This window comes from Athene noctua, chromosome 2 (genome assembly GCF_965140245.1).
Source record: "Athene noctua chromosome 2, bAthNoc1.hap1.1, whole genome shotgun sequence".
In the NCBI taxonomy this organism is placed as follows: Eukaryota; Metazoa; Chordata; class Aves; order Strigiformes; family Strigidae; genus Athene; species Athene noctua.
The window spans coordinates 119,066,429-119,168,821 of record NC_134038.1 but is presented as its reverse complement, the minus strand read 5'-3'; the positions used below and the strand labels follow the sequence as shown (position 1 = coordinate 119,168,821).

Genomic DNA, 102,393 nt, shown 5'->3' with positions numbered 1-102,393 from the left:
AGTTAAATTAGATGTTAGATTTCAGAAGTATTTGAAAACACTTCCTGCATGCAACAGCATTTCAGATCCAAACTAAAATTTCAACCCTTTTCTGCTCTGTTTCCCAGCTGCTTGCAAGAGTGGTTTCTGTTACAATTACTTTCTTTTAAACAGACTATGTGAAAAAATTCAATAACTATCTGGAGATGTGCAAATCCTGCCAAAGTATGATTTCTAGGCTCTGTTTTTCTTAGTGTGTACCGCAGAGATGAAGTGATGCCTTTCCTCCACCAGCAGCTCGGCTGACACAATCACATACCAGCTGCAGCAGGGATCTGGCCTCTAGATCTGTAGCTGGAGACACATAAAGTTAAAGGCATATATGATATTGCTGATTGTGTTTCAGAGTTTATTTATTTTAATGTAACCTGAGATCCCTTGTCTCCTGCTACTTTTTACTTATACCTTAGTATTTGGTAAAGCGTATCTTGTTATTGTACAATTTCAGAATCATATTACATCCACCATGAAAGACTGTGGTTTGCTATGAACTTCTGCAACAATTTGCTTAATAGCTTTGCTTACACCTCCCCATTTTCCCGATCTTAGCTGGAAGTCCTTCAGTTTATGTCCATCAAGAGATAAAAATAAACTGTAGGCTGCAGCTCAGTGTAGCTGGATGCTCCATTACGGTTGCGAATTGCAAGAGTCCTCAGGAAAGCAATGAAAAATTACCCCTCTCCAGGCAATGAAAAATGTCAGGAGCCTCACAGTCTCTGAGGCCTTAACAGAGAATAATTATGCTGTGAACAGATTGCTGCGTGGCGGAGACCTCACAGCACTCTCAAAGGGAAGACTGAGACCCCTTTAAAAGGGAGATCAGAGCCGTTGCACAGCATTTTTTGGGAGAAAGCAGGTGAGAATAAAAAGGCCATATGCCCAGACCGGCTGTCTTCATTGAGGAGAGCAGTCCTGTGCCTTCCAGGACTACTTGCAGCTAGGAAAATAAAGGATAAACATGGCCCAACAGATAATTGGATCGGTATTTTTAACAGACCGAGCTGTGACCTTAATTCTGCTTGGTAGCCAAGCCCTGTAAGACAGTCAAACAAACAGAAAAGGAGTGTGAGGTCTCAGGAAAGGAGAGGACTTGGACAAAATTTCCCTGGAAAACCCGCCTGTCCCTGGGCTGGAAAGAACTGCCCGTCTTCTCCAAGTCAGAGGATCCAGCCCACCCTTGGCCCAGGCTGTTGCCTCCTGCTTGTGCCCAGAGAGGTGGGGACTACAATGGGGTGAGCCGTGGCCACCCCGGGAGCCCTGCCACACGTTGCTGTGGCTGGCTTGACAAGGAGCCGGGGCTGTCCTGCCCACAAGGAGCTGCATCCAGTGTCCAGCTCAAAGAAGGGGGATTTTTGCAGTATGGCAGCATTCATGAGTGTGCTCTGCAGAGGACAGGTAATGAGGACAACGGCCAGGACCAAGGACAACTGATGCAATCAGGTCAAGGCAATTCAGAAGCGATTTGTGCTTAATGGGTAACAGGGTCCAGAATTTGTTAGATATTTCACCTCCCTAGGAAAGAGTCTGACAGACCCGAGTTCATTATGCCAAGAGAAGGTGACAGCACTGTTCTGCCAGATTGAACAGGAGCAGGGTTAAGGTTGCAAAAAGAGGACTAGAATCCTCCTAATTATGTCTTCCCTCCCTTTCCAGTGCTTTAACCATAAAAAGTGACTCTGTGCAATAGTGTGAGATGCTGTTGGCTGGCTTGGTGGGGAATAGGGCTTTGGGGGAGGGCAAAAACTTTGCCAGGGCTTGTTTGCAGGGCAGGTGGGAGGGGGCCCAGATGGTGATATCAAAGGAGCAGTAACTCAATCACTGTGACTCCACCATCTGCCGCTCTGCCTTGGGTTATAATTTTCAGCCCTTCCAACTTCACCCAGAGTTTTGTGGCTTGATTGGGGAACACTTCATGTGAATAAAAGGGGAATCGGAGGCTCTGTTTTGCAGACCTTGACCTGTCTGTCGGGAAGGGGACTCGGGCACATCTTCCACACATCAGTGCACTGGGCAGAAATCATTACTAGCCCCACACCACCACTGCATGGCTTTGCAATAATTTCTTTTGGGGGTTTAAATCGCAGTTTTTCAGTAGTGTGCTGCCTTTTCATGAGTGCCTAGAAATTAAAGAAAATTTAGACTTTGACATGTTCTTCCCGGTGGTGCAGGTATAGTGTTGATCACCAGTTCAGGTGAAATAATAATACAAAGGATATACTTTTAATTTGTCAGACAAATCTGCTAAACTATGCCAAATCTGCTAGTACCTAATTTTTTCTTTAATCTTGGTTCTTAATGTTCAGAGTCTTGATATTTTGCACATAATTATAAGATGCTGAGAACCTCTCCAAGTTAAATAATTCATTGTCACAACAAGCTTTGTCTTAAAAATTGTAATCAAGCTAAATATTTTCAGTATTTCTGTCTCCAAAAACCTCTTCCAGCTGCCACAACGCAGCTAACAGCACTGTCCTTCAAGTGTAGGCTTTCATGCCATGAGTAGAAATGTAATTCCAGCTTTGACTTGTCTCCCTGGTGTGCAGCTGATGGGGCAGCTCTTGCCCAAACGACCTGACTCAGAAGCTACAGGTTAGGGCAGGACAAGGTGGCAGCTGCGAGGGAGCCACAGAGGGATGTGGTACCAGCAGCAAGCAGGGGAGAGGACCCACAGGGTCTGCCCCAGTTTGTGCACTGGCCCTATCTGGGATGTTTGCGATGCTTTGCAATTTGCGCTCTAGGGAGACAGCAGCAGGTTGTGCTGGGGCTGCTGCTTTTGGTGACGGCTTCTGAGAGCGATTCTTCCTCTTTCCTCTCCAAAGCCTTTATTTTGGGAGTTGGTGCGGTACCTTCACAGTGCCCTGGTAACAGCCAGGGAGGCAGCTGGCTAGTGCGGCTTCAGGCTACATTGTCCTTGCCCACAGCCCAGCCCTTGGAGCAGCGCTTTCTGCCAGTGCTCTGGTTCCTGGTGTTTCAGCAAAGCTTTTGTTCACACAGACAGTAAAAGTTGCAGTTATCTGGGTGTTGGTATCACCGAAACCAGTCGTTCTGGAAAGAAGTAAGAGTGAACACCACATCTACACAGGCCTAGTGCAGTTGCCCATGATGGTTTTCACTTTTCTCCCTGTTACTTGATTAATGCCTGTTTTCCTTGACAACACTTCTGAGTAGATGTGTAAATGCTGGAGCACTTTCATATATCAGATCGTAATCTGAGCTTTTGTTCCTCCCAAGGACATGCCTCTACAAGGACACGTCTAGACTGATTTGCACACCTTTCTCCCTCAAAATACTACCAGGGCAGGCACGGACCTCCAGTCCACAGCAAGTGCTCAGGCATGGCAGCTACAGCACTTGCCCTTAGGCCGCTCTGCTATATCTAAAATAGGGCATAGGTGCCTAAGTGCTGGCTAATTGCTTCAGGAAGCAAAACGTGCCTTGATTGCTGCATAGCTCCAGGGGTTGTAAGGTCTCTAGTCACAGAACTGGCTGGAAATCAGGGTGGATTCAGGGACACTCAGACCAGAGCTTCTGTGTCAGCTGATGGTGGGAGTTTCCAAGGACATTGGGCAAGCCCATAAAGCAAAGTCTGGGGATGGCCTGGAGGGTGGGTATCAAAGGGTGAAGGGGAAGTGAAGAATATTCTGCAAATAGTTTTTTTATTTAATAGGTGGGTGCTGAAGGCGTCTCCTTGAGGGGTATATGAACTCACACTTCCCTGTCCCATGCTCGAACCAGCTGGCTGTGTGACATCCAAGCAAATATTAGGAGGATTGAGTTCGCTTAGTCTAAAGAAGGGAGAAGCGAGACACAGTAACCTTTTATAGTTTCATGGACTGCTATTGCGTGAGTAGAGACACAGGGAAAAATAGCTCACCATATACATTGCCAATGGGATAAAAACAATGGATAGGACAGAGTAAGGAAAATAATGCAAGTACGCTGCAGCAAGGGCTACTTTGACGTGAAAAAAAGAAAGACTTTCTGAGTGGGATGAGAATTACATGCTAGATGAAACTGGTAGACCCTATCCTCTCCGTCAGTGGAGGTCTTTAAGAGCATCCCAAACTGCTGCTGGGCCTAGGAGAAACACAGCTCCATGTGTACCAGCCCTGGCTTCTGTGTCTGCAGTTGCCTTTGGTGCCCCTGCCCACAGCTGGGGAGTGCTGCATGATGGTTATGTCCAGGCAGGGATGGACAGGGCCGCCGGGCACTCTGGCAGGTTGTCTGCTAGCTCATTTTGCCTGTTTTTTCTCAGAGAGGCTTCCTTTGCTAGGCTGTGGTGCTGGGTGCCACGTCCCATGGCAGGACCATGCCAGTGGGGGCTGCTGAGGCCCATTCATGCCTGGCTTTGCTTCATGGTGGCAGAGCAAGCATTTACACCACCTGGCAGCACCTCATGGCTTTGAGGATTTCTTTGTATCTAATGCAAAGCATTTAAAGGGGCAAAGTATTGCCCCTTTGAGGCTGCAATCAGCCAACTCTTATGCTTCAGGCTGCAGTAAAGAAAGAGTAACTTTAACAGGACATTACTGAACTCATGGTTGCTAGTAGGGACAGTGGCAGTACCTGGTACCATCACAGCCATCCCAGTCCCCAGGAACACTCCAGCACAGCAGGGCTGTGAGTGCTGCTGTGAGTGACGAGACAGATTTGCTCAACTGAGTAGCATTACTTTAGGAGAAGAATGGGTATGAAGCTGCACTTGGGCCACAACAACCCCCAGCAGCGCTACAGGCTTGGGGAGGAGTGGCTGGAGAGCTGCCAGTCAGAGAGGGACCTGGGGGTATTGATTGACAGCCGGCTGAACAGGAGCCAGCAGGGTGCCCAGGGGGCCAAGAAGGCCAATGGCATCCTGGCTTGTGTCAGCAATAGCGTGGCCAGCAGGGACAGGGAAGGGATCTTACCCCGGTACTCGGCACTGGTGAGGCCGCACCTCGATTCCTGTGTTCAGTTTTGGGCCCCTCACTACAAAAAGGACATTGAATGACTCGAGCGTGTCCAGAGAAGGGCAACGAAGCTGGTGCAGGGTCTGGAGCACAGGTCGTACGGGGAGCGGCTGAGGGAACTGGGGGTGTTTAGTCTGGAGAAGAGGAGGCTGAGGGGAGACCTCATTGCCCTCTACAGCTACCTGAAAGGAGGGTGCAGAGAGCTGGGGATGAGTCTCTTTAGCCTAGGAGAAAGCGACAGGACAAGAGGGAATGGCCCCAAGTTGCGCCAGGGAAAATTCAGACTAGATATTAGGAAGCATTTCTTTGCAGAACGGGTTGTGAGGCGCTGGAATGGGCTGCCCAGGGAGGTGGTGGAGTCCCCATCCCTGGAGGTGTTCAAGAGTAGGGTTGATTTAGAGCTTAAGGATATGCTGTAGGTGGGAACTGTGCTAGGCTAACGGTTGGACTGGATGATCTCCAGGGTCCTTTCCAACCTAGATGATTCTGTGATAAAATAAACAGAAAGCTTTGGCCAGGAAAATTGCTCTCATTTGATATAGGGCATGAATAACCAAGTAGGAACAAGAAAACTGATGGCAGAATAGAAGGCTACATCCTAGCTTCATTCATAGATTCTTTAAAACCAGAGAGGACCATTATAATCGTGCTGTCTGGCCTACAACATGCCACAGGCCTTAGCTCATGACCTAGCAAATTAGAAAGGCAGCAGGAAGGAAAGGCGCTGGTCTCCACCTCTGGCTTGTACAGCAAGGGCATCGCTTCCGCCACTGAGCCTGATGCTGACAAAATGGAGTTTGCCTTGCCAGCAACACCGGCACTCAACATTTCATTGCACTGCATCCTGCCCTCACATGCTCAGGCTTTCTATCTCCAGGATGCAAAGAAAGCCCAGAACACATTAGGACAACCACCTGGGGAGTTAGTTATGATTTTTAAGAGCTAATGATGCCGCCCACTGTTCAATGTTTATAATAAACTGTCTTCTCCCCCTCTTAACTACATTGTGTATATACAGGGGAAGAAGCTGTACCCATGGACACCCTGAGCACTTGGCTTGCTACACAGAGCTGCTCTACTCCATGAATAGGAAAGGTGGACAGAAAGTTATTTATTTTCATTTGAATGGGGCAGGCTGGGAGGCTCAGGCGAAAGAAGGGGACAAGTATGATCCTGGCCTACAGCCACATCAGTTTAATGCAAACCTGAAACTGTGCAGTTCTCTTTGACAGCTGGCTCACAGCTCAGCCTATACAAGCAATAAGGATGGTGATTCAATGATTGCATGGAATTACATTGCTTACCCTCAGTCTTGCACCAAATATAACACCTAGTTGCTTAGCTTACGTACATTTTTGCAGTACGGGAGAATGGACACTCAGGGAAATGGGAGCAGCCTGCAGCCTGCTTTAACTATTATCTGGAAAGGTTAATTTTTAAATTCTTCTAGTCTGGGCTTTTTTTTTTTTTTTTTTTCCTTTTTAAAAATTTCTCTTTTTAATTTACGTTACCATTTAGCATTAACGCTGATGACTGCTTTATAATGATGTGTCTATGGCCGAGGGGCCCGCACCTCAGCCTCGGCAGGCGAAGCAGCGCTCTGGGCAGAGCACAGCACATTCCAGCCCCCGGGGCTCCAGGCTGTTGTACAAATAAGGAAGCAAATGGTCCAAGTCAGATTGACTTTCAGTGCAGCAGAAATAGCAGGTGGGTGGATGCAGGAAAAGGAGCGATTAATAGGAAGAGTCTTGTCTTTAAAACTTCAAAGAGAAAACTTAGAGCAAGACTAGTATATTGGCGTACTTCAGCTCTGAAACGGCTATTTCATAGTGGGAAATATGATGGTATCCTTTACTGCACACAATCCTTTAAGGGAGTGCCAGACGAGAGGCTCTACCTCTTGTACAACCATGTCTCCATTTTTCTTCACAGAAGCAAGCTATGAAGTTGAGCGGATCACGGATGTGTTGGCAGGGGCCTTACTAAGGCCAGCACCCACAAAAGATGCACTAACTTGGTCCGGGGGGGGCGGGGGGAGGGAGTATCCCTGCAGCGGGAAGACGAGCTTGGTGGCAGCACTGTGTAGCAGAAGTGCCTGCAGACAAAGCGCTGCCCAGGCCAGGCTGATAGGAAAGTTTTTCTTGGAAAAAGGTGGGTTTCAGTTCTGTTTCTAGGTTAGGTACCTCCTTTTTACTGGAAGGAGTAGCTAGGCAGGACACTCGTGCAGAAAGCCAACAAGCCACCGCCAGCTCAGCATCACCCTCCTGATAAAGAAAAGGCAGAGAGCACTGGCACATCAAAGCCCAGGCACCACACCACCAGAAGTTTGATTCCTACCATTTGGCTGCAGCACATGGTGAACTAGACAAGCTGACCAGTGTTTAACATTTATCTTCCAATGCCTGATATTAAAAATGACAGCTTTTATTTTTTTAGACAACAGCTGTTTCTTTCACACAATGAATTAAACTGTTCTGTGTAGATTCGTACCATACGTGCAAATCTAAACTGGTTGTGAAGATAGTTTATCTTGGGGTTTTATTTTTTTCTTCATACTCCCTACTTTTCAGCTTCATATATTTGTTTCTTCTGTTGTGCTGAGATTCTAACCGACAGGGCTACCCATACTCTTCAGTTTAGGTCTCAGATGGGGCACTCAGTGCCATCAGAATAATGCTGTCAACTGAGAACAAGTTTACTTTTTGTATCACAGAGATGCTGGTTGTGCATTCACAAGTATTTGAAGGAAGGTAGTTCCTGACTCCCACTAGCACTCATAGGTGTTTGCATCAAGGGAACCTGGACACAAGCGCATCACTGAGGAGCTGGCACATAGAAGGCACTCTGGAACAAAGTCTGGAGAAAGGTGGGCACTGCCATTCTGCAATGTCACTTTAACTCCACCTGTTTACAGAGCAACTTACCCTTACAAAACACAGCCAGGCCTTCATCTGTATTGTATGATACAGGAAAAGAAGAAAAAGAGAAAAGAAAAAAAAAAAAAAACCCACACACTCTTGGCAGCCTGGCTTTCTCCCAGGTCTCTGGTCTTGATTCCTGCAGATTTTTGAAGTGACTGTTTCTTTGCTCTCTTGCTTGTCCATCACACCTGCTTTGTCTGGTTGCCTTCAGTGTTTTGCATTTACTCATTCCCACAGTAAGGATCTGCTCTCCCCTTCCCTAGCCAACTACATTTTAGGGCAATAAGCTGCAAGATGAAGTTCTACAAGAAACAAACCTGATGCTATCCCTGCTTGTTCCACTTTGCAGTTCTAAATTTGTTGAATGCAGAAGAGATTTCTTCTTTCGAAAGAAAGTAGTAGCTAAGGACCTTAAACTCAAATCCATTTGGGAAAGTTGTAGGAAACTAATATTAGAGCTACCATTTAATTCTCAAGGCAATAAAAAGGACCAAGAGGCCAAGTTGCTCTGAATCTCTTTCATGTTGGTTTGTTACACAGTGTGATCTTGTTTTACAAGTGCTCTGTTTACAAGAACATTATGGGGTGGGGGTTGTGGGGGGGAAGTGTTCATTTAAGTCCCACAGTCACATAGGGCTACTTTTGTAAAGGTCTGATCCAGTCCTACCAGCTGCTTGCCCACAAAACTTTGCAATTGTGGAGACTAATTAAGATTCTTCAGAGGAGCTCTCCTCTCCCCAGCAGTTGCAGAAGGCCTCATTAGACATGCTGTACCTCCCCCTTCGCCCAGCAGAATGTCCCACTGTGCTTGGTTTGCGTTATGGCTTATGAATTAACCAATTGATTCTGAAAATATCATTACTTAAAGCTGTCCCCTTTAAGGGGAAAAAGTCAGGGCTTCAAATAGAAATAACCTAATACTGTCTTACCTACAAACACCCTTCTCTTTCAGTGCTGTGAGTCGAGGATTCCCTTGCCAGGATACAATGGGTTCAGTACAAAGGGAATTTATCTTGGCTTTCCGTGAAGACGGGGAGGAAAGTCTAGGCAGTAAGCGTGACCTATCCACTTGCACAGAGGAAGGTTTATTTATACATGCAACTCTGATTTAAAAAAAATATCATTTACATGAAAGGACTGTGTATATTTGCCTTGTCTTTTTTTGTATCCACTTCTCTCTCCAGCTCTAAAGTGAAGAAATGCCTGGGAGTTGCTTGGTACTAACACTGTGCTGCAGAGCTATAGAGCTGAACACAGCTCTAGTGCTGGAACAAAAGTTCAACTGGCACCAATACATAATATTGGACCTCCAGTACCTTTGAGTGGTTATAGCTGCAAAAGAGTTCATAGTCAGTCTTTAAATTGTTTTTAAACTATAACCAAATCGGATTTAAAGCCCAAAGTGAGGATTATATAAACTTAATTATGCTTCATCTAATACAAATTGCTTTCCCTTGCTGTGTTTCTGCAAAAATCTGGTTTTGATTTTTTAAATTAAAGCTAACTGCAGGACCAAGACAAGGTATTTCAAGTAGTCAAGAAACTCAATGTGCTGACATAAACAGTTTCAAGTTGGTCACAACAAGCATACCATCAGCTTGGATGGCCTCCTCTTTCTGAATGTTTCAAGTGTTAAGCTACACCTCTTTTTAAAAGAACACTCTCCCCTCCCCAAACTAAAAATGAGAACATCAAAACATATGACAACCTCATTGAACAAAAAAAAATATTAGATATTGTAATAACAAAATGCTTTATTTTGGGGGAATACAAGGAAAACTGTGACATCCTCATTATCAAATTGTTTTAAAAAGGCATTCTTTCTTTGAAAAACATAACACTTGTACAGAACAGGTGACCTGTGGATAAGCCCTCTCCTTCAGTGGTGGGAATTCTTTTTTTATTTTACAGCTGAAGTTGGGGATTTGAATAATCTACAGCAACAGATTACAACTTTGTTGATACGGTCTAGTAGCTTGGGGCACACCTGCCACTTGGCACTGCTCCGATTTGACAGCCTACTGGGAGGCTGACAACAACACCGAAATGGAGCTTTCACGATTCTCACCCAGGTCGCTTTACAACAAACCACAAGACTTCACCATTACCACAAGAAGACAGTGAGAAAGCCACAAGGTAACTCATCTTCTCTTTTATCTCCAAAGACTTTTCATGCAAGCTCTACGCTCATGAACTTCTCGTACCGTTCATCTGATTACACCTCAGTACTTCACCACATATCCCCTTTGCTGTAAGCCAGAACTGTGTTGTGAAAGGTGTACAACAGATCAAAGGCGAAATATAATTTACCCAGTGTATCTGCTTTCTGTACAGTAGGTTCCAAGTAAGTTGGGATATGTTTTAAAGACTGCAAATTTATGTCCATAATTTACTTCTGCCCTCTCAACTTTATGTTAGCATTTGAGTTGTTAAAGAAAGGGACAGGGAAGTTCCTAAAATAGTCAGGTTGTAAAGTAAGCATTCCTCTTTTAATCCAGTATGACAACTCTTTGCCACAAGTAGTATCCATGCTAAGCAGTAAGATACATCAGTCTTACTGTTTAAAGGGGGGCTCATGTTGTCTGAAGCGGGAATGGCAAACTCTTAAAAGAACTAACAGTTTTCTTTATTCAGGTTAGACATAGCAAATATGTCAGATACAGCAGTTAGTCTAGAAAAATACATTTAAAAAATCTTCAGCAGACCACGCTCCCTGTAACAAAATCTTTCAAAACCAATTTTACAAATTATTCTACATTAATGTAAAAAGAAGATCTTAAATTTAGCATCATGGATTCCATCAAACATTTATCTATCAAAACATGAGTTTCACTATTTGTAGATGTTAGAATTCATAATACATTTTTTCTAATGTATCCTGTACATATTAAATAACCTAAAAGGCTCCTCTTGTAGTGCATTAACAATTTAGCAAGCACACTCAGTATTTCTCCAGTACCATTTGCATTACAGCTATTTGTCTGCAAATGTAATTAACATCTAAAAGTGCACACAGTTAGGTCCCCCCTCCCTCCCCATAACTTGTTTCCCTGCTGAAACCCAGACATCCACTGGAAACATTATGCTACTGTAGCTAATCTACCCATGATTAGAAATGTGTGACTAAAGTGTTCTTAAACTATACAGGAACCAAATTATATACAAGAATCCAAAGGACAGCCTGTATTTACATCAAGAAACTTCCACTACCACAGCGTTATATGAAGAACTCCATACAGTGTTATAGTTGGTATTTACTTAGGGTTTTACCTTTAAATCAGTATAACACAAAACTTAGCTCAGGAAATACCCTGAAAAAAATGAACATGTTTATTAAATATGACTTCTATTATGCCACAAGACAAATATCCATTGCTGGATATCCTTACAAGTTCAGTGTTTGAAATAGTGTGCTGTTCTATAAAGTAACTGAGAAGTTCCAGAAAGGTTGCTGGGGAAAAAAAGGAAGATAAAACAAAAAAAAAAAAGAAAAAGGGAGGGGAAAAAAAGGAAAAAGGACAGCAGATATCAAGTGAGGAATTAGATTTGAATTAACTAAGCCAAACTGTTAGCGCAAGTTTAAGACAGTCACTGCATGCAGAAACCCCCTGGAAAAGTGTCATACAGATCTGAGTAGGTTGTAATACACAAGCTAAAGATGTAACTTCACTGAATTTTTTCATATCAGTTGGTAGGACTTTTCCCTGTCAAGTGGATGCTATTTAAGCTTAAATTCCAGATTATCCAGTTTGAGATTAATAGCTTTACTCTCCAAGAAATCCAGTGTATGAACCTATATTACATTTTCCCAATGCTACTTTATAAACTGTTCAATTCACTTTTTACATTGAACTTTTCAAAGAAATCTAAAGTGTTGTCTTTAATTCGCATTAAAGTGGTCAAACATTTCTCCTCTCCCCAAAAGTGCAAAAAAAAAGTTGCTGCTTGGTCCACAGACATAACACATCATGTACAGCAAGAGACTTTCCTTCGGATGGAGTACTGCTGCCAACCCATCACTTCCAGTTTCTACTCCAAGAAGAATGTCAGCGTCCAAAGATGGAATTCAATTCCAGTAGAATTAATTCTACAATCTGATTCTGGTATACTGTGTGGACTGCTATGTTACCAGTCTCTTTTTCTGGTTTTAACAAGGTTGGACCAAAAACTATTGCTACGCTTTGATAGGTCATTCGGTTCTTTTCTCCATTTTCTACAACTCTGAAAGAGAAAAAAAAAAACACCACACAAAAAGAGATTTACCGGTGTTAGAGTACTAGGATGACAAAAAAAGAGTCCAAAGCAAGTGACTATTCACAGTATTTGAGTAGTCTTGCTATTAAGACATACAGCTGCTGTGATTCCCCTCTCTACAGAAAAGTTTTGTTTTGAAATGCTATTCCTGATCCTCTCTCAATCCTTCAAACATAAGGACTTGGCAGTAAAACTCACAACTATGACACATATTGTCTAAAGTCTGTTTGGTGCTCTGCAAGCCTGTATAAATACAGATTGATATATTGTTTACACCAAGGCCAACAAAGACAAGAAAAATGCAGTGGAAACAGTCACTTAGTACTTTTAATTGGCTTATTTAGCTTTAAGGGAGGATCAGCAATACAAAGTTTTTTTCCCTTCGATCTGCTACTTACCTCTTCAGGTGTCTAAAGAGTACCTGCATAGTGTCCTGATTTGGTTTTGGCAACTGTTTGATTAAATCTTTAACAGCATGGACACGCTGCCTTGGTTCTTGTTCTGCAAAAGGATGAGGTGTAGAAACAAAAATTCGGTATTTTCGTTTAAACTTTAGTATAAAATCTAACAGGGAATGGGAATAAGAGAACGTTTTGCAGTGCTGATATGAGATAAAATACTGCCATCTCCTGGCAGGACCGTCCATTACCAACAGGCAAGTTCAGTGAGGCCTTGCAGACGTTCACAACCAAAATATTCTTTTTACCGTCCAAAATAATTAAATGAATTGTACATATAGAGCAGAAATTATACAAAATGCACACACATGTCTTCCTGACTTACTAATTGCATTGACAAAGTCGTTGAAGTGATTATAAGTGAACAGCGGCTCTGGCAATTCTCTGAAAAACATCTTTAGAGCTCCTGTGATGACATGTATATCTTCCCATTTACTGTCATTCAAGTCTAGTTTCTCATCTGAGAGAAAAAAAAGAATAATTAGTGTTAATTTAACTACAAAAAGCCATTTTTTTAAAAATAAACTTAACTACTCTTCCATACTTAGTGCTTTTAAAGCAGTGAAGACTTCCTTTGCTTCAGTGTATTCCCTACTGGGATACAGAGCTGCAGCAGTGTAAAAGGGATTACAAAAACTCAGTCACTACAGAGAGATGTCCAAACTCTACCTACTGCACTACATGCAGCTCCTCTACACACAAGGGAACAGGAGCTGCTGACATAACACAGTTTACTGTTAGACCCTAATCAGTCAGGAAATGAGAGGTCAGACTGTAGATGGGCTATTGTCCCCTCGCAAGTTGCAAGTTGCCTTTCAATTCCCACTGAACAAAACACTAAGATATACCCACATTAAAGGGTTTTATATACCCTATGCATGGCAAAGGGGAGCTAAGCACCCCCATACTAAAAGGCAATAGCAAATCTCGCTGAAAAGCATTAGCGTACAATTTTAGTGCTAGTGGAAGCTTAATATGCTTACTGTTTTTCCATTAGGTATTGAATTATTTTGCTTGAAATCATCCTCCCACCCTGCAATTCTATTGCAGCCTTTCTTTAGAATCGTGTTCTAGCAATGCCTCTATGCTCCACATAAGACCAAACCTCCAGGATGCTGTTTTTCAAATGCTGTATACTAGACACTAAATTTTGCAATCCTGAAGTAATTTTACATTCAAGATGATAATCATTTCTCATGAACATCCGTAGTTATACATTAAGAAAATTTCTTCCTGGGCTTTCTGAACTTCAAGAGTCTGAGAATATACAACACAATTGCGATATAGTTGAAGGGAGCTTACCATGATTGACTGCAAATCTTAGCTTCTGTATCACTGCAAGATTGCCACTAACTCGATATAAGCCATCAACATCTAATCCTAAAACAAAGGGATAAATCCATTTTAATACCTTACACATGTATGGATTCTGAAATCATTAGGCTCCTTCTTTATAGGTCTACTCAGCAAAATTAAAATCAAATGAAACCCACCTTGTAACAAAGAACACTTGGTTCAACAAAAACAAAAGAAAAAAATAAGTTAATCTAGCTTTTTTGATGGGCAGGGCATATCAGGAGGTTTAGTTTGCTGACACAGTTTGGTAGCATCAAGCTCAAAGTAATCTCTAAAACTTCCTACACCGCAAAACAGTAGTAATGAGGCAACAGGTTCAAGTTTCCCCAATGAGACTAGGTGTCTCATTTAAGATGCTCTTGGTGGTGGTGGGCAGGGAATATATGAGAGTCCAACATGCAAGAACCAAGTATTTTGTGGATGTTCAATTTTTTAATGTATGGTTAAAGAAAAATAAAATCAAGTCATGCATAGAGAGCATCTCAAAGTTGTCAAGTGACCAGGTTCGCATGTAGAAGGAATGATGTGCATGCACACTCATCACTACCCAACAGCCCACAAAACTAAAATGGGTAGCCCTTGCTTTTACAGTATTGCACACTCAACCAGAAAAGAAGAAAACTGTGTCTCTGTGGTTGCTACTGCAGTTACTCAGAAGTGATTAGGAGGTAAAGAATTTAATTGAAACGTCACTTGAATGCAGCATGTGAGTCAGTGCCACTGAGAGTGTGAATGTTGCCAGAATACCTGCAAGTCCCTGTAGCTCCTCAAGGAGTTGTCTGATGCAACACAGCACTGTTACCAGCACCATCTGACATATCCCTTTTCCCCATAATCCACTAGTCATTCCTTTACAGAAAGAACTGATTTGAAGTGTACTGGCAGTAGGAAGAAAAGTTGGAGAAGTGGGGAAAAAAAGAAAAGCTGTTTATTTCTGTCAGCTTCCCCTCAGGTATTTAAAAAAGGAATACTTCAACACTATCTTCACTGCAGTCCTGTCTTTAAAATAAAAAAGAAATTTAAAAAAAAAAAAAAAAAGAACAAAGCAAAATAACCCCTTTCTCATAAATTGCAGATCACAAACAGAATAAAGCCTGCTGTTACAAGTAAGGTGGCAGTTTGTCAAACTGGGGCAAGGCAATGGAAGCAGTTATTTTTCCCCTCCCAGGCCATAAAATAGCACCATTAAGAAAGAGGACTACAGGCTGCAACAAAATCCTAAATGAAGTTCCCATGGAAGATGCCTTAAAATTCACATGTAACATTCCCCTGTAACACTTACCCTGATTCTCAAGAGAATGTTCTCAGATTAACAGACTGGTAGATATCTGAATGATGATTATGGAGATTCCATAATCCCCTCTCAGTCATCTTTTCCAAGAGATAGGGCAATGACAACAGCAAGAAACAAGCAAGAAAACCAGCACAGACTACAGCCAAGTCAGGAGTCACAACCAACACACTTTCAACAAAAATGTGAACATGTCCTTTACATCAGACAACCCAGAATGATGCATATAGCTTTCGAACATATAATTTTCTCAGTTATTACATAGGAGAGACTTATTCGCAATGAAAGCAGGAAAAAACAAAAAAGTCAGTGTGGACACTGATATCTCCAGAATTGCACAAAACTTCACATAGCAATCAGTGTAACTGGCTGAAGGGCATCAAACCGATAAGATTTGTCTTCTGGCAGTCAATGCATATACAGAGCAGGAACACAATCTTTTCCTAGAAGTTTTTTTTCAAGAAAGTTTTAATATAACTGATTGTTAGCATATGTAAACCTTCCAAAAATGAATGGCTGTGTTTTGACGGTCTCTCTTTTCCTCTGAAAAAAAAAAACTTGATGGGCTGAGCTCTTCTATTACTTCTTGTAATCCCTCTTTCCTTAGAGCCTTGCTGCCAGGAGGCTGTCCTGCCTTCTCCTCAGCTTGAAATAAACTGAAGCAGATCAGTTTCCTCAGATACAGGATTTCCTCCCCTCTCCCCATTTTGCATCCCACCTCTTAAAAACTCATTGCTAACTGCAGATACAAGTTTCAGATTAATTTCCCCAAATAAATCCACAGCATTTTAAGGACTAAAACGTTCAAAATTAGATAGTGTGGTGACCAAGAGAGATTTTGAAACAAAAAACTTCAACCATACCATGTTCCTCAACATGCTCAATGCACAGCTTCACGAACTTTGGCACCGTGCTGTTTTCTCTTTGACACAAGCTGGTGAGATTGGAACCAAACACTTGATCTGGAACCAAGTAAAGAGACTGATTTACAGTGGAACAGGACTCAAGTGACAGAACTAGTTCAGGTTAAAACAAACCTCTACAAAGGGCAAAGACTACTGGATACAATTGTTGCAGTATTAGAGAGAAAATAGGGAAGTATTGAAAAGAGCTCTCAGCAGCTCCCAGCAAGAAAAAGCTCCCAGTAAGAAAGAGTGTGTCAGCAGTTACACAAACATGAGTCTCTGAATAAGGATTTTGCTACTGAAATAATTTTAATCCATCAGGAGATACTTGTAAGAGCCATATAGTCAGAAATTCAATGGATTCAAATGTCCCATTACACTCCATTTCTGTTCCAAGTTCAAAATACATTTACTGTAATCTTTGTTACATTTCTGAACAGAGATAATAAACTTTCGCTTAAAGTTTATTTCTGGCATAATATGGCATTGCTTGGGGGGAAAAAATGGCATTGCTTGCAGAAAAAAATGCTGTAAAATTTCATCTTTCATTGAAGCTACTGTTTAACCCAGTATTACATATTTATTTACTTTCATGTAGAGTCTTTAACTTCTAACACTTTTAAGTTCTGACATGAAATTGTAAATGACAGACCTTGAGATCACAGAGCTTTGAATGGATGCAAGTATGACTATGCATATGCAACCTGGCTGCAAGGTTGAAATCTAAATACAGATATTTATGGGCAAAGGTAATTTTGAGTCATTTCAAAACTACACAATCCAGGGGGAATGTTTTCTGTCATAAACTGGAACAAAAACGAAAATAAGCTTGGGCAGGCAGAGAACAGATTCTTGCAGTGTCTCAGTGTATTTCAGCAACACATTAACTCTTCTTGTTCTGATTATGTTATCAGCAAAATCTGACCCATTTCTATGGTCTTCATCAAAGACGCCCAAATAACAGATGGCCCCCCCTGAAATAGGGTTTTGAGATAGAGAAGCAAAGCTCATACTCTTAAAGGGAAGAAAGTTTTGGTTTGTTTTTTTTTAATCTGTTAAATAAGGTAAGTGGTCATCTTTGTGGTATCTAGTAGATCTTACTTCAGAGCTTATGCAAGAGAGAAGCTGCTCTTGCCTTTACATCATGCATAGCATCTAGTCCATTTTTTGTGTTTAGTAATTTAAGTAGATTTATTAACACTTGCATCTGATTTTTTCCACTTGCTTTGGGAAATCCAACAGCACACCAAACCAATTATATAGTACGAAAACTGGCATATAGTGGTATTACTAGCTGTATGCGTATAAGGCCAGTGACGCACAACACCTCAGTCCTGCTGCTGCTACTCACACAGCCAGCTGTATAAGCAGAACCAGTAGCAAGGGATTGAGAAAGCCCACACAGTAGAAAGCCAGGCTAGCATGCAGCTGTAGCAGGTAAAGCAATGCAGATTAGGTAGCACAAGAAAATTCTAGCAAGTAACAAACTGATTTGCTACAATTGCCTCTGACTTTAATAATTTCCACATATAGAGAAATCATTTTTTCCCCTCTCATTTTAAAGTAAATTTTGTAATTTTGTTTTTCCATGTAGCACAGTTACTTCTCTGCTTAGTGCATGCTGTTTCAAGTGTTGGGTTTTTTTATAGAACTTTTCATTATTTTTTCTGCTCATACTGGGTTTGCCAAGTTTTCCATTTACTAAGCTTGTTCTGTAGCAGCCACAAAAAGTACACTGGCTTTTACATAAAGACTTCTGTGTTTTTCATTCATACAGTAAATGTAAAACTGTACAGCGCAGATCCAACTTTTAAAATTTACACCATGCTTTTAAATAAAAACAAACTCTTCATTCCTTAATGTCTTTATTAAAAATCCAATCATCAGCACGCATGTGTACAAATTAAACTTGGCTTAGTGTTCACTGTTGCTAATGCCAGAAGTTATGTCACTGAGCCATGACATGAATACTAAGCTGTAAAGCAGAGCAAAACGTCAGAGTCTGGGAATAATGGCTTCTTATCCCAAACAAAAATTCCATAATTTACAGTTAAATTATATTTGCAGATACACAAATATATCAAACGCCACATGCAACAGAAGCACACCTGTTAAAGTATGTAGTTAGGCAAATCACAGTAGGATTTGGTCTGATATTTGCCTACCCATATGCTATTTTGACCCTAGTAGAGCACCACCTACAAGTCCTGCTAAAGCATACAAATAAATAAAGATTTACAGTGAGTACCAAGTCAATAATTTACACAAACACATTAACTTAAACCTGTGCAAATGTTCGCTCAAAGTTTCTACAAGTGTGACAAATGGAAATCAATACTTTAATAAATTTGATTCAAGAATATCTGTAAGACTCCTTGTTTGTGAAACAATTAAAAAAGTATACATTCAAAAAAGGTTAGGGGGAAAAATATGTTTAAGTTCAGATTCCTTTAGCCTCATCCTGGTTTGTCTAAATATTTCATTTCTTATGGGATGGCACAATTGTCTGGTTCCACTCAGACTAAAACACCCTTATGAAACAGATGAGCACATGCATTCAGCTTTATACCCAAACGATGTTTCTCTCCCTTGCATGCACAAACAGTTACAAGCTATCTGAAGTTTCCAGCTCAGAAGAGCAGACCAAATGGACTCTCTAGCTAAGCAGCACTCCAAGTCCAAACAGGCTCCCAGGCCTGCCATTTTTCACTGTAGTCTTGCCAGTAATGAGCTGAAGGAGAGGACATCCTCCATGAAGTTTAGTGGCTAGTAGCAGTGCTCAGAAGAGTATCAATCACCAGTTACACTACACATCGAAGACTTTTGTTAAACCAGCTATATATATGTGTTTTACTCTAAAACTGGACCATTTTAACCCCATTTTACACATGAACCACTAAATTCAGCTTTCAAATTATTTCCTTTGTTAAAAAGGTTCATTTACCCTTAATGTAGCCTTTTTCACGGACAGCTTGTAACGTAGGGCGTCGTGTAAGAAACTTCTTGAGCTTCGTTTTGGTCTTCTTCTGATCTGTGGAATCTATATTGCTAGGTGCTTTCACTGCTGAAAAGAGAAATGCATTTAGCATGAATATCCACAGAACCAACACTGCATTTATCTGCCAAGGAACCAACCTTTTAGAAAAAAAAAGTTAAGCTCAAAACCACATTAAAACCTAATACAGATGCATTGCAAATTTGTATTTTTCCCTTAACTTCTTAGAAATCCGTGTAAATAGACATTTTTCAAACTACCAAGGAACAACACTGTCACAAAAATCTTGTAAAACTAAGTGTTGCCTGTGAAGCCTAACTAAATGGTAGCTTGCTTACATATGGAATTGATGTGGAATTTTAACCATATAACTGGTCAAAACCAGTCCTGCCTTTCATCAACTTTAACTATTTTGAAAGAAATACTTTCTTGAAAATTACATATAAGGCCCAAAAGTAAAAGACAGAAAATAGTCTGCCTGATTAATTTTGTTCTGTGCACAATTTTGTGCACAGAACAAAATTTCTGCACCTAAAAGAAATTTAGCTCTAAAATTCTAAAGGTGTAATTAAAAATGTTTAGTTTCTTTACATGAGCCAATATAACAACATTAGCAACTCAGCAAAATTGCAGTTTAAGTTAATAGTGCAAATATTTACAGATGCTGTACCACAGACAAAACCAAAACTGTTTTATTTCAGCACGTAAAAGAACAAAAGAATTCTTATTCAAAACGATTTATACAAGTCAGAGAAAACAAAAATCAAATTACTCCTGTATATTTTGACACACTTTGAAAATAATCCCTTACACTACTGTCTATTCTCCTGTTTTTCATGTGTCATACAGCAGGAGGTAGACATTTGGTATTTTTCTTTTTTCAAGTATGATTAATGAAACATGGAAGAAAATCTATTATCTAGCACCAAGATGTAGAATGAAGTATATAGAAGCCTGTTGCCAGACTTCAGTAGTTTAAATTTCTAGCTGCCCTTTTGACTTCTCCGCTATTTACACATAACACTGAAGGTTCAGAAAATAAGTTGGCACTGCTAAAAATCAATTAATGTAAAATTTTCAACTCACAACGAAGTTTCTTTGAGTCTTTATTCTCTTTCTCTTTTTCTTTGTCTTGTTTTTCCACCCCAGGGGAATCTGGTACATCATCTTCTAATGCTTCATCAGACTCTACTACCTATCAGATTTAAGAAGATACACAAGTGATCAGTTTGCCAATTCACAGAATATAGCATTAAACAAATATTTCCTGTAGATAGTTCTACAGTATACATTTTTTTCCCTATAATGACATTTAATTTGTTCTTTCCTGAACTCTAGAAGCTAAAAGATCTTCAGAGATTACACCATTCTCACTGGCAGAATGAATCACTTTGAGAAACACTATTTGATCATAAGACCCAATAAAGTTTTGCTGGAGATAGAACAAGGTACAAGCAGCCTTTCAAGATAACACTTCAGTACATCAAGCAATAAGCAACAGAAATGTTGGATTGTTTGGGGTTTGGGGTTTTTTTGTCAAATCCAGTAGACAAACATCAGCTATTCACAGCCTGCTACAGAAGCACCTGACTGATAAGAGTCTAAAAAACAGTTCTAGACCATTTATCCTATTTATCTCTATAATTATAATTTTCTTAATAGAAAATAGAACTACCAGTTGGAAAATTCTACACTGTCAAAAGATATGCTAAATTCACTCCTGAAAAAGTAAATATACCAGAACCTAAAATTCTTGCACTGCATTACTGCTCTCGGCATATTCTCATTTAACACAGTCAAGTGACAATGTAGACTGTATTGTAGCATGGAGGCAGATACCAGAGTCTGTTAAAACAGCCTACCTGCAGCCTCACACCTATGCTACACGCATGACTGCAGACATATCAGAAAATAGGAAAAGGGACCTCCTCTGGTCTCAGTGCAACATACTCCCTTCCAAAACCACATATTTCTTCCTTCACTTCTACGAAAGTGAACTTGACTTCTATGAAGTTACAAAAATCTGACTGTACAGTCTTTTGCTACAAGGAAGGACATTTTAAAAATAAGGCAAGGCTGAATACTCCAGAGCATTAAATGAGCAGAAGCATGACCTCTTCGACTAAGCTGCACTTTATCTTGAAGGGTGGATATTAGCTTTAAAAATCTGCATTCCTTGTTGCTTTTCAAAAGCTTTGGATAGCCTTTTTACACATTAAAGATCAATATATTCAACTGTCCAATTAATGTCCCCACTAAATATCCCTCTGCCACAGACACCATTTGGACAGTGCTCTCTTCAAGAAGCCTCAAAGCTTTTTAGAACTGATAATTTTGAAACCATTAACTGCTTTGGGAAAAAAAACCCACACACCTGGATTCTAGTTTGGATTATGGAACAAGTGCAATCTAATCACTTGAAAAATTCTCTATGTAAAAAAGAGCAGCCATATCCTTTGCAGACAGCTATTCCTCTTGTACAGCATATTGCCACAACAGCAGCCTGAAGGAGCAAAGAGACCAGAATCTAATCTGTACCTTCTTTTGAGGAATATCTCATCACATTAGAGCTGGCCCCTCTGTCCTGGGCAAGAGATTCACAGCCACTGTTGCCATGAAGTTACCAAAATTAGAAGTTTGCTTCAGATCTGATGGATTTTTGTACCCAAAGCTTCAGTGCTCCATATTATCAGGTAGTCTAATAATGTACTTTCTGAGCTCTTACCTTGTAAGTCTTGGGTCTCCTGGCTACCAGCTCCCAGCAGTAATATATCACTATTTCTCCAGAGCACTGATAAACTCTCCCTATTCCACTATTCACTTCCTCAACCTAACACGTAACACCTCATTCGCATCACAGCATCTCTCAGCCTTTCCATCTTCATTTATATTTAAGCAGGGAAGAAGTGGCCTCAGTAGCATGACACTGGGCAGACAGGAGAAGGGTATTGCTGAGTGGCTGCCTTACCTGGTTATTAAGGGTCATGACATTTTCATACCAGGAGAGAGAAGATTAGGAGCCTAAACCATGAGCACTCAGAAGAAAACTAAACCATTCGTATCAGTCTGCTGTGTTTGGGTAGAAAACACCCATATGTGTAAACCACTATCAGAACCAAGAGAAATGGAGGCCACTGACTGACATGGAAAGCAACATAAATGCAGCTTATGAGCAGCAGCCAGGCCTGTAACTATAAAAATTAAGAATGCACATGAAGTCAAGTGGATATGAGAGGAATATTTTCTCCAAGATCTCCAACTTCTTCTGAATTCAAAGATGGCAAATCTTGTTTGGCAATATCAAGAGTAAATACTTGATCGCTTTTCTGTTGATTAAATAGTTGGCACTATGCTGTCCAGTAAGACGACGTAATACAGTATTTTGCCAGGGCTTTTAATTCACACTTTAGTGCAGCCTTAAGTGAACAGCAGTATCAAAAGCAGATCAATATGTGTCATGGAGCACTTCCTTGGTGTCCTCCCGCCTTTACTCCCTTTCTGTCAGAACCTTTCAGGTCACTGAGACAGAACAAGTATTTGGCCACAGAAGGAAGCTCATTTCTGAGCTAGAGATCAAGCCACATCTCCTGGTTCCTAAACCACTGGGCCATTCTTCTTCCTTTGCCACTATTATTTATATTTCACTTGTCACCACTAGGAATCACCATATCTTTAACCTCCTACCCACACTCAAGAAAATCAGGAAATGAAGATGTACGTGAAACACTAGGAGACATTATATCCATTATTTTACTAAATAACACTACCTTGAAAATAGAGCCTTCACAATTCAAACACATACCTGATTGTTGATGGTATAGTTAAGAACTTTATACCATTCATTAATAAAGCTGTCATTATCAGACTGAATTAAGAGCTCAGTTCCTTGGCGGGTTTTTAGCTTTAAAGAAATAAAAACAGATATCAGAATTGATAAACACACTAGAATTCAAAAGTGAAACTACTTAAATCAAATTAAACTTCTCCCTGGCATAACTTTTAGATATTATATAGTCACTCAAGAACACTTACCAGTGAAAACAGTAAATAACAGTCTGCTTAAAATTTAAAAGCATATCCCACAGAGACATATTAAAAATTGACATTTCTTGCAGGTACTAAGATACGTCTACATTTGAGAAGGAAGAAATGTAGAAAACTCAATTAAAGTTTTTAAGTTTAGATAAAATTTCTTAAGTCATTAAAGTACATAGAATTCTGCATTTAAATAAAATATTTCACCTCAATAACATTCTTTTTGCTGGATTTGTCCTTTGAGGCCCAGTCAATCAATGCCCCTTTGAGATCCACTGTAAATTCTGGCTTAGACTGATTGACACCAAACTTCTGGAAAAAAAAGGAACAATCATGAAATCTTAAAAACAAAGACAGAAACTCCTAACAGGTACACAGTCTTGCAATCCTCTAGATATAACATATATTATTTACATTTATTTATACAACATAATACAAATACAGTAATTTGCCACAAATCAACAGGCATGATAGCAGGAAAACAAAAACCAAAACGCCGACACAAAACACTCTAAGATGTCTATTAAAAGCTGCTCAGCTTAAAGCCCTTAAAATTCCATAACTTTAAATGCCAACCAGATTCTAGCAGAGCTCTTTTTCCCATCACAAATGGCAGAAGTCCATACAGCATTTGATTGTAGCTTGATTTTAGTCAAGATAATCCCAAACGTTAAAGAAAACTAGCTAATAAGAACTAGCTAATAAGTAACTGAACAAAAAAAAATCCATTCTGTCAGTTAATCAATGATTGCATACAAAACCAAAAATCAGATCAGGAATAGTAGCATTACTAGACAGGAATCGTATCCTTCCTGCTCTGAAAAAGCACTTGCAGTTTTTATATTTTCATAATATATGTATTTCCAACAATGCTTTTCATATTACTTTATATTCTTCTGTACTATTCCTATTGCAATACTGGAGCATATCCTAGCAAGTATAGAGAACTCAATTTCACTGTTGAGCTACTAAACAAACAGCTAATAACTGAAGCGATTAAAAAAAAGCATTTAACCTACAAGTAACACTTCAAAGAACTTGAAGAAAAACATCAGTGAGCTATTTTTACATGCTACTTTTACATTTATACGAGGTATCACAATTTGTTAAAATAAAGTACTTTTACTAGGGTTTCTACCTACACCACATAGCTTTGATATATCATTCCTCAAGGAAACCAGTTCAATGACTCATACAAACAAAAAGCTCTAATTGTGAGTAAAATAAGTAAGACACAGAGCAGGGAAAGCTGTAAGTCACTTGGTTGTAGCACAGAAATTTAATGTTGCAGTTCTAGGGGAAGCTTGTAGCATCTGATCCATTGGAAAGGTTCATTTCTACTTTTTTAAAAAGTCTTTGATGTGCGAATGCTGTTGATGTGACAGCTCTGGAGGCCCTAAGCCCCGGGACAATCTCCTTGCTGCAAACACATGTTCCCAGCCTGTACAAGAACAGTTGTATCCAAAGGGAGAAAAAACTGTTCAGAAAACAGAACTGATCTGCTGCTTCTGATTAAATTCCCAGTATGGATGTTAATTAATGCTAATTGTGTTTTAGGAAGGCTGTTTACCCCTGGAATCTCTCCCTGCCTTGAGTCCTAAGGGCAGTTAAGTGTTGAATGGAAAGTAGCATCTTAGCTTCTTTATTTTACCCATGAAATATCAGAATAGGAGAATATTTCTAATTTACCCAGTGCCAACCAGCACTTGAAAAAAAAAAAAAAACCCAAACAACCAAATGACAAGCAAACCAACCCTTCTATTTCTAACTTAATTCTCAGATACGTCATCCAAGAACATTTCTTATTGATTATAGTAGTGTTTTTGAGAGAGGCTCAGCTAAGCAGTGAACAGGAACAATCTCTGGGCCATTATGGCTCTTACAGTTGTAGGCAGCTATGCAGCAGCTGCCTGTTTAAGAGAGATTCATATAATTGCTTCACATAAAACCAAAGTGCCCCAGCCACACACTTCCTGACAGCCTACACCAATCTTGCTGTGTGCTGGGGGTGGTGGGGAGATACCAATGTGTAGAGTTTGGCACTGGAGAGAGCAGGAGACTAGTGTCCGAGTCCTCTGCAGGGTCAGGGGAGACATTCATTAAAAACACCACCCAGATGATGATGAGAAGAACAGGAGATGACCTGCTACAGGCAAAAATCAACAAACAACAACAAAAAATTTAACAGGTCACTGCTGTTTTGCCCAAAAAGGAAAGCCCTCCAATACATTAGCTTGCTGAATTCCCCACCTGACAGATCGCAGAACTACCTCAAACACCTTTGTACTCTACCCATCTTTTTGGCCCAACTCCCTTCAGCATTTCAGAGAAGCACAGAACAAACCAAAAACTAGAAGCTAAATTTCTCAGAGGTGGAAAAAAAAGAAGTCTTCTCCCACTCCTTCAGACAAGCAGTGCTCAAACTGCTGCGTGAGATCCAGTGATGGGGAAACCCAAGCAAATAATCCAGTCTCTCTGAAAAGCTCCTCTCATATACCAATACATTATATACTCATCACAAACTTAACTTCTTTAGTCAAAGAAATTTTAAGTTTAGCATGCAAGTTCTCCTATGAGCTTTCCTGTCAAGGCTCTTTTCTGCTCCTGAGTGTATGAAAACAAGATGCCATCAGCCATCTCCCTTCTTGAAAGCTTCCAGGAACAAGTCCTGTAGAGGGCTGCTCAGACCCTCTGTATACAAGGGTTAGCTAAAGGCAAATCAAACCTTCCTGAAGCAAGCAGCTTTTGTTGAGAGCAGTAAAAAGAAAACCTTTCACTTCAGCATCTGCTGCCACCTAGACAAATTCTGCTATCTCAAAACAGAGTGAACTACCAAGTCAGCACTAATCCAGATCAATTCAGCTCTTACTGAGCGAGCAGACACCTTATTCTTACTGATTTCTCTTTTGAGCTGTCTGGGACGTTTGGAAAGGGCAACAGTGTGAGACAGAAAGAAGGAGAGGTCTATACATGGTGCTGCCAGCTGTCCAATATATGAAGCTGTCCTGGAGTCACTTCTAACAGCTTCTGCTAGAAAAAAAAAAGCAGAGTCATAGGATGTGCTTATGCTCGTTATATGGCAGAGAGAACTACTTTTTAGAATGAATAGGGGGGTTGAGGGTTTTTTTGCTTTAGACATAGTAGATGCTGTGTAGCTTAAGGACTGCCTTGAAGATGTATGCTGACATCAATAAATAGAAGGCCTTTTCAATCTTTGCAGGAGAGTTCTCCAAGTCCTGGAAGCCTCCACAGGACAAGCCAGCCTGTATTGTAATACATTCCAACATTCTTTGGAAACAGAATTGGATGTTATTTAGGGGAAGACTTTGGATATACAAATGACACCTGCCATTGTCATAATTCTGTTTCTAATTAGAGTTGGGTAGAACATTTTAATTCCAAATTCTCCTCACCCATGGATGGGCTGGAGAAACAGAGCTGAGGAGACAGATGCTCTTTTCTGGCTGGTAAGGGAGCTTCAAAACTTATAAATTTAACAAAAACAGAAAAACGTATTCTTTACTGTCACAGCAAAGTGATAAAAGGTTTTTGAAACCAGACTCTGATAGGAGTATTTGCATTCCAAGTAGTTTTCATGATAATCATCTGAGCTCCTGTATAATTGGCTGTGCAATACTAATGAGCTGCAGTAACATACATATAACATCCTTGGCTATAACACAGTGGTATAAAACAGTAAACAAGAGCTTTCCCAGAATAACCTTGAAGAGCATTTATTTTCTTGATGTCTAAGAAGTTTACCTAACTTTGGTTTACCACCACTGTAGCTGACATTGAAGACATGCACCTATTACAGAAGGTTATAGATGAATCCTTCTAAGCAGTTATCATTTGCTGTGTTTTATGAAGCCCCATCACTAAAAGTTGGCAATAGCTATTACAACTAACACCAAAAGTTGAGACACACCTTCTTTCAACAGTTGAAAATTGAAATTTCTGTGAAAAGACGTATTAAAAAAAATAAATCCAGATCTCCTTATAGTAAGTAACATTTTAAAGGATACCAAACTGTGTACAAATTATTAGTTCCAGGCTTTCAGATACATAGCAATGAATTTGGCAAAGAAAAGGCAGCTGCATAATTTTTAGCACGAGATTTATTGAATAAGCCTGCAATTACTCCCCCCACACAGGAAAAATATTTTAAAATTAAGGTACTGGTCATCAAAACAGTCAATCTATAAGTTTCAGGAATCTTAACTACGCTCAAAACATACTCTCCCTCCACTCTTCAAGAAATACAAGCCAAGATATCAAAATAGTTTTAAACATCACCAATGTTTCGAAATCCTCAAGTTGTCAAATTACTGAAACATTGCTTTTACTGTCTTCAGCACATGATTTCTTCCATGAAAGCTTTAGTTTGATTCTGACAAGAGTGCTGAGAAAGTGATATTAAAAACCAATCATACAACCAATCAAGCCTGTTTGCTTCTTCTAACCCTAGTATCATTATCTAAATTCATCCTCATCCACCTTGAGCAACAAGCTACCATACTACCTACCAACATTTTATAAGTAGCTGATGCAACACTTCTATGCTTGGCATCTACACTTCAAACCATGACTATAGATGCTTAAATTTTATATACAAGAGTCCTACAAATTTACATGTACATGGCATATAGCCAGAACATCCTTGAGCTCTTTTCCTTTCAGCTTTTTACACATAACATTTACATTTTTGAGTATTCCAATTATAGCTAGAATTAACCAACAACATGTATGTCATTGTATCAAAGGTATCACAGGCATCTTACAAACATCCTAAATTAGTTGTGTTAGATAATTAGACATAAAACATCTGTTAAAAAACTGACCATATCATACTGTTCATTAGTCAAGACACTAGTGAATCAAATAGTAGACAAATTTGGGATTATAATTCTGTTACTGATGAAGCAGAAGCAATTTTTACTTTGCTCCATTAGAACAGTTACAGAATTACTGCAATACACTTGTGTTAATTTGCACCTGGGATGACTTTCAGAAAACAGCAAACAGGATACACAGGTGTTATATGAAGTGACAAAACTTAAACCTTGGAAAAATTCAAATTTACTTTCAAAGATTAGTGGCAAATAGCCTTACAGTGACAAGAGGCATGCAACAAGAACACATACAGTGATAGCTGAAACTTGGTCAGTGTTTACATAGGTGACAGCAGGTCGACGACTGAGAGCATTTTTCCAAGAAGAAAGCAGCGAGAGGAGGAGCTCAGGAATTGAGCTCCCTTGGCAAAATGACTTGATGAGAAAAAGGAAGAAAAGTGATGAAGTCACAAAACAATGCACACCAAAAAAAGATATGGTTATACCAATCACCAGATGAACACTAAAAAAATATTCTTCTCGTAAGATGAAGAAGAAATGTAATTCTTATCATATGTCAAACTGTTAGACTCGACTTTACCTTATTAAAATACTGACACAAATCAACGTTTGAGATGTGAGGTGGAATTTTTAACACCCCCGTAAAAAGTTCCTACACAGAGGGCAAAAAGAGTGTGTGCTGAATATTTAATTATATATTTACAAAGTCAACTGCTAATATGCAGGTATACAACAGAAAGTCCTTGAGGTTCTCTAATATTTCCAGCTTCACCTTATTCTGTTCATACTGATGTATTTGTTTTGCTGATCCAGGTCCAATACTTCACATATACCTGGCAGTGTTGTACAGAAATACCGTGACTATGATACTTTTGCTCCACTTAAATTATCAAAAGAATTTACGCCTTTTTTTCCCCCCACAAAATGACTGTATTTGGAAGGTGTAACACAACTTACACTAGTATTCCTAAGCGATAAACAAAAATTGTTATCTTTTATAGATAACTCATCTGGGCCACATTCATTCCTAACAGTATCATACATTCATAAACAGTATCTTAGTTTAGCACTGTGTGTTTCAATGATATCAATATATAGTTGCTGGGTTTTTGACCTACAGCTACATTTGGACTATGAGTAGCTGTAATAGTTTTTGAAACTTGATTAGTTACTCAGGTGAAATTTTTTACTTTCCAAACATGCATATATAGACTTTAGTTTTATAAGTACTTTTTGGATCCTTAGCTATAAAAGTAAATTGCAGAAGTCAAGTGCAATTCCTACCAGACAACATAATTTACCTTATCTCATGCCTTTATTCTATTTCCTTCCCTTTTCCTTTTGCTTGACCATTTTGCTCAACTTTACTCTTTCCATTCTCTTCACCCCAAATGTTGTTATTTATCCATCCTCACCCATTTTTTTCCAATCACCCCTTCTACAGCAAGGGAAGGGCAAAAAATTATGTTTACAGCTGTGAAACAAACTCAATGCTTTAGAAAAGAATTGTCAATAACAATTCACTACCCAAAAAGAAGCACAGCAGGAGGAAGTTAGCCAAGTAGAAAGATCAACAAAGCACATCAAGACAACACATACACTGGAATAACAAATACTGAATCTGACCTCTAGTTATTACAGCAGATCCACACAGTTTAAGTCAGACCTCCAAAACTAGGTAAGTCATAAAGAACCATTTCTATAACTACTTATGTAGGAATACAGCTGGATAAATACAACAAATTTAATTATAGTGCTATTAAATGACAGATTATATAAAAATTGAATAATCATCAACATCAGTGTGATGTTTCTCTTAAGGTCTTCATCAGACAATGAAATAGATACAAATACTTTTCATGCACTACGCAGATAGCAAACAAAATACGAAAGGCAAAGACTAAATTCAACAACAATACTTCATTATTCAAGTAGTCCAATGCAACAAGCCAAGTGTCAGACTACTTTATTATATGTGTCACATTCAAAATTACCTGGAGTTTATGAAAAAATATCCAAGAACAGTAAAACAAACAGTTTAGACAAACACATTAGTGAGGAATAGAAAAATATTTGTCCTGCAGCAAAAACTATAAGCTTACAGGGCAACTGAATACCTCTAGGAGTTTCTTTCTTATCAAATATAAAAATGTTTCTGAAATATAAGAAAGTACACCTGTTTTTCCTCCTCATCCTACACTATAATTGTTACGTTTCCTTTCCTGCGAATTTACAGACACTTATTTTTTTCTAAATTATGCATTCATATCAGTATTTAAGCCCTACAAATAAGAGGGCTTTAATTTATTGTGCTTTACGTGATTAACACTTAAATGAGGGTGAGGGTTGTTCCTGAGCTTACCCATCCAGTTCCACTTCCTTGAGTTTTAGTGAACAGCAGTGATGAACCTTGTAATACTGCCCATGACGACATCCAATTCTTTCTGTAAATATTTGTAAACAAATGTAAGATAAATTGACTTTGAAAGTAGATATTTAAACTGTCAATCACTGTTGCCCAGCTGGCCTGTATGTTAATATACTTAAGCATATATACAGTCATTAGTGCCATCAGCTAGTGTTAATTGCTATCATATTTGTAGAAGGGACCATATGTTAATGGTCCCAGCCTGACCATCAAAGTCTAAATCAAACAAAGCTAATTAGTAGTGGAAGCAATTCACCAAGAGAAACACCATACAATTATCATCTGAAAGGGGCTAATCTGGAATGCTCATCCTACTGTGTACTTAGTATATTATGCCAAAGTACCACATAGTTCTGAAACTGATTGATCACATCTAACTGGGATGCAAGTGTTCCATGTTTACGTAATAAACTCATTTACACTGCCAATAAAATACTTGCTACACATCTAAACAATGCAGAAAAAGAACAAATGAGTTGTTCCAGCTGTCTGACTATTTGCTTTTATGTCTGAGTATCTGTCCTCCTGAGGTTAAAAAAATATAAGTCTTGACAAGCCCTGACAATCTATTCCCATTGCCCAAACATGAATTATTATTCAACAGCTCTCAAGTGACAGGATGGCCATGTTGCATCTTTCTGTACAGCAGTGCAGTAATTCTGATCAATGATTCCAACAGATGCTACATAAATGGTGAGAATATACTGTATCAGGAGCAGCTTACATGAGTCACTGTCCACCCTTTCCCACCAAGCAGTTAGGAACAGCTCTGAGGAACCAGTCTGGGGGTCAGATGTGCTGCCCAACTGCACCGGACTAGGTCAGGGTGGCTCTGGACTATCAGCTGGGTACAGACTATTTAATCCTCAGGAAAATCATGCTTCATGTATCAAAAGTCTGGGAAACACTGAACTAGATATAACACAATATTAGACCTAAAAGATTAAACTTTAAAAATGAGAAGTAAACAAAATAAAAAAGTAAATTGAAATGAAATCTGAGGATGTGCCATACTGATGCAGTATTTAACACTGACTCTTCGCAAAACACCAGAAATCTAAGTGAGATGCCATTACTTGATTATACATTATGATTTATAACGTAAATGCCTGCCTGTGAGGCAGAGAAAGGAAGTTAGAAATGAGGTCATTCATCACCTACAGGGACATCAACACTGGGCGATATATTCTGCTTCAAAATCTTCACAAGCAGAGTGAAGGAAGAATTAGGGAGCTCATGACATGTACACTCCTTGGAAATTAAAGGAGATGAAGCAGAAGTCTGAAAGCCCCTCTTACACTGATTCAAGGAACAAGACAGGCTATAACCTATACAAATTTTCTCTTAAATAAACAAATCAATCCCATTTTAAAAAGCTGTCTCTCATCAGTACACCTTCAGGAAATCACTGCCCTGGCATACATGAAGCTCTGGATCTCTGAAGTCCATTATCTTTAGCTCATTGGGAGAAACACATGCTTTGGGATAAGGAAATTCTGTGTCCTACAGGAAAACCTCTAAGGCAAACTGTGATTAAAAAAGTGAGAAACTGCAAAACCCAGTATGCTGTTCTATTATAAAAGTCAGATACCTTACACAAACTCTCATGCACATGTACTTCTAGATTTCCAAGACTTACCGAACTTTCTTCCCGTTTTCTGTAATTTTTGTCACATTCAATAACCCATACTTCTCTTGACCCTGTAAGATAGAGTAAAACAAATAGAGAAGAAAATCTGCTTCTATTGCCATCAGAGCACCGAATTCAATCCCCTAAATAACCAGTTTCTGGCAATGACCCATCTTTGCCCATGTTATTACTTCAAGAAACTGTCTTAAGTCTATTTAAACATGCAGAGATCAGCAAAATTAAAATTCCTCTGGGAAAGTACTCATTACCATCCAGAGGATAAAAAGCTTTCCTTCTTCAAGGCCTAGGTTCTTCAGACAAGTCAAGCTAAATAATTTGTGATACTAGACAGTGGAAATTTTAAACAAATGTTCTATTACACAAACCATTACAAATTTAAGTTTGTGCCCTTTACTAAAGAAAGAAGATGGCTGACAAACAAATGGCCTAAATTCTCTGACAAAATTCTTTCAAGTTATTTTAACATCATTGCATATTTTGAATAAAACATCGTTAAAATGCATAAAAATAACATATCACAAAAACAGATGATTGAAACATTTCTTTGATGCCCTATTTTTTCCTATCCCCAAGCAAAATATTAGAATTTTAAACTACTTAGTTACATCTTCTTAATGAAAATCATCTATATTTGTATGCTTCTATAAAATTTGGAGATCAGTCAGTGAATGGTAGAAAAAGAACATGGCTGAAGAAGGGTATTTGCAAGTTTCAAATATTTGGAGTAAATATTTCTAGTTTCTATGAAAAAAAAAAAAAATATAAAGGAATTTATGTAAAAGGATAATGATAAAAAAGAAAGTCATTGATTTATACCATTTGTGACTCTCAAGATGAGGTAACTAATTCTATAATTTTCTCCTGTCATTCCAGCCTTGTCCTACCAGTGAATGGTGCTAAAGGAATGTTAATTTTCTTTTTTTTTTTTTTTTTTTTAAGCAATTCTTTTTCAGTAACACCTTGTAGCAGTTCCTAATTTAAGAACTAAGCTATTAGTTGAAACAATCAACTAGGGAAAGATCCAAATTAGTTTTATCATAGCAAAAATGTCCTCATTTCTAGATCCAAAGAAAACAGAAGATATATTCTCTTCAGCATTCTCCTCTAAATCTCAAATTTAAGTGGACATAACTGCAGAATAGAATATGAAAGAGAAACTTTTTGCTGGAATACTGTAACAACACTCTTAAAGATACAGATCTGTTTTTCATGAACCTTAAAAATTTTACCTACATGTTTCAAGCACAGCACAAAATATAAAAAAGACATTTTCAAGGATGATAGTGTTTAGCTGGTGGTTCAGATGTTATTTCAGTCCAGGTGATAACTGCTACTCTTACTCAGTCCAGTATCTCCATTGGGCTGGAATGCCTTCCCAAGCCAGTGATATATACATTATTTTCCCAAACTAGTATTTCCAGTAGAAGAAATGAGGCACTTCCCTCCCCCTCTTCACCCCCCCTCCAAAAAAAAAGAAAAAAAAATTAGCCCATTCCTTAGATCACTTAATTTGTGATCCATGTAACCACCACTAACAGTCCTATGCATTAAACCCTTTTAACAAAACTTTGGCTTTAGTAAGTGGAAGGGCCTGTCACCATCTTTCACAGTGACAGAGCATCCCATGTTCATTTTCTCAAATAAATTGTGGTTTTAATAAATTACTCATGGTGAAACCAGTGGGAATGCTCCAAAGAATTATTATTCAAAAAAAGTATCATATGTCCTACTTCACAGCAACACTAGGGGGTACTAATGGGAAAATTAACGTAATCAGGGAAAAGGAAGTGGAAAGCAAATTAAGTATCAAAATACACAAAGATTCACCAGCTTTCATTGTAATGTTCAAATCCCAGGGGACAGCTAAAGATACAGATCCCTGTTTTCTATTCTCTAAAAAGGAGTAGTGAGTTCTTGTAAAAAATACAATTTTAATAATTCAAGGTCTGAGCCATATTTAAAGAAATTAGGATACATGCAGTAACAATTGCTTGTGTGTAAGGCTATCAGCTATGCTTGTTTAATAAACACTGTTTATTTTATTGTGCAAAACTGTTTGAAGAGTTGTATCAAAGGGTTAGCATGAATAAGCCAGAGAATCATACCTCTGCATGCAGAGTAAGAACAAAACAGAAGTTGTGACTTTAATGCCCTGAGCTACCTACTAAATGGCTGCTAAAATTAGTCAAGGCATATATTTCAATGCTACTGTAGTACAGTTCCAAAGTTTAAAAAAAAAAAAAAAAAAAAAAAAAAAAACCAACAAAAACTTATTTTTAAAAATTATTTCCCACTGCTTAAAAAGCAGTGATCACCTTTAAAATATAAACTCAAGCAAAAAATCTGTTAAACATTCATAACGAGTTTAACAAGCTTAAGTTTTCCTCCCAGTAATTAGAATCAAAAAGACAGTTTATTTAGTGCCAGGTCCTCTATGTCTTTTCAAGGAGACTGAAACAGAAGGGAAAAATAAAGATATAAAATACTAGAAACTATTTCTGACTCCTGACAGTGAGAGATTCTGTGGAGAAGGGGAGTTTGTTTCTGCTTTTACCTTCCAAGTTGTTAGGTGAGAAGTCATGACTCTTGGAGGAAGTAAACTGACTTCCATATAATTAGACATAACTTTATACCACAGTGCATTTTAAACTTAGCCTCCTATCACCAAGCTGTATGTAATCCAAAGACATTTACTTTTTTCTGAAAGCACAGCTGGATACAATGCATTCCTTTTAAAATGTAAAGCCTTCAAATAGTTTTATCCCATTATTTTTCTCAATAACAAGCAGGCTTACCCTCAATTCTCTAATCATGAATAGCCCAGTTTCTACAAAATCTACTTATCTATTTAAACAATTGCATACTGACTGTGGCTTGATGCTTTGGTGAAGAAGGAGAGGACTCATTTTCAGTAAAACTGGCCTTAGAAGCAGTTGATGATTCCTATAAAATTCAAACAGGCAACACAAGTTATTATTTTAATTTTTCTTAACCCCGAGGTACTTTCTCTATATATACACATTCACACATTACAAAATAGTATGCTTTTTTAAAGAATTCATGATATTCTCAGGTAACTGTATTATAAATCTGATTACTAAACAGTGTTCTTACAAGATTTACAGACAATACTCAAACTGGGTTAATTAGTACATATCCATTTGAAATAAATATTAATATCTACATTTTAGAGCAAAGCTTTCATCCTTATTAAGGGGCAGATTTTTATATGACATTGCTATCAAATTATGAAGCACATTTATAATACTAACTTATTACAGGGACCATATAATAAATACCAAGATTTTAAAAGAACAGATTATGTCTCTCTGGTTAGTAAATATAAGATTAGTACAATAAACTATTATATATGTAGAGAAGCATATACAAGCTCTGTTAATTTTTGTGAGTCATGAGCATTAATTTCCTTGTAATCAAGCACTGAATTGCTAGATATTCAGGTTTTTGTCTTAAACTAGATGTTAACTACAGACCAAAAGAAAGTAGTAAATCTCTGGGAACTAGAAAAACTGCCCATTCGGAACAAAAAGGAACACACGTTTCCTCTAAAGTAATGATTGCGCTGCACAAAGACACCACTTGAAAATCTGGTAAAGAATTTCAAACAGAAGAAAAACATCACTTGTTCTCTGTTACCGTTAACACATTTCTTCCACTGCCTCTAATTCCCTTGACAGCTCTCCTAAATTCAGTTTGCTTTTCCAGCATTACATAACACACTGCACATCCATGCTTTAAAATTCACTTGTAAATCTACCTATATAAGTGGCCCACTGGTTCTTTCAGTAGCATAACAGAGAACATTAGAAATCCTAAGGACAGCCTAAATGTTCTATATTTTCAGATGTCTGTAGAAAAAAAAAAAGTTCAAATAAAGGAAATCAACATCATCTCCCCCGAGAAGGTATTATTTCCTCTGCTTACCAACTTGTTTAGCTGATGACTATATACAGATATGTGCCACACCCAAAAAACAGTTAACACGTACATTCAATATCAACAAATTCTTGTCAGGGGTGGCAACCCATACTTTCACTTTCAAGCACTCTTTTGACTGGCCTATTTTCATAGAATTGCATTGCGTTGTTTTCCCAGGAAAAAACAAATAAGGAAAATAAAAAGAATAGTTTCCCTTGGAGTCAGCTAAAAAAGCTAACTTAGGGCTGCCTATCCAGACAAATAACAGTTTTTGTTCTTACTATTTCATTCTAACTTTGACACTAAGCAACTCTGGAACAAAAAATCCAGTATTTGTGGTCATGGACTAGTCCCTTTCCACATACTAATTTAAAACAGAATATATAACAGTGTGCCTGCCAGCACAGTGGTAATAAAACAGGTGCATCAATGCACTAAACAGATTTTGCCTTTCCACAAAACACTAGTTTACTGCTCCTCTATAATTTTCTCAAAGCATTAACATCATGTTGTATATGAAACTATATAGTCTCCTTATCACTAAAAAATGCATGCTGCCTGTATGTTTTGAAGCCATTAAAGAAACTTTAAGTTACTGACTTAGGCTTTACAAATATGGCTCACAAATACAGTTTCTTTTGGCTATTACACTAGGCATTTGTACACTTTCTTGCTTGCTTCACTAGGTTTAAGGTCTAGGCATTTTAACATTGGATTCTTGAAGAAAAGTAAACAGCTCCACTTATTCAATGTTTTACAAGAGCTTCTTTGTTCAGTGCAGCACTACATAAAGGTTATTCCAAAACAGAAGTAAATCTTACATTAAAAAATAAAAATACAAGTCTTCTGTAAACTGTAAATGAGGCTAGAAGTGTCTACTCAGCTTTGATCTATCAGGGCCCCATCTAGACTGTCTCTCAGGAAGTGCAAAAGGATGCATAAGGAAGAGTAGGGCGGGGAAAGGAGCTCTAGAGCAACTTCAGAATCATTTGAGCTAAACTAATGCCTACAGGTGCACAGTCTCCAGCCAAGCACAGCCCACTGCCTCCTCAGTACCACATATGATATATTCTAAACTGACAGCTCAAAAGCTTAAGATAAAATCCAATAAATCCTATTCTTAGGAACTAAGTCAACTCATGACAACCCACTCTCCTATACTCTATTTCAACCAGGAAAATCATTAGAAGTACATAAGGGGGGGGGGGGGGGGGCGGGGGGGCAGGCAGGGGGAAGACGGAAGACTGGCTGGCAGTCAATCACTGCTCAGAGACTGGCTGGGCATCCATCGGTCAGCAGGTGGTGAGCAACTGCATTGTGCATCACTTGTCATTTCTCAGGCTTGACTCCTCTCTTTTTTTAATCTTCATTTCCATTACTACTACTGCTACTAGTATATTTTATTTCGCTTATTAAACTGTTCTTATTTTAACCCAGAAGTTTTACTTTTTTTTTCCCCAATTCTCCCCATTCCACAGCAGAGGCAGGGAGGAATGAGCAAGCATCTGTGTGGTGCTTAGTTGCCAGCCATGACGTACCAGAAACAGGTCAAGAAAGTAACATTGTGGACAGCAGATCCATTTTCATTACAACTACTGTGTTTTGTCCATTTAGTTTTTAATATAACATCTGTGATTACACAGGGCCACTTAAAGACTTTTCTCTTTACTCACAAATCTACATTCATTTCATTTTTCCCTGTATCTTTAGAAAAAGGGAGCTTACAATGTAATTTCCTAGTAGCTCATTCTGAGTAATCTGTGCTAAGATTTCAGCATTAACAAGTATTTCAGTTTCCAAGAATCTTGGGATGGACTGCTGAAAGATTACTGAAACCAGCAAGTCACCGTCCTACAACACTTGCTTCAGTTCCTCCTCTCCACTCAGCTCACATCAACACCCCTCACCCCCATGCAGAAAGAATGTCCTAGCACAAGCAGAAATGGCTGGGACAAAAATCAAACTGGAAGAAGATGGGCAGAGGGAGAGCAAGGGAGAGGCTCTGTCTCCTTGCTGGCCTAAACAGAATCTGTTACTGTACAGCCCAAAACAGACTATCAAGAACATGCCCTAAGAATGGACAGAAAAAAAGCTTTTGTTGTTACTGACCAGCAGCTCTTTCCAGACTAAACCCCCAGCTCAGCTCCTGACAGCATTTCAGCACTTCCAATACTGTCCTCTGTCCTCCAACAACAACAATATTACAACCCTGCTGTAACCACCCACAGCTTTTCTTCTTTCTTTATTACAGTGGAGATCAATGGAACAGGCATTAAAGTGATACATCCACTGTATACCACTACTATTTACATCTTTAAGGCATAGTTTTTTACTTTAGCAAGTGCAATTTTTATTTCAATTCTATGAATATTTCAATTATTCATCTGCAGTCTTCCAAGTGTATTCCTACTTGTGTTTCCTACAATTAAACCATCCAGGTATTAAATATCACTATACCTTATATGAGAACCTCACCCACATCCATAATTCTTGAATTCAAACTCTGCTTACACTCCATAGCCTAAACTGAATTGGGAGATTCATAATTATAAGTAAAATGGCCGTACACACCAAACCCTGAACAAACACTAGTTAAAATGCTTCAAGGGTAAAAAGAAAAAAAGAGCTACTACTCACAAAGTAACAGCAGTAAAGTTACCAAACGGGCCTTGGTTTCTCTAATGTTATACACAATGATACAACAAAATATAAGAAAAAAAAGTTATTTCAGAAATTCATGCATACTCATCTGTTAAATATTTCACATATCAGAAACAGTTGGTATTCCAGCATGCTGTTTAACTTGCTCCTACCTTATCATTGGTGTCCAACACAATTGTGCTGTGCCTCCACTTTGTTAAAACTATTGGTTCTTGTAGCCTCCTGTCGAGACTCCTACTCTTTATTATATCTCTCTGCTGCTGTGGTGAAGCATTATACTAAAGAAGAGAAAAATCAAACTATAAGTAGATCTAATTCATGCAAACAAGACCTGGACATACCATTTATACATCTTAAAAGTGCAAGCTTTCAGATTCCTGATGTCATCCAAGGATGTGGTTTTATTTTGCATTTAGTCTTCAGAACAGTCCTTTCTGCTGTAGTCCTCTACAAGGCAGTAACTAAGCCTGGACTGCTGGGATAATACACTCCATTGGCAGATAGATGTTTGATTTCTTATGCAACAACCTACTGTTGGTTTTGCAATCAACCAGCATATTGCGAAACATCAAGGAATTAGAATACAAGATTAAAACATTCACTCTTCATTTTGCACCAACAGTACCATATCACCTGTCTAGCTCTCGTGTAAGAAAAGGAAAACCCTATCATCCTGCAGTAAGGTATTTAGATTGAGAGTTATGATTGCCTGGATATAATTCTCTTTGACCCAAAGGTTTGGGATGACTAGGAGAGGCGACATAGGGTGAGGACTTGGTTTTTCAGAGTAATCGCATCAAATTACTAATCAAAGGATTTCCTGGTGTGGAATGTACATAAGCATGGAAAATAACATTTAGTAGGAAATACTTTTAAGACGCAGCAGAACTGTATAGCCAAGGAGAGAATGGATTTATCTTAACATGGGTTTTCTAGAGCATCCAAAGATGCACAGGCTGAGAAAATATGAAGGACATGAGGAGGACCCAGCATTTAATTAGATCTCACCATTGCAACACATTTATTAGTAGCATGGCCATTTTAAAGCATCACCACCAACACTGAGGTAGCATTATAAAGAAATATAAAAATATTTCAAATGCTGTTTAACGCTGAAAATACAAACAAGAAAAGACAACACCAACATATGGAGGTTTTTAAGTAATTTTAAAAATATCATTATTTCTATTCAGCATCAGAAGACTAAAATCTGCACAGAGAAACATAAGACAGCATTAAGGAGTTAGGTAAAGGACTAGAATCCACTTGGTAAGAAGTAACAAAGGAAAGTCAAGTGCCCTTTTTATTTAAAAAATCTAAAGACGTAATCCTTGCAAGCACATTGAATTCTACAGTTTTGTTACTAATTCCTACTGTAAGCTCGGAGCCTCAGGTCTCCAAAGACAGAATAACCTATACCTACACATACCAACAGAGCATGACAATGTTTAACCTAAATAACATAAATGCTAAATTTAAGCTAAACTGCATAACAGTTACATTATTGCCCAAATAAGGAATCAGCATTACTACTACCACGGCAGACACTATGCTTGTGCTAGATTTTTGTTTTACTATGAATTGAGTTAACGCTCAAATAAGTCAATAGATGCTAAAAAGGTAAATAACTTCAATGTTTCATTACATTATTTCAGTATGTACAATAGTAAAATACTCCCAGGTGAATGGATCTTGCAGTACTGAGAATAAAATTTGGCAGTTCATGTGCAGACAGAAATGTATTGGTTATCACTGCAGAAACTCACTTCTGAAAGAGCACTGACTTTGTATTGGGTTCAGCACACTAACACTCACATGACAACTGCTTTCTTACAATGGTGAGGTTTAAGCAACTCTCAGTTTATCCCCGTTAAATCAAAAGCTGAACTATCATTCATGCTGCAAGGAATCTAATACTAGCTTACATTCTTGTTATAGTAATATCCACTCTGCAGATGCTCCTACAACTCAAGCTGTGGCAGGAAACTAAGCAATATGCAGCAAAACTGCCCACCCATATTACAACTAAAATCTAAACTATTTTCAGTGAAACTATGTATAAATCACAGAAGGCTGCCAAAACCAGCATTCCTTACAGCAGTTAACACATTGAAGTCAGCAATTCAAACATATTTCTTGCTATGAAACAGAAATATTTACTTCAGAAATAGATTTACATTTCAGTGACAGTGGTAAATATTATTTATGGGAATTCTCCATGCACTTTCCATTTGAGTAACTCAAGGAATTTAAACAAAGACTTATTTTAAAATAATCTATCTTGAATTTAAGTCTATGATAAAAGTTAGGACATGGGCACATGCCTAATTACAGGTGATCTGTATTTAAAAGGTGTCTTTGAGACCATCGCAAGCCATCAGGAGTTAACTTATCTAACAGACATCCATCCTGAAGGAGAAAGGACCTATAAAGTAGTATGACTAGTTTTACGAAACATATTTAACAAGAAAGCAGAGCAACCCTATATGGAGCTCATTAACAAAGCACTGCTAGCAACCCAGGAACACTTCAGCTATATGCATCTTCGCAGCTTAAATAATTTGCACTGGTGATACAAACTGTGTTAGTAAACTGACAAGTCTTCAAAGGGAACACTTGACATTTTTTCCCCATTTTCTCACAATAGAGGCATCAAGTAAACATTTTGGGGTTGGAACTAGGAGATCTTTAAGGTCTCTTCCAACCCAAATTATTCTCTGATTTTTTTGCTCAGATGTTTATGTTGTGGGGGGTTTTTTGTTTGTTTGTTTGATTCATTACAAATAGCAGAACACACTACTAAGGGGGAGTGAAGAAAAAGCTTATGCATTTTTGGCTCAAGACAAGCCTCTGCTTTTAAAATAAATCAATTGATCTGTGATCTCCAGAGAGAATCACAGTGTGACACAGGTACTGGTTCAGACTCTGCATTATCAGACTGAACTAGCCATCCTCTAGATCAGGTAGAGTCCACCGGCTAGAGAGAAGCAGGCGCAGAGCTAGTAGCCTAGCCAGGTCAGACACCACCCCTGATACTCTGGTCTGCCTCCACCCAGTCTTCCTTAGTTCAGAAAGCCTTGCAGAACAATTTCAGTTCAGACTCACTGACACTCTATAGGACTCCTACCTGCACAGCTACTGCCTCTCCTACAGGCATTTACAATTATATTTCCCAGTGTTTACCAGCAACAATAAGCAACTAGGTTGGGCTCTCTTTTCCTGATGCAAAATCTTATTTTTACATAACTAAGAAGGCTTTCTATGCCTATACCTTGGTGTAAACTTGAAGACAGAGATCAGGCAAGGGCCACACTTGACATGAGCACATTCTTCACACTCTGACTGCATGCACCAAGTAACACAGACTTGTTGTTGTAACAGCCCTTAGAGTAGGGTAAGGACACCAGTTGTGTAAGTTTAGGTCACACAGGGTTATTTTCATTGCTGAATTTGTTGAATGCCTTCACCAGCTACTTAAAAGCTTTCTTTGTCTCTGTATAAAATTTTCTAACCCTCTCAACTTGTTGAATGATTTATATTTAATTTTAACTGAGCGTGGCTCAAGGCTCTGTCCTAGCCTAATTGTGACTGAAATAAACATAACACCTCCAAGTTATTTGTAGCAGTTGTCCACATTCTCATGGAGACACAGATCTGTCATATTTAAGAAATAAAAAAAAGATTCTTCTTGGTTTGCATTAACAACATCCTCAGCCAGATGAAAGGAACTGGGTGGGTGAAGGGAGAAAAGAGTGGGAAGCAACCAACAGTGAGAGCTAGCAAATTCCCTGAAGTTAAGCATTTTACTCTCCCATCTCGCAATCAGAGATCAAAACAGCAGCATTTAAATATTCTGATATTCTGGTACTCTTTAGCACCTTATACGGTCTACCATGTTATTTGTAGTTATCCCAATTGACTGTCTGAATTAAAAGATTTTCCTTTTTTAATTTAAATGTTGCCTCAAAACAAATCCACTCTTTAGTGCTATTACTGCCACTGGCTTGGAATAAACTTTTTTGTTGCTGCGACAGACCTAACACCTATGTTACAGCTTTTGTTTTTCTTAACTAAATCAGTAATACATTTTTTCTAAACCTACATAAATAAATAAAAAAGTCTTTTTAAGGACTTCATTCTCCTTCTTTCTCTGGGGGAAGAAGATTCTTCATACTCTGCCATAGGATGTCTGGGTGACAGCAGTTGGAGGCATCAGCCGCACTGAAGGAATAGAACTTATGCAGAATGAGAAGACCACTGGGACAAGCAGCTCTATCTCAAATGAACAAGTGATTGAAAGACACATCTTAGATAACCCACTTTGTTCACTTTTCTGCCTTCTAACCCTCGGAATCACTATGATGGCTGATCTTTGAAGAGCTCCAAGTCACCACTGTCACAGGTCCTGCTGCTTGCCCAAGAAAAAGCTGGGGGCACTTTCACCTCCATCTCATCTTATTTGGAAAGAGGGAAGGGGGGTGGGAACCACCAAATATCAGGACAAATGAGGAAGACCAGACCAGGCCTCTTGAATACAAATATACCTATTAAAGAGAAAGGAAAAAACAAAATCTGTCTGCCTTCTCATACTTATCTCAGATTTGTCATATCACTTGCACTTATGTCCTTAAAAACCATATAAATCCTCACATCATCTGAGACTGTCTGAACCCTTGCCAAGCAATCCCAAATTTTGACAAGAACCTGAAGAGGATTTATTATTGCTAATGATAGTGCACTGACTTACAGCAGATATGAATGTCAACACACACAGTGTGTTACCCCAAATCAAGTAGCATTGCTCAGAACAAGACAAATTTACCATACAGCAACCAGGCCTTATTTACATATTCTCTTTTCTTTCAGCATTTGATTGCATGGTATCTTTCTGATATTATCTGCATCATGTTTTAATTTTTCAGATAGCACACTCTGTTTGACAGCATTCAGGTCTCCAGCAGGAAAATCATTCACCTGAATATCAGAATTGAGGCCCCTGAGCTCATACTTGACGTTGACAATGCACAGACAGTGTATTAGCAGCCTGCTGGTCTATTAAGACTGCCAAAAATGAAGCTACTCTACTTAATGCTTCCTCTGTGGATACAGCAAGGGGAACTAATGCTGCAGGAACTTCTGAGATGAGAAAATATAATTTCAATATCATGGTCTGTAAATATTAACATCAAAACTGAGTTCATTCCAGAGGCTTATTTATAGTAGATGCATTTTCTTTCAAAGTCTACTCATGTTGTTATGCCAGATATCAGCCAAGTAACGCATTTTGAAAATCTGAGAGACCACTAGTCCCAAAAATTTTTTTTAGCTTGTCCTCTCCAGCTCCCCTTTGAGCTACTTATTCAATATTTATTACATAATTATCAATATGACGAAGCAAGGAAAGCTACCTTTTTTAAACTTTAGAAATCAGAGAGTTCTCATTCCTGAGATCAATTTAACTCCCTTCCCCCATCCATAATACAGATTTCTCATTTGCTTAAATTATAAAACTCATACTAGAACTATGTTTCTGGAATAGGATTTCTCAACACAGTTTAAGTATTATTCATTCACTACACACAAAATAAACATTTTACCATGGTGACCTAGGAAAAGAATGAACTTATTTGCTGGTTTATTTCTTCTTCTCCCACCCCCACCCCAATAATTGCAAGAACCAACAACCGAATGCAGCAGAATGCCTAAGCATAGGAGAAAGCTCAGTCTTTTGCAAGACACCGTACTAATTATGATTAAATATTATTACCCATTTTAAAGAAAAATTCAGGACATTGTTCTTTTCCACTGCAAAAAGCTAGGTCACACTCATGGGGAGGCTTATTAAGACTTTTCCGCAGTTGTCAAAGCTACTCCATCTGAGACTCATCTTTAGCCAGAGGCATTCAGCTATTCCTAGATGTTATTTAAATATACATGACTGGAGGGCTTTCTGTGAGACTGTCTAAAGTAATTTGTTTGTTAACTGCCCTCCCTCCCCATCATACACCCTCATAATTTTTCACATGTACAAGAATACTTGAAGCGTTATACCCGAGCATGTTCACATTTACAGGTAATACTATAACATGAAGATTTTTTATGTTATAGCATTTGCTCAGCTAACATGCTATCTCCAGAAACCTCCAGATGATTTTTAGTTCTAATGAAGTCCAGATTATAAAGAACCATGTAACAAAAGAATTCTCTTCTTTTTCTGGTTTAACAGCACTACATGACTACGCTATTCCATCACTTTATTTCACAGCAAATTTTGGAAGGCAGTATTTGAACTAAATACACTGGAGGGGAAAAAAAAAAAAAACACAAAACCAAAACGCCAAGAGTAGAGTTTCTTCCCTAGTAACTTAATTTTCATATAAACAAGAGTTACAATGAAGTCTTTCTATTCTTTTCAACATAGATTTTTTTTTTTCACAGCAGTTCTGCACTCTATGTTATCTTTCCAATTCATTTGTTCCTGAACACTTCTGGAACCATCTTCAGCAAGATTTTCAATAGACTAATGGTCAGTCATTCAGTTATTCAGAAATGTAACATTTCTGCTGTTATGTTCTTCAGATATATAGTTATAGGAACCAGCTAAATCCTTGGCTGAAATATTTAATCTATTCCACAGCATTAAAAGTTAAAAGCTAAGATTTTCTGGAAATACATAGGTTCTTGGACTGTGAATCCAAGAGTCAATTGCTCATTTATTTCTGTTAACCTTACATTTGCTGCTACCCAAGATTTACTAGTTTCAAGACGGAATTAAAGAGTACATTCTGCCCAAATGAGAAATTTCCAAGGAAAATTTGTAACAGCAAGACATGATGATTTGAAAATATTATCAAATCACAAACTCAGAGAGGCTATGTTTCATTCTGTAGGTAGCTATTAATACAGTGGAGCTCAGATATTTGTTTAGAACCACTAGAATATCATGCACTAACACACAAACATTAAATCCCATTCCTTTATGCTAATATACCTCAGGTAACAGTTCTGGATTATTTTTGTGATTTACTATATATATATATATATATATATATATAAAAATTATAGTTGGATTAAAGCCAAATTTAGTTTGCTAATCCAAACCCTATCTATTTTAGTGGAAAGCAACTTCTTCACAGTCAAAAGTTTCTGCATTGCAGAAGTCATAGAATGAAGTGCCAAAGACATTATTCCCCAAAATTAACTTCAATTATACATACTGAACTAACAATTGCTGCTGGTAAAATCTGGTCTAGCAGATTTTCAGACTACTAATTAATCTAATAGCTAATCAATAGCTAAGTATCTTCTAAAACCAATAGCTACAGATTATATTGTTAGGTTTATGTATGTTACAAAGTTTATCTAACACATCAGACCAATGTGGGAAAGTTCACAAAGCTAACTCAACTCTTCAGTGACTGAGATACAAGTTCTTTTACTGACATAACAAAACAAGCTAGTTTATAGCTTCATTCATAAATTTCAGTGTAAATATTTTCTCACAAACATTATGAAAGCACTATCTACTAAGGTTGCTCCTTTGTAAGTGGAAGTGACTTAGGACACCAATTTTTGGACTGATGAAACAATGATCAAGAAACATGCTCCTTCTTAGCTGAAACTTTTTTATGGTCACCTGACTACATAATATTGAACAAATATCCTAATACCAGGAAAGACTTATACAACTACACCATTATTACAAATGTCCTATAGTTTTTCAAAGTGAAAATGAGAATGAAATAATATTAGGTACATCCTCAGACTACCAAGTTTCTCTAGCTCTGTCACTTCCCTACAAATTTCTGTTTTCATTTTACAAGATTAATAAATACCTGAACACACTTCTGGTAAAACTGTTCTCAAAGATACCACAGAACTCTGCTGAAACTTTTGTTTTTCAACACCTGTCTCTATAAGCATATATTTGGAGGGTACTAAATATATACTACAGTTTCTCTGGAAAATTTTGTAGCAAAAAAAATTTCTTTTTTCCTACAGAGGTTTCCTTTACCACAGCCAAATCACAGATATTATTCTGTTGCCTTACATGAAAAGCTCAGTTCAGCGGAAATAGATGATCTTCTCTGACATCTCAATAGTTACATACATATTTTTTATGTCCTTGAGTATATTTTTTTCTCTTCACAATCAGAAATTCCACAAAAATGCAAGAAATAACAAAGTGCAATATATATGTCCTCTTGTTGTGAATAACTCCCATTAAAAGTCCCATAGAACATTTATTGAGGAGGATGGAAAAGCCCAAAGTTGTCGAAGTTTCTTTTTTAGGTCACTCACCTTAGGTAACTCCCATTCTGATCGGGAACCATCAGCACTGTAGTAGTATGGTCTGCCTTGTTCATCTGCGTGTTTTATCCACTGCAGAAAGAAATGTGATCACAGAAAATGTAATCAGAGTGACAGTCGTAACATAGTAAATCTCTGATACTTGGGATTTAAAGTTAATTTTTAATGAAGTGCCATCCGCTTCAGCAGTGTCTAGCATACAACCTCCATTAACTAACCAAGGTTAATTAGCAATGACAGCATCATGGTTTTCAGCTTCCTGAATTAGGATCGCTGATACTTTTTCCTTCTGTAACTACTCAGAAAACAGTCCTGCAATATCACACAAAAAATTGTGAAAAACATATTTCTGAAGTTGGCACATCTCAATCTTGAAAACATGATGGCATCAGTTTAAGGAAGGACAATCTTTGCATCAGATCAGCATAAGGATTTTATACATAAAATTACAGAATTACAGCTCAGCCAGCAACTGCTGATAATCTAAGGGATAATTGCACTTGTTGAACAACTTCATTTTTAAAACATCAACAGGAACATGAGATGCAGTTCCTAATCATGAAGAATACAATTTCTGTAACCTCTATAAGCAACTCCCACAATCAAAGAGGTAAAGCTATGCCAACTGTTACTAGTTACACAGAAAGTGAAGAACTGTAATGAACAAAAGTCTACAATATGATCACAAAAAATAGGCACAAAAACACTCACAGTAAGGCTCCTGGGTCAAGCAGGTTTCACAAGACTGCCTTCCAATAAACTGTTTGTGATAGGAAACCCTGTTTCCTATCACAATCAAAAAAAAGTTTGCCTATTTGCCAAATCACAGGTATGTGTTCTACAGATGGCTAGCAGAAATAGATTAAGCAGGATAAAATTCCAAAACTGACATAAAACTCAATTATTTAAAAACTTTTAAAAAAACTTGCATATATCAACTGGAAAAGAGGTGGTGCTATAATACAATAAACAAACTGCTGTTTCAATTAACACTTTTTGAGTTAAGAAAAACAAAATGCAACTTTAGTGAACAATTAAAAAAAATGGACTGCTTTACAAATATAAACACTGTTATTAATCTTATGTGGGAGACATTTTTATGACATGCCCAGAATCACAGTAGGTCGTCAGTAGCAATTAAGTAATTAGAATAGAACATAAATCTGCTGATAACACTGTAGTTTAATTAAGAAGTTCGTCTACATCTGAAATCAGTACTGAAAATCTCTAGTAAAGTAAAGAATGAAACTGATAAAGCAGCATTATTTTCAGTTTGAAACCATCTTAACTGGAAGGCCTATGTGAACAAGAACACCTTCTAAAAGACAGTAAGAAAAACATTATACTGGTATGAAGTTCATTCCTGAAGTGTAACCAAGAGGATGGGGGAAGGCAGGATTTAAAAAATTATACACAGTATGTTCATTTAATATAATCTGATATCCAACCAGAAATAAGAACACTTTTCCTACATATTAAAGAACATACAAAAAAAATTTTTTAAAGGCAGTTCAGTTGCTAAAGTTTCACGCGTATTTAAAAAACAAAAGTTGGTATAGCTTTGGTATGCTTTTCACTTCTAGAAATGAAGTCTGCATTTCTAACAGTGAATTAGTGGAAAAGACTTAGAATGTGATGAGAAGAAGGAAAAAGTACCTTTTCATTAGTATAGTCATTGGTATATAAGGTTTGACCATGTTCATCCAACTCTTCTGACCAACCCTTTGGAGGAGAACCATACTGACTATCTGACTGGCTGTAACAAGAACTGTGGTCGTTTTCTTCTGATGAAAGATGCTACAAGTAGTCAGAAACATACAAGGCAGTTTTGAGAAGGAAAGTGCTTTAAAATCTGAAAGATCAAAGATTATTTCACTAAAAATAGAATAATAATAAATGCAGGGAGTTCACATTTTTTATCTTATGTCAGAGATTAAGAGATGCATTTTTACAGAACAGAAATATTTCAAAGTATTTTCAGAACAACTGGCTTATACTGATACAGGGTTTTTTAAGCTTCTACTATACCAGATTTCAGCTCCTCATTTAAATTCCAATTTTTTTTTCCACTCTAAATTTTATTTCCACAACTTTACATTTCTGCATGATGAAGAGAGTTAGCTTTAGTAATCTGCATTGCCTCAAAAAAAAATGGGAGAACTGCTACCTCGGTTTTCTGGCAACATCCCAACTTCCATACCTAAATCCTTTTCTTCCCTTCCCAAATAGTATCTGGAAATACAGTAATCGTTAAGGACAACTTGAAACTCCACTTGCACCTTTGTAGGTCCCAGCACTTTACAGTACTTGTGCAATGCATTCTGAAATATTAGGGATTTCCACACTCCTCTTTCCAACTCTGAGTGTGACAATGAACAACTCAAAAGCAAGGCTTTCTACCGTGCACAGCTAGCTGAGGTGTAAGATTATTTTCTGAAGGGATAAGTGAATTATAATGTAAGGAACAAGTTTGACAGGTAAAGTAGAAGAAAGATTTTTGCACACACAGAAACAATCGCTATTCCCCCATACACCTTGTTCGTCTCCTTGCTAACATACTGTAGTATTATTCAAAGCACCCATTCTGTGCATTAAAAAAAATCTCCCTGCATTCATCTCCCACAACAATATCTCTATGCCACAGTCTCCTAAGGAATTCAGTGCAGATTCCCTTTCACACTATCTTGGATCCTCAGCTATTTGGAGGCATAACACCTAAGAGGGAATACATCCTGCTGTTCAGAAATTACAACAGTTAAATATAGACTAAGGTTCAATAACAAAAGTATAAGGGTTTTGAGGAAAACTAAAAAGCAGGAGAGAGGCAGAATTTCAATTTTAAACTAAAAAAAACCCTCTCCTGAAAAACTTAAATCTTACCAAAAAAATCGCGGTATCAGAAACTCATCAGTTTTTAAAAACCAGTGGTTTTTAGACAGACACTATATGTTTAGTGACATTTCCAAATTATTATTACATAGGTTTTTGGTGTTACCTTCTGAGTACCTTACCACTTTTGTGACGAACTCCCTACACTGACATGAGCCAGCTTACCAAGCATAGCAAAACCCATGGGAATTTTTCAGGTCATTAATAAAGTAACATGAAAAAAAAAATGTAAGCATCCTCTACAGCCTACAGAATGAAAGCAGGTAAACTATGGATTAAACAATGCCACCTCGCTTGCATGTGGGGTAATATGAAATTCTGAAAAGCCAATTTCTAACCAGTGGTGGAATAAAAAGTCTTTAGTCCCATTTTTACACTTGAAGAATTAAGACTCAGGAGTTGATAAGAGTGCTATTGGCCCCATCTGAACTGCTGTTTTAGAAGATATCTATATTGTATCACACGTTTAATTTTACATTATATTTTAATGGTTAAATATTAAATGCATTGACATACGTTCAAAGTGGTAGATTTTGGACATTTCTATTACTACTATTAACAGCAATTATGACCTAGTAACATTTGTATTTGCCTCTTCCAAGCAGCTCCTGATACTAAGGAAACACTGTACACAGATAAAACCTGTAAACAGAAGACTTAAAAAATGAAAATCCTTCTAGAAAAAACACTGTTGTTCAGTAAAAATGTCTGTTAATGTGTATCTGGAAGATGCCCATAGTAACAGTCTTGATGCTTCAGGGCTTAACTAGTCTCACATACCTTTGCAGACCTAAACTTAAACACAATTCCTGACTTTGTTACAAAGTTTACCAATCCAAAGCATTCCCTTGTCCCTCAGCTAGTAGGAACAACTGCTAAAGGTGCATCAACAGGGGTTAGAGAACACTGGTCAAATCACATTCAGTAACTTTCAGTTTAACTTCCAACATTTTTTCAGTATTAACTGCCCATATGTTTTTTATGTATCATCCATGCTTTTTCTAAAGAGTCCCACCCCCAATCACACTCTATCACACTTAAATAAAGCCATCTTAAGCAGACAGCTGTCCAACCTTACACCTTGTAAGAACTCTGCTGTGACACTAAATGGAATTACAGAAAAGGACCCCCACATCATAGCTTCTACTGTCTTTTTTGGCTTTTTTTCATTTACATGGAAGATTCTTAAGGGAAGAGACCAGTTCATCACCATGCATTTAATTAAAAAAAAAAAAGAAAAAAAGGAACAGTTACAGTCTCTCTTCTATCACTTAACCAGTCTTGAAAGTTACTTCTACTTCTAAAAGTCAAAATAATAAGAAAGCATATTGATTAAAGAAGCTAGCAGCCCTTTATTTTGAATCAAAACCCAGAGAATTAAATTGCATCTTGCCACATGTCTTAAATGTAATTTTTCATTTCAATGAAATACTGTTGCTCTTCTTCTGCAGCTTGATGGTTTAATTTGTTGGTCTCTACTTCACATTATGATCTTCTAGCTAGGTATTAGAGGTTTGTCTTCCTCTGATATGACATCTCATTCCTTCTACAGTCCACCTTAATTAAATCCCTTTACTAACAAATTTCTTCCAATTATTTTTAAGCACTCCTTCCTCAAATACATTAACAAGTCACTACTTTCAAAAAATTTTATCTATAATTCCAAAGTCTTATACACTTTCTTAGAGGCCTTGTCAATAGGACTTCACTGCCTCCCCCCACCCCACCTAAATAACTGCCATAACTTACGACTGTTACTATCAACTTTTGACAAATTACAGTCTTGCCCCTTCTTAATTATCAAATAAATTCAATTTGCTAATCACAAATTTCTAAGACCAACTATAAGCTACTTCATGTTCTAATATATTACACCTATATTAGAATATATGAATATTCAAAGTTTTTAGACCACCTTGCCATTTTGCTACCCAATATGATACAAGCTCCTCCGAGGACAAATCAGATACAACCAGCATTTAACCTTCCTCCATATGCTCCCTTATTACTGAATCTAAAGGGAATAAGCATAACTCAGACTAGTGTGTAAAAGCCAACAACTTAATAAATTAAATCTATTTTTTTACTAATTATTAAGACATATTTGCTCTAAGTCTTCATAATCATACAAAATTTGGGGTTTTGCTGTAGTCTAGGCTCAGATCTCAACCTTCAAGTATTTTTGTTTAAGTATTCACCTTTTTGTTTACGACCTCTGAACACGAACAGTGGAACGTGAAGTATGTTCCCAAATGCAGAACAAAACAAAACAAAAAAAAGGAGAAAAAAAGGCAGCTTCAAAATCAACACATGACTTCTGGAAAGTGGATTGATATGATCTTGCAATGAGTATCTCCCAAGACTCAAACTTTGATAACCAAGTTAGAGGACAAATTTACTTAAGGAACTTGAGCTACTGGAAATATAAACTTGTGTCTAGTTAAAAATGAATCAAAACATGCATCATCCATTGGTCTTACCAAGACTGAAAACATGATAGATAGAACTATCTGAAGGCCAATCTGTGATGACTCAAGCATCAAAAATAAACAGAACTGAGCTAAGTTATGGGTAATAAAAAAAATTAAAACATCAAATTTTCTGAATGTGCTATCATGTGGTGAAGTCATGGTACAGAAGTATGAGTAAGTCAGATCATTTGCAGATGGGGGAGAATGAATTATTGTTCTTCCATGAAAAGAAGCATAACAAATAACAAAAGATAACAACAGAAAACCAGTTACACTTACTACAAGAAGAGCTACTACTCAAAAAAAAAAAAAAAAAAAAAAAAAAAATCACCTTATGCAGACTAAAGAGTCTTATCCAGCAAAAGGAGAGCCAGAGAGAAATTAATAGACCATCAGAGATACCGAAGTGACAGCCACGAACACTTCTCTAGTTTACCTATTGCTGCCACTAGCCTGTGTCAATAAAGTTTCATAGAATCACAGAATCATTTAGGTTGGAAAAAACCTTTAAGACTGAGTCCATCCATTAAGCTAGCACTGCCAAGTTCACCACCAGTTTCCCTAAGCACGACATCTACACATCTAAATACCTCCACGGATGGTGACTCCACCACTCCCCTGAACAGCCTGTTCCAATGCTTGACAACCTTTCTGGTGAAGAAGTTTTTCCTAATACCCAATCTGAACCTCCCCTGGCACAACTTGAGGCCATTTACTCTTGTCCTATCACTTGTTACTTGGGAGAAGAGGCTGACACCCACCTTGCTACAGCCTCCTTTCAGGTAGTTGTAAAACAATAAGGTCTCCCACAAGACTTCTTTTCTCCAGACTAAACCACCCCAGCTCTCTCAGCTGCTTCTCACAGGATTTGTTCTCTAGACCTTTCACCAGCTTCGTTGCCCTTGTTTGGACACAGTTCAGCACCTCAATGTCTTTCTCATAGTGAGGGGCCCAAAACTGAACACAGTAATGGAGGTGCAGCCTCATCAGTGCCAAGTACAGGGGGGGCGATCACTTCCCTAGTCCTGCTGGCCACACTTTCTGATACAAGCCAGGATGCTATTAGCCTTTCTGGTCACCTGGGCACACTTCTGGCTCATATTCAACTCACTGTCGACCAACACCCCCAGGTCCTTTTCTGCCAGGCAGTTTTCCAGCCACTCTTCCCCAGCCTGTGGTGTTACATGGGGTTGTTGTGAGCCAAGCACAGGACCTGGCACTCGACCTTGATGAGCCTCATACAATTGGCCTCAGCTCATCGATCCAGCCTGCCCAGATCCCTCTGCAGAGACTTCCCACCCTCAAGCAGATCAACACTCCCACCCAAATTGGTGTCATCTGCAAACTTACTGAGGGTGCACTCAATCCCCTTGTCCAGATCATTGATACTGACATTAAATAGAATGACCCCAGTGCTGAGCCCTCGGGAGCACCACTTGTGACCAACTGCCAACTGGATTTAACTCCATTCACCACAGTTCTTTGGGCTCAGCCACCCAGCCAGATTTTACCCGGCAAAGAGAACACCCATCCAAGCCATGAGCAGCCAGTTTCTCCGGGAGAATGCTGGAGGAAACTGTCAAAGGCTTTACTAAAAGCTAGGTAGAAAACATTCACAGCCTTTTTGGCTGTTTAAATGCTTGCTGATGTCACTGCTGCTATGAAGATCATCACCAAAAGCACTGAAAGGGTCCCTTTTTCCTTTCTCTCCTGTTTCTTGCACTACCATCAGAGAGGTACACTTCTACAACAGGGCCTCCAGCAATCTAAGTTTTTGAGCAGCCCACAATTAAATTTTAAAACTAAACATTGTAATAGGCTTTGGAAGAAATCCACCTAAATTATACATATTTGGAAAGGGTATATAAAAGTGAAATATGCAGATTTCTTGATAAATGTTTGCTTTCTTTAAGTCAGGAAACTGATTAACCTAAGTACTGTTTGAACACAAGAGCATATTTAAATAGTAATATCCATCTCCCAATTATTCCTTTGCTTTATCTGAACCACTGTAGTTCAGATAAACACATACCACTGTCTGGCTCTCCCTAGCAACTGGCTGCACAGAATATATCTGCACCTCAGGTATTAGCCCAAATCATCTTTTAACATAAATAACTTCATGGTAAGCTTCAACTTTCTTGAGCAAGGTCTGCAGCAAAGCACTGACAAGAGGTTTTGCAAAAGCAAAAGGTCTACCTAATGAAAAAAATCCATTTATACATCTAAAGAATATGTTTATGGCCTGAATGTAATTTAGCCAAAAGCTCCTGTGGCTATTTGACAAAAGCACAGATGGATTTCCTCCCCCATCAGCATTTGCTACCCTTGGACCTAGACACTTAGCTAGGCAGAGCTTCTACATGGTACCTTTAACGTTCTCATCTTCTGTTCTTTAAGATATTATTCACAGAATGAAGAAAAGCATTTTCTCAAAGTTAATACGATCTGATAACAAAATATTGCTCCTTCAGCTGCCCTTTCTCCTAGTTTCTTCTACAGCTATCCAAGGCAGAAATCAAAAGTATTTAAATTCAAATCTCCTAAGCAAATGGTTAAATAAAATGCTGCAAAAAGTTATCCAGCTAAACTTGGTTTTATATTCACTATGATTATTCCACCTCTTTAAGAATTCATGAATTTGAGTTTGAAGTCACATTTGTCCCTTTTTATAAAATAAACATTTTTAAAGCATCATAGAATATATAGAGCTATTAATAGTATGTGTAAATGTAACTACTAAAATAAAAATCAATATATTTTAATTTGATGGAAGCTTCAATTATGCCAGTGTTTTTGATGTGGGTGGAAAGTGCTGTGGAACTCCATTAAGACTGCTTTTGACTCCAGAGCTCTGGAGTTCTCTACATCCATCTGTAAATCCATCTTAATTTCTCTCTACAAAAATATTTTCCTCTATCAGAAAAATATCTCATATTTAAATTTACTGCCACAGCATTAACTAAGCAGTGGTAAACACCTTTATATCTCCTGCCTTTGTTTTACTGTGTATTTAACTGATATTGATAAAAATAGATAATTCCCCTTGCCTTTTTCAACACATCCCTATAAATCCTGTTTCTAGAAGCACTGTCACACTCCCCCTCTTTTCCCCCACTTCTCCATCAAAAATATGTCAGATACACTAGGAAAGAGAGAACGTACTCCATGCCAGAGAAGTTACAATGGTTGTCTTATTCTGTTAGCATTTACAGTCCTATTAGTTTCAAAATACCTTCCTTTTCCTTCACCTTTAAAAGAAAAGCTGCAATACCTGCTGAGGAACTGTAAGCCATTTTTACAACTTACTACTCTTGTACACAGTTCATGTATACAAAAGCGACTGAAGACCCAAATTGTTTCCTACTTCATATGAAGACACAAAAAAACCAAATGAAGAACTCCTTGACACCTCGAAACTCAGATGCCAAATTCCACAGCAAAACAGCATTCATATGCATTACAGTCTCACTGCTTGTGATCTCAGAAGAACTACCTCATGATCTGCATGGCTCTGGGAATCCCCTTTATTAATGCTTGCATCTCGGGCCCACCGCGGAGGTTTCCAGGTTCGTTCTTGTGATCCTCTGTTGTAGTAATAACAGCGTCCTGTTGTATCTTTATGGGTTTCCCATTCCCCATTTATTTGGACTGGAGCACTTGTAGGTAGTGGCGGAAGTGCAGACTGAGATATTTTCAGTTCTTGTAAATTAGCATAAACTGGTGAATCAGGCCTCCCTTGGCTTGGTGGAGTAGTTGGCTATTGAGAGAAGAAATGCATCGTTAAAGAGCAAATGAATTTTAGAATGCTCCCTTATAAATCAGAACATATTACAATAGTGAAACAAACCAACAAACTCCCTTTTTAGTTGTTAAGTACAAAAGCACAAAGGACAGCCACAAGATGCTGGGGTGTGAAAACATTAGGTGGTTAACTATAAGGTAGATATCACAAGCTGTATTTATGTAATACTGAAACAATTTTTCAGCATTTCTCTAGATGACAGCTGATAATTATGTCTTACAGTGGATTTGAAAAGCTTTACTGTTCAAGTATTGCTCCGGAACTGTAAATAATATGATCTTGTTCAAGACAAAAAGTAGCATTTCTGAGATGCCGCTTTGCTGGGGAACCATCTTTGCCTAACCTTTCCCCTTCACTGCTAATACAGATGATGGTGAATGTAAAGTACTACTTTTATCTTCTCAGCAAGATCTAAACAGACAGTTCAGCCAGAAAGACGAGCACAATGTTGTGACTAAGCAACTCTGGAAAACACCTGGACAGTTTACCTGTATGCCTTTCCAAACAGATGCTTATTTAAAAACGTTACAAGCAACACCACTGAGTGTTCTGACTACCACTCTCTTCTTATAGAAATTAAGTGGATACACATTTTATTCCTATACATGCACACAAGTAGAACAAATATCTGCAAGAAAACAAAGCACTAGTGACAATTTCTAATTTATAAATAGTTTGCTAATGTGAAGGCCAGCAGAAAGCATGGTTAAAAGTCCACGGCACTCATGGAAACCATAAGTACTTTCAAATAAGCCACTAATGTATTCAGGAGGGAAATACACTTTCAGATGTTCAATTTTTAAAGTATAATATAAGTATGTAAAACACACCATGCAGAATATAAGAGCATGTGTTTTCATGAGAGTTGTGATTATGAGCAGCTTGTTATTAAATCAAATTGAATAGTTTTCTGGTAATGCAGTGCCATCTATGTATCTTAAGGCACATTATATTTAGGCACTCTAAAGAAAAGAATTATATAATTTATACAATCCCTTCCCCCTGCTTGACTTTAATTCAGAAGTTTTGCTGCTGGCAAGTCCTTGTGCCTCTTGTTGCATCTTTCACAGGAAAAAATAACACACTGCATTACATAAAAGATCTTTTATAATGTACTTTTAAATATTAAAATAATAAACTGCTAATCTAGACCACATCTAATCATAAATTATTGGGGTTTGCTCAGGCAAGACAGCATATCATACCACACAATCAGATATAAACTGATTGCACCATAGCTAGAACCAAATATGGACAATATCCACAACCAAAAGGGGAAACAGCTAGAGAGGAACTTAATGAGATTAAAACAGGCATGGACTTGTTTTGTGCTCTTTTAAAAGAGAAAACAGAGCTTACTAGATTTAGCAAGCATGTTTAAGGCAAACCACAAGGGGGAAGAAAAAAAATATTGCAGCACTGGCAAAAATCAGAGAGCCAAAACCAATTAGTATCCTCCTCTAACCAATTCAAAGGAAAACCTGTTACAAAACTTGATGAGCAGTAAAAGACTTTTTCTATCTGCATCTTGCCTCCCCCCACCCGTTTTTGGTTTTTGTTGGTGGGGTTTTTTTTTTGTTAGGAGGGTAGAACAGCTGCCTTTAGTAGAGTTGCTCTTGAGAGCACTAACAGCATAAAGAACACTACTATGAACAAAGTATTGCCTCACTGCTTTCAGGGATGAACCTCAACTCCCCGGGATGCTGGGAGAGTAACCTTGAGGTGTCTTTATCGAAGAATGCAGTTTCTGCATTCATTTCCCAGTCAGGCTGCAGAGCTGCATTTTCCATGTAAATCATCCCGCCATTAAACCACCAGGCTTGTAATTTGAAGCACCAAACACCTGCACAGGGGAATCACAAACCTTCAGGTTCTTCCTCTATTTCAAGGAAGTGGCAAAAGTGGTACCATTGAGCGCCTTGGCTGCTGCAGCAGGAGGCCACTGGCTTGCACTACACTCCTGTCCTAAAATTGCTCTTCCACACAACACAGTAAGAAGGCTTTACTGTCCAGCCTGCATTTGCCAGCTGCTTCTTTGTTTTAATTAAAACAATGAAATGCCATTATTAAAAGAACAGTTCTGTGTATTAATAAAAGCGTTTTCCAAATAGAAAAAGCTGTGACACAGAATCCTTGACAGTTTTGAGAACATTTTCTCAAGCAACACATAGGAATATGGCTCAGAGGTTTCACACTGAGGTTTTCAATGGTTTCAGCATTATAACCAGAACTCCAGATGAAACTGGAGGATACGTATGTCTTAAGTCAATACTGGAAGCTCACAGCCTACTGCAACATAACTCGGGCACCATACTAGTTAAGTTTAAAACAGTAACAGCATATGAAAGCATAATGGGTGGTTTTCTTCTGAATGCTTAGTACTTCCAAACTTAATATACCAATTTCTGGTTTTCAAGGGAAAGCCAGAACTTTTGTCTGGAACAAACAAGACTGTCCTGCCAATGAAGCTTCCCGCTACTTTCATTCCTTGTTGCTCCCTCTTCTGACAGACTTTTCAGGGAGAACTGCAAAATTTTTTAAAGGCACCCTTAAGTTACTGCTTTCAGCAAAACAAAAAAAACCAACCAAACAAAAAAGGCAAAGCCATCAATCTAACTACAACACACAGTTTAGCTCATAAGTACGTCTTTGAGGGATACAACTTTCTTATCAGAAACTATTTTAAATAACCATGTAGCATACAGTAATACTTCCTCATACCTTCTGCCACGCAATGACCTATGTTGTTGTGTCTACAATAATGCTCAGTTTAAGAGAACCCAAACTTATCAAGGCTAATTTTGTGAAGAATTTCTCGTTTGTTGATGAGAAAAACAGCTTTTAGAAAGCTCAAAAATTCCTGAAATTAACTTCAGTGTACTTTCTGCGTCGGTGTTGGCAGGAAGGTCAATCCTTGCTCCCCCTCCCCCCGGTTGGGAGAGAGTCAAGTCCCACTAGATGTCCCTGTAGAGCTCCCGGGCCCTGTACCACCTTGCAGTTTCATTTCACAGAACTGTTTTAAGACAGCGTTCTGCAAAAACCTTTAATTATTAATTTAACTGTATTCTTTTCATTTACCAAACCCATTACTCATTGCCAGTGTACAAATTTGGATAAAGCACTACCTAGAACAAAATAGTTTCTGACCACTTCCATGGCTGTTTTCCCAAAAGCAGGCATGCAGAGTTAAGGGAAACTTAAATGCTAAACACTAAACAGCTCTGTACATACATGAGGACTTCCAGCTAGAACTTCACTCCCTAGGCTTCATTTCTGCACTAACAACCTCTGAACGTTCATAAACATGGAATTTAATCTACGAAAAGAAACTGTCTTCTCACTATCAGAATCAAAAGAACATGTCCTTCAACACACCCGTGCACACACACACAAAATGTCTTGTACTCAAAACATTTCAACATTCCTTTTCTATTTGTTACAGATTACAGACTTTCGTGTCGCTTTCTCTTACTAAGAGCAGTGAAGGACTCTTGCGAGAAAAGTGATAAAGAAAAATTAAAAAGCAGAAATACTTCTATGATGCTACATCTTGAATGAAAATTGTACAACCCATTAAGTACTATTACAACTTTATTATTATAATGACCTCTTCCTAGCTCAGTAATGCTCTGTATTTATTACTTTAGAAATCTGCTGTATTTAAGTTCAGTCTCACAGAAAAGTCTGCTTGCACTAAATCCTTGCAAACGGATAAGGAAGAGAGTTTCATGCAGGCTGGACAGTTTCCAGAATCAAACTCACAAGATTCTTCAAATAGGGACTGTACACACAACTTTTTCAGAAGATAGTTTTTATACTGACACAGTAGGAAGCAGATACACACCTTTAAATAAAACCACCTGTTAATCATTCATGAATGAACAGTCAACATTTTCAACAAAGGCTGCAGATACACTATCAGGCCTCTGAACACTTCCACTCAGTGGAATTAAAAGCAAACTTATACTTCACAAGGTACTTTTCATTACCAAAATGCATTATCAGCTTCTCAGAGGATACCTTAAATTTTAATGTTAACTTATACAATGGCTTTTTTCAGATGGCAATATTTAAGTGTTCAAAATTAAAGCAAACTTTAAAAAAAAGTTCAGTGCACTCCAACAGGATAGGACTGAAGTTCTGGGAGAAACAAGGACTACAGATCTCTTCCCTGTCCACCACCTAAAACCACTTTTGATTTATTTTCATGCAATGAGAACACACTGCATCAAGGATGCCAGCAGTTAAAAGGCAGAAAACAGCTTCCTTGAAACTGAAATTCCTGGCAATTACCTTTTTCCTTTCACAGCACTTAATCCAACCCAAAACTTCTAGATCATAACAACTGCTTAAAGAACTGCTATGGTAGCCTGCAAAGCATGACCTACCACACATGATTTCCCCTCCTTCACGTATAAATTGTTCTAGTTGTCATGCCTCTGTTTGCAGCTTTTCTTAGTGTTATGAACTTGAAATTAAAAGCTTCCATTTCAGCAGCACCATTCAGATAACCTAACTGCTAAAAATGAAAAAAATATTTTTAAAGCAAATGTCATCCTAATACTCTTTATGAAGTTACAACCAACAGATTGTCCATACTAATGAGAAAGAACATCATTATACTGAAGGAAAACAAAAGAATACCGACTCTTCGCAGCAGCAAGCCCGAGAAAGGGGAGAGAACAGGCACATCCAACAGCATCCCAAGACAGGGAACGAAGCATCCCAGTTCCCTAAACAACCAAGTTTGTTGCCAAAGAATTGCCACTGTCCTTTTTCAGAAGGCCTGGGACTTCAATACCAGCTTTATTCAACAGGAATAATATAAAAAAAATTTCTCAAAAACTCTACAGTTTCATTTTCACAAAGTGACAGCTTCAGCTGGAATAATTAGCTCATCTCTTCCTTCCTCTTTCTGCTCTTGGCTTATGTTTTTACAAACATGTTCTGCACCCTCCTTTCATTTTAACATATTCAGGCACATTTAAAACTTAATGTAATACCCAAAAATCCACAAGGGAAATTTTTCAGCGAGTCCTCTACTACTTCAAAATTAGCAAACTAATCTAACATGTCAAACTGAAATGGGAACCCAAACAATTTTTTATGCACTAACCTTCTCCAACTTTAACTGGATAATTCACTCTAAGGAACAGGTAGAAAGATGACAATAAATATTTGAAGCCTGTTAATAGTTAAGTATAAATTTCAGACAAGCTATAATAGTGCAATACTAACTGCACTAAAGTTCTCATGTTTGCTGATCTGCCATTATAAAGTGATAAAAAAAAAGACATTGTAAAGCAATGTAGACTTAAAATCCCAGATAAATCATACAAATATATATGCCTAATAAAGGCCATTCAACAGTTAAATGTTTAAAATGTCCCATTTAAAAATTAAGCAGCTACACTCAAAGTAATTTTTTTTAAATGGCTAGCCAATAACTTTCCATCAGATTGATAACATTAAAATTAAGCATCTAATTTATCTTTTGGTCAATTTTGCATTTTACTTACACTGAATTACAGGCTGAGGTATTACTTTATTTCTGGAGTTATTTACATACATATTTTAATGTAAATACATCTATTAATATTTTGATTTATGAAACTAAATTATGACACAAAGAGTCTTAGTACATAGGACATCACATTCTGCCAGAATGTACTTGTGTTATTTCAGCCATTTAAGTTCCCTTCTGCTTTAGCTCTCCCATAACACACATAAAAAAAAAAATCCCAAAGTTGTTGAAAATAGAAATCTTTATCTGGTGATATTGTAATGCCTTATCAATTAAAAAAAAAAAAAATTTAGTTGAGCAGCAAAAAGTCTCTAAAACTAAATACATTCCCTTTGCTTGGTAGCCCAAACAAAGTGACTTAATTTTTTTTCATATTCATCAAGACAATGATTCATTAAACTGTACTGCAAAAATCCTGCAGCATGGAAAGCCAAGAGGTGGCTGCTTCCTCACATTCACAAGCACTTACAAACAGAAGTGGAAAGTGGCTGTAGCAGCAGGCTCTCTGGTACCTCATGGCCTGCTAGAGACAGAGGAGAGCAGTTGGCTGTGTCAGATTACCTGAGACAATACTCCCAGACCATCCACCGTATGTGACCGATCAGAGAAAACTGATGGAAGATCTTTTTTTTTCTTGTACACTCTACAGATTTCCCATTCACTGTTCTGTCGTGCTCATGAGCATCTCAGTGAGCACAACTATTACATAGGAACTCAGGAAGTTTATAGCAATAAAAGAAAGTATATAGTTGATCGAAGGATTGCAGCAGTGACGTCAAATACTTTAAAAAACGGAAATAAGATCTTACAATGGGATCCTTTGTAAAACATGCACAAAGATGACAGTGTTTACCGTACTTGTACTTCACCACTTGCACAATCTCGCTTCTCCCTTCCATAAAAAAGCTTTTGTCCATGGATATAGACAAAGCTGCTTTTCCTATAGTAGGAAATTTAAATACCATATGAAGCACTTTACTTCATACGTGCTTACACAGCAACCTTACCCCAATTAGGAGTGGCCTAATTTAACAACACTGAAAAAGTCAGCCAGTAAGTTTTCTTCACTCCTTTTTCACCCTGTCTACTTCACCAGATAAAACCCTGATACTTTCAACAGACATAATACAGTAATTGCAACGTATTTCAAAAACCTGCAGTACATGTTTGAATACAGATTTGTGAAGAATAAAGCTGTTGCGAATCATTTGTGATGTCTCTCAAGGATTGTTTTCTATAAAAACCTAAGATAGCACACTAATAAAACATTGGAAAAGTATAACTTGCTTTCTCCAGTGGAAAACTGCCATGTAATATGCCAACAGCTACTGCTTTTCAGAAGCACAGAGAACACAAGTTCTTTACTTGTTTTATAAACATTACAGCAGAATAACTGATACAGCAGAATAATCTCTTAAAGTTTCAGAAGTACTAGAAAGCCCTCACTTAACAAGCCATTTACTGTTTTAATTGAATTAATGTATAGGTATATCTAATTTACCTCAGAGAGGTTGAAGTATTTTTTAAAACAAGGCATTAACGTCTTCATGGAACACTTCTATGTTGCCACCACTATAGTACCATAGCACGTCTAAAAAGTCAGTTCTATAAGATATAATTGGGGGGGGTGTGTGTGTGTGTGTGTGTGTGTGTGTAGAATGGTGTTATTTGAACTGACAGTAGCTTAAAGGTCAAGAAAAAGTTTCCATTAGTTTTAAGGCACTTGGAACTGAATGGCAATTTTTTCTCCACATCTTCAAAAGTACAGATCCCCAAGCATTTAAGTGTACTTTTGAGGGTCTGGTGCTTACACAAAGCAGTGTAAAGCCACGCCCCCATGGAAAGTGCAGATGGGAAAGTAAACATCACCTCTGATAAGATTCCCAAGTTACTCAAAAGTTACTTAAGTTGTATTACTGGGCAAGTTCAAAAGCCTAAAAGAGAGCCTGAGTACTATTTGATCATAGAGAATGAAATCTAACTATTACCATGCAAGTTACCAAAAACCCATGACTCAGCAGAACAAAAACTGTAATATTCTACTATTCAAAAGAGAAGGGAAAAGCCAGAACCATTAAAAATTTAAACACCCTATATATGTATATATTAATGGCTCAATTTCCAAATACTAAGTTTTTTTAAAAAAAAAAAAAAAAAAAGAATAACAATTTGCAAGAGACAGTTCTAAAACACAGCAGTCATCAAATCTGTGTTCTGTCAGAAAGGGTATTTAATTCCAAACACTTGACAAGAAAATGCAGAACTCCCACACAATTTACAGCTGTTGTCCTTTTACTCTGCTGTAAAAGCAGATTTTGCCTGTGTGAAACTCTGCTTCACTCAATGTTGCTTGTGGCAGCAAATTCTGCAAGCATTTGTTATGCTAGTATTTCTTTGTTAGGTTTTAGAATAATTTCAAAATATCTTCTTGAGCTTATGAACTGCAATGTTTATAAGTTTTTTATAACATATGCAGCTGCAGAACATCACCAGTATTCAAACTGTATAAGCAATGCTAATGCATCAGCACACTTACTGGTATATTGGAAATATGGGAATAAATTAAGGCAGCAAACCTCAGTGTGTAACACAGCTAACTGGCCTAGGACATAACCATGATACAGTACAAAATCAGATATTAAAATATTAGTAAGGCAAGCTAACAGAAACTACATTAACTACAATATATCCCGCAACCGGTAGGATCTCTCCTTTCCTGAACAGCCAAGCAGCTGTACTTGACACAGTTTAATAGGCAGCTGCTATCCTCCACATCTGCTTCTCAGAGCTTTCCCCGAGTTTGCTACTGGCAGCTACTATTCCCGAAGGTACTGCACTACTCACGTGTCCCAAATCTCCAGTGGGCAGTTTCCTTGAACAGAATGTCTCACTTGAGAATAAACAGGCAACCCCCTCAGAAAACAGCCGGTACAGCTATTTACATTAACTTCCATAAACATTACATTAAAAATCTGAGAAACAAATTTCAATATGGCCCAATTTATAAACTGAATAAACTTCCAAATATATGAAGAACCACATTTTACATACTGTTGTGCTAGCTCCTTATCTCTACAAATCAAAATTCAAATTTTACACCCAAGGTCTAGAAAAGTTATGACAAAATCTGTTCATCAAGTAACTTATTCATACTTTAACAAACCAGATGAAGGTTAGGGAAATAAGAACAATTACATCCTGAGATTCATAAGTCTGTGCACATGAAGTCCCGATGTTTCCATTATTTCTCATTTCAGGCAAATATTTAAACAGCTATTCTTTTTAACATACCAAAATATCTACTCTTAAAAAAAAAAAACACCCACACCTCTTTTTTGCCTTTTTTCCTTTTGAAAAAACTGGTTTGCTCACCTTAGCAGAAAGGGAAGCCAAAAGTAATTTGCTGATTTAAATGAGTTAGTTACCCTAACTGCCCATGCACATAAGCAAAGAATCTCCATGCAGAAAGGCAAAAGCCACACTGACACTTGTGCTTATACCAAAAGTTCAGCAAATGCTTTTGCTAATTCAATATATGTCACCAAATTAATAAAGCACACAGTTCAAAGGACACAGCCAACAACTCAATGTTTAGAAAACGAGAAAAAAAACACAAATTCATTTATTTCAGAAAATAAAAGACTACTGACACAGTTCTAAGATATAGCTAAGACAGTCTACTGGCCACCTGCTACAAAGAGAAGCAATCTCATCTCTCTTCTGCTCTGCCCCCATGATGCTGATGTGACCCTGCAGCAAGCTGATGGAAAAAAACTAGAATGGCAGTAAGTTAACCCCACTGAGACTTTAAAAACAAAAAACAAACAAGACTATCCCACTTTTAGACCCTATAGGTGTTTGCAGGTCACGCAAGGTCAGAGATGCCTCTGAAGTGTCTGACTGACTTAAGAGACAGGAAAACAGGACCTTTTCTTCCAGAACCTGTTAGCTCTTAAGGAGGTTTAGCTGCATCATTAAACCACAAAAGGTGCCTGGGACAAGGAATTACCTTCAAATATCTAAATCTGAATCAATTAGACAATAATAAGAGCTGTTAGTTTCTGCCAGGGACAGGGGGGAAAAAAAAATAAATGGCTACATCTAAAAAAAAGTTATGTATGGAGTGAAGCAAGGTACAAGGCATGAAACGTTGCAAGAGCCTGAAGGTTTAAGTGCAGATTAGTCAACAACTTCCAATAGCACTTCTGGTATTCTTGCTTCTGTCCCTGTGCAGTGAGAAAAAACCATGTTGGGGTTGTTCTCTATTTTTATTGCTCTCACAAGGTTTTGTATAGCTTCATACATTTGTAACCCTCAGCAGCAGCACATTCACATCTGAAGTTATAATAAATGAAGAAAGCTATTAAAAATGTACAGTAAGAAACTGTTTTATGGTACAAGCATGCACAACTGAAATGTTGGGCTTAAGTCCTTGTTTCATGCGAAAAGTCAACAGCCTACAAAACCCAGCAATATAGTACCATAGTGATTGGAGCATTAAAGAACACACCTGAAAGTAGAAGAGACCTCATGACAAAGGAATTAGTACCCCAAGTAGCTCTGACAAAAAATAACAAAGACTAAGCTAAAGGAGGACAGCTCTTCCTGTCACTACTACTGTGTTCTGTACTTGGAGGTATGAATGATAAAAGTGAAGAGAAATACAATTTCGCCCACTAGCTGAAGTCCTCCACTTGGAATGAAAAAAAAATGATCTCTGAAGAAAATATTTTTGTTAGTATTTTGAGAAAAAATATTTTAAACACAAAACACATGCAATACTTCATGTATGCAATATAAAATAACACATTTTCCTCACAGCCACCAAAGCCCTTCCAACCACAGAAAAAAAGGTATCATACTGATGGCTGATACACATACAAGGTAAAACTTGATGATAAGCTCTACTCCTTATGACTATTATCTCAGGCAACAGGTAAATCAAGATAACTGCAAAATAGGCACATCTAGGGAACTCTGCCATTGCACAGACTAGGGTGTGAGTTGCCCACTTACCAGTGAGGCTTTCACTAGTTCTGGCAATGCTGAAGGTCCTCCACCAGTCTGTGTGGACAAGCACAAAAAAGCACCTATCACTCTACATCTAACATATTACCTCACAAAATTAGAAAGAAAAGGGATACTTTTGTCACAGTTGTCATCAAATGAAACAATGTGTAGTGAGACAAAGGACTAATAGTCTTAATTATGCTGGACCGCTATGCCTGTCAATTTTAATTTTATTTTTCTCTAGGAAAAATAGGAATGGTGTATTGTTCAGAGAGCTGAAGAGTAACTTTTCACAAAATTTTTAAAAAAGCATATTACTAAGTTTTAGTAGCAAAACCTGGGTCAGGTATGGTGGGAATATCTTAATCAATTTAAGCAAGAAAAGATGCTATATTTTTGTCTCCTCTGCAAACCTCCAGGGTATATCAATACTTAAAATAAGTAACAACCCAGAAGAGTTATAAAACATTCAGAAACATACCAGTAAGGAAAGTGAAGATTTTAGGTTAACCCAAAAAATTAGTAAGATGCAAAACAAACCAGACGGGAAAATATACACAACGCTATGCTTTCTGGAATATATAGATTTTTCAGAGCAGGCAAGTTCAATAATGGACAAACCCACTTCTCTGCTTGGAGACAATCAAAGGCAGTGAAATCACCTCTATACTAAAAAAAACTTTCCAGCACAATATTTAAGTCACCTAAAGCAATATCCTGAAGTGTGCCAGACAACTGGATGCTTGTGCTTCAATTACTCTTCCTTGACTAGGAATTATTACTTCACAGCCCTCAGAAATTGAGACAAAGTCAATTCCCAGGTACAATTTAAAAAAAAAAAAAAGACCAAACCAAAACATTATGGAGTCAGATGGCAAACCCCACAAGTTTAATAAAGAGCAGTTTTACTGAGACTTGTGGCCATTTCCCCCTGGTTCACTTACACAGCTGCAGCACTGACAGGAAACGTTAAGTCATTTGTCTTCCCTGAGAAGTTGCACATAAGCAAATGATGAAACAAGTTGCATTTTGTAATACAAAATTGCAAAGTCAAGCTAACTGGGCTTGGGAGCTTTTGCTTGGCTTTTTTAAGCTTCTCCATAACTGCTTTGCAACCTAAACTTCAATATTTATCTGTTCAGAGGCAGTTAGTTGTAATTTTTGCAGTTCAAATATAATCTTAATGTGGCCATTAGGATCAAAAAAAACCAAACTGTGGATTGCATGCCACACTAATTGAGAACCACAAAATATCAGTGCATACAGTCTACAGTATGTCTATCACATCTTAAATAATCAGTGAAGAAACTAAGGCAGTGTCACATGGTCTAGAAACTTACTCTTTTTTAAAAAAGAATGTGCCAGAATGTTCAAAGAATAATAACAAATGGGTTCTTCAACAATGGACAAAGCCTATCTCCAGAATCTCTCAACACAGACATCCACCCTCAAAAGCCAAAACTAAATCCAAATACCTCCCCTCTTCCAGTTATAGGTTTCACACAGAAAGTTACTGTATTATATTCACTGGCATGCATTACAAAAGAGGTGTCAGAACCAGTTCTAGTGGTCCCTTATGTCCTACCTGACTATTGAGCAATTCAAGTTAAAAAAAAAAAACAAACCACAAACCAAAAAACAACCCAACACCCTTAACATTGAACTAAAAACTATGATGAAGGGGGAAAAAAAAAAAACACACAAAAACACAAAGTAGTCCCTCTGCCAAGCTAGTATGACTGCAGTTGAAAGGCAGCCATATAGATTAGTTGTCAAGCACCATGAGAATAAAGAGGTTACAGACCCACTCCATAGAAAAGCTATTTTAAATAATAAATTGGATGCTTTGAGAATTAGCACCTCATCAAGCTTTCAATAATTAAAATAAAATATATATTTTACTTTGACTCCTCAGATCTGCTTAATAGGAAGTAGCACCACTTTAGTACTTTCAACTGTACAGTGGTACAAAAACTGAAATGAAGGAATGTTAAACTGCACAGCATGTCAGCCAAGTTCCCCATAACTTAGTTCAGGATATATGTATTTTTATTAAGCATCCATTTTAGGAGGTATATTGAAGTGAAAACATTTATAGATTGGACTGATAATTGACATGGTCAACAAAAATATTTTCCCTGTTTCACTGTAACTTTTTCTACAACTTCTGGTATAAATCAGATTATGAAGTCACTACAATTATTCTTGACTGTGACATCTTTGAGTTGATAACTCAAAAAGAAAAAAATTAGGCCACTACCTAACATTTGACATCCTCAATTGAAATTTCTCCCTTAAAGGCTTGGAACTATCTGTTAAACATAAAATACTGTGTTTGCTGTAGAAGTCAGCTGTGTAATAGCAGGACACAAAAGTAAAAATTGTAAAAAAATCTTATTCCAGCTCTCTATGCTGATTTCATTCCTTCAGACAAGTATCAACAACTAATGATAGTTAAATGTTTCATAGAAATCCCCCTTCTTGTTTGCAGGTCCTTCTCAAACAAAGTTTTTATAGGATGACAAGCCGAAACAAAGAGGTATAGCCTGCCAGAAATAAGGGAGGAGGGAAATGCAAATATTTGGCTATTTCAAGTAAAGGCTCCATCTCCAAAGGCCTGCTGCCACAGTTAGATCAATCTAGACAGGGTCTGCTAAAGATGCAATGATCATAAAGATGGAATCTGGTCTTCCCACATACAGTACTACATTCAAGCTAGAGACATTCTGGTTATGAGCAGCACTGCTAGATTAAGATTGTAAAAACCGCTCTCTAGATCTGGCTCCAAGGTTGAGATGAGACTCTCAGATATAAAAGAAATATTTCATGAAAATGAATGAACACATCTGTAAGTGAACCAGACCCTGCAATAAAAATCGGAACCTGCTGCCTTCTCCATATCCCTGCCCAACATGCAGACCACCTGTGCCATCTGTCTGATACCACGGTGGGAAGCAGGGAAAAACAGTGACCCTTTCCACTTCTCCCAGGATTCTGAGGCAAATTCACAAATTATTAAAAGTAAAATAAACTGAAATAATTGACTCGGCTTTCTGCTATGCAATGCCATTTTTTGCTGCTGACAACTAAAACTGAAAATTGTCCCAATCCCTAGATAGAGATCCATACCGATTTATCAGGAAAATTAAGAAGCTGAACTGCCATAACAAGAATAAATTAATACTGCCTCAAGCAAAAGGCAGAGAAGAAACAGTTAGAGAGGACTAGTGCTGGATATTTGAATCTGAAACTTACTGCTGATGGATTGAATGAAAGAGGCCACACTAACCCCCCCTGTGCATTGTATACCCCAGATCACAAGGCATGTCCTAAAATACTGGGGGTGGGGAGGTAATTTTTTATTAAAAAAAAAGAAAAACCTCACAAAAACGTTCAGGGTTTAGGGTTTTTTTTGAACTGAAGTAAGATTTACAAAGTCTTCTGACAAATATAAAACTTTGGCAAAATTAAGAGAGTATGTTAAAATGGACTAATTATACAGATGCTTTGCTGCTAGAAATCTATTTTATATACCACATTAGAGTTTCAAAGTATGTCCAAAGCTTTCATGTAAGAAAACCTTCATGAGGAAATGACAAAAATAAGTTACCAGCACTTAGTACACAAGAATGCATTTATGGTATTCTTGTTATAGAGTGTGAGGGAGTTTAGAAAATGCTGTCAAACTTCATTAAGAGTGTTATGCTATTTAAAATTACTAAAACATTCCAGGCTTTTTTGACTATCCTATGCAATAAAGCAAACCTATTAGTAGTACATTATAGCTGAGATGGCAAGAATTTGCTAATAGTTTCATGCTGATTAAGCAACATGCAGTAAGCAGTGCCCTGTCGTTTGCTACGGCAAACATGGCCCTCCCCCATGCTGCTGAATTATAATTCCATGCTCAGCATTCAGCGGATCATCTGGAGCCACCAGCCTTTAGAGAACATTCCCATTGAAACTACAAGTATAATAAAGTATTGCAGCATTATCTGCCAAGCTATTGGGGAAAAAAAAATGCTTTTAAGGACATCTATGTATTAAAAATCTCTACACTAAGGTATATAGCAAAGCTCAGCACATAAAGCTGTTCTTGAAAGCTGACAGAAAGAAGCTGTTCAGCTGCAGAAAACAGGTTGAATGGAAGCTGAACTTTCTGTGAGTCTCAGAAAAATATATACTAGGGTAAAGGGTGTGTTATTTTTCTACTACAGTTATCAGTAAATGATGCTCCTTTAGACATCTGTTGCATTTGCTTGATGATTTAGCTAAAGCAGAGTATCAAACTAGTGGCATATAAAGCCTTACTATTTCTGGAAAAACAATAATTTGCCATGAACTAAGCAGAGAGAAAAACAAGGTTTTCAGTATATTTAAAATTACTGTATACAAGCTTTCACAAGAATACTTTACCATTGATTTCTATGTCGCTTTCTAGAGACATTTCACCGAGCTTCTCTAAAAAGGTGAATTACAGACAACTGCAGGCACTGTAGGAGCTTCAGATCTCAGGTCCCACGAGAGCCTATATAAAAGTAACAGTGCTGCAAGCTAATCAGCCAGCTGCCCAGAGAGCTTTCTGCAACACTACCATCAATAAATAGAGCTTATTCTGCTTCATGACTGTTAAGATTTAGCTGTTCAGTCACATCTAGTACAACAGCTATACTAAAAAGATAAAGCTTATTGGAAAACTTTCAATACCTAAATTGGCTTTACGCTAACATTGCTCCAAATGCTTTTGTCTTCACAAGAGCAGCAATTGAGTATACAGGGCGATTAGCTCTATCTCCTAAATAACACTTACTGGAAGTATTAATAGCTGTGCTTTTTAGATTGCCACTGAAATGAGGGATTAGAGGATGGGCAAATAATCTGGCATGGCAACAGCACAGCCATGATATCAAAACCTACAATGAAGCCTCAAGGTACAATGAGCCTTGGCAGCCACCCTTCTAGGAGAAATGCAGGACAAGAGTTACAGGAAGATGTTAAACAGCTAAACTCTGCTAAGAGAATCATCTATACTGAGAAGAAACCGAAGTTTAACACCACCTTTCACCAAGGCAGTACAAAGCTTTTGGTCATACTGGAATACAGTAACAAAACAGATCTAGCAGCAACAAGAAGCTACAAATGCCAATCAAAAAAAAAAAAAAAAAGCCACCCTTGTCATAAAGCATGCCTTTATTGAGATATTTAGCATAATAAATTAACACCAAAAAAATCCCCCAACTTGAAAAGGATTTGGAACAAGCTGTTTGATATGTTTTTGATAGCTTGTTTCCATTGGCTGTTTTTTCCACATAAACCTTCCCTCAAGCATCACTGAATCTTACAGAAGATACAAAAGCCATTTTCACGCACTCTTCATCATTTTTTCACATACGTAAACATAATTTCAACTAACAAATAATCTTTTAAATGGTTACATTAAAATTAGATGTTAAACTCCCACTTACTCATTTAGCTTATTATTAAAATATCTAAAATTTCATTATTTTAACATCAAAACTCATTTTCACCTGGCAAGCTTCAACCAACAGTGAACAGATTAGACGTTCCTGTCTTTAAAAACCACCAGTACCTCTACTGGATTATCTTTTACTAAATTTGCATTCAGATACAGTATTCTCTCAACATTTACTGTGTAACACTGAATACAATTAGTGGGTTCTGTGACAGACAGAGAGATTTTGCACAATATGCAAGACAAAGTCACTCTACAACAACTTAGAGCAGATCTTACAATTTAATTTTCAAAGGGGTTTTTGGTATTTTAAGGTACTGCATTTCTTTGACATCCTTACTGTCTCCCAGTACATTGGAATGGGACATTCACCAGCCTGCCTGAAGCAAACAGACCTTAAAGCACCAGCAGATGAGGTAAAAAATGTTTGGCATTAAAATGAACATTTTTTTCCAATACTTTAGATGTGTTTTGTGCTTAAAACCCCTCTGACCAGGAAAAATACTTCCAATTTTGACCCTTACGGAAATAAAGTTCACAGCTCTACTGGAAAAGCATTTTAAAACTAAATTCCCATTACACTTCGGGCTCCTAACAGGACCAGAAGCTGGCTATTCATGTATTGCCACCTCCAGTAAACATACCTACTCAGCTATGTAGTTTGTATGTTAAAGTTTCCAAATAAACCATAAAAATCCCACGTATATTAGCATTCATCATTTATACCGGAGGGGAGAGATGAAGAATTAGGATAAAACGTCCAAGTCCTTCTAAACATATCAAACAGCTCGTTACAAATCCTTTTCAAGTTGGGGGATCTTTCTGTATTAATTTATTATGCTAAATATCTCAACAACATACATGCTCCAGCACACAATCAAAACTCCGAAGTTATTAGGGCTGCTTGAAGTCCCTCAAACTCATATATTTAAATAACTTAAGACAAAGAACATCCACTATTACATCATGCATAACACCTTTTTCTTGTGATGAAGGTTAACATAGAACGCCAAGTCTTGTGCCAGACAAGACATACACACAACAGTTCAAGCTAAGACTTCAGTTTAAAATTCTGCCTTAAAAGATGTAACAGGATGAAATAAGTGTTAGTAGTTGGCACAATTATATAAGAATTATTTTTTTAAAAAATATTTCCTTTAGTAGCTGTTTTAGACTACACAAAAAAAGCCTGTAATTATGCCATGGTGCTTCCAAGACAATTTTTTAATTCTCAACTTTTAACTGAGCTATAATGGACTACAATTACTCTAATTTTAACATTGAGATTCTGTTTTGCAAAAGCGTACTGAATAGCAGGATGAGTATTTTTAGAAATACATCCAACCCGTCATGCCTAACTTCAAAAACATAAGGGATTTAAGATCACTTTTGAGGGGTTTTTTAAAATGCTGAAGGCAAGTACACAATTATACTGTTAAAGACTATCCCAGAAATACCCAGCAATAGGCTATATATACTGCTTACAGCAGAACTAAGCAAAACTATAAAATTCTCATGGGAATCTCAACCAGGGGGCATCTTCTTTCTCCCCTGCAACAGCTAAAAATAGACATGTCTGTCCTTCCTATTTCTTAATCTGTTTCTCCCTACTTGCAGTCACTTTGTTGCCACCCAGTTTCAGGGCAGAAAGCATGAAACACACATGCATTTCTGCACTTTCTTCCCTTTTATTTTCCTTACACTAGCAAGAATTTCTTTCGCTTTTAAGAACAGCTATTTCTGCAATTCACTATCCAGAGTACATATACTTTTGTCACTTCATTCTGTGTTTCAACATTAAAACAAATGTTAAAATAAAGTAAGTCTGCAACTACCACTTTACTTAAATAAAATTCAGTATTAAACCAGTTTTGGGGTTTGGTTTTTTTTTTTTTTTTCAGATAACAGTTAAGAAGATACAAAAAGATACAGTATTTGTGGAATTTTATTTACATGACAACAATTCTGAGGCTGCACTCAAGCTCAGATCCCACCATACCAAGGACAACACAGAAGCCTGATCCTCAGTGCTCAAATCACCTTTTAACATAATACACAGTGAAGTAAAGCAGTAGTTTCTGGACAGACAGTAAGGATGCACTGCGAGAAGATGAAGTGAGAGCAGGATAAGCATACGGAATTTCTGAAACCACCTATGGACACAGTATCTAAATCCAGCCCCTTCAAGCTACAGCCAAAAACTTTCCTCAGAAAATCAATTGCAAAACAAGAAATGGTCAGTGTAACATCTTACTCCACAACGTTCTCTTTATTTGTTTTAATAAACAGCATGGCAAAGGAGCAGTGGCTTTACAGCCCTCAACTACCATATGTGGTATCATCAGACAGTAAGTTTGGACAAAATCTGCTGAGGCTTTAGAGCTTTACAAAGCCAGAAAAGAAGAATAAAAGAGTTTAAAGCTAGATTTTAGCAAAGCACTTGAGCTTTGGGTTTTTCTGGTTTTCCATAAAAGACAAAAAAAAATTTCAGTATACGCAAGTTTTGCTCAACTGAGGGTTACAATAGCAACTTATGAACTAGGCTAGGAAAAAGAAAGAAGGGATGCCATGTAGTTTTTACACATACAGTTAACTGAAAAGTAAAGAAACTTAATGGAAAATTCACACCTTGATGCATCACAACCCACAAGCTGCTATAGGAACAAGTGCTCTCAAACTTAGGGAAGAGAAGGAACTGAGACAGGTCTCTCCTCGTGAGAAAAGCATGGAAGAATAACAAGAAAAAGTATCTCTAAAATTTTACTTCCCTCACCATAAATGTCCTCTCTTCTCAGGCAGTCACATGAAGAACATAACCCTTTAGGCTGGCAAAGGCAAGAGGAAAGCAAGCAAGTAAAGCTGAAGCCTGTAGCTTGTTGCTGCAAAGGCTGCAGTGGATCACCGATGAGGATCTGCTACGGGCACAAGCATGAGTGGCTGAGCAATGGGCAAAGGGTTGGAAGGGCAATGCTGTGTGACAGCTGGGCCGCTGGCAGAGCCATGCTGCCTCTTCAAGAGCTCAGGCTCCAGCTCCCCACCTAAAGCAAGGCAGCCATAGAGCCCCGCTGGGAAAAGCATGCCTGGGAGGAAGTGATGAATCCTCTGGCATAGCTTGTGGGTGCAACCACTGAGGAGGTAACACACATTATGGTATGAAAAGTACAGGGCCTTAGGGTAGCATGAAGATGCCATTAAAAATGAGAGTGCAGCACCTGGGAGGGATGATAAGGACAAAGTCGCAGTCAGGACAAATGAACTTATTTGGAGAATTAAAGGACAATACTGATGAGTATATCTCACTTAGGTTTTGTGAAGGAGTTTAAAATTGGTAGTTGCACTATATGAGGTGCAAAACAAGTTCAAAGTGCTATTAAGAAACAGAAGAGTGGCCCCTGATATTTTTATCCTTATATATAGCGAATATATGTATATATACACACACATTATATAGAGTCCCCGGTGTCTAAAGCACAATGCAGTTATGCATGACAGCTATTAGCTCTTTGAATTGGATGCAGATAACCAGGAATTGATATGGGGAAGCACCTTTTTTCAATTTCAACAGGAAAAGCAGTCAAATCAAAGTCACTCAATCTCATATTTAGTGTTACACACTTTACCACAGAATAAAGCTTCTTCTAAATGCTTAAAGAACAAACAATGGTTATATGCAACACTATATAAAATTTCTGTTGTACTATGAATCATTTCTAAACAACATCCTGGCAATCTATCAAGCTGTTTAGAAAAGAAATGTGTATACAACACTATTAGATATGTTGAACAACTAGTTGAAAGACCAGAAAGTTTACTAACAATATTTTTGGTTTTACCAGATATATTTTCTCAGAACATTTTTTTACATGGGCACGTCTGTTGTAAAAGTGCCATCACATCAATGGCTAAAAAGGCAAGTGTGTCCTCCAAACCAACAGATTTGCAGACTTCACACTAGACTATTTATGACTATTCAAGTTGCAGTAAAGGAGTATGTATGGGCTATTGACATACTTGATCACAATACGGCTTAAGTCAGCACCACTCCATCTAAGTGCTGTACCAGCAATATTTGTAGAGCCAGGTGGTGACCAGAGCAGCAAAGTGATTCAACTGAACAATAATCCATGAAGGCAAGAAAAGGCTAGCAACTGCGTACATTAGATGCCACCAGAAAACATAAAATTCTGTTCTTCATCACTACATTTAAACAGAACACAGGGAAGCTATTTAACTGGATGATCTGAAGACAATCCAGAAACCCCAGGCAAACCATTAAAAAAGGAAATTATTAAAACTATGTTAATGAAATTCAAAATGTAATATGTAATTTCAGATTTAAGATAGGAGCCAGTAAGTTCTAATTGTGAATCTGACTGCAAACAGAAGTTGAAGCCAAATAATGTAACATCAAAACCCAACATAAGCAATAAGCTCAATTCATTCAGACAGCTCCTCAATTTTTAGCTTTCATTTACAAAAACTGTTTTACAGAGAACTAGAATTAGTTGAAATATAGACTCCAAACACCTACGCAAGTCTTCAGAGCATAACTCTGCACAAGCTCTGAGTCTGTCAAAAGTTTACAAAAGAAAAGACAGAGCAAACAACTAAAGTGTTGAAAGAGGGGAAAAAAAACCCAACAAAATTAAGGTTGCTTTACTTCTCAACAATCTCTCAGCCATTTCAGCATCAATAACTAAAATACCAACTTAAAAATCAGGAGTCCTCTGTATGCAGTACTAAATGTGCACCCACTAACATGTAAGGTTTTTCCAAAGCATTCATACAAGGAGCTATTCCATGTCTTCGCCCTTACTTTTTACCTCTTCTATGCTATTTTCAGCACTATTATCTCCTTTTCAAGATGAGGGAGGACAGCAACTGCAAGCTATTTAAAATACAGAAATACCACTGAATTAGAGTTCTGCATTTTTGTTTTGCTCCATTTTGTACTACTTTCTCTATGCTGGTTTGATTGCTTCTCTGCATTAACTTAGTTCTTTCATAAAACAATCTACTAAAACATTAGTCTTTCCCAAGAACTAGATCAGAAGCCATATTAAGACAAACTAAATCCAAAATCCGTTAATGGAATCTTACACTATGTTGACCAATTACTCACCATCACAAAAGTCTCTTGAAAGTCTTCAATTTTTACTATCCTGAAAGATTGCTTTGTCCAAAAATATTGTCCTTTAGCATTAGAACATACCTCACGTAAGGACAAAACCTGTTTCACTCTATCACTTTTAAATCAAATGTTCTGGCAAGGGACGTCAGAGAAGTATCAGCTGTTTGAGTACTAGATACCCATAGATTTTACTTTCCTTTTTTTGAGCACAAATGTCTACTATTCCAGAGAGAGCTGCCTAAAAAAAAAAAAAAAAAAAAAAGAGAAAAAAGCATTCTGCATTTTATTCTACCGAGTCATACGTTCCCTACCATTTTGTCACACTGCTGTGAAACAAACGATACTTTCTTTACAATTCTACAAAATAACACATTTATTCCATAGGCAAACACTGCAATATTAAACTGCCTAGACAGTAACTAGGTAAAGACACACCAAAAGCAATTGTTTATATTCAGAGTTACATGTAAGAACAAGATACAGTCAAATATTCTCAAATGAATTTTTGTTTATTACAAAGCAATTTAAGTTTGTTCTATATCTGGAGGTTCCCGACTTAAAAACAACAGATGCACTGACAATGGAGAACGAGCAAGTCCTGGGTATCTCCAGCTGCTTTCAGTTTAGGCAGAAGTCAGACAAAACACCAATTTCTCTTCTTAGAGCTGCTTTTGTTTAAAGCATTTACTCCACCATCCCTAAAGATTCTGCCATCACCCCTGCCAAGGGTGGTATCTTGCACTGCTTCAAAAGAAAAGGCAGGTAAGACAGTTAGGCACCAAAACACATATTGTGCACCAGATATTACAATTTTCTAGGTAAAAAAAGAAAAATCAATTCCATATTATGACTGTTACTCCTTAAGCACTACAGCTGGAGCTTCATTTGAGCTAGTAAGTAGTACTATCAGGATGAAAGGCACAGGTTTATTAGGGTACGTTGATGCCTTGGAAGTTGCACTTAACCATTTTCTGCATGAAATTAAGGTAAACGGGGGTGAAAAGTCAGAAGAATCTGTTGGCACTTGCACAATTTTAACACTGCTCTAGATGTTTGTTTCAATTCTGAAAGCGCAACACAAAACTACATGTACCAAGTAGATCTTTAGCTTACTCAGCTGAGCATTCCGACACCAATATTAGAACACGCCAGGCAATTAAAGCAAACTTGTCTCGCAGGTTATGTTTTTTCAACAGTTGCCTCACATACATAATACTTGTGGGTTTTGGTTCTTTTTTTAAAGAAGGCCAATCTGATTTGCAGCATGGAAATTCAGAGGAGCATGCAGACTATAGGCAGTGTTAGTGGGACACAGCGCCTTCTCATTCTAGGGCACCTAAATCCAGAATTACTCATTCAGACCAAGAGGTACAACTATCTGATAGCTGACTTACATATCAAAAATACTGAGACAGAGCCAATCATAAATAGCACCACTAGCACCACTATAAAGTGAAACTATCCAGTCCTGTTGTCACGGGGCAAGAGGGGGAAAAAAAAAAAAAAAAAAAAAGCAGGAAAAAGTATTCCTTAAAGGTTTCTGGACAAGCAACATTCAGAGTTACTGATGTAACTTAGAAAATATTTCAAGCTTACAAAGTTCTAGCAGCAGTTACTGGAATTATCAAAAAAAAAAATTTAATGTTTTACAAAGTTCCTTAAGTTGTTAGTTCCTTGTCACTGAAAGTTATTCTTCACCTCATTACAATGGGCATATTTCAGCATTTAACATCATTTGAATAACAAATGCCAACTTAAAGGAGTTAAGAGATTAAAAAGATGGTACTTAAAACATAATTCAAAATATTACATTATACATGCCACCATGAATCTGCAAACATGCTCAGTTTCATTATGAAAAAAAAAGCCTCATGTGTATAGCGTGCTTCCTTCTTACTGTCAAATTATTTATTCAGGCAAATGAATGAAATAAAAAACCAGCACAAAATATCTTACAATAGAAAAAAATTAATTCTGAGTCCCACAAAACTAGTAATAGTCATTTATTTGAGAGGTTTAATGTTTGACCAACAAGGTAGTTTAACACTAATGATTTGCCACGAGGTTTTCAACTAAGTGACAAAATCAAGAATGCCAAGATCTCCAGAAGACGTGCTCTCACATCTTCTACAGAAACACAAAAAAATTATTTTCTGAAATAAAAAAAAATTTACAGCAATCCCATAGCAACTGCAGAGGTAACAAAGAAAGATCCTTCTGCAAGATCTTTACTACTCAGAATTAATCAAAGCAAAACAACCATCCTAGTGATAATCCCCTTTAGTGCTTCACAGTTTATGCAATAGTCAATTACTAAAGAGGATGAAAAAACAATCTTTGCAAATAGGTCACTGTCTATATTTATAATGATTAAAACCAGCCTATCACTAAAAGTAACTTTTAATAAGCATAAAAAGGAACATTAAAAGAGTGCATGTACTTTACTGTTAAATATATTCTATGCCCCCTATGACAGAAGGGAAGGTAACACTCAGGAGAAAAAGTTATTTCACACAGGTTATGCATTAGCATTGCTGAAAGACTTTAATTTGTCTGTAATGATTTTACTGGGAAGTATCATCCATATAAAGATAACACCTAACCATTCTTGACATTATCTATAAATTTACCCAACTCTTTCTCCATCTACATGCCTTCTGTCTCAAAACTTGTTAGTAGATTTTACATGCAAACATTGCCCAAAGGTTCTTAGATCTCTTTTAATGTCTTCCACCTTTGCTTCAACTTTTCTTTCTGTTTAGGCATGCCTAATGCCTAATTTTTTTTTTTCTTCAGAACAATTACTCAGGGTTCTACTGTATAGTGCTGGGACTTCCCATCTGCTTCTTTCAAATATTGTCCATCTTCTGTTACAGAACTCTCCTCTTCAAAAATTTCCTTTCCCCCCCCATCCCTGTCCTCTCTGAAGAGTATCTTCTGCCTTTCCGGTGGGATTGGGACATCACACCTTACACCATTTTTCTAAAATTTTATTGAATTTCATTGATTCTCGCAGTTTCAAGCACCACCACTGTGTCTGTGATTCCTACATCCAGCTGTGCACTACTGAATCATTTGATTCAATTCCAATTCTACCTGCAGTTACTGTCTCCAGCAGAGATTTAAATCTGGTTAAATTGTAGCTTGTACTTCCTCCAATTACCCCCAGCCTTCCTACAGTTCAAGTCTGTAAACTCACATCTGATTTTTACAATGCCTTACGCACCAGAGTTGTGCCCAATAGTTGGAAATTCTTCGCATAAAATGTCAAGGATTTTCATTACCCAGTCTTGTATCTTGACCAGATCATTTGCTTCAATCTTCATTAGCAAGTTCTGCTCTCAGTCACCTCTCTATCCCTCATTTCATATAATATTTCAGCTGCTAAAAAAATCCTTCCTTTATGCAGTACTGTAGAGACTCTGGATCTTCCAGTATTTCCACAGCCAGCAAGCCTATGAGCTTCAGACTCTACAGCTGCAGAACCTGCAGTTCATTATAAGAAGGAGGATAATATTCAGAGAATAATGTAACCACCTCTTAGAGGAATCTCATAACAGAAGCATCTCATACATTTGTACTCAGGATAGAGAAAACACACTGAAATTTGGGCTAAGGCTCAACACTATCACCTTAATCCTCCCCCCCCCCCCCAATCACCTACACAAAGGTATTTTTATTAAGGTCATTCTTGCTTCTGATCTTACAAATTTAAGAGAAAACACCTGTATCTTAGAGTTTATTATAATGCAGACTGCGTAAAACCGAACTCCACAGTAGGCAGGGGAGGGAGAACTACAGTCAGTCTTGTGAAGTGAAATCCTGTTTGTGCGTGAAAGCTGGGAACTTGATGTTCTCACTACAGACTAAGAGCAATAAAAACAGCTTTCTGAGCCATTAATTTCTGCACAGCTGATTTCTACTAAACAATGCTCATTATTGAAAGAATTTTAAAAAAAACACAAGGCTGTTCCAGTGAGAAGGCTGGCACTCTGAATATCTAGACTGAGCTAACAGTGACGTTGGTGCTACTACTGCTTTAATCCCTATGGCTACTAAATGTCAAATATTTTCATTGTATTTAAGGAGCTTGTGATTGCACATGATGAGATTAAGTCACTTCACAGTTTTAAAATAAAACAACTGCAAGACACACTGAGCATCCAGATTCTTGTCACGCAAGACCACGATAACGGCAAGTCCTTCAGTAACATCAGAAACTGCCATGCTTCTTCCACAGATTAAATGTAGCATTACTAGGATTTGTAATTTTTACGGACTGTGAAAACTCCACAGCCTGGTGAAGTCTACAAATATGTGCATAGCTGCTCCACTCAAATCCAAACTTATGAATAGGTTGTAGCATTGAGTCAAGCATTTTTTATTTTTTTTTTTGGGGGGGGGGGGGGGGGGGGGGGGGGGGAAATGACAAAGGTGGAAAGACTAAGTGTCTCTGCATCAGCAGTCACAGGGCCCGGTGGAAACTGAGCAGCAGGCCACGTATGTCTTATCTGACAAAAGATACCCATGTAACATGAATTTCATCTACTTTAGAGATGGAGATGCATCACACTATAGTCAACACAGTAGAAGGAACTATCTTAACATACAATATAAACTTTAGTGTGGTAGACTGTTTAAAGTAGAATACAGTTTCTAAGCATTCCTTAGTATTTTCATCATTTGTTTGGCAATCAATTACCACGGCAGTAGATGGGCTACTATACACACTTCTAAAATAAATATCTAATAGTTATTTTATCCTTCGAAGTTCTAAATGACTCATATCAGCTACAGTGAGCTAGGACACTCTGCAAAGAAAGTTCAAGAAAACTGGTCAATATTCACATTGCATAAGTGAGAAATTACTCAAAAATAAATTCAGTAATTTATTCCTTATTATTGGGGGAGGAGTTAAAATAAAATTGTCATTAAAGATACAAATATTAAAGGCATTAAGTCCCATAACTACAGAAATTTTAAATTTCAAGAATGAGGTCAAGAACAGAATAGGATATTAAAAAACTACTGATTCCAAGTATTTCAATAAATATATATTAGAGTTCAGAGTTCACGTCTAAATCACCCAAACAATCTTGTATCTTTAAGATCTTCCTACATTCACTCATTAACTAAGCAGCTTTGTCTTAATTCTTATTAGCAAAGTACTGATTCACTCCATGATAAGATTTTTATTTCTAAAGTTAGCATCAACTTTTATTTGATTACCACACTCGAGTGAGCTCCTTTAGTACTCTGAATACATGCTGGCAAGTGGTGTTTACTACAATGATCAATTTGTACCCAAGCAATAACAGGTTAACATTACAGAGTAAGAAAGTTCAAGACTAGAGAGCTTTTAACCTTAGAATTTTAAAATAATTTAACATCTCCCTACAGAATGGGGGGAAGGGTGTGATGTGTTGGAATTATCTATATACACAATTATGTGTAGGTACACATACATCATTGGTTCAAAGAAAAAAGCTAGATTACAATAGACTAATTAACTTGGTTACCCGCACCAGAAGTGACCTGATTATCTAAATCAGAGTGCTAATCTTTTGTTGGGGGTGGGGGAGGCCTGTTAATAAAAAAAAAAAAAAGAAAAGTGAGAGAAACCACTTTACTAAGGAAGGCAGCCATCAATGCTCAGTTTTAGCCTGAAGTGGGAGTACATCATTCCTGAGATTCTTCCATACTAATTAACAAACTCACATGTTTTGAGTTTTAATACAAAGTAAAGTTGTAAAAAGCAGAATTGGCAAGGCTGACTCATTACAACGAGAGTCTACAAATAAAAGAATCAAGCCAGAAATTAAACATATAAATCTTAAGTGTACCATTTTTAAACTATTAAACCCACTAATACATCTGTTTACAACTCTTCCACTATCTATACACGTACTTAGGGAAAGATGGCAGTAACTATCACTATTATTTCAACAAGCCAAGAAGTGAAGAGTTACTGCAGTAGGCTCCCTTCATCTGGAAGAAAATAACACCCAAATTCGGTGTCATCTCAAAACAATCCTAATGAAGAAGGAACAAAAGTGTTTCTGTAACATTCAATCACAGGATAATGTAAATGGAATTAATCCCCTAAGCAAAGTATTTCTGCAAGAAATAGAGCTACACACATCAACTGTTTAGTCTTCAATAACCAGTTCATGCTAAGATAAGACATTTTTACTTCAACAATCTGAATTTATTAGGAATAAGTCTCAAAACAGTAGCAAGCAACTACGGCAATAAGTAAACAAAAAACCAACACAGACAAATCTACAGGGATGATTTTTTTAGCCTACCTGCACTTGTTCTGTGGAGCTACTACTGAGTTCATCTCCAGACTCCGAATCTTGGTGAATTTTTTCTGAGCCTTCTCCTGCTGAATCACAAGATTGTTCATGCAAAAAGCTGGTCTTCTCTATTTCCAAGAACTCGGGACATGGGAAATGACCCATGGAGACGGTTCTATACTGATTGGAAACCTTGGGAGATTGCAACTCATTGTTAAGCTTGCCATTGTTTTGGGTAAGGTCCAGACTCAAACCGAGAGTTTGACCGGGGCTATTGTTCAGTCCCAGATTTTGATTGGCATCTCGAACTAAGCAAGACACTTGAACTGGAGAAGATTTTCCAAAACTAGAAAGCTCTGGTGACTTATTCACATTTTCAGTTGATCTCTGTAATCCATGTGTCAACTTCAAAGCATTATTTGGCAGCATGCTTGCAGGCTTGACAGGTGGCATCAGCGCTTTTCGTGGTATTTCCTTCACATACTGTGCTGGCACATAAAAGGGCTTGGAATTTTCATCTCTTTTGACTTGCCACCAGTCATCATTAGTCTTTTTCACCAAGATGTATTTCTCCCCTTGCTTAATCACAATCTTCTTGTCCTTGGCCTCATACTCATAGTCATACTCCACTTCAATGTACAATTGTCCTGGAATGATCTTCCCACCTTTATCAGCCATTTCTATTTGAAAAGATTTCACCTTTTCAGGCAAAAGGTAAGCCACATTCTGTTTCTGAAGTGTTATTTTACCTGTTTATTAACAGAGCTGTAAAAAAAGAAAAAACATATATATGTAATAAAGTAATTGTTTAACAGCACTTCAGAGGAATTTAATTTCAAAAATAACCCTGCCTATTCAATTTATGTCAACCTCAAACTAATCAACTGATGGAAAAATGCAAGATTTTCAAACACCTTTCTCAGTGATAAAAACAGAAAGTCAGTAGAACAACTTAGTCACCGATTTAATTCTCCTGTTCACACAAACCTCCTGTTATCAAGTGGCTCATTAAGCCTGTTTCTATTACTAACTAATGTTGACCGATGATCAGGGGCTTGGAGGGGATACTAGTCTGAGTCAATCTTTTGTTTATACACGGGCTTAATTTGTTAATGGAACTGTGTTACTACACTGGTTTTAATCAAAATATTCAAAAATATATTATTTGCTTATTTTGATTCCTCTTTCAGTTCAAGAGTGCTCAAAAGTCCTTACAAAATCCCTTAAATCTTCTCCCAATGCTACACCCCGGTCACCAGGTTCATCATGTGCTGGCAATCCTTGATCCATATGTGCTGCACACCCTAAAGCCTGCTAACCTTCACCTAACTGGAGAAGGAGGTGACTAGGGAGCTATGAGACACATGCTGTCTGAGGCTGCAGATCACATTGCCTCTGCATCTAGCTGTTGTCTATAAAACAGGTGGTATAATCACTTTTTATTTCTGTAAATTGCTAGTGTAACTGCAATATAGAATTTAATCTATAACTATGGTAGTATTAGATAAAAGTACTCAACGTTTCCAAGATACTTTGGTTTCAGTGATTTAAATTTTGCATCTTTACTTTGATCTTAAGAGAATTTTTTTGTGACATACCTTAGAGAAAACCTAATCTAACCAAAAATTTAAGGACTAAAACAGAAAACACAAACAAAAAACCCAACAGTAATGAAACAGGACTACAAACTGAAACCAAGAATGGGTAACACATGAAAATTTTGAGAAGGGCTTTCAGCACCTTATAATCCAGACAACCACCACTGTATCCACACCTATGAACTACAAGTTGTCTCTATTTAATCATGTAGCATCAATGTCACAATTTGTAAGTGGATAAGCATCAGTCTTGCCAATTTACACTGAACACAACATAGTTAACATGAAAGATATGGTTTCTTAATCTTGAAAATCAAAGCAGGTAAGTAAAGGGGAAGATCTCTAGCATTCAAATGGTATGCAGGTAAAATTAAGTAAAATACTGCCACATTTAATCTTATATAGATTAATAAATAAATATTGTTTTAAAACGCATATTTCATGAATGAGAAAAATTATGTAGAAACTTGCAACCCTGCAAGTTAAGCCTCTGTGATGAGATCTGTAGTGTTTACCCTGCCGTAGAACGAAACTACTGCAATTCCATGCAGACACACACACACAGAGTGAACTCAGCTACCCTAAACGGGACTAAGGACAGAAACAACAACAAAAAAGGGCTTCTGGGGAGGGCTGAAGCAGAAACCCCAAACAGTTCTTCAAGTTCTCTTTCACCATTTCCGCTAACTGGTCTGAGCCTTGAAAAAAAGAATGCATTTCCCATGTAACTCAGTAGAGAAAGAACAGCTAAAAAGCTCAAGTATGATGCCAAGATAGAAGCGCCCATCTTTAAACTGTCTTTCTCTCTCCTACAGTCCATCTTCTTTTACCTTCAGGAAGCTTTTCCTATTGCTAACTTGAAAGCTACCATCATTTGCAAAGCTCCAAATGGAATCAGAAGGTCAGACAATTTCACTGAGAACTTGGCAGAAGGAATGATGGCACCACATTCAACAAAGCTGAGAGTAGAAAAGAATGCTAAGATTCTGGTGTTTACTCTCTCTAGCATAAAATGGTACGTTGAAATTCACGACATTATAGTCTATTTACAGCCTCAGTACAAAATAACTTGCTTACCTGCTGTTCTACATAAATAGGTATTTTTCAAGTACAGCTCTGCAGTTATTGAACAACTGTAGCAGAAGGTAAACACAAACAAATTGTAGCCATTCCCACCCTCTTCCTAGTTTTGGAAGCTCTGCCTTACAAATGTTATAGTTTCCTTGTTACTAAAACTGACTCCTCCCAACACTTCTTCAAAGCTGCTACCAACCCCCTTCACGGCTTCAAGGTCATACACCAGAAAAATGCAAGTGTTTTCAAGTTACAATCTACCTCTAAAGTCTGCTACCTTGGAAGTTGAAAGGTAGGAGAGGACCCATTCACAGTTTTTCCTTCTCCAATACAGAAACCAAGAAGAGAACCTAAGTCTATGGTTTCCCACAGGGCTACAAGCATTTAAAAGTTTGGCAAAAGAGAAATGAAAAATCCAATTTCATAGAGGTATTTATTGAGAATGCATGCTTCACATTTTTTTCAAGACAGATAGGTTCAATAAGTTGCATTTTATACTAAAACCCCAGAATTTTAAGAAATACAGGTTAAATAAAATACAGTAGCTACAAAAATAGCTGTATCCTCTTTTGAAGTCAGTTTTGCAGTCTTATCCCTTTCCATAAAAAAATAAACCCAACAAAAATAAGCAGTAGAGTTTTTTTATTCTCTTATCCAAACTGCAAAATTATCAAGTCAACAGCAAACATTTGGTAATGTTGAACATATGATCAAAAAGAGATAGGCTGTGTTCTGCATTTGGCCAGAACACTAAAACAGTTTTATAAACATATCACATCATCAGGATCAAGCAAGCCTCTAATTCTACACCTCAGAGAAAAGCAAGAAATACCTATGGCATAGGTAGGAAATCTTTCTAAGTTTAACAAATATCGACATTAACCTTGCAGGTCTGCAAACAACTACCATGGTCTTGATTTCATAAATCCAAATAAATTACATTTTATTTTGTGGTTTGTTTTTTTTTTAAATGCAGCTGTTGTGCCACAGAAGGCAGACTGCCTGTACCCTATGCGCAGTCCAGGGGACAGCTTGCTGTAATGTCCTTTCAAGCATCCATCTATCTGTCTCACAGAACTCGGGTTAAAGAGCCATCAAATCCTTGGCCAAACCTCTACTGTAAGGGGCTTAGAATAATTCCGATGTAAACACACAGTATTGACATTTGGAGTACTGACTTCATTGTGCTACTAGTCAACACCTGAAGTGATATGACAGGTCAGACCTTATAATCTCACTGTATTTTTTTTTCTTTACCATTACCTGTAATGCTGGATGGCACCCACTTTGGTAACAAAGGTTGAAGAACCCTAATTAGAGGATGAAAATCATGAAATATTATTTCACGAGGACAGCTGTGAGCTTTAGTACCTTAAATAAAGTCTCAGTGCCTGATTAAGAGATTAATAACAACAAATGCCCCCACTGACAACAAAGGCCTAAGAAAACTTATAAAATACCAAAAACCAGACTCAGGCCACACTCTTCTGGTGAAGAAAACCCCGATCGTTACATGGTAACTAATTTAAGGTGGGCAACATCCCCACGCAGCAACACAGTTCCGCAGAGCACGCGCGTCACCCTAAGAGAGGACACGCGTGATTACAGGCACGGCCCCGGCCGCCCAGCCGCGCTCGAGAAGCAAACGGCCAGAGGCTCTTCCACTCGATACCCACGCACAGATCTCTTCGGGATCCGATTTCCGATGGGCACCGTTCCCACCTCTTACTCAGTAAAGGCCGAGTAAGGCTGGCAACCCTCGGTGTTTGCGGAGGTCAGCTCCTCCCTTCCCTCCTCTCCCCGCCCCGCGCCCCTCCGCGGCCACGGCTCGGGGGGCCTCCCCCCACGCGGGGATGCAGACGTTTGCCTCTAGCCGGATTTCACGTACGTCCACACAAAACGAGACCTTTTCTAAGCCTCACCTTAGACGGGTGGGGTTTGGAGAGCTTTAGATTGCTCGGGGATAAGCCTTTCCCAGGGCGACTTAAACCCTACGGCAAGGCGCTCACCTCCTTACAGCTCTCCATCTGAACGGCAGAACAATGCTCACTACACTGAGCTCCAAGCACATGCGAAGGGTCTTGAAAGAAGCATGGTCCTACCACACACAGGACCATAAGTATGATCATATACGATATGTAGATAATGCAATCATATATCATATTAGACAAGATCACCCCTACCTTCACCATTATCCTAGAACTCGAGACGAGGAAAAAAAAAGCAACACATAAACATCAGAAGGTATACAATAGGTGTTCCATATCACAGAGTATTTTCTTCTGATCTGCTAGAACCAGATAATTCAGACTTAAAAGTCTTTTTAGTGTATTTATTTTCCTCTTGGAAAAAACCCTTACCACAGCTATGGAATTGTTACTTTATAATACAAACAGATGATAAATTATTAAAAAATGCCACTGAAGATATTAACCAATCGCCTTAAAATTCTTTGTGTGACCTTGTTCCAGGTGTCCTACAAAGCAGCAGCAGTTGACTTGTGTTATCTTTTTCCATTTTCAGCACCAAACTTCACCCGCTACTGAACTGAACCCTTCCGCAGTGCTGATACAGAAATAAACTCAATTACTGGAACTAAATTAGGATAAATTCTTATCAGTTCAGGCCAGATGAGATACCCTGGCTACAGCTCACTAGCTTCGATGCTTCTGCTTCTCCCTGGGCAGTTTTCTTCGGGGTGCAAGCAGTACTGTATGAACACTGCTTGGGAGACTGGTCCCACAATAATCTGGTTAGAATACAACCCTATTCATACCTTCCTTCCCAAGAGGCACCACTCTCTATCCAGCACAACGAACTCCTCAGCAAGTATTTTCATGCAGACAACCAGCCCCCAGCAGCGCCTATAAAAGCCACCATCTGCAAAGTGCGCATCTAGAGCATGCAAAAGTTGTATAAAAATAGATGCGAAGATGCAAAAGCAAATAACAGATAGAGACAAGACACAATTGACAAGGTTTCTGAAAACAAACTTAATCCTTTACTGTTTCCTCAGAGATTACCAACACAGGCTAGAGAAAAAGCACTACTTCCAAATAAACGAGCTTCCCGGAGCTCACAGATCCTTAAAAATTAAAGGCATCATAAGTAACCGTTTAACAATTGCCTGTGACTCGGAGCACTGGATGAGCGATGCATTTTAAACAACCGTCAGGACAACTTTCCAAGCCCCGCCGCGGCACCTCACACCTTCAGAAGCCTCCACGCATCGGCAGCCCACCTGCTCCCCGTCGCGGGCTTTTGTTAAGTTGTTGACTCCAACGACCGGCTGCAAACGGCGCCGCGCCCCCGCACCGCCTCACCCCGGCCTTTAAACCGCCCCAAGTTGCCGCGCTCGAGTTAACGCCAGGGCGTCGAATCCCCCTCCCCGGGTCGGCGGCGGAGCCCGGGAACGGCCGCCAAGGCGCCGCTGCCCGCCGCCTCCCTTTGTTTCCCGCCGGCCGCGGCCCCAGCAGGTGAGCGGCGCTTGCACGAGGCAGGTCGGGCGGCCCGGCCCGGCCCAGCCGCCCCCGGCACCGCGGGCGCACCGGCAGCGCCCGGGCGCGGAACTGCCTCTCGCCGCCGCCAACTCGGCGCTCCCGGCGGCGCCCGGGGATCGAAGCCGCCGCAGCCAACGGGGGCACCGCGGGGCGGCGCCGCCCAGACCCCCCACCGGCCGCCTGGCACGGCAGGCGCTGCCCGACGGCGCCCCGGCAGAGGGAGGGCGGCGCCGGGGGACCTGGGCCGCTGCCGCGAGCCGGCCCCGACGCGGCCGCGGACGTGCCCTCCGCAGGGCCACCCTGCCCTGCCCTGCCCGATTGTCCCGGCAGCGGCGGCACCGCGCTCCTCCCCGCTCCTTCCCCCCGCCGGGCCGGGAGGGAGGCGCGGCCCCTCACCTGCTCCGGCGGCGCGGCCGGGCCCGGGCCGCGCTCTGGCTGCGGCCGCTCCCGCGCTGCGCTGCGCTGCGCTGCGCTCCCCCGCCCCGCCGGCCCCGCGCCGAGTGTCAGCTCCGGGCCACGGCGGCGTCACCGCTCCCCCGTCACGTGCCGGGGGCGGGGCGCGCGGGGGGCGTGTGGCAGGCGGAGGGGCGGGCGCCGCGCAGCCCCGTTCCCGCCGGTCCCGTCCGGCCCGGCCTAGCGCGGCCCGGTGCTGCCGGCGCGGCGGCGGCGCTCGCGTGTCGCGGGCCGGGGTGGCGGTGGGCTCCGGGTCCGAGCCTGGGCCTGCCGCGGCGTGCGCCGAGCCCCGCCCGCCCCGCGCGGGGCTGCCGGCCGGGTTTGCCGCGGGGGCAGCGTGGGGGACCGAGCGGCGCGGCCCCGGGCCCGCGGCCGCTGCCCGCTGGGGAGCTGCGGCCCCGCGGCCCGGCTGGAGCCCGTTGGGCGGCGGGCGGGCGGGAGGCGGCGCCCGGCCGCGGTGCTGCCCGGGACCGCGGGCTGGCGCCAGGGGGGAAGCTCAAGGGGCAGCAGCCTGGCAGAAAGCGCGGGCCCCGGCCCCCAGAGGGGCGTTGCGCGTAGTTTGACATTGGTGAGCGCACAGGTTAAGTCCATCCATTCTGCCCTCCATCTTTAATACAGCCCGCTAAAGTAGTCCAGCGGGACTGCCGGAGTGATACAATCATTTTCTAATTCGCATGTTAATGTGAAATACCCAGACCTTTCAGCAATTAAAAAAAAAAAAAACAAAAACTACACCCCTTCCTCGCCGCAACCAGGGGTCTGTCTGAGTGTTTAACAGTTCATAACTGAAGAAACCACAGTTTCAAATAATCCGACCAAAAAGAAATAAAACAATCCTCTTCAGTTATTCTGAGTTAACTTGCTTGCTATCTCTTACCATTAGTAAAAGTTGGCAAATGTCCTGTTTGGGAACATTTCTGTGTCCTTCACAGCATTTTCAAATTGTAAGTAATCTTATCTTCATCTTTAAAAAAATAGCATCTAGTCGTCATGGTTACAAAGATAACCCTGAAACCATGAACTGACTGTAACTGATACAGTGGTATCGGAATGAATCTGCAAACATCCTGAAACAATGGCACTGAGATGCGTAAACTGTCTGCGCTCTAGTAATCTAATCAATACTGATGTTGGCCCTAACTTTTTCTTAGATTGTTTTAACACACAGAAGAAGGAAGGAGATAGTAAAATCTTCAAAAGGTGGGAAGTACAGATTTGCTGAAGGTAAAGAAAGGCGATGGGAAGAGACCTGAGGAGTGCAAGCAAGAGGAAGAGAAAAACAGAGACCCTATTTGAGGAAAAGATTAAAATAGCCTCAGTAGGTATAACTGAGCAAGTGGACACATTTTCATACTGAATGATATTTCCCAGTATCAGTATTTCCTTTGATGCCTCCTATCAGGTGGCAATGTGACAACATGCAAGACGAGTAGTAAACACTGCAGTGTTTTGCTACTGTGTATCTCAGCCTGATACTCGTGAAAATGTCCCCTTGGCACCAAGGATCATTTGACTTCGGGCTGCCTGGCCTCATAACATCGTTAGTAAAATTCTGTTGATGTTGCTGGTGCCACTGTCACACCTACTCGTTCAGCAGTTATTCACAGACTCTGGAAAAGCAGACTAGACACCGGTGTTTCTGTTGTAGGAGAAGCAACATCTTCTATATAAATGTCTTATTTATCATCAAAAGGCGAAAGAAATCTGTACAAGGACAGTTTTGTAAATTATGTGAAAAAGATACAGAGTAATTCAGGGTATGGTGTTCAGTTGCATATTTTTGTCTAATAAGATTCTATCCGTATGCTCAGTTTTGTGGTAGAAAATAGTATACTCGGGACACTTGGATATTTCTGAGCAAGCTGACTGTATTTTACCTGCTGGCATGCCTGAGGTATACATAAAAGCATCTCAAAAATCAGTCATAGTAACCACATTGTAATTATCCTTCCTTACTGCCAAGGCTTCACTAGAGTGCTGCAGGATATGGCATTAGTGATTCAGTCGGAGGCACTCTTCCCTCTGAGTCAGTGTTGAACCAATGGTCCCACATAATATCAACATGCATAATAGAGCCAAAGGTGCCAGAAGATATGTAATTTTGAGTCCCTGCCCAAGTGCAGTCACGAAAGATTCCACATTACAAATAAACTGTCCAGCCCAAGTTCCAATTTTAGCATCTGTTACATTTTCCATCTGTGAAGGATTTATCTGTCATTTCACTGGAGCAGAAAGAGCTAGAGTTCGCAACCTTTACTCAGCGTGACTTGTTCTTCCTGGAGATGTAGGATGGCTGTCATACTGACACCTCATACGGGACTGTATGTATATGTTAGGTGGAAAGATCCAGTACACATTGTGACATCATCAATCTCGGGTTGAAAGTATTGCCAGCTACAACTGCTTTATGTAGGATATGTGAGCTGTGGTAGAAACTACGGGATTCTTCATTCATGTATGTGTTGTGTTCTGAATGTTTTATATCATAACTCACACACAAAGACATCCTTCTCTGTAAACTGATTCCTTATGAAAAGTCAATGTTTGAACTGTGTCTGTCTGTTCTGTTACGCCAAACTTTCAAAACCTTTGTCTAAATTTAACTATGTTTGCCAAAAGGGTGTTATCTGAAAGGTAATTAAGCTCCCAGAAGTTTTGTGAAAGCAGGCAGCCGTATAGAGACGCAGGAGAAGCCACATAAGAAAGTGACATTAAAAATGCCACAGCTGTGGAGAAAGAGTTGACCCAACACTTACAATCTATCATAAAACACAAATCCATAGGAAAAAAAGTGTCATAGTTCTGAAAATTCAGTCTTGGAAAAATCCATTTTTGTTGTTTGAAAAAGACATAGAAAGGATACTTTCTCTCCTTAGATCCAAAGTTCTGAAATACCAGAGTCATAAGAATCTGAGCCATTTAAATTTGAAGGGCAAATTCCCATTTTACTTTTTTGCTTTTTTTTTTTTTTCTGAGTCCTCTATTTCAAATCTCTACAAGTTCATCTCTCCATTATTTTATGCCTCAGTCACAGTAATTCTAGATGCATGTCATGTTTTAATTAATTTGAAATGCGTATCTGAGATTGGATGTTGCCATCCTCTTACTCATAATGCCAGGACTGATGTTGGGTAACTAACAGAAATATGCTGCTTAAACCGTGATCAGTATTAAATCCTGTTGTTTATTCATTGTTTGCCACCCACGCTTACCAAACAGACTAATCTCATTATGAACTATGTTGATTCTTTCAGAAATGAGTGAGAAGGCAAATACAAAAGCTTTCTCACATCTAACAGGCAGATACTGCAAATATTCACCTTGTTCATTTTGCTGTTTCCTTGGGTTTTCACTCCTTTTTTCAGAGACTTTTTCTCCGTATTTGGTCTTATAACCTCAGTAGTGATATGCCCTAGAGAAACCATTCTGAATTTAGACAAAGAAATGCACTTAATTAAGCAAACAGTTCTCATATAAATAGAAAATATTTTTTATTTTTCTTCAAATACTATTTACAAGTGTATTTTATAAAATGGTTCAACTTGCCTGATAGAAAAAGCACATTACCTGGGGCATCTCTTGTCTACTCTGCTCCTACTCTCAGTTTTTTGACAGCTTCTAGCCTCTCACCTCTATCTAAAAGTACTTTTACTACCTACACACATACATACAGTCAATTCCTCCTTTCTGTTCTTTCTCACTACTACAAAAACACTTTTTAACAAAGTGCAGATACTGTGGGCTTTTTGCATGAACTTGTCAATTTACTCCCATCTCCTGACTCAACTAGCAGATGAGCCATTTTTATTTATATAAAAGGGAACAAAGAAAGAATATAGAAAAAGGTACCCAGATTTCTCAGAAGTTCGGTGAAGAACTTATTTCACCATGACACTACAAAGGAATGTTCTCTGCCTTAAGGAAGAACTTTTATCCACAGTTCAGAGAAGATAATTTGTCTTACTGTGAAAAATCAGTGAGGAATTTGTAAGATTTTTCCATCTTGCCAGGAGATTGTTTTTGTAAATAGTATTAGCCAGAATGGACTGTGGTCAACGCATGCTTTTTTACTTTGCTCTGTTCATTTGCCACATGGTCATTGTGGTGTTTAGTATTTGTATCTCTCTGAGATCATTTAATGGAAGCTGTGACAGAAACTCAAATGTGCCTATTGTTTGTATTAGCAGTCTCAGTTTGCAAGTAAAAAGAGCAATTTTTCACAACTATCTGATTGTCAGCAGGACTAAAGAACAAAGTGGGATTTCTTTTGGTCAAACTGATCCTTTAATACTGCTCTTGCCAAGACCAGGCTCACTACTTACCTGTGAAGTTAAACTGTTTATTGCTTTTCCTTTCTTGAGAGTAGTATTGCAAACTGTATCACTTCTATGTTGAACATGAAAATATACCTCTGAGTCACAGCACAGAATTAGAAGTGGAGAAAGGTATTGAATAATTTTCTGACAGAATAGCTAAAGCAGACAATGGGTGAAGGAGAACATTTCTTTGTGCTACCTTGATTTAAGGCCTTTGCCTAAGCTAAATCTTAGTCAGCTCTGCACAACTAGTCATGCCTTGATCTAGCCATGGTTTGAGATAACAGGCAAAACATACAAAAGGCACAATTAATCCTTTAAATAATATATCTTTCCTGGGATAAACCTGTAATGAAAAGTACTGATATTCAAAAAGCATGATGTAAATGTCCATTTATACCTTGGAGAATTGAGAGTCCTACACCAGTGTCTTTAATTTCTAAATAACTTATTTTTTGTCTAATGAAAAGAAAGAAATCCTGTTTATGAACCACTGATAAATAGAATTGAAATAAAGATATTACATAGGTGTGCAAAAAGAATGAAGTAAATCCTTGTGTATTAAATGTTTTATTCAGATTTAAGTTCATTTTATTATACTGCACAAAATTCAGGCTTCAAGAGGGAGTTTCTAGTTCTCCAAATCACACAAGTTCAGAATTCGCTCCCATACATGGGCCCAGCATGGTTCAGCATGCAATGTGCTTGCTTCCAGGTGCTTTGAAACTGGAAGTTCAAACTCACAATGCATGTTGCTAATCCCATGCAACCGCAGAAGCTTCTCAAGGGCCAATAAAGTTCCCAGTGGACAGTCAAAGTGAAGTTATACGAGGTGGCCCAGTTTATACTGAACACTATTTCTGAAGGAACAGCAGAAATTGATAGACGGTGTGGGATTCATCTCAGCTTAACAGACATAGCTACGAGTCAGGGGAGAGGTTCATCCTGCCCAGGTTTTTTGGGTGTCTATTAGTATGTATCTACATCAAAGGTAGATGTCTAAGCTCCCTTGAGAATCACTGAAGTTGTATTTGTTACAGTCAAAGGACTCTGGAATAATTAATGTCTGAAAGTAGGTGCCCATATGTGATCAGAACAATTGCACTCTAGAGTCTGTTGATGTAGTTAAACAGTAGAAATCATTGCTACTGGAATTGGTGAATGCAAAAGGTTTTCATCTACAGAAAGAATTAAACAAATTCCTGAGAAAAAACTGAGTGACTTGGAATTTTAATTTTCAACTGCCTGACGTGAATTTAATCCTGCCTATCCTCAGATAAAATAGACATGTATGTGTTATATTTCAGTTTTTCTCTGAAATTTTTTGTTTTATAAGCGTGATACTTTCTCTTAAAGATGTTACTTAGTCACCATGGGGTTAGTCTTAAAGCAAACAGCTTTAGAGATAGAGAACAATCCTGATGGAAGAGGTTTCACTCTATGCATCCTAGCGATTCAGAAAAATATTTCATATGGTAACTGGTATTCAACTCAGTAAACTTTCTTGCAACTTACAGTCTAAGGCAATGGCTGTGCTGGTAAAGAAATGAGGCCACCCACCGTGTTAAATTGTAGCATGCTCTCTGCCATGGTTTTGGCACATTGTTTTAGCCAAACTGAATGTCTCCATGTTCAAGCAGTTTGAGAATTAGCACAGACCAGAGACTGTTCCCCTTAGGCACTTTGGATGCACCCACTCTGGTTTTGAGAGCAAGAGTTTAACTGATGGATGCTGCCAGTTCACCAGAGCCAGAGGACAGTCTTAGCCTGTTTTATTTACTAGTACAGGCCCGGCTTTAGAGTCCAGGGCTATCTACAGGACTGGGCAAGCTGTGGTTACATGAAATACTCTATGTGCAGGGTGGCTCTCCTATCTGAGCTGTGAATAGATACGAGTTGGAAATTAGATCATGCTTTCTACCCGTAATAGAAATATTATAAGAAGTAGAGTAGCCAGAATACTTTTTTTTTTTTAATCACTCAGCATAGAAGAGACTATTTGAAGTATGTGAACAGTGCCCTCCATCTTCTGCAAGGTCCCTAACTATTTCCATACTCTTGTATTTAGTTGAATTTAGTTGAACACAACAAAGGTAAAGAGAGATTTTGATTCCTCTCTGCAAATATGCCAGGGAAAATACCAACATAATCTTTTTCCTCTAAGCAAAATGGATGCAAATGGGCTTTTTTTTTTTTTTTTTTTTTTTTTTAAAGCTCCTTGCCATCAGGAGGGTAGAAGTTTTGAATGGCTTCAGAGAGAGCACTAGAATCAGGAAAAATCTTAACTTGTTTCAAGATGCTGTTAGATACATTTAGAGAAAATATGTGACTTGGTCATTTATGTCAAAGGAAGAAGGTCCCTGAATTCTCTATGGCTGTGCCTATATCAGGGAGTTAAACAGGCCTGAGCATCCCTCAGACAGTGAGGCCAACCATCCCAGAAGGCCCCACAACCATAGAGCTCTTACTTTTCAAAATATGGTGTTAACATCTAAACTGCCTATTGGGAAAGGTCTCACCACAAGGCATGTGTGGGAGACAGCAGGCTAGCCTCTGACCAAAACCATGGGAAGGACTGTTCTAACAATTTCACAGTATAGATGATCAAGTTCCAGTGCCTGTGACCATGATTAATTTACTAGTACAGATGCCACCTTTTATTCTTCCTTCTCCAGTTCCTCTGTTCCATTATAGCCCCTGCACAAACTGTTCTCTATGTAATTCTGCTTCATAAAAGAGAAAACAAACCTTCCGGGCCAATAGCTACTGCAGAAAGAGTCAGGTAGGTTATGCCATTTCCATGACACGCTGTGCTTCGTTCTTTCAGTTCTGTGTTTTGCTTCTGACAGAAAAGTTATTTCAAGTCCCTGAGTGGGCTGGTATGAAGGAAACTATGTGCTGGCTCAGAGTTCTTATTAATTTCAGCATATCATAGCCATTCCCAAGGAGTCACTGGAGTTCAGAGACCAAACCCTTTCCAACCCTGTTTCTTCTTCTTCAAATAGAGATATCTTCAGGAATCCAAGTCCACACTTTGTCTTATGTTTGCCTTCCTGCAAGTTTCTCTGCTGGTTTTCCTTGTTCTTTCTATTTGCCCAATTGTTTTCCACTGAAAAAGGAAAATAAGCCCTTACAAAGTATTTAATTTCTCTAAGGCTGGCATAACAATAACGCCGTAGGTGACACAGTCAGTGCTGCCACTAGTGCTGTGGTCTCAGCTGCTTCTAGCCAGAAATGAGTCATTCAAGTTTTTCACTAGAGAGCAAATCATGGGAGAAACTCACAAAAATGGATTGGCTGGGTCTTTATTTGTATGTGGTTTTACATAGTAAAATTGGTTTGTCATTAGAAAGAATAGAAATTTGTAGTATTTTTGGCTGGACCGCATAGGTTCACACCCCAAGCTGATGTGAAGGATCCCCTGGAATGTTTTGGGTAGATCATAGCTTGACTTTACAATTGCCCCATGATAAAGCAAGGGGGAAAAGAAAGACCATGTTAGCTGTGACACTGTAATTCACCTCTACACCACAGCTGTTGTCTAATGCCTTTTCCAGAAAGGCTCAGCCATTCACTGTGCTGGCACTCCCTAAAGCATTCATTAAAACATCTTGCCTATATCGCTGTCATTAAACCAATCTCCAAACTCTCCTATTTTCATCAAAATCATTGATCCATCTAATCAGGTTTAAATTTAATAAATGTTAAACATTTTAGTGAAAATGTTGATGCCAAATACAAACATTTTTGGAAATAGTAGAGGCATGTATCTTTTTTGAAGCCCGTGAAATAAAAACATGCCTAATATCTGGTTATTTTAGCCAGTTCTAATTAGCTCAGTCTGTAATTAGAAAGTCTAGAAGCCTTGTGCATACTAGGTCATGACTTGAGCGGCACATAATATATATGCTCCATCCACTGTTTCACATAACTGAGGTCATGATCTCTTCCTGCAGAGTGGGAAGAAAAATGGCACAGCACCTGTCTGCCCTAACGACAGAGTGACGCTGTGTAGGATGCTGGTTTCGGTCAGGATGAAACTATGTCCTGGAAGGGAGGAGCCCCAGAGCTGTTGCAAACAGCTGAGCCAAGATAAAAGCTGTTAACACCAAGGCAGGCTCACAAGGAAGTAGTAGCAGAGCTGTAAGTATCTATTATATTACTGATAAAAGAGTACCTAGAAGGTGCTTCCAATTACGAAATAATAGCTATACCTTAGGGATGAATAAACTCCAAAGCCAAGTGAGAGGTGTTCACTGGCTCAGAGTTTTGTTATCGTTATTTTTGCAATTAATGAAAAGGGAGGGAGAGTTCTCAGGCTTCCTGCTGAGACAAAAAAAAGCAAGGGGGGTGCAGGGGGGAACAAAATTAAAAACAAGCTCTGACTTGCATCAAAACAAATTAAAATGTGAGAGTTTTCATAGCAAAACAAAGACCTTGTAGTTCAGTTCAAATGAAGCAGAAACTGGACTTTAAATCATGTTTACCATCTCTTCCAGATTAACATCCTAACCATGAGACAGTCACTCTAAAGTGGGCCACCTTCAGTCCCTCTGGCTGGCACAGTTCTGGTGTGTGGAAAATATATGAGCAGTCATTTCAACAAAGGACATGAATGCTTCTCAGCCTGGAGCACTCCTCGAGGATGGAAGATATCTGAAGCTCAGTACCTCTGCCAGTGAAGATTTAATTATTAATGCTAAATGGAACAGCAGCAACAGGATTGCAAGCACCCCAGAATATTTAATGGCATGGAGGTTACTAATGAAGGACTAAGAAAGAGGTGGTGGAGGGGTCTTAAATCCCCTCAAGCAGACACTGAACCTGCATCTTTCATGCTAAGAGTGAATGTTCAAAGAGAGGCGGCCCCCTCCCCCAGCTCCGTGATGGGAATACAGTGACACTGCTTTTCCTTTGCTCTCCCTAGGCAGCATCGTTCAAATGAATTCAGATCAAATCTATGAAGTTTTTGAATGAATGAGACTGTATTTTACTTTTCACTGGGGAATATATAATCCATACCTACTCTCGTTTAATGGAAAATTTTTAGTATATTAATAACCACAATTTATCATTAAAATAAACACAGTATCTGTAGGCATCTTGTCTCGTTCACAAAATAAAGCACAAGACAATTAACTTCTGAGCCAGTCTCTCAGACTGCAGTTTTCTGTACTAGTCCATCTGGCACTGAAAGATATGCTAGTGCTCATCTCATCTACCTGCATCAGCTTCGTCATAACTGAGTAGTAAAATAAATGCAGAGCTGGTAATCTGGACCACATACTCCATGCATGCCACAAACAGTGTCTCAATAGTGCTGAACACACAGTAATTAAAAAATAAGCATGAAACAGGTGCTGCTGTGGAAGCTGAGAAGCTGTCATGCTAGCAGAAGTTAAAACAGGTCCGTTCATACAGTGGTGCTTAAATAATAAGCAGTTACTAATTTTTAGCAGATATAGGCCTTCAACTATTGCTCTTGAAATTACGTTATTATTAGGATCTCAATCACATACCCACAAAAAACAATTATCTTCCTCAGACCTTTTAATTTGCTTCTTAGGAAGAGGGCAAGGGAGACATAAAAATGGAAGAATTGCCTTTTCTTGTAAGACTACCTCAGTATTTTTCAGCATGTTTTATGAGTGGGCATTACCTATTCTTCCCACTTTACTATGCCTTTTTTGAAGAGGTTGAAAAATTTATCTTTGGAAGAGACCAGTACAAGGAAACATCATAAGAAAAAATAAAACGTCATGGTAAGGAGAAAGCAGATCAAAAGTTTCCAAGTCGCTCTTTCATCAAAAGAAAAGAAAAAAGAAGGGAACATTCAGTTATACTGAAATGTTACAAAGTAGAAACTGAGAAAGGTTTTCATACAAACTAGAGCATGGAATTGTTGCCAAAGTCTTTCACTGAGGCCAAGAGTGTAGCTAGATGAGAAAACAAAAGGAGCTTTACGCAGGTAGCCGTGAAACAGCGACAGTTATAAATGCTCAGGTTTTGCAGCATAGACCAGCCTTTTGTACCTCCCCCCAGTGAATAGGAAATCAGAGCATGTTGTCTCATTTGCTATTCCTCCAAAAGAGCTTGATTTTCAGAGATGGGATGTTGGCACAAGCACATCTCTGAGCTGAGAATATGGGTCTATATTTATGTTGCTTTTCATAATGCCAATCAGAATTTTGAGGTGTTTAATCTTGAAAAATGCAGAAGGTAAGTTTATCACATAAAATCATCAACTCTAGACAAAACCATGCTCAATTCCCAAGGAAACATCCTTTATAGACTCCAGGTTAGACATCCTGTGTTGTTCTCTCCTGTTCCCTTGTTTATTCTGGAGAAACACAAGAAAGATAAACAGGTTTCCAGTTGCTGTGTCAAAAGCTAACCTCACATAAATTTGATGGTTTGCAAAGTGAGCAGGATGATTAACGGTGAATCAGAAGATAGAAATTCCTCTGGAGTATTTTCAGGAGCTATGAAATAGTCATCAACAAGATAGTACCAGGATTTTGTCCCTGTCTTTTTAAAGGTGCATCCTCTACATTCACCACTTTTTGCCTGCAGTATTACAGGCAACAGTCAGTCATTTTTTAGGTCATGCTTCAGTCACGCCTTGGCATCCCGTGTGTGACCAGCCACATCACCTGACAGACGCCAGGGCGGTAGCTGGGTCACCTTTGAGCCCTAAGGCCAAGATGTGTGAACAAAACCACATTTCCATCGCTGGAAAACTTAAAAAAGAAACAAAGGGAATGTGCAACATTTCTCTCTTCTTTATTTAAAATTGCCCCCCGAGCAATTACAGATGAATTATGCACTCTTTCCCTCTCCTGTGTATGCGCTTTCTAGATGGCTAGATTTTAGTCATCTATTATTCATTGGCTTGCTCTCTCTTCCCTGCTTTTCCCTTCTCTCCCCACCGCCGGGATTTGGCAGGGCTGCTGGGGAGGCTCCTGTCCCACCGGTGCGCAGCCCCTCCCCGCTCCTCCCGCTCACCCATTATGGGTTATTGCCATCTGCTGGAAAAGCAGGGTGGACTGCCAGAGAAACTCATCCCAGTTCCTGGAAGTAAAGTCGAACCCCTTAAACTGGGTGGCTGAGCTGCAAACTGGTGGCTCGCTGCAGCACAAATGGCATCTTTGGGGGTGTTGAGGGAACAAGTTGCCCCCGAGGCTCTGGGTGAATTCCAAAGCAACCGCCGTGCAGTGGTGACAGGATTATTATGAAGAACTAGGCTGTCATGCAGTTGGTAGGCTTTCTTTTAAATACAGACCTTTTCAGGCCATTTTGTTAGATAAACAAGAAGACTTCTTTCTCCCCAGGGTTAATTAATCCCATACACAAGTGCCAAGACTTATATTTAAAATTCCCCTAAGCAAGCAGGTATTTTAGGAACAGATAGATCTTCAGCATCTTCCAAACTCAAAAAACCTCTCTGGAAATAGGGACGTACTCAGATTTCAGGAGCTCCCGAGCCTTTCTGCAATCTCTGACAAACTGCCTAATGGTCCTGCTGGGCCAAATGTGCGGAAAAAAAAAGATCTAGTGTACTTTGTAGGGTCCCAGGCAGATAACTATCAATATGCACTTCTAAAAGAAGCTTTTATGCTTTCATATTATGTGTCGTTATGTTGAAGCTCAACTGGTATCACTGTCAAAGGAAAATTAATTAATCTCCTAATGGGAGAAGAAATGACAGCTCAAATTTGCTGTGTTACCTTTTATTCCTGACTGTACATTGCAGTCATTTAATATCCCCCAGATACGTGCTTTTATAGAAGTATACACATTACTTTTTA

The 102,393-nt window shown here is 38.5% G+C and overlaps 1 protein-coding gene across 5 annotated transcripts; it reads right to left on the bottom strand.

Annotated features, from left to right (window-relative positions):
* Positions 1–9,650: 9,650 nt before the first annotated feature.
* On the bottom strand, positions 9,651–90,289 carry ARHGAP12 (Rho GTPase activating protein 12). Of its 5 annotated transcripts, none has more exons than XM_074900023.1 (18): positions 90,213–90,289; positions 83,654–84,409; positions 55,899–56,162; positions 48,699–48,839; positions 47,034–47,114; positions 38,885–39,010; positions 35,001–35,075; positions 32,121–32,182; positions 30,416–30,497; positions 23,408–23,512; positions 22,968–23,066; positions 20,252–20,360; positions 19,115–19,234; positions 16,129–16,227; positions 13,921–13,998; positions 12,944–13,078; positions 12,559–12,661; positions 9,651–12,127 (listed from the first exon to the last, which is right to left on the bottom strand). In XM_074900023.1, exons 2-18 carry the CDS (start codon positions 84,320–84,322, stop codon positions 11,953–11,955), a joined length of 2,523 nt encoding a protein of 840 aa, XP_074756124.1. In that variant the 5' UTR covers positions 84,323–84,409; positions 90,213–90,289; the 3' UTR covers positions 9,651–11,952. The 5 variants fall into 5 exon arrangements, with proteins under 5 accessions (XP_074756124.1, XP_074756126.1, XP_074756127.1 ...); XM_074900025.1 differs by having other exon boundaries at positions 19,115–19,231; XM_074900026.1 differs by having other exon boundaries at positions 23,408–23,509.
* Positions 90,290–102,393: the final 12,104 nt, after the last annotated feature.

What these genes read in the sequence shown, in the direction of transcription:
- ARHGAP12 (XM_074900023.1), bottom strand. Translation starts at nt 84,322, where the DNA reads ATGGCTGATAAAGGTGGGAAGATCATTCCAGGACAATTGTACATTGAA. An exon ending in TGAAAAAGGCTACATTAAGG is followed by an intron (nt 16,228 to 19,114) that starts GTAAATGAACCT and finishes ACTTGGTTCCAG; the next exon opens with ATCAAGTGTTTGGTTCCAAT. An exon ending in CGACTTTGTCAATGCAATTA is followed by an intron (nt 12,662 to 12,943) that starts GTAAGTCAGGAA and finishes ATCCTTTTGCAG; the next exon opens with AACAAGAACCAAGGCAGCGT.